Below are 144179 nucleotides of genomic sequence, written 5' to 3' on the forward strand. Positions count from 1 at the left end.
GGGATCTTCCCAACCCAGGGATCGAACCCAGGTCTCCAACGTCCCCTGCCTTGGCAGGTGGGTTCTTTACCACCAGAGCCACCTGGGGGCCCTCCTTGTACCTGCCCGCAGTCCCCCACTATTGTGGGAGGGGACCCCCGGGCCCCCTTCCTGAGTTTACTCCGCGTCAGCGTCCTCAGCAACACTCATGGTGACCGGCAGGCTCTTCACACACGTCATGTCATCTCCACACACCCCTAAGGAAGTTCTTATTTCCTGTTTACAGATGAGGAGTCTGAGACCCAGAGAAGGCAAGGGGGCAGCCAAGGGCCCACCAAGGGGAGGTGAGTGGGCAGAATGAGGGGCCCAGATCTCCACGCCTCCCAGAGTAGGTGGCCCCCTGGCCCGGCAGAGTCCACCACTGACTTGGCCTCCGACCACCAGGTCTTCACTCACCTGCATGGTGGCCATGCACTCCTGGGGCCGACTTCCCATGGCTCAGCCTTTCCACACGCAGGGGCTGGTGGCGGACATCAGAGTGAGCCCTCTGCGACCAGGTGGAGGAGAATATTAAGCCTGAGACCAGGCATAGACCCTGTAGGTCCCCAGCAGTTTACGCGCTTAACGTTCAAGCTGGACATGGACCCTATGAGATGGCTTCTACCATCAAGCCCATTTTACAGGTCAGGTAACTGAGAGAGAGGGGAGGCCACGCTACCTCCTGGTAACACAGCAGCAAGTGCGGAGTGAGGGTTGCACCCTGGCAGCCTGGCCCGGAAACCACTGTGCTCCAACCCTCCCAGCACCCAGGAAGCAAAGGACAACAATAGCGGACAGGAGATCTGTCATTGAGGATTTCACTGTACAGGACAAACTCTCTGTGCCCGAGGGAAGCTGAGCAGGGAGGTGATCAACGTTTCAGAGAAGAAAGCCTGAGTCCCGGTGACCAAGAGGCTGGGAAGGGTGGGTCCGGGTTGAGGCACTGGTCTCCCCATATGGGTGCCTGATCCATTTGAGATACCGGGGGCCCCACCCTAGCCCACCTCCCTATCCCCACACCAACCCTGCCCCTCCCATTGCACAGATGGGAAGACTGAGGCCTGAGCTCTGTCCAGCAGGACCCTCTGGGGGTATCAAGCCGAAGGGAGGAGTTACTGGGGGGCCAGATGGAGGGGACAGGGGCCTTCCTTGCCTGGCCTGGGACCTTTAGCTCTCCAAGCTTCCAGTCTCTGCCCATCCACGGCAGGCCTACCCTTCCCCCACTCCGAACCGCCACGGGCAACACGAGGGGCCAAGGCTGTCCTTCACTGGAGGCCTTCTGAAGCACCCTTCAGCCTCCAGAACCCGCCCAGGGAGGGGCCACTTCACCGACGGAGGAGCTAGAGTACAGAGAGCATCAGTGAAGTGCCCGAGGTCGCACAGCAGAGCGGAAGTGGGTCTCTCTTGAGAAGGGGAAGGAGCTGAGGACAGGAGGAAGGAGGGTGCAGAGGAGATAGGGGAGGGGGCGGTCTCAGGGGTCCTCCTCCTTACACTTCCCTGCCCTGGCCGCAGCCTTCCAGGTTGGCTTTCCCTCCCCTTTCTTGGAAAAAAAAACAGTGGGCAGCTGGCCCTGAGTAGCTGCCCTCCCCTGGGGCAGGGATGAAGCGTCTTCCTGGTGAGGCTCCGTGGGGTGTGGCCTCTTGGGAGGGGCCGGGAAGGGCTGTTTGTTCCTGAGCAGCCCAGGTTCGGGATAGCTTTATGGTACCATCTGGACAATGTGGCTTGGGCGGGCCTCGCTGGCCACAGGCCAGGGCGGGGAGGGGGCACCAGGGCACACTGAGGAGCTGCCCCCCAGCTGTTGCCTGGCCCCACGAGGAGGGTGGGGGCCTCAGGTGGCATGAGCTGGGCACTGTCTGCAGATCTTCTGAATCAGGAACTAGCCCCATTTCACGGACGGGGGACACTGAGGCCCAGCGGATCACTGAGCTGCCCCAAATCACACCTGGCCGGGTGTAAGTGACACGGAGCCCATGTCTCGCCCATCCACCCGCCTCTCAGCACCGCCACAGGAGTGCTGGGTGCCAAGGGCAGGCCTGGAACCAGAGGACGTGGCCCAGATGCCCTGAAGCCTTGGGCCAGGCTCTCCACCTCCACAGCGTTCCCTTTGCTGTGCCGTCAAATGGAGACACCTTCTGGGCCAATTGGTGGGAGAAATGGGTGACAGTACTTGTGCATGAGGACAGCAGTCCCCGGGATGAACGCGGGTTTCCAGCGGCTGACCCCACAGGGTAGAGCCCGACCTCGGCATCTAAGACCCTTGCCAGCAGAGTGTAGCTCAGGCCCTTCCACCTCCATCCTTGCCCCTTTCCCTCTGCGGAGTTTGGGCAAGTCCATCTCCTCTCTGAGCCTCAGTGTTTCTCCTGCATCAGATGGAGGTGGAGGGGGTAGATAACATTCTCGTAGGGGGTCCATGAAGGCTCCAAGGAGCCCCTGTGGGAGAAACGACATCATAAACATAGTGTCTTTATTTGAGGGGGCTCCAAAATCACTGTAGATGGTGACTGCAGCCATGAAATTAAGACGCTTACTCCTGGGAAGGAAAGTTATGACCAACCTAGATAGCATATTCAAAAGCAGAGACATTACTTTGCCAACAAAGGTCCATCGAGTCAAGGCTATGGTTTTTCCAGTGGTCATGTATGGATGTGAGAGTTGGACTGTAAAGAAAGCTGAGCGCCGAAGAACTGATGCTTTTGAACTGTGGTGTTGGAGAAGACTCTTGAGAGTCCCTTGGACTGCAAGGAGATCCAACCAGTCCATCCTAAAGGAGATCGGTCCTGGGTGTTCATTGGAAGGACTGATGATGAGGCTGAAACTCCAATACTCTGGTCACGTGATGTGAAGAGCTGACTCATTGGAAAAGACCCTGATGCTGGGAAAGACTGAGGGCAGGAGGAGAAGGGGACAACAGAAGATGAGATGGTTGGATGGCATCACCAACTCGATGGACATGAGTTTGGGTAGACTCCAGGAGTTGGTGATGGATAGGGAGGCCGGGCGTGTTGCAGTTCATGGGGTCACAAAGAGTTGGACACAACTGAGCGACTAAACTGAACTGAAACATATGTCCTGTGACTCAATAACGGCATCGCCCCTAAGCAGGGTCTGCCCTTAGCTCCTTAGTGAGAAGTTTATTCCGTCTTCCTAAGGGCCTCAGAGATGTAATGTGAGAGACAAGGTCGGGGGCAGCAGGGTTTTCAGGAAGGGACTTGGGGAGCCAGCTGGGTCTCCTTCCTCCCCCAGCACCCTGAGGTCGCTCTTTCTAGGGAGAAGAGCGCTCCGGGCCCAGCATCTCTGCCTGCAGTGCTGAAAGTCGCTTCTCTTACATGGCTGGTTTGGGGGTAGGCTGGCTCCATGCAAGCCTGCTGGGCTGCCAGGAGGTCTGCCTGGTATGTGAAGGTCTGGGGCCTCCTGGAGTCCATTCAGCCACACATCTAAGACCCGGTCTGCTAGGGAGGGCCACTCAGGGGAACCCACGGGGACCATGGCCTTGGACTTTCGGCATTCGCTAGGTGTCTGGATCCAGCAGCGTTTCTGTGTGTGTTTTTAATTTTACTTATTTAATTTTTGGGCTGCCCTGGGTTCTCGTTGCTGTGTACAGGCTTTCTCTAGTTGTGGCGTGAGGGCTTCTCATTGTGGTGGCCTCTCTTGTTGCAGAGCGCAGGCTCAGAGCTCATGGGCTTCATTCAGCAGCTGCTCCCAGGCATGCAGAAACTTCCTAGACCAGGGATGGAACCCACGTCCCCTGCACTGGCAGGAGGAATCTCAATCACTGGGCACCAGGGAAGCTCTCCACTAGCTTTTCTAAACAGCTCCGGTACCGCTCAGGACACCTCCCCTCCACACACACTCCCTTGTGAGATTTTTTGGTCTCATCTCCAGGCTTGGGCCAGGCCCCCTGGGCTGAGAGTCCCAGCACCTGACACCTGCCCTGGGGCTTTTCATCTGGAGCCGTGTTCATCCCCTGCTCCTCAAGGGTCTACAGCCTTTGGAATCGGGGCCACTTTGCTGAGGGCTTCCTTCAACACACTCACTAAGTGCGTGCCTGACGCTCCCGACCACCTGCTTAATCTCTCTCTATCCCCTTTCTCTGGTTTATCTTCTCAGTACTTAGGGCAGTCTGAACTGATCTTCTTTTTTTAAGTAATTAATTGATGTATTTTGAGTGCGCTGGGTCTTAGTTGCGGCATGCAGACTCAGCTGTGTGGCATGCGGGATCTAGTTCCCCAACCAGGGGTTGAACCCAGGCCCCCTGCGTTGGAAGCATGGAATCTTACCCACTGGACCACCAGGGAAGTCCCTGAACCGACCTTTGTTAGGTTTTGGTCTGTATGATGACCGTCTCTCTCCCTCAGAATGTCAGCTCCTTGGAGGCTGGGACTGGCCTGGCTTATCCACTGTTCTGACCCCTGTCGAGCAGGGGGTGGGGAGGCCTCGCCTCTTCCTCCTGATGGATGCCAGGGCTGGTATTCTGTGTTCTGAGAATTAACTCCACCCTCCCCCTTTCACTTGAGCGACCCCCAGGAGCGTTCTGTTGTGGCAACCCCAGTAAGTTCAGAAAATGTACTGTGTGCTCCTTACCAGAGAACAGACGACTGCGGGGTGAGGATGCAAGACTTCGCAGGAAGAGGCAAGGGCAGTTTGTATGTGTGCGTGTGTGCGTGTATTTGGCTGTGCTGGGTCTCAGTTACGGCACTCGGGAGCTTCGATCACTGTTGCAGCATGCAGGATCTTCACTTGCAGAATGCTGTTAGTTGGCATGTGGGATGTAGTTCTCTGATCAGAGATTGAACCCAGGCCCCCTGCCTTGGGAGTGTGGAGTCTTAGCCACTGGACCACCAGGGAAGTCCCAGCACAAGGTTTTTCAAGGTAGAGATGGACAAGTTCAGGGCTTATACAGAGAAGAAACTGTTAACTGTCTCCCCAGCATCCATTCTCTTCTTTCTTACTAACGGAATCCCAATTACCTTGGATGAAATCACACCAGCATTACTTGGAGACAGAAGGAAGTTAACCAAATTCTGGCCAGTGGGATATAAATTAAGTTCTTGGGTAGGAATTCCAGGACAGTTCCTTTAAAAGGGGGCTGAGTCCATCTTTCTTCCTTTCTGCCTGGAACTGGAATGTGATAGCTGGAGCTGTGGTGGCTACACTCTGCCAGTAAGATGGCCTTGAGGCTAGAAGCCAGCCCTGTCGTTAGCCTCAGACTTTCCTCTTATGGAGAGGGAATAAATCCCTATCTTGTTCAAGCCACTGCCATTCAGGTCTGTTACTCAGAGCTAGTCGCAACTCCTAAATGACTCAATAGGGCCTGTCAGTGTCTCCTTCAGTGCCATTTCCTGCTTTGTCTAGATGGTCTTGGGTAAGCAGTTCCCTTAAGGACTTTGAGAAGCTAAAGGTGTTGAAGGAAGGGAGAACAGGGCCAAGACATGAAGCCAACCTTGGGAGGTGGTCAGGGGGTCCCCAGGAGAGAGATCCTCCAGAGACAAGCCAGGCCCGGGAGTGTCCAGGGAGGGTGGAGTCTGGAGGGACCCTAGACACATCCACTGTTGCCTTCAACAATAAATATGCAAATAACCCTATGGCGTATGTTTGGGACATGACACCCAGGGCACACAAATCCCCAGTAGCTCCACCCCATTCAGCCAAACACACAAAGCCAGTGTTTGGAAATGCTGTAATATCTGGAACTGTGCCAGCGGCCCCCTGACTGCCACCCCTGGCCCATGCATCTACAGTGGTCTGGTCCCGGACCGGAGTCTGTGGCCAGCCCTGGAGTCCGGTGGCCAGGCCCTGGGGCCAGAACTTGGGTGGGCAGAGATGCCCCTCTGCTGGTTAGGGCAGGTCCGTGAGGACGGAGTGTGCAGGCGGACAGGGCAGCTCAGACAACCTAAGCCTCGCCTCTTGTGGGTGAAGAGACGGAGCCCAGAGAGGAAGAGTTGGCCCTGATGGGCGAGGGGTTCAGATGCCAGTCTTCACTTCACAGGACCCACAACTGGCATCTAAAAGGGAGCCATTATTTTCCTTTGTTTTGGCCATTCTCCTTGCCTGGAATGCTCTTCCAGATAGCCGCAAAGCTGCTTCGTATCCTTCCTTAAACCTCACCTTCTCCATGGGGACTGCCTATTTAAAGCTGCACTTCAGGATCTCCCTGGTGGTCCAGTGGTTTAGGACTGCCCTTCCACTGCAGGGGGACACAGGTTCAATCCCTGGTCAGTGAACTTAAGATGCCGTGTGCTGCATGGTATAGCCAAAAAAAAAAGTTGCATTCCCCTCTCTTACCCCATCCTGTCCCGCTTCTCCCTTTCTCCTACCCCAAACGCCATATATTTCACTGTCAGGTCCGTGATGCAGGCATATTCTGTGTTGGTTTCACTGATGCATCCTCAGTACCTAGGACAGGGCTGGGCACCGGGTAGGTAAGTACTCACTACATACCTATTCACAGAATGAATGAATGAATGAATGAATATCAAGCTTTGCCACGAGAGCTCCTTTGATGGAAGGCACGAAGAAAGTGCTCAGGTGGTTTCTTTTGGGGGCAGAAGTGTCTTCAAATGCATCTCCCGCCCCATGGATACACGGTGCCCCAGGGCAGGAGCAGCAGCTCTGAGCTCAGAGTTCACCAATCCCTTGATCCTTCCTGAGCCAAGCTGTGCCCTTTTAAGGGCAGATTGAAAGCAAAGCTTAAACCGTCTCTGCTGCTTTCCTCGTGGAAAAAACAAAATAGGTTCGTCCACCCCTCTTACGACCACGGCCCTCTATCAGGGAGGTGTGCACTGTGTAAGAACAGCCATCTATATTTTGTGGTGGTCTGAAGTCAGAGCATCCAGTCTGGCCACTGCTTAGTATGCGGCCAGGAGCCTGAGCCTCAGTCTTCTCATCTCTTAAATGGGAATAATAATGACACTTACTGCACCAGGACGTTGGCTTCTCTTGTGTGGGCTGATTGACAAGGCACACCTGTGAACCTCCTGGGGGAGTGGACACGTTCTAGATCTTGAGTGAGATGATGGTTACGATTCATGCACTTAAGAAAGAGTTCATTGGACTTCCCCTGGTGGTACAGAATCGTCTTGCAATGCAGGGGACATGGGTTTACGATCCCTGGTCTGGGAAGATCCTATGTGCTTTGGGGAAACTAAGCCCGTGCATCACAACTGCTGAGCCCTTGGAGCCCAAGAACTGCAGCTACTGTGCCTGTGTGCCAGAACTGCTGCAGCCCGAGTGCCTGAAGACCTGTGCTCCGCAGCAAGAGAGGCCACCACAAGGAGGCCCGTGCACAGCAACGGAAATCCGGTGCAGCCAAACAAAGTGAAAAAAAAAAGAGTTCATCAAGCCAAACCCATCGAGTTTCATGTTCTTCTTACTGTGTGTACAGTATACATCAATGACAAGGGAAAAACAGTGCTGCGGAAGTTTGTTGTGAGGACGGAACAGAACTTCAAGCATGCCTGACTTGGAGCGAAAACATAAAACCATCAACTATTATTAAGGATGAGTGTGGGAAACAGGTGTGAACTTTGGTGTGGGCACATGCTGGTGTGAGAGGGCGTGACCCCGAGGGTGTGTCTGTGTGTGAACTAAGGTCGTGTCCCTGCACCTGTGTCAGTACACGGAGGGCACAGATGTCGTGTGAAGACGCCTTCCTGCGTGAGTGGTGCGCAGGACTGCACGTGTATGCTGGATCGCATGCTGCAAGTGCAGGCATGGGTGTGCAGCTGCGCAGAAGGCTCTGCTCCTCTGAACCCGTGTTCCACACAGGACAGAGCTTGAATGCTGAGCTGAGGGCACGGGGACTCAGCTGAGCTCCTCACCCGGCGGTGGCTGGCTGGCACAGGGGCTGCTCCCCCATGCCCACCCCATCCAGAGGGAGGTGGGAGACGGAAGGCCTGACTAAGAGCTCCTGGCGCCCACTCCCTTCCCACAGCTGGAACTTCTCAAAGATGCAAATTCCACTTTGGTCCATGCAAACGAATCCCCAGAGCCAAGGCTGCTTCCCCTGGGGCCCAACCACCATCACCATGGCTGGCCTCACTGGACCCCCCAAGCCTGGATGCCTGGCTTGGGGATCAGAGCCAGCTGGAGTCACTTCCTGCTTCCTAACCTCAGATTCTCTCTCTTCCCTGGGGGAGCTTGGCTCCCCTGCTGGCTCAGGTGTCCTGGAGGTAGCCAGGGCGGGGTGGCCAGGGGCCCCTGGGGAGAGAAGGCCCCTTCTCACTGGGCCCTTTCCGGTCTCACCTTTGGGGATACACTGAATGGTCACTGTTCCCAACCCAAGGCACTGGAGGGAGGGCTGGCTCCCTGAGACCCTCCTGCGCGGGCTCCTCTCACAGGACACTCAGCCTACCCCACTCCCCATCGGGCCCACTTTGCCCGTCTATGTTCTGTCTCCCACTCAGGGATGTGTCTTCATCAGCCCTGGAGGACCCACATCTGGGAGCCTGGCAGAGGCTCAACACACACACACACACACAGCCAGCCATCTTGACCTATCTTGGTAACCACTGCCCCAGCCCCAAGCCCATACCCTCGTTGTTCCTGGTTAAAGCATGCTCAACTGCCAGGAAGCCAGGATGTGAGAAGAGAGAGCGCTAAGTGAAGACAGAAGCGTGCAAGAGCTGGAGATGCCCAGGGGGTCTGGGTGAGTTTGATAGCAGGAGATGCCACGAGGGTGGGGTGCCAATGCCATCTTGGTGCCCACCTGTGGCCTGGCCTGCGCCCCTGGCCCCGATACAGGTCCTTGCAGGCACCTGGAAGCAAACGTGTGAGCCTCAGTGCTCCGCCCTTGGAAGTGGTAAACCGCAGCGGCCAAACCAGTTCCCACAGGCTTCTGGGCTGTGGTTCTCAACCTCGAGCGCACCTGTGACTCGCTGACCCCTCTCCAGGAGCCCCTCCGTCTGGGGTCTGCGCTGGACTAAGCAGCTGCCTCCAGAAGTCAGGCCAGTCCCACACGAGGCAGTGTCTCCTACACATGCGGTCGTTTCCTCACTCAACACGTGTGCTGAGAGCCCCTGAGGACCACCTCCTCCCCCTCCAGTTTGTTCTTACAGGGAGCTGGACCCGCTTCCGGAACAGTCCTTTCCTGCTTCCCAACTCCCACCCCGATCAAGGAATACCCTCAAGGCAAGGACTTGCTGTGGTCCTGGAAGAGACCCCTGAGCAGGCTGTGGATTTCTTGGACTCCACCTCCCAAATGCCCAGGGCCCCAGTCCCCTTCTCCTTGGGAGCGGGACCTCCATCTGGAGGGTCTCAAAAATAACAGTGGCCCCCACATACTGGACACTCACCTGCGCCAGGTATGCAATGCTAAACTTTTACGAAGGGTTTTGATTCTCACGATCCCTCTGGAAAAAAAGAACTGTCCTCGTTCACAGGTTAGGACACGGAGGTTCTCAGGGCTGACATACACTTGAGCAATCACAGAGCAGAGCGGCAGCAGGGCCTGGGTTCAAAGCCAGGCTTGGCGGGGAGAGCTGAGGTGATACTTGCCCTGGAGGTGTGCGGATTTGGAAAAGCTCCAGACAAGGCCTGCGCCACGTGGTGCCCTCTGCTGGCCACGGGCCCACCCGCACCAGCTCCCAAGTGGCCGCACTCCCAGCACCCCGGAGGGCTACTCCCGCCCTGCACACTCCCCCTTCCCGCCTATCTCTCAGCTCAGGGCTTGGGAGATATCCTGGCCGCCCCCCCCCCCCAACACACACAGCTCAGCTGGAGTCCCCTCGGAGTCCCCTCTCTCCACTGCCACATGCGTGTACGTGGGGGGGTGTGTGTGTGTGGGGGGGGCCTTGGCTGCTCAGAGGCCTCAAGCAATCACAGTCCAGCCTCTCAGGGATCTTCAGTGTCTTGGCTGTTGGCCAGGGCTGGTGGGCCTGGGGTAGGTGAGCGTGGCACCCCAGGGCCTTGCTCCTTGGGCCCCAGGCACACAGCCCTGCTCCTCTCAGACTTCCTTTCCCGCAGCTCAGCTGGAGGAATTCTAGAGTTGGCTCTGGTGCTCTGGGGATTTGGGCCACAGGAACTAAGCAACAAGCTCCTGGGGCTCCAGTCTCCCCCAGGCCCCAGCCACCTGGCTCCACCTCGTCGCCATCCGCAGGGACACAGGGGGCAGGGACAGGATGGGGATCGGACGGGAGCGCCAGTTAGGGGCAGGGGGTGGGGGCCATCTCCTTTAAACTGTATCTGTCTGGCTATGCCAGGCCTTAACTGCAGCATGCGGGATATAGTCCCCTGGTCAGGGACTGAACCCTGGCCTCCTGCACTGGGAGCGCACGAGTCTTAGCCACTGGAGTAGGAAGTCTCCTTGGTCAGAGATCATTGCAGAGGGAGCTGGGGCAACCGGCAGACTGAGGTGGTGCGTGACACATGGGGTCAGGCCCGCAGCCACTCCTGTGATGACCTCATCTGGTCCTGAGGCTTTAAATGATCTCTGATGGCTCTCCCAGACTGTGTTTCCTGCCCCAACCCCCCTGCTGAACTGCAGGCTGTGCATCCATCCGCCATCTCTGCACCCTCAGCATCCTCAGAGGAGCCCCCCAGACACCCCTGGGCGAAGTCGAGGTTGCTTACACCATGCTCCCAGCCTTCACACCTGTTTCTCGGGGAGTTGGAACACTCCAGGGTTACCTGTTCACAAACATGAGCACCAGGCTGGCTGCTGCATATGGAAGGTTGTAAGGGTTAAATGAGGTCATCTGTATAAACAGTTTAATAGGAGTTGTTCAGCCAACAGCACCATAATTATGGTGGACACTCAGACATTTATTGTGATAGAAAAACATAACGCTAGAAATGATATTTAAGTCAGAAATCACAGCCTTGGATAAACCCTGGGAAATGTCAGGGAACCATGGCCCAGCTTGAACATTACCACTCTAAACGATTTCAGCTCCCTCAAATTCTCATGGGTCTGGACAACACAGCCCTGGCTAGATGTGGCTTGTCTCATAACCCAGATGGCTGCAGGGGTGGGTGAACCCCTTCAGACCACCACCTGCTTATCCTCACGTGAAGTGTGGTCGGAGGACTGGCGGAGCCCGTTCACTAGGGTGCTTGTTAGAAAGGTGGGGTCTTGTCCTCTTTCACAGGATCTACTGAATCAGAATTTGCGTTTCTAACACAGTCAGGTTTGAGAAGCACTGTTCCAGATCACAGAACCTCAGAATATTTTTAAAAACCTGTGAGTTCCACCCAAGTCCTGCTTTCTAAACCAATACATCTCCATTTCACAGAGGAGGTATCTGAGGCCCATCCATCAGTCACGCTAGCTTGTCAGAATCCATTCTCTGAACGCTCTTGACTCCCAAACTCATATACCCTTCTCCCTTCTCAAGCAGCCTTGCCCGCTCCCTGCTCTGGTGGTGGTGGTGGTGGTGTAGTCGCTAAGTCGTGTCTGACTCTTGCAACCCCATGGACTGCAACCTGCCAGGCTCCTCTGTCCATGGGATTCTCTGTGCAGGAATACTGGAGTGGGTTGCCATTTCCTTCTCCAGCTCCCATTACTGAATTATTGAAATAAAGGTCGGCCGTGAGTGCCCTTGGAGCCTGTTCTCTTGGTTGCCAGACAGGGCTGGACACCATGCAGTGTCTGGGAAAGTGGCCGGGTCAGAGCAAGCAGGTTAAGGAGGGGCCTTCCCAAGAACGGGGTGGGAGGCACCCAGCGCCAGCTGAGCTGGGACGGGGAGGTGGCCGAGAGGACCTGTTTGCTCTGCCTGGAGGGCTGGGCCCACCCCGCTGCGAGCCCCCACTGCACCCCCGGACAAAAGCCCGGCTGAGCGCCCTCCCTGTCACCCAGCCCCCGTGGGAATGGCTCCGGCCAGGAGCTACCATCAAACCTGCTTCTTTCTCCCAGGGCCTGGTGACTTCTTGACAGGTTACAGCCCCAAAGACAAACAGATTCTGCCAAGCAAATAACTGTCCAATGGCAGAGGTGTTCAGGAAGGCCTGGGAGTGGGTCTGAGCTGCCAGAAGACCCAGGTGACAGGGTGGGGGCCCTTCTTCTCCAGAAAACAAACAGCTGTGGACACCTGGAAGGAAGCAGGATGCGGGAGCGCTGGCACGACACGGGCGGAGGCAAGGTGCTCACCCCAGGGGTCTCTGGGCCAGTCCCCCTCGCGCTGGGCTCTGTGTCACGCTGTACAGAGACCTTGTGGCTGAGACCGGCTCTTCTGCGGCGCCTCTGTCTCGTGTAATCTGTGGTCATAGGTTCCCTCACCAAACTGCCCATAGGGCAATGGCCGGGGAATCCCCCTCCCCATACCTACACCCTAGACTCTGGCTCAGCGCCTGGGCCACCATTTAGAACATTCAGCTCTGCTAGACAGGGTGAAGGCCCGAACCAGGGCGTGCAGTTAAGTGGAAATGCCAGGATCTGGGAGCTGATGCGCTGGGTCCCAGCCTGGGTGACAAGTAACTCTCTTCCCTCTCTGATCTCACTTTCCCTTCAGCACACACACAGAGTGATGTGGCTGAGGACGAAGCTGAGTTCTGAGCTCCCAAGAGTCATCAAAGCATGGATCTAGTGAGCCCACCATTTGCTAATGCATCTGTCAATTAAGTTTCTTTCATGCCACAGACCTTGAAACCTGCCTCACCATCTCCTGGCCAAGGTCATAGGTCTGTCTCACAAAAGTACATAGGGGTAGGATCCAGATTCACTTGTCAACTGCCTGGAGTGTGGGCCCTAATTGGTTCTCAGACTCCCAGATCAGTTTGCAAAAATGCATCTAATCTGAAGTCAAGCAGAACCACCAAGCAAACACATCAGGGAAAATGTTCCTTCTGAGTCCCAGTCCCAACTCACCCTTGTCTGCTTCTCCAGTGGGAGAGGCTGGTGGTGCTCGGTGTTGTCACCCACGTGCCGGGCCTGACACGCAGCACGTGTCCACACAGTGCCCCCTGCCGGCCCACACTAACCGGTACATCTGTGCTGGGGATGGAGCAGGGCCTAACAGGCCTGGCAGGGGCCCTGGAAACCGGAAGGCCACTGGTCACATTACCGGGTCCCAGAGTAGGCTACACAGGGACTTCAGGGCACAATAAAGTCACTGACACACATGGAAATAGGGTTTTTTCTTTTTTTTTTTTTTTTTGGTGTGTGTTAATTTAATCATACAAATATTCATTTATACAGTAAGGAAAAACCTCCTCATCTTCATCTCCTCCCAGGCACCATGAGGCCCTGCCATGAACACCCACCCAGCTTGCTTGCTACACGCCAGTGTCCAGGAGGAGGCAGCAGCTAAGCTGCTCCAGCATTCACCCAAGGAAACATGGGGGCAGGGAACCGGCTTGCACTTCTGGGGCCTGGTAACCCCACCACCCTCTCCTGCTGGGGCTCACACTCGATTTGGGGAGGTGTTTATTCTTAGGCCCTCTCCCCTCCTTGGCCATCTTGGGGCCACACCAGCTGTCCTGGTGAGGTTCTTTTCTGGCTGCAAGTGCCTTCGATGGACTAAAGTTTACGGCCAGTCCTTGATGGGGGAGAGAAGGCTTGTTTCTTGTAGAAAAATGCCCCAAATTCAACTGTCCCCGTGGCAAAAGGAAAAAAAGCATGCACACGTGCACACACACCCACACACACCTCACTCCATGCACACAGAGAGGTTCCTTGCAAGCCTGAGCCCCTCTGCCTCCTCTGTGGACCCAGGTCCTGAAGGATGGCACCTGCCTCCCCTCCTGCCTGCTAGACACAGGTGGTCCTGCCCAGAGGCAGCCTGCCAGTTGGTAAAGAGTCCAAGAGGAACAGAGCCAGTAGCCTCTGCTGTCCCACCAGGATGGAAGAGGGACTCCAGGACTTGCTCGGAACTCAAATCAGAGAGAGGAGACAGATGATGGTACAAGGGCCTCCAAGTCCTGGGGCAACCTCGGACTCCTCCCGCCCCTACTCCCCGGCTTGTGCACGCTCTGGTCTCGGCAAGGAGCCCACCTCTCTGAAGACGCGTACAGAAATGGTTTTGTTCTTGGGAGGGAAGCCAACATGCTTAGGACAATTGCCTTGCCAGGTGAGATTGCCTAGAAGCAAGAGGAAGAGGAGCAGGAGCCCCCCTGGCAGGGCCAGACCCACTGACAGTGACCTGTGAAGCCAGTGCCGAGTAACCAACTGCAGGCAGCTCCCCCTGGGGCGAGGGGAAGGGGCGGCTGGTGTGGGGCAGATCAGGAGGCCGGGAACCAGGGGATGTGAAGCCTCCTGCCATCCCGTGTGGGCAGCTGAAGATGCGATGCCAGCAAGCGAGGAGGGGCTGAGTGGGGGTGTGCTCCGGGGGGGCAGTGTCTGGGAGGCTGGCACCAACAGTGGCGGCAGTCTGGACCTGACAGGGCCCTCAAACAAAACGCCATCGTGAGCCCCTGGCTCAGACCTATGGTGGCCTGGGCACCCGGCAGGGACTCCCCTCTACTCTGCTGGCAATGGGGTGCTCTCTGTCTGCACAGAGAGTAGGTACCCCAGTGTGAGCCCTCTCAGTGCCTGGCTCCACCCTCCCTTGGGGTTCCTCCAGTGGACCAGAGTTTACTCCCCCTTTATTCTGGGCGGGGGGAGGTGGGGAGGCATTGGGGGAATTTCATACAAGCTTTTCTCTCACAGTCAAGCTTTTAAAAAAACAGTCTCAGAAGAGGATGAGGAGACACAAACACCACGCATGTCCAGAACTCAGACACCCAGACAAACAGACAGGCAGGCAGCCCCTCGCCCACACCCAGCTACACGAGACCCCTTGCCGCGCATCGACCTGGCCTGCCTGTCGGTTTACACCCCCGGGGAGGGGGGTGGTGTGGCAATAGGCAGGCGATCCAGCAGCCGCACCCTAGATCCGTATCCTGGCTATCAAACCAACCAAGACTCAGGGAAGGAGGGGCTGAGAAGAGAAGAGGGCCTTTGCATATTCTTGTATCTTTGGCAGACAGCTGTTCTGGCCTGGTTCCAGCTCCCCATGGAGGCGTCCACATCCCAGCCTGCTCAGAACCCACAGGGTGCCCGTGGGCCACCCATTCCCGTGAGCAGCCGGCCTATCCGCCCCGGGATCCACGGGGCCGCCCCAAGCCCGCCTCCTCCCAGTCACTAAGCATCCTGCTTGGGGCGGGGGTCCTTTCATTCCCAGCAAAACGTGGTCTCCAAGATCACACGGTCAGTAAGGATGGCCCTTTCCCATGGCTACGTTTTCATACCCAAACAGCACAGCCTCTGCTAACAGGCTGCGAAGACACCACACCAGATGACGGCAGGGAGACTCGGGGGAGGGAGCTGTGTGACAACAGAGAAGCACGGGCACCTCCACACCCGCCTGCTGCACACTCGCTGGTGAGCAGCACCAACTGCTGCATGCGTGCACAGGGCGCACACGCACACATGCACGCAGCACAGAGGCACTGCTCCCAGAGTGAATGGAGGAGCCGCTGTGTGCCAAGCATCCGAGAGAGCCGTGCGGTGAGCGTGCCGGCGCCGGGAAGGGAAGTGATCTGAGCTGTTACACGCGTGTGCAGGCGGACACCTCTCGGCCTCAGAGGCTTCGTCACCTGCGCTCTGTCCTCCAGGCTTCCACTGCTGGCCGCACAGGGAAGTCTGGTCTTCAGAGAGGTTCTGGTGGTTAACAAGCCACAGGGTTGACGCATACAAATGTCAAAGGTGTAAATCAACAGAAGATTAAAGAGAAAAGAGGAGGAAAAGCGTGGTAATTCACTGGCTGGTGCCATTAAAAAAAGACGGGGTCAGAGACTCGAGGAGTCAGGAGGCAGGTGTCGTTCTGCAGCACAGACCCGCACGGTCCCCAAGCAGGCTGCACCAGCTTTTAACCTGAATCGCTTCCAGAGCAAGCAGCTATTCTATAAACAGCATGTTATCCCTTATCTAAAAAAAAAAAAACAAAACAAAAAAAGGTAAAAAAAAGAAAAAAAGTGGAGAAAGAGGGGGGAAAATTAACATGTGCTCGAAACTACAACCTGTCTGTAGGCAAAATAATTTTTGTTTAAAAAGATGGCTTTTTTTTCCCCCATTTAAACATTTTTTTCTTTTCCTTCCCGAGCAACCTAGTGACTTGTTAGACTGACACCTAACAAACAAAGCCCAAAGTGGCTGCATGGATCTCTTCTTGGTAGCCTCAACACCACTCCTGCGACTCGGCATTCACACATGCACACTGAGTTTACTCAAAGCTAGTCTTTTCTGCGTCTTCCTCTTCTTCCAGGACGGGGGTCGGAGCCAGGGGTCTGTGCGACGTGGTCTGCAATCCAGAGGAGCCCCGTGCCCTTCCCCACCCAGAGTCAAGCCTTCTGTCTTTTGTTAGTTTTTCTTCTTGCTGACCCCGTTTAAGACTGGCCGAAGGGGTAAGGCCCGTGGAGCCCCTGGAAGAGAGTGAACACAGTCAGTGGTGGCACACAGAGCAGGGACAACGAGACCACCAACCCAAGTGGAAGAACCCACGGTTCCCAGTGAGCCAGAGGGAAGCCCCGAGGCACAGACACGGCTCGAGGGCTGACGCTGCCATGCAAATCCACAGGAGGCCACGGACCGGCAGAGCGCGAGGTGCTGAGTATCATCCCTCAAACACGTCATCCAAGACAGCTCAGGCTAGTGGGCAGACTCCTCACCTCTCAGCTTCCACATCAACTGGTACCAACTTCCCTCCACCCAGGTCACAAAGTCTTCCTTCCATCCTGACAATGCCTTACATCTCTGCTAAAGATACTCGGACACCGCTTTCTGCACCTTAACCTCAGATGCAGGCCGCTGTGGGCCGATGACACACACAGGTATCAATGCACACACTGGCACAGAGGCAGCAGCCATCCAGCGGGCACCCAGGACAGGCGAGGCAGCAGGGCCGTGGTGCACTGTCATCACCTCTCACCCAAGGCCAGGCTGAGTGCTGCTATGCCCACCTGACTGCAGAAACGAGGAGATTTGCTCAAGGTCACGTAGGTAGTAAAGGGCAGAGCCAAGAGTCAAGCCCAAGTCTGATCTTTGTTCTCTTCACATTGCCTCTCCCTGGCCATGTGATGATAAGGTTTGTTCCTAATTCCCAAAGGCATTTATTTTCTCTCCTGCTTGGCTGGTGGACAAAGCACCACTCTCCCTTTTCCTTCATGTTAAGAACAAGACGCGAAGAGGTGCCAACCCCAAGAGCAGCTGCATGAATTCGCTGGAGGACGTCCTGTGCCTCCCCGTTCCACTGCTCCCTGAAGCTTGCGCTTGAAGAGACCAGGTCAATGCCACGACCTGGGCGGGCAAAGGTAACTGGGAACTAGCCTCACGAAAGGCCCGACACCCCAAGCTGACTCAGAGGCAGCAGGGCCCAGGGACCATTAGCTTGTTAAAGACACGGATGGTCAGAATCTGATTTTCTTTAAAAAGGATACTGTCCTTTGGGAAAAAAATGTAAAGAAGTGCATGGCTGCGGGGTTGCCAATGATGAGAACAGAATCCCTTTCTGTTTGCTGCCATCTCTCTAGCACACCTGTCCCTGAGCAGCACCTATCGCCACCCAGTAAGTACTCCTGAATTAACAGCTGAAAGAAGACAGGTATTTCTCAGACTACCACCTGCAGCATCAGACCCTTTTAAGTCACAAGAATGTTGGCCTTTCCAAACCAAGTTTTTCCTGTTGTTTTTGGTCACACAGTGCGGCATGTGGGATCTTAGTTCCCCGACCAGGGATCGAACCTGTGCTCCCTGCATGGAAAGGTGGAGCCTTAACCACCTGACTACTGGGGAAGTCCCCTATACCAAGTTTTTAAACAGCCACCCAGGCTTGGGGGCACACGCATCCGGGTCATGCATCCATCTGGTCATAGCCTCCTAGGTCCCAGAGAGGGTGGGCTCCCCGGGGGCGGTTAGCTCGAGATACACAGCTCGCACTCGCTCCCAAGGCGGTGGGCCGCAGGTTCCACAGAAGTGGGAGATCTGGGTTTTGCTCCTGGCTTTGCACTTAGCTCTCCAAGTGGCCCTGAGTAAAGTCCCTTCCCCTCAAATCTCAGACTGCTCCTTTAAACTTATAGATTTAAGGAGCTGACTCAAAGTACCTAACTCAGGAGGCTGAAAAACAATATTGTAAGAAAAAAAAAACAAAAACAAAACTCTTTGATCATGCTTATTTAGACCAGAGGTCAAAGCTGCCAAGAATAGGGAAGATGAGATTCAAGTTTTCAGTTTCTTCCCCCCCGAGTGGAAAACACTGAAATTGCCTTTTGTCGTTTTATTTCCTCTCCCATAAAAAGCCTCGAGAGATCCGATACAGGTCTCGGGCTGCTTGGTGGTATTGCCGGAGAAGTGAAAATGGGGGACAGACAGGCCAGCAATGATACAGCACCAGCTGCGTGCCGGGGGCTGCTGGAGCAGGTGAAAGTGCTCTCCTGAATTCTCACACAGACAAACCGGGGTGAGCATGCTCTCCAAGCTCACAGAAGTGAGGCAGCAACCTGACTGGGAGCACAGAGCTGGTGAGCGGAGTGGTGGTCGTTCAAATGCCAGGTCTGCCAGCCCTCGATTCACTGTGCCGTCAGCAGGCGAGTGGAGGCCGTCACACCACCTCGGTGGTCACAGACCCAGCCACTCGGTCAAGTGTGGGCAGGACGAGCAGAGGGCTCTCAGACCCCATGGTGTGGGGCCTGGCTGGAGGGTCACACGCCCCAGAGGTGGAAATTAAAGCAGCTGAAACACGCTGCTCTCGGTACTTTCTGACAACATTCACTCGCGAACAACAATTCAAGGAGAGCGACAAAGGCTTAGATCCCTGTAAGATTTAGAACCGACACAATGCTCAAAGGGCTTCGTGCAGGAAAACACACACAGAGAAAAGAAACCCTGAAAAACAAACATGCTTTTGTCTTCTATGAATTTTTTTTCTCCTTTAAGCTAAATTAGACTACTTTCTAGACGGAAGCGTCACACACTTCATGTGGGCCTTTATAAAGCAAGCACTACGTTTGTGACTTGTCTGGAATGTTTGGAGAAGGGAGTTGATGACTTTGCCAAGGAGTGGTCGTGCATTCCTAATAACAGATAAAGTGAATGGATCCCAAGCAATTGGCAGAGAGAGGAGTATACATACAGGCATTTTCAGATTTCCACCTGAAGACTCTGGTCCTTAGAATATGCAGTGTGGTTTTTAACTAGCTTAGATTAAGAATTTTCGTTGACCACCTATTTACTGACTGAGGTGCTGTGTGCCTTTTGGAGAGAAAAATGCCACCTAATTCCCTTTCATCCAGATAACGGCATATTGGAGTTGTTGACATTTAATTGGTACAGAAACGTGGCTTGAAGACAAAGCTCTATCTTCCTTTCCCCCAGATTAACTACCATCACTTCAAGGAAGAGAGACGGAGCTGAATCTATTTCAAAACGACTTGATCATCTAGACTCCCCACATGCAGGATTACAGGCATCACACGGAACACAGCAGCGCGACACGAGTCACACGGGAAGCCTGGTGGAGGTTCCAGGAGCAGCTCGTCCAGGGCGTCTGATGGCAGGAGGCCAAGCATGAGGCGCCCTTCCTAAGAGTGGGATGGAGGTATACTCGAAACCAGAGGCCCATCCACATTTCAGGTTCCACTGGAGTTCCAAGACCCCGTGTAACAGGTTCTGGTGGCTAATGTCTCCAACGCCCGTCTAAAAGTAGGGTTTGGCAATACAGGTAAGTGTTTACTCTCTCCTGAGACCTAGCGGCTCTTCAACTGTTACCCCTGGGAAAAGCAAATGCCAAATATTTTCATTAGCCTGGCATCCCTGACATCTCTTCTACAGCCGCTGTGCCACGAATAAGGAAAACAGATAAAGGGATGGATGCATCAGATGGTGCCACAGAGCCCAGAGTTAAACTCCAACAAGCAGAGAAGGAGGTCATCACAGCATGGTCACAAAGCTCACTGCGTCTGATGCAGAAGGTCACCCTCCTCTCCATGAGGACTCCTCTCTCACCACACCACTAGCAGCAAGGCTGGATTTAGGCATGCTAATAGAGGGTGTGAACGACAAAACCCGGAGAACTCCTCTATCTGACTCTCCAGGTCTAAAAAAACCCAGGACCAACTTGTGCAGAAATGGCTTTTCAAGAGCTGCATTTCTTGGGAGAGGCCCCACATCTGCTAAGGGACCAGAAAGCATTCCCGATGGAGTGGCAGCCTTTAGGTCCACAGGGGTTGAGGTGCTGCCTGTTTGCCTCAGTCTTCCCTAAGCTTTTTGATGACACTGTCATGGCTGTGAGCCCTGGGACCTCAATTCTACTGGCAACGGGGCAGGTGAGTCCCCTTAAACCACTCGAGGCCCACACTAGCCAGCTAAGATGGAGGGGCCTCTCTGCTCATGGGCGTCTGGGAAGAGACTCTGGCCTCAGGCCAGCTGGAGGATTCCAGTAGCTGGGCCAGGGCCCTGACTGTGCTTCTGAAAGGTAATAACCATTGTGAGCCATAATTTGGCTAACCTCCTAAAAATATTTTTAAAAGAGAACAGTTGTAGACATAAACAGACAAGCTCAGTTTCATTCATCACAATCTTCTGAAAGGACAATTTAAGATCTAGTACTTGTGGGCCTGGGGCTAAAAGCAAAACTAAAAATAAAACTATCTCTATGATTTGTTTTTCACAATGGTTGATAAAGCTGGTGATTTGGTTTTCACTGATTTTATGTGAATGGGCACCTACAATATCTTTAAATTCTTCCTAAAATTACACAGAAATCAAAATAACTCTTCCAAAAAGGAGTAAAAAAAAAAACCCAGGAAACTAGTTTTGTTCCAGCTGGAATACTTACTGATGTTTACCAGCAGGAAGATTGTGCTATTAGAAGAGAAAGTCACCCTTTCAAGATGGCAGAACCTGTTTCTGCCACTTATTGGTGCCTGGCATAGAGTTAAGACCCAGGTATCAGTAAAATGAATGAATGAACTATGGAATACTCTGCGTTGCTGAGCCATCTGTTTAACCTTCCAGGGGAGGAAAAAAGATTAAAATTCCTAATGAAACAAGGATGTCTTACAAGGGCTTTTGGGGTTACTCTTCCTATATGAAAGCTGGTTTAGAAAAAGCATCACAACACAGAAACTTTCACATACCTGTCTTTATTTTATTTGTGATTTAAATAAATAAAAAGGTTCATGCTGGTTAATAAAAAGGCAAGAGTGTTTGCTGCACGGCTGTGAAATAGCATGCTCTTGCAGTATGTACTGATGGCAGCATCAGATAACACCACCGGGCCCTTCTCTCTCTCTTCCTGGGCCAGTCCCAGCCAACGCTTTGCCCACCTAGCACTTCTTTTGTATTGCTTATGTGCCCTGAATGCAAACACAGAAGAATACACGGCTTGGTACTAAGTTCTGTTCTGGTCCTGCCCTGCAGATCCGCTGTGGTGAGGCACTGTCATGGGGCTGGCCTGGCTGGTGAGGCCCAGAGACTGACCAAGCCCTGGCGGAACCTATTTGTCTCTCGTTAATTAGAAGTCGAGTCTGTGCTGCAGCAGTGGGCAGCGCAGTGAGGACTCCTCTCCCGGGAGCACACAAAGCAAGGCCCTTCCCTCCAGAGGTGCTGACCACTCAAGGCGGCTCACTGGTGGGGCAGCAGGGCCAGACCAGCACGACGGGCACTTCTGTGGACACTTTAACCTTGGTGTTCAAGCCACTTTCATGCGACAGTCCTCAAAATTTCAAAGATGTATTTGATGCAATGGCTGAAGACCAGTGTGAGAATCAGCCAAAGAAAAGAAAACAAATGTACTTTTATGCATGAAAACTGTTCATGGGACAGGCTCAGTTCACAGCCTCTGTGTCCAAGTTGTACTTAAAAGCTTAACTCAGTTTTAAGTATGGTGAATTGGTGTTTTAAAAGCCTTGTAAAGCAATTTTTATACTTACCTCGATAAGACAGTTTTTCTGTTGCTCTTAACTAACTTCTACAATCCTGCTGGGGACCTTCTCCATCCCCCCTCTATCCACCCACCCATTCCTTCCATCATGCATCCCTCATTATTCCTCTGTCATTCATCCTCCCATCCTCCGAAGCTCCCGAGGACCAAGCTTTCAGAGCCTTCACCTACCTCCTGACAGATCAAGAAAATCACCATAAAGAATAAAACTCAAACATCACTGCGAATGAAACTGTATTACTGAAAATCCTACAAGGGGATGAAGGATATGGGCTAAGTTCGACTTCCCCTTTCATTAAAGACTTGAGAAAAGGCTATTTACTATTTGAAATTCTAACCCCCAAGACCTCATGTAATGTCAAGTGTGCTAGAATCCAGGTGGCATGCTGGCAGACAGAGAGCTCTCTCATGGCCATCTCCTAGGGCACAGGGGATTCCTAGAAAGAAGAGAGAAGCGGTAAGCGTCTCACTGGGGAGGACGCCTAAAAGGAGGGAAAGCTCACCCAAGTGCCCCGCCACGTGGCCACGGGTACCGTCCCGTGGGAGCCTGGAGGCCCGAGGTGAGGCTGCGGGCCCCACCTCCTCTCGCAGTCTCCATTCAAGCCCCAGTACTCCCCCGCCTCTCTCACAGTGGATTCACAGCATCACCTCCCCTACCCTGGACAACCACTGGCTGACTGAAGGAGAATAAACTCTCTCTCCTTCAGCCATACTTGGCTTCATCTTGCCACTTCCCTGCTCAAAAGCACTGCAGGTGCTCTTGTTTCCTTTCACATTAAACGTGAACTCTCCTTTGCTTGGCTTTCCAAGGTTGTCCTCCAAAATTCACCCCACCCTCTTTAAGCACACCTCACTCAGCACAGTCAGGCTGGCTGGTGTCCCAGGAACACTCACTGCCTGTGAATGCCTCTGGGCCTTCCTGCATGTGGTTCCTTTTTCCTCCAAATCAGTTTGAATCTATCACTTTACTTTCTTTCTTTTTTTTGGGCGGGGGGAGGTCATGCTGCACGGCACGTGGGACCTCAGTTCACTGACCAGGGACGGAACTCAGGCCCCTGCAATGCAAGCAGAGTCCCGACCACTGGGCCACCATGAAGTTTCAGTATGAATCTACCACTCATCAAGATATCAGTCTCCTGGCTACTCCCAAACCTCACTGCCTTCTCCTTCCTTCAAATTCAAGAGCACTCAAAACTCAATATACTCCATCTTTACTGGTCTCATTCTTTCCGATGAGCTAGTCACATCTATGCAATCAGACAGTAAATTCTTATGAAGGATTAACACAGGCCGAGCAACCAAGGACATGTCCCTTATTAACTAAATACCAAAGCTCCCTGTTAGTTCTGACTTGCCTTTAGGTGGTGAAATTGCAGCAAAAAGCCCAAGACCTTGGACATTCAAGCTTCTGCAGGTGAATGCCCACAGTTCTGACAAGGGTCTCCCTGAGCAGAGCTCTAAGGAAGCCCACACGGTCCCCCCGATGTGCAGCCACCACGGGTCTCACATAATGCACCTGGTCCTGCTGGAGTCAGAGCAGACTTGGCCGAGCGCGCCTGCGCGGCGCACATCCTCACATCTCTGAATTAAACTTATCTGTTTAAACCTGTAAACTGAGAAAGTCCCACTCTGAGAATTTTCATCAGAAATTAAAATGCTAAGTTCGGAGTATAGGGAAAAGAATACATCCTTACAACTGAAGTGAAGATATGGGAACACTAGCTCTGTTTCAGTTACAAGACTGCCCAGTGTCAGCTCAGCCTAAAACAATGCTCAGAGCCCCAAAGCACAGAAGATGGAGCTGAACGTTCAGCTTTGAAGCTGTTGAGGTACAAAAGGGAGAGCTCCTGGAAGTAACTTTTTATTCTCAAATAGTAATGCTACAAACAACAAAAGACATTTTCTAAAGCTCATGGTATTTGCTTATTTTTAAAATGCACGTATGACTCATGCCAATGCAAACACCAGCAAGCCCGGGAGGACTTTATGGGTTCTTCTGGGCTCTCAGAAGGGAATCATCTTAATATCATTAAACCAGAGTTTGCTAGCAAACCTCTTCTGTACAAAATGTGCTAATCTGCCAGCAAACTGGGTCAGTTTCCTCAGTTGCCAGGCACTGCTTTCTCCTTGGCCACGAATTCTTTTGTGCTCCTGAAGATGAACAAGAAGGTCTCTACCACAAGACATAAGTGTAGAGACTACGTTCAGAGAACAGCAAACAAACTTCCCTTCCTGCCAGCAGGCCTCAGCATAATGTAGTCTAGAACGAAAGACTCAAACTGGGTTCCCTGAGTTCCAGCCCACTGCCCACCCTCAATCTGAGCAAGTCATTTGAGCAAGTGAATGTGAGCAAGTCAGTGACAACTTCCTTACTGGTTGGTACACCTGGGGCCAGGGAGATGCCATTGGCTTTCAGTGGGTAAAGGCCAGGGATGTTACTGAACATCTTAGAGGGCATAAGAGCTGTACCCCACTGCAACAAAAGAAGACTCATCTGACCTAAAATGCCAATAGTCTTATTCAGCTGGCTGAGAGAACCCTGCTCAACACAGACTCATCATTTTGTGGACGGCAGCCAGGCTCACAGTGTTAGATATCATCCATATGGAATGACTCCCAAATATGTTATCTCCACCAAACCCTTTCTCCTAAACCATGTTACCAATTTGGATACACGGCAACGTCCCTGATGCCTCCATCTGGATGTCTATAGAAATCTCCAATGGATTCCAAGTGGAGCTCCTGATCTCTGCCCGCCTCTCCCACAGCCTCTCCCCTCCCCGTGGGGAGCAATTCCACCCTCCCAGTTGCTCAGGCCGAAACCTGTCACCGTTTATTCCCCCTTACACCACGCTTCCAACTCTAGCAAATCCTGTTCGTTCTAGCTAATAAAGCAGACGCAGACACAGATCACTGCTCCAACCTATCTGGCTACCACTCTGACACAAAGTGCCCATTCTCTTTACCCACATGATTGCACTAACTTCCCCACTGGCCCCCTGCTTCTATCCTTGTCCTGTACTCTCCACATGAGTGTCAGAGCATATCTTTCACTACATGAAGTCAGATCACATCACCCCTCTGCTCAAAATCCTTTAATGGTTGCAACCTCTGCTCCTCAGGGCAAAAGCCCAAGCTTCACAAAGATCCACAAATCCTTCTACGATCTGGTTTCCATCCTCCAACTTCCTCTCCTTCTACCTTCTCTTACCAACTTTGGTCTTGAACAAACCATGTAAACTTCCACTTCAGGGCTCATACTAACTGTAAAATACTCATTGTCCAGATAGCCTTTGCAAAAACAAAATCTGGCTTTAAAGGGAGTAAGACAGCCCTAAGCAAGTTCGAGCTTTAAAATATTATGTTCAAAGGGAGATTTTAGATTCATTACAGGAAAACGAAGAAAACTCCAGACTGTATCTTCTGGCCACAGTCATGGAATACAGACAAGGTGCTGCTCTTACAAAAGTGAGTTAAAGGAAATTTCAGTGTCACCAAACATCTATATCCAAGTGACCACGAGGTTCCAGGGAATCATTTCCCTTAATGGAGGCTGGAGAGAGTGAGGCTGATTTCTGTAGCCACCAGAGATAGCAGCTTGTGGAGAGAGAGGGGTTTAGCAGTAGAGAAGTCACATAATATCTGGTCAATAATTGGCTTGATTCTCATTTGAAATGTAGCAGTGTACCACAGAAAGCATGCTATTCCGAGCCCCCAGCTGTAAGCTCAGCCAATAAAACTATGTACTTGAATACTATTTGTAACTAGGAAGTAAGGCAATAGATGGTCAAGAAAGCAGACTCAGGAGTCGAAAAGAACTGGTTTTGTTCATATCCTGGTTTTACCACTTTCGAGCTGCATGAGCTTGGGCAGGCCATGGAACCTGTGTGCCTTCAGTCTCAGCAGCTGTAAACAGGGATAATGACAGAGCCTATATCATGGCCCTGTTGTGTGGACTAAAACGGATGTCAGACTGCTGCCTCTGCCTCTGGGTGCTGGGAGGCAGGGAGGTGACTGGTGTTTTTATAATAAACTTTGTAGAACTACTTAGCTCCTTACACTATGTACACTGATAATTTTAACAAAAATTAAATTTAAAAAGTCCTCCGCACAGTGCCTGGCACAGAGTAAGTGCTCAATGAGTTTATATAACTGACTACCACGCTCCCACTGGCCCCCACAGGGGAGGGGCGGGTGCGTGCTTCTGCTAGCTGCCCCTCGACAGAGGAGAGCACAGCTGGACAGGGCATCAAGTGACACAAGCTTTCCTCCCGGCTTCTTCGCGCCGTCTGTAAACCTCCCAGGGAAAGGGGCTGCCCCCAAGCATGAGGCAGCAGGAAGGCCGTGCTGTCCTCCACCGCCGGTGCCCAGCTAAGGACACCAACTGCCAGCCTATGGGTCAAATTCAGTGCCCTCGGAACCGAGCAAATGTTGGGCCCAATTCCATTAAATAATTTCTTATTATTATGTTACACTGACTGGACTGGCTACTTCAAAGCAGATAATAAGATCCATAAGCCATTACACCCTCAGGCCCATAAGGCAGACTGGCCTTTTCTAAACTTCTCCCTGTAACCTCCTGTTGCTGTTCAGTGGCTAAGTTGTGTCTGACTCTTTATGACCCCATGGACTGCAGCACACCAGGCCTCCCTGTCCTTCACTATCTCCTGGAGTTTTCTCAGATTGATGTCCACTGAGTCAGTGATGCTATCTAACCATCTCATCCTCTGCCTATGTTTCTAAACCCTCACCTGAGCAGAGAGAAACGAGCTCTTCCTTGCTGTAGGTTAGAAGAAAGGTGGTTTCTGATATAATAGTAGGCTAACTTTTTCAGCTCCAGATCCAAGATATCCTAAAGAGTGACTGTCAGAGAGAGAGAAAGAGGAGCAGGTGGAAACTGTGGGCAGGCAGGGCAGATGGCACTCGGCACTGGCTGACGCTTGAAGAGCACGAGGAGCCTCCCCCAAAGATAATAACACGCTTCTCCTTCCGAACCAGCACTTGGCGGAAGTAATAACAGTGGTTCAGGCTGTAATCAGTTTAAAGGAGGAGTTATGACAAACAGCAGCTCCAAACATTAAAAAAAAAAGAACAAACACAAAATAAGAGGTATAGTCCAAGTAACAAAATGAATAAATGAACTTGAGATTCTTTTCAGCTCCTTCAATGTAAATCATTACTCAATTGCTAGAGAAAGAAAGCAAGCATTTGGGCTGTCCTGAAAAGCAGGCCCTTGGTTTTGGCCAGTCATACTCATACTTCCAGCTACCCTGAATAAGACCATTTGGTTTGTATCTTGCTCCTCTCTGTAAGGCCTTCTTAAAAAACACTGAGAAATTTTAAAAATTACTGTCAAGTAAGAAAAAGAAGTATCTAATTTCAACAGGACTTATTTTCTCCTTCCACACCTCTGTAGACTGTTTTCTGCTACTATCTAACACTGTCCAAACAGAAGCTACCCCGCCCTCCAGAGATGAGTCACCGTTAGAGCGCATGGCAAGACGAGCCTTGAGTCAACAGTGTGACTGTTTGTCCTCACAGGCTCTTGAGTGAATCAAATAAAAGGGTTCATTAAAACAACACCTAACCTTCACCAAAACTTGGTCTGACTGTTCACCTGGGACAGGTCGGCCACAACTGAGCTGATAATGAGGCCAGCCAATTTTTAACAAAGGCTGTCAGACTGATGAATCCCTGGAGCAGGTCAGCACACACTTACTCACCTTTCTGACTCCCTCTGACAGTTCTCACACAAGGAGGGCCCACGCCCTCTGGATGTTGAGGGATGAAGCTAGGACAGACATTCCCACCCAGAGCTCCCTGACTCCCTGCCCACAGCACAGAGCGCTGGGTCCAGAAAGCTTGGCATTACTCAAGGGAGGCAGGGGAAGGGCTCCCGGGGCGTCCAGCTCCTGGCACTGAGAGACGTGCCATTATGTTATCTACCCAGCCCTCACAGAAGGTGCATGGAGCAACCTTTTCATCTCATCCTACCAACCTTAGCAAGTTAAACTATAACTATGGAAGCAGAAGGAAACTGGACGGGTCTCCTCCAACTGTGGTCATGGGCTTCCCAGAGCATCATGCCCTCTCCAGCCTTCAGGGCAGGCAGGGAGTTCCTTTAGAGTAAATCAAATCTATTGCCAACTCAGTGATCCCTGATGCCAGGGCGCCAGGTCCTCCGCCTACCTATCCAATGAAGATGGCACCTGGGGTGAACTCAACACCCCTGCTCTAACTCTAGATTCCTAGGGGGCTATCTCAGTCTTTCCACTCATTCATAAATAAAAGGGGGCTATTTATTATTAACACCACATGGTTGGTGCACCCTGAGAGTTTAAAAAGGTTTTATTTTTATCAACTAAAAACAGAAATCACTACTGTAAAGACTCAACAAATAGAGGAACTCTTCCACCCCCCACCAAAAAAAAAATGCCACAGGCAATGCCCAGTTTACATTAGAGCCTCTTTCTTCAACTTTTATGTCTTTCACACCTTGATAATACTGGTCATCAACTCAGTTCATGCTTTTGATCACAGGAAAAAACAAAACAAAGGAAGATCTAAGCAAAGCCAAGCTCATCTACTATCACCTTCAGTGATGTGGCACCTGGATTGGAATCCCAGCTCTGTCCCTCACTAGCTGTGTGATACTGGGGCAAGCCAGCCCCTCAGAGCTTTTGTTTTCTTATCAAAATATGAGATGATACAGGTAAAGTACTTGGCAGCATACCTGGCACAAAGGAATGGTTAAAAAATAACTCTAGTCTCTCCTTGATCTCATCACTTGGTCAAATACAGCCCTTCAGAACCTTAAGCAGTCTTGCCTTATAAATAAACAAATCTATATTCTTAAGCCAAACACAAATGCTTAGAATTATGAATGATTCCTGCTTAAAGATATCCATTTAACTATTGTCCCAATTTTTTTCAGAGCCATTGTAATTATTCTATCCAAATTTTTTATCTAAAGGAACACATCGCAACTAGCTGAACATCACCCCCACTCCCCACTCCTGACCACACCCCGCTTACTCAGTATTCTGCCTTCAGCACTGCAACTGCTCTGCTATCATCACCCTTCCTGTCTTTCCAAATCTGTGCTTTTACAGCAGCTCCATCTCTGCTTTATCTCTGCCTTAACTAACCCCCAGCCATGCACACAAATCATACATTTTGACTGTGCGGTGCCCTACCGACCAAATTCACACTTCACCTGGACCGAATGGCATGAGTGTTTCATCTCCCCCACTGTACTGAGAACTGCTAGCTGGTAGTGACAACTTCTATCCTTCAAGTCTCCGTATTCAATAATGTACACTGACTTGTACATTAGTGCAGATGTGTTGATAAATCCTTCCTGGTGACTGTCTATCCTCCACCACATTTCTAAGGCGTCCTCAGAGGCAGAGCTGACTCCATTTTAGCCAGATATGCTACCGGAGGACTTGCTAGTACTCACACAAGTGCTTTCTGAATAAGATTCTGATTCACTTAAGAAGAAAAGGAGGCTGTGATTTCTCTTTGGGGTCCAAATGCAACATTCTCAATGCATTATAGGCAACAGTCTTGGATATAATCTGCAATGAGAAACTTTTATCCGTGGTTCTTGCAAATGCTATTTCTAAATGATCCTACAGAGTTTGTAAAATAAGCCCCCACCTCCACCCAGGCCAGGGCAACGACAGACTTAAAGGACAACAGTCCCTAAAGCCATAAAGGGGCAAAAAATAATTAACAGGTTCGCAATCCAGGAAAAAAGTGCAGTCTCTGGCCAGGAACAGCAGCCCTTTCAGGCGGCAGTGACAGCCGAGCCACGGAGCTCGACTGGGTGGAGGGGCCTCCACTACAGAAAGCACTGGAGTAACAGCTTCTGCTTCCTGCAACTCTCGTCTTCACATCACACTCAACTGCTTCAAAGTGCTCCTTCTAACAGGGCATGCTTACCCTAGGGCCTGTGCCACCTGGAATAGCCATACCCTGAAGGGTTAAATTTAAGGAAGAGCTATCTGGAACAATAGGAACTTAAGAAGAAAAATTTTGTTAGTGTTAAGACGTGAAGACTTTCCTCAAATGTAAGCCATTGCCTCGCCTATTTACTTCTTATATCCTATACGACTAACATGATTCCACACAATCCTTTATAATGACCATCAAACTAATAAATCAGTCTTGTTACGCTTCTGCTGAATGAAGTCCCTCGTTCGCCCATGTGGACAAAGAGTTCACGTCACCAAGTTTCTCTTCTTCATTTGCCTCTGGATCTAGACCACATATGAAGCACTGATCCGAAAAACGCCATTCTTAAAACAGAGCAAGCTGTCCCTCAAATAACGGTCAGTTTTGTTTTTAAAATATTGAGGGTGAATGCCAGCATGAAGCAAGCAAAGACTTAACAGTTATACGATTCTATAAGTGGGAGGCTAAGCCTAATGCATCACATTATTAATCAAAGAAGGAACAGCAGTGCTCACAGGCCCTGCCACAAGAATCACCTACAACAGTTAGCTCTCAGCAGCAGGGCTTTATTCAACCAACCAAAAACAACCAGCAACCGTCATCACCCTTAGCAGAATATGGAAGGTGCTGTGTAATCAGCAAGCATAGAGAAGCAGATCAAGAGATCAAACACCTAGAAGACAGTCTTAGAACAATCAGAATATTTAAAATTATGATCAGCTCAACAAACAATTCTCTCACTTATTCTGCACACATGAAAAGTCAAAATATCACTTGGGCCACTCTGGGTTGTGGGTGAGGAGGCAGATGGGCCACAAGGGACTGGATAGATAATCGAGACTTGGAAACTAGGTAAATAAAGTGGAAGCCCAACAGCATGCAGAATAAACAATTGAGTCTGTCTTTTTCTTCAGGAAAAATACTCTGCCCAAAACCAAAAACAAGCACAGTAGGAACAAACTCCAGAGGCGTGCTACTGCTCTGTGTCTAGTGCACACCTACACTCGAAGAATGCCTGGTGATATTTTGACTTTCTCTTTTTTTTTTTAAATACTAAAGGTAAAGAACTCTGTTCTTTCAACACCCAAACCAGAGCAGAGAGACAGCAGTATTTATAAGATGTGGATGGAGGAGTTAACACCCACAGGACCTGGAGATGGGGGGGGAGGGGGGAGGGGAGAAGGGGTAGGTTTTTGTGCTACTGCATTGGCAGGAGAGCTAAGCAGCCTTAAAGAACATTCTAGGCTTCTAGGTTTGCCAGAAGGGGTATCACAAATCCCAACGCCCACCGCCTATCCCTTCTCCTCTTCTCCGAGGGCACCTACCTTACTGTAAGTCACTACTGATAAGTTGTTTGCGTGACTGCTGGGGGATAGATTTACAGAGTTCTGTGAGAGTCTATTCTCATCTTGCTCGGTTTGGTCAGGAGCAGGAGCCCATGTGTTTTTGCTGATCGAGTCGAACTCGGAACCCCCAGGGTCTTTTAAGTTGTTTTCATCTGATTGTCGGTTCTTTTGGGGAGAGGCAAACGGGTTGAAGTTTCCTTCTACCTTGCGATGTGGCTGTGTGTTGAACTCCGTTTCAAAAGATGACAGCTGCTGCGTGACTCCTAAAAGTCCACCCACTTCCACACTGAGAATGACCCAGATGACATCTGAAACAAAAAGGCAACTCATGTCAATGCCCGGCATACCCTCAAGACTCAAAGCAGCCATCACAGAGAATCCCAAATACTACCCACACCACACAGAGAAATGTCCCTCTACATGCTACTTTGGAAGCTAACTGACAGAGCAATCTACTGCACTGGCACTGCATGCAGTTCTACATTTTTAGTAAAGTCAAGTTCAAACTCTGGTACAAGATCAGTAGAGGTCTGCGGCTGAGACCCATGAAACTATTTGTAAAAAGGTCCCTAGTTGATTTTGATGCATAACCATATTTGGAAATCATTACTCCAAAGAACAATGATCGATATATACAAACCCAAAGGCAATATTTTCAGAATTACAAGCTCATGGGTTTTGCTTTATTTTGTAGATTTAACTCAGAAAACTCAGGGCAGGCATAACTCTTGAGTTTATTTTTTTAAAAAAAAGTGCCTATAATGACTAGAACTGCAACTTATTAACCACCTCCCTCTCTTTGGGCAATTTAGAGTGAGCACGTATTGTCCAAACTAGAACAACTGAGAGTAAATGAGGTAACTATTAATACGTACACCAGGAGGAAACCAGCACTAACCCTAACATAGGAGAACAGATACCACCCTGGCTATTTTCACCATCTATGAGTTGGTTCATAAAGAAGGCAGAATGCTGAAAAATTGATGCTTCCAAACTGTGGTTCTGGAGAAGACTCTGGAGAGTCCCTTGGACAGCAAGGAGATCAAATCAGTCAATGATAAAGGAAATCAACCTTGAATATTCACTGAAAGGACTGATGCTAAGCTGAAGCTCCATACTTTGGCCACCTGATGTGAATAGCCAACTCACTGGAAAAGATGACCCTGATGCTGGGAAAGATTGAAGGCAGAAGGAGAAGGGGATGACAGAGGATGAGACTGTAGGACAGCATCGCTGATTCAATGGGCATGAATTTGGGCAAACTCCAGGAGATGGTGATGGACAGGGAAGCCTGGGGTGCTGCAGTCCATGGGGGTGCACAGAGTCAGACACGACTGAGCGACTCAACAACATGTTCAAAAGATATCAAACTCAGTATGCCTCAGCCTTTCTAAAATAATTCAAGTTAACACCAACTTCGTCTTTCTGTCAGATATGGAAACTGTACCATCTACACTGAAGCTGTAAGAGGTTTGTTTTGAAAGATGCATTATAGGACTTCTGGTCATAATTCAGTTCTTTATTTTCCTTTCCTTGTCAGCAAGTACTTGTACTCAAGTAACCCTTATGGCACTTAATAATGGCCCCAAAGCGCAAGAGTACTGATGCTGGCCAATTCAGATATGCCAAAGAGAAGTCATAACGTGCTTCAGCTGAAAAGGTGAAAACTTTTCAACTGAATAAGGAAAGAGAATCAAAACCGTATACTGCAGTTGCTAAGACTTACAGTAACAAACCTTCTAACCACGAAACTGTGAAGGAAAAAGGAAACTCAGGCTAGTTTTGCTGTTACACTTTAAACTGCAAAAGTGAGATCCACAGCAAATGATAAGTGCTTTGTTAAGATGGACAAGGTGTTGAATTTGGACAATAAGCTATTTTGAGAGAGAGACTACATTCACATAATCTATTACAGTATATTGTCTTAACTGTTCAAATATATTATTGTTGACAATCTCTTAATGTGAATCATTTGTAAATTAGGCTTTATCATAGTTAGGTATGTATAGGGAAAAACAGTATATACAGGGTTCAGTGCTGTCTGTGGTTTCAGCATCCATACTAGGGGTCTCAGAACATATCCCCCACAGATAAGTGGAGGACTAGTGTATAAATATATAAGCCTAGAACAAAAAGATGGAGAAGCTCTATACACTTAGCATAACAAGACCAGGAGCTGACTGTAGCTCAGATCATGAACTCCTTATTGACAAATTCAGACTTAAATTGAAGAAAATAGCAAAAACCACTAGACCATTCAAGTATGACCTAAATCAAATCCCGAACCATTATGCAGTGGAAGTGAGAAATAGATTGAAGGGATGAGATCTGATAGACAGAGTGCCTGATGAACTATGGACAGAGGTTTGTGACATTGTACAGGAGACAGGGATCAAGACCATCCCCATGGAAAAGAAATACAAAAAAGCAAAATGGCTGTCTGGGGAGGCCTTACAAATAGCTGTGAAAAGAAGAGAAGCGAAAAGCAAAGGAGAAAAGGAAACATATAAGCATCTGAATGCAGAGTTCCAAAGAATAACAAGGAGAGATAAGAAAGCTTTCCTCAGTGATCAATGCAAAGAAATAGAGGAAAACACCAGAATGGGAAAGACTAGAGATCTCTTCAAGAAAATTAGAGATACCAAGGGAACATTTCATGCAAAGATGGGCTCGATAAAGGACAGAAATGGTCTGGACCTAACAGAAGCAGGTGGCAAGAATACACAGAGGAACTGTACAAAAAAGATCTTCATGACCAAGATAATCATGATGGTGTGATCACTCACCTAGAGCCAGACATCCTGGAATGTGAAGTCAAGTGGGCCTTAGGAAGCATCACTATGAACAAAGCTAGTGGAGGTGATGGAATTACAGTTGAGCTATTTCAAATCCTGAAAGATGACGCTGTGAAAGTGCTGCACTCAATGTCAGCAAATTTGGAAAACTCAGCAGTGGCCACAGGACTGGAAAAGGTCAGTTTTCATTCCAATCCCAAAGAAAGGCATTGCCAAAGAATGCTCAAACTACTGCACAATTGCACTCATCTCACACGCTAGTAAAGTCATGCTCAAAATTCTCCAAGCCAGACTTCAGCAATATGTGAACCGTGAACTTCCAGATGTTCAAGCTGGTTTTAGAAAAGGCAGAGGAACCAGAGATCAAATTCCCAACATCCGCTGGATCATGGAAAAAGCAAGAGAGTTCCAGAAAAACATCTATTTCTGTTTTATTGACTATGCCAAAGCCTTTGACTGTGTGGATCACAATAAACTGTGGAAAATTCTGAAAGAGATGGGAATACCAGACCACCTGAGCTGCCTCTTGAGAAACCTGTATGCAGGTCAGGAAGCAACAGTTAGAACTGGACATGGAACAACAGACTGGTTTCAAATAAGAAAAGGAGTACGTCAAGGCTGTATGTTGTCATCCTGCTTATTTAACTTCTATGCAGAGTACATCATGAGAAACGCTGGGCTGGAAGAACCACAAGCTGGAATCAAGACTGCCGGGAGAAATATCAATAACCTCAGATATGCAGATGACACCACCCTTATGGCAGAAAGTGAAGAGGAACTCAAAAGCCTCTTGATGAAAGTGAAAGAAGAGAGTGAAAAAGTTGGCTTAAAGCTCAACATTCACAAAACGAAGATCATGGTATTTGGTCCCATCACTTCATGGGAAATAGATGGGGAATCAGTGTCAGACTTTATTTTTCGGGGCTCCAAAATTACTGTAGATGGTGACTGCAGCCATGAAATTAAAAGATGCTTACTCCTTGGAAGGAAAGTTATGACCAACCTAGATAGCATATTCAAAAGCAGAGACATTACTTTGCCAACAAAGGTCCATCTAGTCAAGGCTATGGTTTTTCCTGTGGTCATGTATGGATGTGAGAGTTGGACTGTGAAGAAAGCTGAGCGCTGAAGAATTGATGCTTTTGAACTGTGGTGTTGGAGAAGACTCTTGAGAGTCCCCTGGACTGCAAGGAGATCCAAGCAGTCCATTCTAAAGGAGATCAGTCCTGGGTGTTCATTGGAAGGACTGATGCTAAAGCTGAAACTCCAATACTTTGGCCACCTCATGCGAAGAGTTGACTCATTGGAAAAGACTCTGATGCTGGGAGGGATTGGGGACAGGAGGAGAAGGGGACGACCGAGGATGAGATGGCTGGATGTCATCACCAACTCGATGGACGTGAGTTTGATTGAATTCCAGTAGTTGGTGATGGACAGGGGGCCTGGCGTGCTGCAATTCAGGGGGTTGCAGAGTCAGACACGACTGAGCGACTGAGCTGAACTGAGAACAAATACACTAAAAACAGGAAATTGAAGAAAACTCTCTTGGGTTATGTTTGTTCTCAGTTTTCAATTCAATATCTGAGAAAGGCGATCTTAATTGTCAGCTAGCCATAAATACTCGATTTAAGGTTAGTGATTTGGAAGCTGTATTCAAACTTGGTTGTATCCAAATAAACTGAGCCAGAGCAGTGGTAAGTGGAGATGCAGTGACATCTACTGTTCACTTCTATAATGAGCAACTCTTTTTACCTGTCATGAAGAGGAAGCTAAAGCTGCTAGTAACACTAGTATGGATCAAGGAATGGATATCCGTTTCAGACACACTGTTAAAGCAAATGTAAATCTTTACATAAACTAGTATCAAAAAAGTTGAACTTGCTGATTTAACACTGTAAACAAAGACAGGCAGACTACCACTTCATTTAGAAATGTGGAACAGGAGCCAGGAATGGTGGTGGGTCAGAGGACTATCATTCAAGACTTTCATACAAGGTTCAATTTCATAAATTGATACGATGTGGCTTTTAAAGAACAATTTAATGGCAGGCAGCCTGAGGGAGACTCACTCTGTGCTCTCTTATTTTACACTTTCTAACCAAAGGCAACATTCCTTCACCCTATTATTAATTTTTTCCAAGGAAAATATCTTGTCTTATAGTACATTAATTCCTACTTTTGTCTTCCAGTCATCTGTTTACCAAAATCCTCTTGCAAATACATGGTATGGATAGCATACTTGGCTATAGGTCATACGTTTCATTCTCTTAGCTCAGGAAACTCTTGTGAGAAGGAACAGTCTTCTGAAGGCAGTACAAGACTAATGCTTTGAGAACTAAAGCTTTAATACAACTCACTGAGCCTTAATCATACTTAAGCCATCATACTCTCTTCACCTTGGCTATTTTTCTGTACTGTTCGCAGATTCTACATAATAGCTGTAAAAGGAATGTCACTTAAGGAGTCCCTGATTCATAAACACCAAATAATAAACAGCCCAGTTCTGATTCTCCGAAGTCACTACCATGATGGAGCACTCTGAAGACTACATTATGGAGTCTTCTTCATGTAACTTCTACTTCTTCACTATGAAGACTATGTCTTCTACATGGTACCATCTGAGCCCTCCTCATTCTACCTATAGACCTCACATTTCACCCCACACATAGCGTGCGTGTGTGTGTTTTAATTAAACAAATTAAAAGGACGATAAAGAATGGCCCAATAAGCTTATTTCAAAGAGGCTGACAATTTCCAATTCTTGCCAGAGCACCTTAACTACTGAGATTAAACCTGGCAGCCAGGTATTTCACTGTCTCTCATTCAAATACTAAGCAGGCCCAACCTTGCCTAGCTTCTGAGATCAGAAGAGAACCCGTGCATTCAGGATGGCATGGCCGTATACTAAGTATTTCACTGTCTCTGATGATAAAACCACAGCTGTAAGGAACTTTAGGAGTTATCTAATGGAACTGTTTCACTTCCTAGATGAAGGATTTGCGGTCTGGAGGTAGACGTGATGGCCCAAGGTCAGACTTCAAGTTAGAAGCTGACCACGATGATGATCAAGAACTTCTAGCTCTTAGTATAGCTTTTTAAACCCACACTTCTTTCTTCCCCAGAGGAATTTGGGAACCAAATGTCTAGGGAATGGAAGCTTTAGTTAGGTCAGTCCTCTTTCCCAGGTCCATAATATCTTTACTGATAGGCATATGATCTTTGGCACCAGTAACAAGAATGGGTCAACACAGGATGTCCTAGAAAAGTAGCCAAGAAAATAAAACCAAGTATCATGGCTACACTGTCAAGACTTACTGAGCAAATGGAGAAACCGAGTTTAGATGTCTTGCCTTAAGGCAAATTTTAAAAAAGCACCTGAGCCAGAACTTTGGGGTGAGAAGGTGATACAAATCTTATTTCCTTCAACTCGTCTCTTTTACATATAATAAAACTTTAATAGTAAACGTAAGCTTTTAATAAGTCTATACTTCCTTTTGTAGAAATGTGTAATAAATTACTGAAGAGAGAACATAACTTTTTAACTCTTTAGACTATCAGAAGTGTGGAGTAAAATGGAAACATTAAACTTGTAGATAAAATCCATCATTTTAATCAATCATGCTGACATACAAACACATCCCAGATTAAAGAATATGAAAAACACTTAGATCACATCATAATAAAAGTAAACAAGCACCTACGATTTGTCCACTAAAATAGAAATAGTTAAAAATGAGTACAATATTAGAACGGGTAAACTTGTTTCTTGTGGGAATACAGGTTACAATATATTAATAGTACAGGAACGGGTATACTGGGTTGAATATAAGTAAGTGGATCGTGGGTGCAAGCTTTTTCATTATGGAAGAAGGATGTTACAGTTAAGCAAGCAAAGAAGGCTTTCTAAAACCCTGTGGTACTAGATTGAAGTCAGACACATCAGTACAAACTCACTGTTATCCTAATATATATACACATAAAGAAACAGAAGCAATTAGATATGTCTGTATACAGGGGTAGGTGTACATATACTCCAGCTCTGATCACTAGTGTGACCTGGAAGTAATGACCCCTCAGCAGCAATGACCACACCTGGTGCTCAATGGTTTCTAAACACTATTCTCTAATCAAAAAAAACAAGGGCTTCTTGAAGAAATGGCTGATTCTAGGGTTGGGGCATGGAAAATTTAAGAAAAGCCTGGAACATCTTGTTGCACCAGAAAGTAAGGAAGTGCTCAAAACACAAAAAGATGGAGCAGGTTACAGGGCCACAGGAGCCATCTGAACGAGCTCCCTCTGGAGCTGGAACAACTTGGGCAACAAGATAATGGAGCACTGCACTGTAACTCCAACTATAAAACAAATACACACGAGTTCACAGTTCTATAAATAAACGAGGGAGGAGACAAACTGTCTTACAAAGAATTCCAAGTAATATGCATACATTATATTTTATATATACAATATATAAAGATGCTCTCCCTTCCAAGAGGTACAGCTTAATTCTATACACCCTCCCCAACCCCCTCTATCTTAGTGATAGAGTAGGGAAAGAGAAAAGGACTAACTTTATGGTGGAGAAACCGGCAAACAAACTACTTAACCAAGTGACCAAAGTTAGTTTCATCAGCAATATTATGCAAATATCAAGCACCCCCCACCTCGCTGTAGGGCACTTCAGGGCACTTCACTTTCGTATCTTTCCTAAACCTGTAACATCAGTCCAGTCACGTGGGAAACATCAGATAAGCTCAGACTGGAGGACATTCTAAAGGACAGTTTATATAAAGCATACTTGCCAGTATTCCTCGAAACTATCAGGGAATATGAACAACATGGAAAGACAGAAATTGTCACAGACAAGAGGGGACTGGGACACATGACCAGTAAGCCTAACATGGGACTCTAGTTTCTGGAACAGAAGGATTTCTGACACAGAAAGGTAGGAGAAAACGATGAAACACAAAGTCTGGAGCTGAGGTCATAGTAAGGGACCAACACTGATGCCTTCATACTAGCAAGAGTGTCATGGTTATGCAAGATGCTAACAATGGGGCAAACTGGGTACATGGGCACTCTGCTCATCTCTGAAACTTCACTATAAAGCTAAAAATTGTTACAAGTTTACTAAAATAAATTAGTATAGCATTTTAAAAGTGTATTTTCAGACATTAAAAGGTAAAGTTGTAACAAAGCCAACACTAACAGTTCTCTCTGTAGCGAAGTGACTACAAAGGAGAGTACTTTGATCTACAGGGGCCAGAACAAAGCTGTAGGAGGGCAGGCAGGAGGAGCCATCACTCGCTCAGTTCTTCAGAGGCCTCAAGAAGACCACCTCATCCACTAGACACGAGTCACTCCTACCTACAGGGAAATCTCACCCTTATGGGTCAGCCCCTTCTCAGCAGTGCAGTGAGGGCATTACAGTCTTCAAATGGGAACAGCAAGGACACACAAATGAACCAGTTTGATGTGGATACTGGGCTGAAACTGCCTAATTCCAGAGCCTGCCTGTGTCCTACACAAGATGCAAATGGAAGCCATGGAAAGCAAGTGATAAACGGCTGCATTAATAGGTTCTACTTGGTCTGGGTTCCCAAGGGGAAAGGGCTGGAGGCTTCAGAAAGTACCACTTTCAAAGATCCATTATATAAGGACACCTCAAAGTAATTCCAACTGTGGCTAGGACTGAAATCTCATAGTCTTCTGAGCTCTAGAACAACTGCCTTGGCCTCGTCCCCAAGAGCTGTGAGACAGCACCAGGAGACACAGGCTGGTTTTAGCCACTCTTAGATTTGGATTTGGAGGCTGCAAATTCAGATCCTTCCTAAAGCTCAACTCATCTTCAAAGCACTGTAGGAACCCCATATTTCTCCCTGAGGATTAAGAAACAACTTGGGTCTATAGAGGTAAACAGGCTCTAGTCAGCTGCTGGGCTACAAGCCATGGGGGCTCATATTTCATTTCCAGAGTAGGAAGGCTGGGTGTGCGCTGCCTGGCTTCAGTGAGAAAGGTTTGGAAGGAGAGTCAGCACACTGGTAGTCTGGCGGCCTGAAAAATGCCTCAAGTAGATAGTGCAAAGGTTGGCATCACAGCAAGTCTCGACATCTCTGTCTGTCTCTGCCCAGCCTCAACCTCCAGTCTGTATTTCCATACTCTTTATTCCACACACGCTTTGCTCCCGTGACACCTGCCCAGGCACTTAGATGCTTTCACTATTAACACCACACCTACGTTAGCATCTACAGGGGAGGAAGGGAGAGCCGGGCTCCAGTTCAGCCGCTTCTCAGGCAACTCCGATTGCTGGGGCCTAGGTGCCACCTACAGCGGAGTGACTGCTACAGGGCTGCCTCTACTCAACTCCGCCTCCCTCCCCATCCTCACTCCCCTCCATCTTGCCACACTGTGTAGTAAAATCGTATCCCTTAGTTTCATATTTTCTCAGGAGTTTCTTTTTAAAATTTACTTTTAATGGGAAGATAACTGCTTTACAATACTGCGTTGGTCTCTGCCATACATCAAGAACCAGCCACAGGTATACATGTGTCCTCGCCCTCCTGAACGTCCCTCCCACCTCCCACCCATCCCACCTCGCCAGGTAGTCACAGCCCCAGTCTGAGTTCCCTGAATCACCGCGCATGTCCACTGGCTATCTATTTTCCATATGGTAGTGTGTCTGCTTCCATGCTGCTCTCCTCCCACCTCCCTTTGTCCCTCAGTCTGATCTCTGCGTCTGCGCCTCCACTGTTGCCCTGCAAACAGGTTTGCTAACAGTCCCCAAGCAGCAGGAGGAATGAACTGTGAGTGGCAGACTTTTCCTTTTCTTTTCTCTTCTAATCCTGCGTTGTCAAGGCACCTGGTTCCACCTGAACTTAACTTGATCTCAAATCTTGAGCTAATGGAAATATCTTCCTTAAGGGAGGAGAAAGGGACGACAGAGGATGAGACAGTTGGATGGCATCACCGACTCAACGGTGTTTGAGTAAGCTCCGGGAGTTGCTGATGGGCAGGGAGGCCTGGCGTGCTGCAGTCCATGGGGTCGCAAACAGTCAGACACGACTGAGTGACTGAACTGAAGCTATGTTAATGAACTATGTATTTGCTTGAAAATCTGCCTTTCTTCAAGATTCATGTCAATTGTTTTATGACTGGGGATGACTCACCTGGTGCCAATGCTACCTCAAAATCCAAGTTGTGGGTGAGGGGTCTGGTGCAACTCAGTTCTGAGGTGTCTCCTTCCTCTAATTAGCAGCTTGCTAACAGGTAAATAACTCCTTGCTAAAAACTAGCAAGGGGGCACTCTTTCTGTCCCCGTCTGATAGCTATGTCAGAAGCTTTCACTCTCTCTTTGATACTTTAATAAAACTTTGCTACACACAAAGCTCTGAGTGATCAAGCCTCGTCACTGACTGCAGGTCAAATTCCTCTCCTCCGGAGGCCAAGAATCCCGGCATCCTTCACAGCTCGTAGCAGTAACCTTTCAGTACCATCTTTCCAGATTCCACATATATGCATTAATATACAACATTTGTTTTTCTCTTTCTGACTTACTTCACTCTTTGTAATAGGCTCTAGCTTCATCCACTTCATTAGCACTGACTCAAATGCGTTCCTTTTTATGGTTGAGTAATATTCCATTGTATATACATACCACAGCTTCTTTATCCATTCATCTGTTGATGGACATCTAAGTTGCTTCCATGTCCTTACTACTTTAAATAGTGCTGCAATGAACACTGGGGTACATGTGTCTATCTCGATTATGGCTTTCTCAGGGTATATGCCCAGAAGTGGGATTGTTGGATTGCATGGTAGTTTTATTCCTAGTTTTTTAAGGAATCTCCATACTGTTCTCCATAGTGGCTGTATCAATTTACATTCCCATCAACAGTGCAAGAGGGTTCCCTTTTCTCCACATCCTCTCCAGCATTTATTATTTGTAGATTTTTTGATGATGGCCATTCTGACTGGTGTGAGGTAAGGAATTTCCTTTTAAAATGAAAATGCCTCCATAAGGAACATATTAAGCTACATTAACCTCATCATCAGATTAGCCAATAGGCCTAAGAGCACAAGGGGGACAAGAAAGAGAAGGCCAGGACACAGCACTGGAAGCCTGCATGAGACGAGACAGTGAGGGGTGTTCCATGCCTGGAACAGGGAGAGAGGCTCAGAAAGAAAAGCAGACATGGCAACAACAAAGAGACGACTCGTTTTCAGTTTTCTCAAATCACGCCCTAAGTAATAATCACGAGCTTCTGCCACAACATGGCAGGTGAGAGGAGAGAGCAGGTTTAGTCGTCATTTAACCTCTTATTTATTTACTTTCGGTCTTAGGAAATAAGGATTCCTACTTCCCAAACCCGGTAAAATCAGTGCCACGAAATGAAGAGTAAAAACATAAACAGGTCTGAGACAAAAGATGAACACGGGCTCAGAATGGGGGGGAAATTGCCATTAATTGGGCTGAGAGGACCAACACAGAGAAGGTAGACACAAAGGTAACAGGAGACACTATTTCTCGCAAGGTCATTCAGCCGCTGTAAAATGTTATACTGACTCTCTTTCAGTGGCTATTGCTTTCTTATCAATGCCGCCCCCAGATTAGCTTTGTTACAGCCATCTATTATCACTGAGGCTATCCAACTGCCAAACTGCCCTTTCCCACAATGTCACCCAAACCCTAATAATCCTCCCCTCTAGCCCTACCTCAGAAACAGCAGCCAATCAAAAATTGATCCCACTTCCCCAGAGCCTTTTCTGACTCCTTCAGCAGGAACTCAAGCTTACAGAAGCTGCTGACCCTGGCCGGTCTCATACATGGCACCCCACAGTTCCCCTGGAGTGCCTTCTCTCATCACACATCAATCAATATGCTTTTGCCAGACTACAGGCTCATTTCAGGTCATCTCTGAACCCAGATGCCCTCCTCTCCTCCCACTCCCAGCCTCAACTCCTAGAAGCACAGAGATTCCACCCCTTCCTCCCAGTCTTCTCTTCTTGTACAACTAGCCTCCCCTGAAGTAGGCCTACCACCCGCTGATAACAAAAGCAAAGAGGAGTGAACTCATAAGGTCAGAAAAAAAGAAAGAGAAGGAGGAAGCCAAAGAATAAAGGAAAACCAGGAGTATATAATACTCAAGAAGCCTAGTGACAAAAGTATATCAAGGAGAAGAGAATTATTAATTGGACCCAGTACAGCTAACAAATCAAGTAAACTGAGAACTGAGAACAAAGCACTGGATATAGCATCATGTAGGTCACTGGTGATTTTGAAAAGAGCAGCAGTTTTAGTGGAGTAGGAGGGACAGAAGCCTGAATGGAAAGAATTCATAAGACTAGGCAAACAGGAGGGAATATCCATTTCTGATACTATCAGGAATGTGAAAGAGAGAAGAGAAATGGGGAAGAAGCTAGAGAAAAATTAATAGCACATTATTAATATATGCAACAGCAAGAAATTTTTAAATCAATCCAATCTATATGTACTTTTTCAAGGCATGTAAAACAATAATGTGTGCCAACATTATGTCTCCAAAGGATTTTTATTTTATATTGGAAGAAGTTTCAAATAACTCAGATGTCCATCAGTGGAGACTAAGCTAGAAAAATGAAGACATATCTAGCAAAGAGAATACACCACAGCCAGAAAAAGGAATGAAGATTTCTACACTAATCTCTAGAATTTAATTAAGTGGAAAAAAAGGAAGATACAGATCAGTATCTATAGTTATAACACTCCTTTGTAAGATAAGGGACACATTTACATACATCTGCTGGTGTCTGCAAAACACAACTCTAAATGGACACTCCATAAATGAATAAATAGAAATGAGCACCTAGAGGAGGAGCAGCGGACTGGCTGAAACGGACAGCACGGGAGGGAGACGTCCGGAAACGTCCCAGGATGGTGACTGGCACAGGGTAGGAGTGCTCAATAAATATAAAAAAATATTTTTAATTATTTATGAAGTACTTAGCACTGTAAGTGACATTAAAAAAATGTTTACTGTGTTACTTTGTTGGAAGATAGAGTCAATGATAAGAATAATGTCTGATGATTGGTGACATCTAACTGTAGTAGAGGACTCTAACAGTAACAGTAAAACAGATTTCTTGTATAAAATCTAAAAGTTTATGATACCTATAAAAAGGATATATAATCTTTAATGCTCATCATTCATTAGTTTCACCAAAGTAAATAGAGCAATAAACCGTTACTCTTAAAGAACTGCAATTAAAGGTAAAGAATTAAGCATTTAATCTAGCCTTATTTGTAAAACTGAATTTCAGGAAAATAAATCATTGTTGATAAAGAAAAGTTTCCTCCCCCCAGAACTACCCCAGCTAATAAATGTGGGGGGGAACTGCCATTCTCTAATCCCTATTTGAAATGATTCAGGCAATAATCAATTAACAAAAACATCAGGCAAAAGGTTGGTTGATGGGGAGAACTTTTGCAGGAATCAGGTGTTATCACTTGAACCCTTTCACTGATCTTGGCATCACTAAGAGTCAAACAATTTTGAAAAAGAAGAATGGCATAGCACACTTCTTCTTGATTTCAAATCTTATTACAACAAAACAATAGTAATTCAAATAGTGAGGTATTTACAAACAGACATATGGATCATGGAAGAGAATGAAGAGCTCAAAAATAAACCCTCACATTTAAGGTCAAATGATTTTTGACAAGAATACTAAGCATTCAATGGCAAAGGGAAATATTTTCAACAAATGGTGGTGGGAAAACTGGATATCCACATGCACAATGATTAATATGGACCTTTACCTTACACCATATATAAAAATTAAATGGATCAAAGATCTAGACATAAACCTCTTAGAAGAAAAGAGTCAAGACACTGGATCTGGAAATAATTTCTTGGATTTGACTCCAAAAGCACCGAAGAAGAAAGATAAATTGGACTACATCAAAATTAAAATGGTTATCCTTCAGGTCATTTATCTGTTCTTTGGGAATACCAGACCACCTGGCCTGCCTCTTGAGAAATCTGTATGCAGGTCAGGAAGCAACAGTTAGAACCGGACATGGAACAACAAACTGGTTTCAAATAGGAAAAGGAGTACGTCAAGGCTGTATGTTGTCATCCTGCTTATTTAACTTCTATGCAGAGTACATCATGAGAAACGCTGGACTGGAGAAACACAAGCTGGAATCAAGATTGCTGGGACAAATATCAATAACCTCAGATATGCAGATGACACCACCCTTATGGCAGAAAGTGAAGAGGAACTCAAAAGCCTCTTGATGAAAGTGAAAGAGGAGAGTGAAAAAGTTGGCCTAAAGCTCAACATTCAGAAAACGAAGATCATGGCATCTGGTCCCATCACTTCATGGGAAACAGATGGGGAAACAGTGGAAACGGTGTCAGACTTTATTTTTGGGGGCTCCAGAATCACTGCAGATGGTGACTGCAGCCATGAAATTAAAAGATGCTTACTCCCTGGAAGAAAAGTTATGAGCAACCTAGATCATATTCAAAAGCAGAGACATTACTTTGCCGACTAAGGTCCATCTAGTCAAGGCTATGGTTTTTCCTGTGGTCATGTATGGATGTGAGAGTTGGACTGTGAAGAAGGCTGAGCGCCGAAGAATTGATGCTTTTGAACTGTGGTGTTGGAGAAGACTCTTGAGAGTCCCTTGGACTGCAAGGAGATCCAACCAGTCCATCCTGAAGGAGATCAGCCCTGGGATTTCTTTGGAAGGAATGATGCTAAAGCTGAAACTCCAGTACTTTGGCCACCTCATGAGAAGAGTTGACTCATTGGAAAAAACTCTGATGCTGGGAGGGATTGGGGGCAGGAGGAGAAGGGGGAGACTGAGGATGAGATGGCTGGATGGCATCACGGACTCGATGGACGTGAGCCTGAGTGAACTTCGGGAGATGGTGATGGACAGGGAGGCCTGGTGTGCTGCGATTCATGGGGTCACAAAGAGTCGGACACGACTGAGCGACTGAACCGAACTGAACTGAACTGCCTCAGTTATTCTGCTATGGACCCTTCTAGCATATTATTCATCTCTGTCTGTTCTTTAGTTCTTCTAGGTCTTTGGTAAGCATTTCTTACATCTTATCAATCTTTGCCTCCATTCTTTATCCAAGATCCAGAATCATTTTCACTATCATTCTGAATTCTTTTTCTAGAAGGTTGCCTATCTCCACTTCACTCAGTTGTTTTTCTGGGGTTTTATCTTGTCCTTTCATCTGAGACATAACTTTCTGCTTTAACATGCTGAATGACTTTCTGTAATGTGGTTTTTGTTTTAGTCACTGTGGGACTGTGGTTCTTCTTGCTTCTTCTGTCTGCCCTCTGATGGAGGAGGCTAAGAGGCTTGTGTAAGCTTCCTCATGGGAGGGACTGCTACTGCTGCTAAGTCGCTTCAGTCATGTCCGACTCTGTGCGACCGCATAGACGGCAGCCCACCAGGCTCCCCCATCCCTGGGATTCTCTAGGCAAGAACACTGGAGTGGGTTGCCATTTCCTTCCCCAATGCATGAAAGTGAAAAGTGAAAGTGAAGTCGCTCAGTTGTGTCCGACTCTTAGTGACCCCATGGACTGCAGCCCACCAGGCTCCTCCGTCCATGTGATTTTTCAGGCAAAAGTGCTGGACTGGGGTGCCATTGCCTTCTGGTGGTGAGAAAAACTGGGCCTTCCTCTAGTGGGCAGGGCCTTGCTCAGTAAAGCTTTAATCCAACCATCTGCTGATGAGTGGGGTTGTGCTCCCTCCCTGGTATTTTTTGGCCTGAGGTGACCCAACCCTCTGGTTGATGGCGACCTCCAAGGGGTACCTTCCAGGCTGGTGCCCCATTCCTGTGGTGGCCCCTGCCAATCCACGCCTCCCCCACAGGAAACCATCCAACACTAGCAGGTAGTTTTGGTTCAGTCTCCTGTGGGGTCACTCCTTTCTTCTGAGTCTTGGTGCACAAAAGGTTTTGTTTGTGCCCTGCAAGACTGGAGTCTGTTTTCCTGGAAATCACTGCTACAGAACCGAATAAGAAAAAAGAATGAAAAGAAATGAAGACAGCCAAGAGACCTCTGGGTCTACATTAAACACACCAACATTCACACTGTAGGGGTCCCAGAAAGAGATTAGAAAGAAAAAGGACCTGAGAAAATATTTGAAGAGATAATAGCTGAAAACTTCCCTAACATGGGAAAAGAAATAGTCAACCAAGTACAGAAAGCACAGGGAATCTCAGGCAGGATAAGCCAAAGACAGAACACACTGAGACACACCATAATCAAAGTAACAAAAATTAAAGACAGAGCTGTGCTTAGTCGCTCAGTCGTGTCCAACTCTTTGCTACCCCATGGACTGTAGCCTGTGAGGTTCCTCTGTCCATGGGGATTCTCCAGGCAAGAATATTGGAGTGGGTTGCCATGCCCTCCCTCCAGGGAATCTTCCCAACCCAGGGATCAAATCCAGGTCTCCCACATTGCAGGCAGATTCTTTACATTTGAGCCAGCAGGGAAACCCTAAAAAATATTAAAAGCAACAAGGGAAAACGACAAATAACATTCAAGGGAACTCCCTTCAGGCTATCAGCCCATTTCTCAATAGAAACTCTACAAGCCAGAAGGGAATGACATGATATATTAAAAGTGATGAAAGGAAAAAACCTACAACCAAGAATACTCTATGGAGCAAGAGTCTCCTTCAGATTTGACTTGGAGAAATCAAAAGCTTTCTAGACAAGCAAAAGTTAAGAGAATTTAGCACCACCAAAACAGCTTTACAACAAATGCTAAAGGAACTTCTCTAGGCAGGAAATGAGGAAAAGACCTACCTACAGAAAATAAACCCAAAACAATTAAGAAAATGATAACAGGATCATACATATTGATAATTACCTTAAATATAAGTGGATTCAATGCACCAACCAAAAGACACAGACAGGCTGAGCAGGTATATGCACTTCCACTTACCACATCACTCTGCTTGACCCCCCAAATTGTATGTAATTATTTTATATTGTTAGGTTAATCATGTTATCACTGTGACTTGCAATTGTAATTATCTTTTATTTTTTTGTCTGGCTATTGACTGTGAAAACGGATAAATACCTTTCACTATTGCGATTATGTAACTATTACTCACAATACCATTGTATCATGATTGGTCAGCAGAAAAATAATAGAATTCTATATTATCAAAACTACACTTAATAGAAAACTCTGGAATTACTTTTTAAAATCCAGACGCATATCAGAATTATTTTGGAATTTCTTGAAAAATACAAATGTCCAGGTATTGCTTTATATTTATTAAATCTATTATATTTAAGTTATTAATGACATCATTCGAGATGCCCCTATTCTTATTTTTTCTGCACTTGATAAAATATTCTCAGAGAAATGTTAACATGTCTCACTATGATTATATATATATATATTTTTTTTCCCTTATATTTCTTCTTGTTTTTGCTTTATATATCTTGGTTTCCGTTAGATGTCTAATGTTTTATGATCTCTATCTTCTTTGTGAATTGTACCTTTTATCAGTAAAAACATTCATCTTTGTGTCATTAAAAATTAACAAACAACAATCCAGGGAAAAACAATTAAAATGTTTGTGGATCAAATGACACAACAGAGTGCAAAGGCAAACCATGGAATGGAGAAAATACTTACAAATCAATATCTGATAATGGGCCAAAAAGTTGGTTTGGGTTTTTCTGTTAACATCTTACAGAACTACTTTCTACACTGGTCAATTCAATATATATATAAAGAGCTCCTAAAAAATAAAACTCATAACCTGAGTTTTAAAATGGGCAAAGGGCCTTGTGCCTGACTGCATCTGAGAAAGAAAGATGGGTCACCAGCAGCCACACTGGAGCCATCCAGGAAAATCAGGCCAGCGTTCTTGCTCTTGCTGCCTCTGCTCAAACCCGCATTGTCTGATCCAAAAACACAGCCTTAATATGCTGTTTCCAACAGTACCTGAAGGATATAGGCTTCATTAAGTTGGACTAAGTAAACTTCTTTGAATGGGTCACCCAGGACATCTACCTTATCACAGAGACAATGTACATTAAAAAAAAAAAAAACCCTTTTCAATTATGTTTTAATGTGAATGGAATAGTCAACTGACTACAGAAATCTTTTAAAAACTTACTAACTAATCTCAATGGATTCATCTTCAAAATATGTGACTTATTTTCCCTCAGTTATATAAAAGTATTCATGCTGGGGGGTAAAATGTGCAAAAGGACTTTTGAACAGACAAACAGAAGGACCTAAAAGCACAGGTAAAGATGCTCAGTATCATTTATCATTAGAGAACTACAAATTAAAACTATAATGCAGTACTATCTCATACTCATTAGGATGGCTACTGTCAAAAACAAAACTTACTATTTTCTCTTTAGAAAAAAATAGTAAGTCTGGACAAGGATGTGGAAAAACTGGAACTCTTGTACCCTGGGGAGAGAAGAATGGTATAGTCACTATGGAAAACAGTATGGCATTTCCTCAAAAAATTAGAAATTTTTGCTACATGGTCCAGCAACCCTCACTTCTAGGTATATACCCAAAAGAACTAAAGGCAGAGTTTCAAAGAGGGATTTGTACACCTGTTTCATAGCAGCATTATTCATAATACCAAAAGGGAGAAGCAGTCCAAGTGTACATCAATGGATAAATGATTTGCAAGTGTGGAATATACATACAGTGGAATATTATTCAGCCTTATAAAACTGGGAAATTCTGAACCACGTTAAAACTTGGATGAACCTTTAAGATGAACTGAAATAAACAGCCAGTCACAAAAGGACAAAAACTGTGATACCACTTATCTGAGGTACCTAGAGAGACGGGAAGTACAATGGTGGTTGTCAGGGGCCGGAGGGAGAAGGAAAAGAGGAGTTAATATTTAACAGGTACAGAGTTTCACTTTTGCAAGAGTTCTGGAGATAGATGGTGCTGACGGTTGTAAAACAATGTGAACGCACTTAACACCACTGACCTGTATACTTAAAAATGGTTAAGATGGTAAATTGTTATGTGTATTTATTTCACCACAATTGAAACAAACAAAACCCTGAGGTCTAGTAACTTTGAATTAGTAGCTCAGGGTCAATCAGTAATATATTACATGGCAGCATCAAAACCAGAGGGCAGATGTTTTAACTCCTGGACTAGTGCTTATCCATAACAACTTGCAGCTCTTCCTCCCTACCTCCCCCTTCCTGCCCTCTCCAGTCAGCTTTGAGTGTTCCACCAACCAATAAAGAGATAGTACTCATGGACACAACTATTCCTGGCAAAAAAGATCAAAATATTAACATTCTAATAATTTAAACTTTTATAGCCCACTCATATTACTGAATGGATGATAGTGCAACTGCAGAAAACCAATACAGCCTGAAAATACATTAAAGCAACTTAAATTACTAATTTAAATCTCAAAGTATAATCAAAACTACAAAGGGAATCAAAACTATAGCATATTAAGAGCCAAACATATGCAACTGGCATGAAACACACAGAATTAAACTGGCATTTAAACTATCATTTTGCATTAACTTTTTGTTGTTCCTAAGTACCTCTTCTTCATTTCCACTCCAACCCCTTAACAGGCCAAAATATTTTCCTGGCTTGAATGTGGGCACAGAGCTTTGAGAGAACAAATGATTATCATCCCTAGACAGAAGTAGCAGCAACCACAAACTTGGGGTCTTAGGACTTACTCAAGGCCACCGAGACTTTCTAACCCTGCAGAGGGAGCCACCCTCATTACCGTCTCGCAGCTGAGGTACAGCACACTGGGCCTTTCAGTCTGGACCACAATAGTCTGCTACGACCATCACCTTCAATCTGTCTCCCACTCTGCACACACAGAACCTTCAATTCAAGTCAAACTGCATTAGTCAAGCTCAACCATAGTTTATACTTATTTATTACAACTTGGAAATGTGATACGCTATCACCAATCTGCATCTTTCTAGTTAAATTACTGCATCTCTGTGGAAGCCCCTTCAGACACCATTTGACCTAGAATGTTATTATTTCCTAATGTTTATTATTACTATTACTGAAAAGAAGCACTTTAAACAGATTGTATTATTTTTAAAAGTAGATGCAAGTTCACCACAAAACTGAGAAGATAATATACTCTCTGCTCCACATCCACACCATCTCTTTTACCATCAATATCCCATGAAGTGATATATGTTACAACTGATGAACCTACACAGATGCATTATTACCGTCGGAAGTCCACAACTAGGGTCACTCTCAGTGCTGCACATCCTGTGGGTTTTGATAAATGTATGATGGCATGTCTCTACCACTATACTGTCCCATAGAAAAGTTTCACTGCCCTGTGCCCTGCCTATTCACCCCTCCCTCACCTAGCCACTGGCAACCACTGTGTCCACAGTTGTGCCTTTTCTGGTATGCTAATATAGTTGGAATTGTACCTTTTCAGACCAGTTTTTTCATTTAGTAATATGCACTTAAGGTTCTTCTGTATCTTTTCATGAACTGAAGGCTCATTTCTTTTAATTTATCCATTCACCTACTGAAGTGCATTTTGACTGCTTCCAAGTTTTGGCAATTATGAATAAAACTGCTGTAAATATGGTAAGAATATTTTAGTTTTGTAAATATTCTAAATCAAGCAGAGACAGCCCCTCCTCTCTTCCTAGTTTGCTGAGAGTTCAATCACAACTAGGTACTGAATTTTAGCAAATGATTTTGCTGTATCTATTGATATGAACATGCTGATTTTTCTTCTTATCCTGTTGATATAATTATATTAATTGATTTTTTGAATGCTGAACCAGCCTTGAATATCTGGGATAAATTTCATTTGGATGTAGTGCTATTATTCTTTTTAAGCATTGTTGGCTTTGATATGCTAATATCTTTTGATAATTTTTACATCTATATTCATGAGACAATGGTCTATGATTTTCTTTCCTTGTACCGTCTGGTTTGGCATTAGGATAATGCTGGCCTCCTGAATGAATCACAAAGTATTCTTTCTGCTTCATTCTTCTGGAAGAGATCCCAGAGTAGTTGTGTGAGTTCTTCTTTAAATGTCTGGTAGAATTCACTAGTAAACTCATCTAAGCCTGGTGCTATTTTCTAAGGTTAGTAATTGTTGGTTCAATTTCTCTATAGAAACGGCCAATACAGATGGTTTATTTCCTGGGTGACTCTGGTAGATTGTACGCTTCAAGAAATTGATCTAGTACATCTAAACTGACCGATCAAATTTGTGGGCATTACATATGTCTGTTACCAACACGAGTTGCTCATTAATATTCCTTTATCATTCTTTAAATGTCTGTGGGATCTGAGTTGATGCTCTCTTTCAATTACTGACGTTAGTAACTTGCATTCTCTTCCTTTTTTTTCTTAGCCTGGCCAGAGGTTCCTGACTTAACCTTTTCAAAAAAACTGTTTTGGGTTTTGTTGATTTTCTCTATTGATTTTCTGCTCTGATTTACATTTTACTTCTGATTTAATTTGCTCTTATTGTTTTAGTTTCCTAAAGTGAGAGCTTCGATTATAGATTTTAGGTTTTTCTTTTTCTAACATAGGTATTCAGTGTTGTAAATTTCGCTTTAAGTACTGCTTAAAGTACAGCAAACTGCTTTTCACAATTTTGATAGGTGTTATTTTCATTTCCATTTAGTTCAAAGTATTCAGATTTCTCTTGAAATTTCTTCTTTGATCCATGTGTCAGTTAGAAGTGTGGGGATTTTCCCACTAGCTCTCTGTTGCTCCTTTCTAGTTTAATTCCATTGCAGCCTGAGAGGATACATTGTATAATTTCTGTTCTTTTAAACTTGTTAAGGTGTTTTATGGCCCAGAATGTGGTTTACCTTGGCAACAGTTTCATGTGAGCCTAATAATAATGTATATTCAGCTACTGTTCAGCAGTTGCATATGTCAATGATATCCAGCAGACTGTTGATGGTGTTGAGTTGAACTATGTCCTTAATGATTTTCTGCCTGCTGAGTCTGTCCATTTCTGGTAGTTCAGTTAAGTTCAGTTCAGTCACTCAGTTGCATCCAACTCTTTGCAATCCCATGAATCCGTAGCACACCAGGCCTCCCTGTCCATCACCAACTCCTGGAGTTTGCCCAAACTCATGCCCATCGTGTCCGTGATGCCATCCAGCCATCTCATCCTCTGTCATCCCCTTCTCCTCCTGCCCCCAATCCCTCCCACCATCAGGGTCTTTTCCAAGGAGTCAACTCTTCGCATGAGGTGGCTGAAGTATTGGAGTTTCAGCTTTAGCATCAATCCTTCCAATGAACACCCAGGACTGATCTTTAGAATGGACTGCTTGGATCTCCTTGCAGTCCAGGGGACTCTCAAGAGTCTTCTCCAACACCACAGTTCAAAAGCATCAGTTCTTCGGTGCTCAGCTTTCTTCACAGTCCAACTCTCACATCCATACATTGACTACTGGAAAAACCATAGCCTTGACTAGACGGACCTTTGTTGGCAAAGTAATGTCTCTCCTTTTGAATATGCTATGTAGTTTGGTCATAACTTTCCTTCCAAGCAGTAAGTGTCTTTTAATTTCATGGTTGCAATCACCATCTGCAGTGATTTTGGAACCCCCCAAAATTAAAGTCTGACACTGTTTCCTCATCTATTTCCCTTGAAGTGATGGGACCAGATGCCATGATCTTCATTTTCCGAACATTGAGCTTTAAGCCAACTTTTTCGTTCTCCTCTTTCACTTTCATCAAGAGGCTTTTTAGTTCCTCTTCACTTTCTGATGGTGTCATCTGCATATCTGAGGTCACTGACATTTCTCCCAGAGCAAAGCAAAGGAGAAAAGAAAAGATATAAGCATCTGAATGTAGAGTTCCAAAGAATAGCAAGGAGAGATAAGAAAGCCTTCCTCAGAGATCAATGCAAAGAAATAGAGGAAAACAATAGAATGGGAAAGACTAGAGATCTCTTCAAGAAAATTAGGGATACCAAGGGAACATTTCATGCAAAGATGGGCTCGATAAAGGACAGAAATGATATGGACCTAACAGAAGCATATGCAGAGTACATCATGAGAAACGCTGGGCTGGAAGAAACACAAGCTGGAATCAAGATTGCCGGGAGAAATATCAATAACCTCAGATATGCAGATGATACCACCCTTATGGCAGAAAGTGAAGAGGAACTCAAAAGCCTCTTAATGAAAGTGAAAGAGGAGAGTGAAAAAGCTGGCTTAAAGCTCAACATTCAGAAAACAAACTACCAAGGCCCTGCACCACAACTACTGAGGCCTGAGTGTCCTAGAGCTGGCAAGCCACAACTACTGAGCCTGAGTGTCCTGGAGCCAGCAAGCCACAACTACTGAGCCTGTGTGCTGCACCTACCGAAGCCCACGCACCTAGAGCCTGTGCTTCCCAACGAGAGAAGCCAGCACAACGCAAAGCCCACACACTGCAACCAGAGAGTAGCCCTCATCTCCACAACTCGAGAAAGCCTGCCTGTAGCAATAAAGACCCAGTGCAGCCAAAAATATTAAGTAAGTTATATTAAAAACAAATACTGAATACTCCCCTTTATCATATATATTCTCTCTCTTTATCTCTGATCGCTTTTGTTCCGCTACTCCTGCTTTCTCTGAACTAGCGTCAGTATAGCATCTTTCTCCATCCCTTTATTCTTAACGTATAAACGCATTCATATTTGCATCAAGTTTCTTGAAAGCAACACAGAGTTAGGTCTTGTTTTGTGATCCATTCTGACAATCTCTTTCTTTTCATTTGTGTACGTAGAGTATTGAGGTTTGAAAGTGGTGACTGATATAGCTGGATTAATATCTATGGTATTTGTTACTGTTTACTATTTTTGCTCTTGTTCTTTGTTCCGATTTTTGTCTTCTACCCTAGCTCTGTCTTTTAGGTTTTAATTTTCTACCCTATCTCTGTCTTCTAGGTTTTCATTGAGCATTTTACCCAATTACAGTTTCTCTCCTTTCCTAGTATAAAAGTTAGCTTTCTTTTTCAAATGAGATTGTCAGTTTGCAATGTATATTAACAACTAATACAAGTGAAGTCATAAATGATACTACATCATTTCATGAGTAGTTCAAGTATCATATATTAGGAAAATACTCCTAATTTCTCCCTCCAATCCTTTGTATCATTGCTGTCATTCATTTAACTTATTCATTTGCATACATATAGGTATACACACACAGATCCACACCACAAGCGCCTATAACCGAACACAACCATACATAGGTGATTACACTGCTACTATTATTTTGAACAAATTGTTACGTTAGATCAATTAAGAATAATAAAACCAAAACTTTTAATTCTACCTTCACATACTCATTCTCCAGTGCATTTTCTTTGTATAGACCTGAGTTTTTAACCTATAGCTTTCCCTCTCTCAGAAAAACTTTCTTTCACATTCTGTGCAAGGGAGGATTTTTTTTTTGTTGTTCAGTCACTAAGCCATGTCCAACTTTCTGCGACCCTATGAACTTGCAGCACACCATGCTTCCCTTGTCCTTCACTATCTCCCAGAGTTTGCTCAGATTCATATCCACTGAGTTGGTAATGCTATCTAAACATCTCATTCTCTGCTGCCCTCTTCTCCTTTCGCCTTCAATCTTTCCCAGCATCAGGGTCTTTCCAATGAGTCAGTTCTTCACATCAGGTGGCCAAAGTATTGGAGCTTCCGCTTCAGCATCAGTCCTTCCAATGAATATTCAGGACTGATTTTCTTTAGGATTGATTGGTCTGATCTCCTTGCTGTCCAAAGGACTCTCAAGGGTCTTCTCCAGCACCACAATCTGAAGGCATCAATTCTTCAGTGCTCAGCTTTTTGTATGCTCCAACTCTCACATCTGTATCTAACTACTGGAAAACTATAGCTTTGACTATACGGACCTTTGTCAGCAAAGTGATGTCTCTGCTTTTTAATACGCTGTCTAGGTTTGTAGGGAGGACTACTGGCATCAAATTCCCTTAATTTTGGTTTGTCTGAGAAATTATTTCTCCTTAACTTTTGAAGGATAAGTTTCCAGAGCACAGAATCCTACATTGGGAGAGTTTTTTTCACCCTTTCAGTATTTCAAATATTTCATTTCACTGTCTTCTTCCTTGCCTGATTTCTGAGAAGAAGTCAGTCATTATATACTTCATCTTTGCTTCTCTATCTGGTTCACTTAGGTTCCTAGATCTGTGGTTTGGTGTCTGATGTTAATTCAGGAAAACTCTCAGTCACTATTGCTTTAAATATTTCTTCTGTTCCTTTTTTCTCCTTCCAATATTCCAATTATGCATCTGTTACATCTTCTGTAGTTGTCCCACAGTTCCTGGGTATTCTTTTCCATTTTTACCCCCAGCTGTTTTTCCTCTTTGCTTTTTAGTTTTGTAAGTTTCTACTGATATAGCCTCAAGCTCAGAAATTCTTTCCTCACCGGGTCCATCCCAGTAAAGTGCCATCAAAGGCACTCTTCGTTTCTGTGCCCGCTCCTGGTCTCTGGCTTTTGCTTTGCTTTCTCCTCGCTCACACCATCCACTTGCTCTCCCACGCTGTCTACTTTCTTCATTCCAGATCAAACCAGTCAACCCTAAAGGAAATCAGTCCTGAATACTCACTGGAAGGCATTTAATATGTTAAATGACATACGTTAAAGTGTTTAACATATTAATCTCAGATTTACTAGTCTGATAATTGTAACACTCCTGCCATGTTTGACTCTGATGCTTGTTCAGTCTCTTTGAACTGGGTCTGCTCTCTTTTTTCTTTTCTGTTGAAAGGTGTACATGATATATTGTGTAAAAGGAACTGCTGAAAAGTACATTCTGCAGTCCTATGATAGGCCTCAGTCTTTTGGTGAGCCTGTGCCTCTGAACTGTGAACTTCATCAGCGTTTCTCAGCTTTCTTCCCCATTTATGGTACAGGAAGGCTAAGCGGACTGGAGCTGGGTGTGTCCCTTTCCCCACGTCAGTCAGGCTCTGATAAACCCACAGTAGGTAAGACTGGTAAAATAATTTCTCCTGAGGGCAGGCCTTAAGAAAAACACAATATTCTGGGTAATTTCAAAACAGTTACTTTCCCCTTTCACCTGCCAGAAGATTTAGGGGATTTTTCCTCCAGTATTCACTGGGAAAACCCAGTAGAGATTCTTGACATAAAACTCACAAAAGTGAGAAGACACTCCTAGAATCTTTATCTCTCAGGCTTGTCCACAGTGAGCCTCCAGCATTTTGTCAACTATGGACCCCAGTACTGGTTCCCACAGAGGATTCTGCAGCTGGTTTCTGCTCTGGTAAAATTTAATTTCCTGCATAATTTTCAGTGCACATTAAGCTATATAATCTTCTGCCTTGAGTACTCCACCTAAGTGTTTAACTTTCTTATTTTATGACCTGGAATTTTTGACTCACCCTGAAGATGCCACTAGGGCAAGAGATCACTGAGATACCTGAGATGGAAAAAACTTAAGGAATCAGCATTTACTAAGAGAGTTCACGCAAGAGGTGACAAGGATTACTGCATAAGGTATCACAATATAGTCCCACTGAAGAAAGCAGCAGCAGGAGAGCAGCAGTATCTAACACCTATACATTGCTTACCATGCCAGGTGCTGTTCTAAAAGCTTTTACTTGCATTAACTCACCAAACTCCCTCAAAATCCTATGAGGTAAGTTCTCTTTTTCCTATTTTATAGGTGAAGAAACTGAGTCATTGAAAGATAAAATAATTTCCTAAGATCACAGTGCTATTGCACTATTCATGCTATAACTATACTATCCATCTTCAATTAAAAAAAAAAGAATATTTAAGAATTTAAGAATATTTAAGAATTTAACTATAAATGAACCAAGTAAGTTATGGTTATTCTTTCTTAGTAAGCAACCCAAATTCTGTTTTCAAGATGGCTGTTTAATATAGTTTATTGTTTGATCACTATTTATGTACCTTGCTCCAGCACAACAAAAAGAATTATCAACCCACAGGGGGGAAAACAAGTACATTAGTGGACACCAGGAGTTTTATGAATGTCTAACAGGTGCGGAGTGTCCTTTCGGGGCGCTAAAAGTGTGCTGGAACTGAATAGACGATGGTTGCCCGATTCTGTGAGTGCGTTAAACACCAATGAACTGCTCACTTTAACGGGTTAACTTGCTGTGAAATTTTATCTCAACTGGAAAAGAATGATCTATTAAAATATTTTGGTTAATAATAAGGGGAAAGGTTCTAAAATATTAGTGAGCAGTAAAAAAGTAGGTTACATGATTATATGTAGCACAATGCCAAACCTGAAAAGCAAAAATTTTTGTTTTTAATATTTGGATACATAAACAGTGTCTATATCTGTACTTCAGAATAAATGTTCTTTTTAGTTTATATTTTCTGTATCTTCTAGGTCATATATTTCTTTTATTATAAGAACAAATACATTGTAAGTTTAGTAATGTAACTGATTTAGAAGTTGTCAAATAATAAAATGGTTGAAGTGAATTCAAATATATTAACAATTATAGTAAACGTGAATTCTCTTAACACATTAATTAGAAGACAAAGATTGTCAGAATGGGGGAAAATAGCCTAACTATATGCTATCTATAAGAAACTCCAAATATAATGATATAGGTAGGTTAAAAGGGTCAAACAGGAAGTCAAGGGAAATTAGAAAATAAACTGAATGAAAATAGAGTATCTCAAAATTATGGTATGCAGCTATAAGCAGTACTCAGAGAGAAATTTATAGTTGTTATAGACTAAATATTTGTATCTTCCCTTCCCCCCAAATTCTTACTTTGAAAAAGTCATATAATACCAAATATAAGGGTATTTTGAAGTTGGATCTTAGAGAGGTGATTAGGTCATGAGGGTAGAGCCCACATGAATGGGATTAGCATCCTTAGTTTGAAAGATCCCAGAGAGGATAAGGGCTTCCCTGGTGGCTCAGACAGTAAAAGATTCTGCCTGCAATGTGGGGGATCAGGGTTCAGTCTCTGGGTCGGGAAGATCCCCTGGAGAAGGAAATGGTCACCCACTCCAGTATTCCTGCCTGGAGAATTCCATGGATAGAAAAGCCTGGCGAGCTACAGTCCATGGGGTTGCAGAGTCGGACACGACTGAGCGACCAACATATACAAAGAGGATACAGTGAGAAGAAGGCCGTATCATGAAGTAGGAAACTAGCCCTTGCCAGACACTAAATCTGTCAGCACCTCTATCTTAGGCTTCCCAGCCTCTAGAAATATAAGAAATAAGTTTTGGTTGTTTAGAATCCACCCAGTCTTGAGCTTTTATCTTAAGACATTACAAAAAGAGTAAAGATAAAGACAAGTCAGGCAGAAGAAGGGAAATATTAAAGAGCAGAAACCCATGCAACTGAAAACAAAAGAATAGAGAAAAATCAATGAAACCAAAAGCTATTTTCTTAAAATTATCAAATTCTTTAAAATTAACAAGATTATCAAAGAAAAAGAGAGAAGACACAAAATATACAGAATGAGAGAGGATTATCACTACATGCACAGAAAGCATTAAAATGATTTAATAAAGAATAGTATAAACAATTCTACACAACATAAATCCAACCATTCAGTGAAAAGGACCAATTCCTTGGAATTACCCAAAGTCATCCAAGATGAAAGATAACCTGAACAGATTTGTAATTACAAAATAAACTAAGTTAGTAATTTTAAACCTTCAAAAAAGATCCCTCCAGGCCCAGGAGGTTCCACTAGCAAAATTTTAAGAATAAGATGACCACCAATTCTGTACAATTTGCTACAGGGGAAAAAAAAAAAACTAGTACAAATATCAGTTTATACAGCTGCAGGCCACTAGCCACACGTAGCTACTGAGTAGCTGAAATGCAGCTAGAGCCACATGTTGAAATTATAATATTTTGGCTATACTGAGTTGAGTAAATAAAATGTATTAAGTGTTCCTTAAAGTCTTAGTAAGACTTAGGTCAGATAAGGTCTGCTTTCCTAATCACTTCTGATTTCTAACTACAAGACAACTGTTAGACTTAAGGACAAAACTGAAGTGGCTACTAAGCCAAAGCCTGATGCACTCTGAAATTCAATTACTTTCAAGATGATCTCAAAACAAAGCATAAGCAAAATCCTTAGAAACTGTAAGAGGAAACTGGAAGGGCACTGACCACTACAAAGTAAAACCCAGAGGCTCAAAGCACTCCTTTGAATGAAACAACAGAAGCAACAGTTACAACTGGACATAGAACAACAGACTTGTTCAAAACTGGGAAAGGAGTACGTCAAGGCTGTATATTGTCACCCTGTTTATTCAACTTACATACAGAGTACATTGTGTGAAATGCTGGGCTGGATGAAGCACAAGCTGTAATCAAGGTTGCCAGGAGAAATATCAATAACCTCAGATACGCAGTGAGGGAGACCTGGGTTTGATTTCTGAGTCGGGAAGATTCCCTGGAGAAGGGAAAGACTACCCACTCCAGTATTCTGGCCTGGAGAATTCCATGGTCTGTATAGTCCATGGAGTCACAAAGAGTCAGACACGACTGAGCAACTTTCACTTTCAGATATGCAGATGACACCACCCTTATAGCAGAAAGCCAAGAGGAATTAAAAGTCTCTTGATAAAGGTGAAAGAAGAGAATGAAAAAGCTGACTTAAAACTCAACATTCAAAAAATGAAGATCATGGCATCCAGTCCCATCACTTCATGGGAAATAGATGGGGAAACAATAGAAACAGTGATAGACGTTATTTTCTTGGGCTCCAAAATCACTGTGGACGGTGACTGCAGTCCTAAGATTAAAAGATGCTTGCTCCTTGGAAGAAAGGCAATGACAAACCTAGACAGTATATTAAAAACCAGAGAGATCACCTTGGCTGCAAAGGTCCATATAGTCAAAGCTATGGTTTTCCCAGTAGTTGTGAATGGATGTGAGAGCTGGACTATAAAGAAAGCTGAGCGCTGAAGAATTGATGCTTTTGAACTGTGGCGTTGGAGAAGACTCTTGAGAGTCCCTTGGACAGCAAGGAGATCAAATCAGTCAATCCTAAAGGAAATCAACTTTGAATACTCATTGAAAGGACTGATGCTGTAGCTCCAATACTTTGGCCACCTGATGTGAAGAGCCAACTCACTGGAAAAGACCCCAGTGCTAGGAAAGATTGAGCATAGGAGGTGAAGGGGACGACAGAAGATGAGACAGTTGGATGGTACCACCGACTCAATGGATGTGAGTCTGAGCAAACTCTGGGAGATAGTGAAGGACAAAGAAGCCTGGGGTGCTGCAGTCCACGGGGCCTCAGAGAGCGGGACACAACTGAGCTACTGAACGACAGCAAAGCACTCCTGCCTTGAAGCCCAATGTCCAATGGGGACATTCTCTTTGTTAAGAAAGGAAACTATCAGCTGTTTAAAGTGAAAGGGAAGAAAAACTAAGTCTCTTTTAAAGGGAGATTTTTTTTTCAAGGTAAAGATTATAGAATGAACTAATTTCTAAGTGATATGTATCTCTGTCATTCCAAGTAAAACCTCATTAGAGCACTGTGTGGCTAGTCAAACCATCATGAAAAGAACAGAATGGAATTTGCTTTTCAGTAAGAAGATACCCTCTTCAAATATTCCTACCTTTAACTACAAGACTAATAGGGGGTTAAAAATAAAAAACTGTATCATGAACCATAATTAAGGAATATAAACTGCATCACAGAAATTAAGATATCAGATAAAGTTTAAAAACCCTATCCTTCAATTATTTGATCCTAATCACTAGTCTGCTTAAAAAAAAAAAAACCCACATATTTTTCAGTAGTTATGTAGATCCCCCACTTTCAGTTTTGTTTTCTGCAGGCTGAGTTACCCGAAGCCAACCTCAATCTGAAAATACTAAGTGGAAAAGTCCAGAAATACACAATCTGTAAGTTTTAAACTGCACACCATTTCTAAGTGGCATGAGGAAACCTCACGCCTTCCTGCCCCATCCCACCCAGAACCCCCAGCCATCAACACTGCTTGCTCTTGACATCCAACCACTCACACCAACATGGTTTGATGATCCAGGATCACCCAAAGCAAATGGTCCCCTTGTAGGCATTTTATCATCTCACATCATCACAAGAAGGGCGAGTACAAACAGTAAGATACTGCAGGGGGGAGGGGGGAAAGGAGGAAGACCATATTCACATAACTCTTATTACAGCATATTGCTATAATTGATCTATTATTATTATTAATTTATTATCGTACCTAACTTATAAACTTTATCACAGATATGTATGTATAGGAAAAATATATATATACGGAGTCAGCACTATCCATGGTTTCAGGCATCCACTGGGAGGTCTTGAAATATATCCCCCAAAGGCGGTAGAGGGAATGAGTGCTATTGTAACGATAAATTAGGTACTCACTATGATTTGGACAAGAAGCAACTATGTTTGCTTCCTTATTTTTAAGAGATATGCTCTGGTCTGATTCAGAAACAAGTGTACACAATGACACTTATTTAAAATTCCTATCACACAACAATTCAGTAAAAATTACTCATCTGAAACAATTTCTGCATATATATAAACATTTTTTTGTGGAGAAATGTACATATCTCCTCCACTGTAAGTCTTACTTGTTGCCTCATTTTTAATGTTTCCAAAGCTAATATCACCAAATATGTTCATTTAATATAATGGCTCTTCCCTTCTTCTTCCAAGAAAAGTAGTCATTAAACCAATGATACATATTAAAATTATGTAAGAATCAAAGAAGTGCAGGAAGTTTTAAGGGTATATGTTTTACTATGATAGGGATATACTCTCTAAACACTTTTTAAAACTAGAGTCAGTCTCAGCTATAGCCCTTACCAATGCATACACACAAAAAAGCTAAGAATTATATTTTTTAAAAAAAGCAAATTATGCCGAAGTTTTTACTTCTTAAATGGTCAGTGGTTTGAGGATTATTTTCTTTTTAACACTAAGTATAAGAATAAATATAACTAAATATATTTGTTTTTTTTAATGAACTGTCAATCCCCAAACTTTGAACCCCTGGAACCTAACATTTCAGATCAAAGATGTTTCTATTATGAAGGGCTCTGGCTCTTGTAAGGAGAAGAGATGCTGCCTTCAAATTATATTTTTGCTCTTCTACCAAATCCTTATAGTTAAAACATTTGACACTTCATACCTAGACATGCAAATATCTTATTTACTACATTCTAAAGATATATCCCTGTTTCATTTCATCTCTTGATTTTCCATACTTCATAGAGGTTCAGGACCCACATGTCTACATTTTAGAGATTAATCTTCACAATGCCTTTGACTCCTGGACACAACCACCAAACAATAACGACCACTTGGTGTCAGTACAACCAAGTGGCTCATACAAATCAGGAAGCTTCTCTGAAGCTGAAATAGGCCATCACCTTTCATTTTTAAAATTTTTAATTGAAAGATAACTGCTTGACAATGTCATGTTGGTTTCTGCCATACAACAATGAAAATCAACAGTAAGTGTGTGTGTGTGTATACACACACACACACACACACACACACACACACACACACACACACACACTCCCTCCTTTCCACTCCCCAGCCTATCACCTCTGAAACTTAATATAGACCTTAGAAGGTAAAGATAGTTAAGGATTTCGGATCTCATTTACAAATTGAAATGTCCCTTCTGAAGACATTTCCCATACAAATCACAATCAGTTTAGGTTACCATTTCTTTTATCAGAAAAGAAATATGTTTCATGACTACTCATATTTCTGATACTGAAGGGATCTAGAAATTAGAATTGAAACAGAGCGTCTTATTGAGGATAGTCTAGAAGTAAATGCAACAGGCTTTCTGAGTGCAACATAAAAGAGAGACATTCTAAAGGTGGGGTCAATAAGTAAAAGGGCAAGAGAACCGGTACTAAGTGCCAAGTAGGACAGCATCCGAGTACTAACAGAAGACACCGGTGTAGCATCTAGAGGAAGTCTATGAAACTAGAACTTCTTTTATACCATGGTCAGTTAGAACCCTGGAGAGGAATGAGGAGCAGCAATCCTGCACTACCTGGTTAAGGTGGACATTCTGTAAACTGGAGAAGCTGGGAGGTTCTAAAGTTCTAAGAAACAAATGGTGTGCTTACACAGGGGCACCCATCAAGCTTCCTAACCTGTGGGTCTATATTATGTATTATGATTTGGGAGCTTAATAAGAGAAGTTCCATTTTTAACCTCTGAGAAAACTAAATGAATAATGTTTAAGTATTTTGTCTACATGTGAATTGTCCCTAAAGACCTGTGTGAAGCCTTTAATAGGAAGAATTATTTCAAGTGGGAGAAGCCTTCATTAGCACTTGATCACGAGAGTATCACATGACCACAGAGCCTACTTTACAACTAAAACCATTCTGTTTTAGAAGAAACCAACAAGGGCAGGGGTACAGCTCTCTTGTGGAACTCTGAAAGAGGGTGCTCTATTAGGAAGAGGGGAGGCATGTTTGTATGGAGGCTAAAATGGGGATGAGTCCAAAGTGTCCCACTGACAAGCAGGAGCTCCTTGGGAAACATTTCCTACCTAAGAGTCACCCTGCTGATCTCAGTCTAACCCTCATTTTACTCATTCTGGAAATGGAGAGAACTTGGGGACCATTTACCCCAGTCTCCCTAAACTCTGCCAAGTTCCAACACCCGGGAGCCAAAGTTTCCCTGTGAACCCTGTATGTTCAATGGCAAGAATATCATAAAACTACTTCAGATGATTTACAACTATAATTTATGGCTAATTCATAACTTTTACCAAAACAAATCATTACTTATCTCTGGTCTTCAGTTTCCCCAGCCATAAAGTACAGCTAATACTTCCCTAAGATAATTTATATGAAAAAGCCCAATACAATGCCAGATGTAAAATAGGCATTAGATAACAGGTTGCTTTTATCTAAGAAGCAAAATTCTGTAGGAAGAAGATAAAATATTTGGGCCTGAAAATAAATCTGCCAAGAATCAAATACTTAGTGGTACTCAATCAAGGGAGTTAGAAATGTGTGCAGTGAGAGAGGAAGGGTAGCTGTCAAGATGCACATGGGGAGCTATGCCTCACATAATGAAGAACTGTCCAGACGACAAGCCAACAGCACAATCCCATGAGAGACTGAAACAGTACAACCATTCTAAAGTGAAAGGAGACCCACCCTTGTCAACTGTTAAATATAAGCAAAAGGTCCCTTTAGGAAGAGAAATGAGTTCAAACAACAAAGTATTACTACAAAAATAAGAAGAATGGATTCTTTCTAGAAAAGACCATCTAAAGACTACAGAAAAGACCACCCAACCAAAAACAAACACAAGCAAACAAATAAGCTTTGTTCTTAAAACAGAAAGATGAGGCAAAGAGAAGTTACCTAACTTGTACAAGTCTGTGCCCAGGAAATGTAGTCCTACATTCAAAACTCCTAGCACTCCACTAAACTCAGTGCTCTAGCAAGTTAAGAGCGAGTGGAAAACCTGAAAGAGCCAATCACACCAAGGTTAACACGGCACCTTGGTTTTTTCCCACGAGTCCATAGTTGCGGCTTTATGCATATCATGTATATTTCACTTTCTGCCAGTCATTTAACAGTTCTGCTACCATTATGTGTTTTATGCTGCTGCTGCTAAGTCGCTCCAGTCATGTCCGACTCTGTGCGACCCCACAGATGGCAGCCCACCAGGCTCCCCCGTCCCTGGGATTCTCCAGGCAAGAACACTGGAGTGGGTTGCCATTGCCTTCTCCAATGCATGAAAGTGAAAAGTGAAAGTGAAGTCGCTCAGTCGTGTCTGACTCTTCGCGACCCCATGGACTGCAGCCTACCAGGCTCCTCCGTCCATGGGATTTTCCAGGCAAGAGTACTGGAGTGGGGTGCCACTGCCTTCTCTGATGTGTTTTATAATCAACAGTAAAAGGAGTTCATTGGAACATGGTAGCTTGTAAATGGAACTAAATTCTTTATTAGACTAGATGACCAGTTTACAAACTATACTCCCTACAGCAATAGAGATTATCTCAGAAAGCAGGTGACATAGGCCAAGGAGGCTCCCAATTCAAAAAAGTCAGTTTCATTTCTATCTTTTCTTTTTTGGAGGAGGCATTCACATACATTTATCAAAGAAAAGATTCCACTAATTAAGAAAAATGCTTGAAAACCATGGATTCAGATGAACTATTAAGATCCCATGAAGGTATAAGATTTCAAAGTCCTGAAAAACAACTCATAGACTATGTGACCAAGAAAGGCTTTCCATTTTTTACTGCCTTCAGAGCTAATATATTTACATTCTACCTACTTACAGAATTTGGGAGGGATGTTATAAGCATAAATTTTAATGTTCCATAGAGTGATAATTATTTTTAATTTAACATTAACACACACACACAATAAGACTAGAGCTCTCAAACAAGGCAGAACACTAGGAAGCAGTATCTCTGCATCAAAGAAATTTTTTTTTAAAGTCATGTATGTTGTCTTCCTCCTCCCTTAAAAACATTGACATGCATTTAAAAATTTATTGAGTAGCCACTCTCCAACGGGCTCAGCTTTTTCAAGATATACAAAGATACATAAGACATGTATCATCTTAAGTTTTTAAAGTGATATTAAACATTCACCAAATTAACTCGGCAGAAAGAGGTACAGTGCCAAAGAGAAGCAAAGAAGGGAGAGGGAAGCTTATAGGGAAATGGAGCTCAACATGGGGAAACAACTTCCGCCTGTGCAAGCAGGAAGACTCTCAGGAGCGGCGGCCTGAAAACAGAGTCCAAAAAGGAAGAGACACTCTCTCTGCGTGCTGACTGTAACATGACTGTTACATGATGCTGACTCTTTAGTCAACAGTTTACTATTTTGTAGGAGAAAAGGATAAATAAACAAACACTTAAAACACGATGTGTTAATTATAACAACAAGCGTGTGCATAATATACGAATTTCCTTGGGGTGGTGGGGAGAGAAGGAAGAGGGGAAGAGGGAAGGAGAAAAGGTGACCTCACCAGGGCCCTGAGGATGAGCAGGGGTTTGTTGTAAGGAAAAAGGCGTGTCAGGCAACAGGAACAACACAAGCAAGGGCATGGGGAAGAGAAACCATGTGGTGTCTCTGGGGACTGGATGCATGAGTAAAGAGGTGACAGGATGAAAGCGAAATGAGGCCAGACCAGATGGTGAGGAGCTTTATGCCCGATGCCAAGGAACTTGGCTCTATTACAGAAGGCACAAAGGTTTTCAGAAAGGAATGATTTCACAAAAGATGACAATATGAGACACACTTTCTAACGTTTTTTTCAGGCAGAAAAATATTTCAAGTTTCCACTGGCTGCAAAAATATATACAAGAAAATTAATTCCAGGACTTCTTGAAGTAACTCCAAAGGTCCCACTGGCTATGAGTCCAGATAAGAGCCCCCTGAGGATAGGAGCGATTTGTATTTATTTTTCTCTGGATCTCTAGGAAATGGGATATGGAGAAACAAATAGGAATTGGTGTGTGATTAAGGATGATAAGACAGAACAAAACATGACTCAAGCTTCTGGCCTGATCATCTCAGTTGGGCTCCCATAAGAAGAATAAGTTTTGCCTAGGAGATGTTAAAATTCAAAACTCTACAAAATATCCAGGGGTTCTGTCCATAAGCACTTCAATAAAGGTCTGAAGCTCCAGAGAGTCTGCACCACAGACATGGCTTTGAGCACTGCCGTATACGCTGCGCTAGTGACAGCTGAAGCCATCTGGGTGGATGAGGTCCCTGAGAATGAACAGCGCGCAGCCCACAATCTAATACAGACATACCTTGGAGATAAAGCTGCTTTGGTTCCAGATCACTGCAATACAATGAATATCGCCACAAAGTGAGTCACATGAATTTTTTTGTTTCCCAGTGCATATAAATGTTATGGACAAAAATGAAGTCTGCTGCACTGACTGACTTCCTTTCATGAGCAATCTTCTCTGCAGCATGAAAAGCTGTTTTTTCCGCATTTTGCCCACAGTAGGACTTCTTTCCAAGTTGGGACTCAGCCCTCTCAAAGCCTGCCACTGCTTCACCCACCAAGTCTCTGCAGTCTTCTAACTCTTTCAGCAACCTCCACAGCACCTTCACCAGGAGCAGATTCTACCTCGGAAGCTGCTTTCTTTCTTCATCCTTAAGAAGTAACTCCTTATCAGTTCAAGTTTTATGCTGAACTTATTCAGTCATATCTTTAAGCTCCCCTTCTGGTACTCTTGCTACACCCACTACGCCTACAGTTACTTCCTCCAGTGAATTCTTAAACCCCTCCAAAGTTACCCATGAGTGTTGCAATCAACTTCTTCCAAAATCTTGATCACATTGATACTTTGACCACCCATGAATCACAAATGTTCTTAGTGTTCTTAATCTTTTCCAGAAGGATTTACTCTACCCAGGTGCATCAGAGAATTCACTATCTATGGCAACTACAGACGCACAAAATGTATTTATTAAAGAATATAACTTGGAAGTAGAAATGACTCCTTGATCTATGGATAGTGTGTTAGTAGACGTGAAAATCTCATACATTTCCCTTGGAGCTCTTGGGTGACCAGGATCACTGTCAATGAGTAGCAACATTTTGAAAGGAATCTTTTTCTCTGAGCAGTACAAGTCTTAAGAGTAGGCTTGAAATATTCAGTGAACCATGTTGTAAACAGATGTACAATCATCCAGGCTTTGCTGTTTCATTTACAGAGCAGAAGCAGAATAGATTTAGCATAATTTTTAAGGACCTTAGGGTTTCAGAATGTTAAGTGAACACTGGCTTCAACATAAGGCCACCAGATGCATTAGCCCCTAAGCAAGAAAGCATGTCCTCTGAAGCCAGGCACTGCCGTCTCCTCCTTAGCTATGAAAGTCTTAGATGGCATCTTCTAACATTAGTATTTTGTCTGCACTGAAAATCTGCTGTTTAGGGCAGCCACCTTGGTGAATAATCTTAGCTACATCTTCTGGAAAACTTGCTGCAGCTTCTACATCAGCTCTTGCTCCCTCACCTTGCCTTTTTATGTTTACAGAGATCACTTCCTTCCTTAAACTTCAAGAACTAACCTCTTCTACTAGATTTAGCCTTTTCTTCTGCAACTCCCTCACCTCCCTTAGTCTTTACAGAGTTGAAGAGAGTTAGGGCCTTGCTCTGGATCAGGTTTTAGCTTAAGGGAATGTTGTGGCTGATTTCTTCTTCTATCCAGACCACTCAAACTTTCTCCACATCAGCAAGAAGGCTATGTTACTTTCTCGTGATTCATGTGTTCTTCATTGGAATAGCACTTTTCCTTTCCTTGAAGGACTTTTTCTTTGCTTTCAAAACTTAGCTGTTTGGTGAAATCAACCTAGCTTTCATTTGGTCTCATCTTTTGATATGCCTTCCTCACTAAGCTTAATCATTTCTAGCTTTTGATTTAAAGTGGGAAATATGTGACTCTTCCTTTCACTTAAAACATTTACAGGCCATTGAAGGGTTATCAACCAATCTAATTTCCACATTGTTTTATCTCAGGGAATATGGACGCCCAAGGAGAAGGGAGAGAGATGGGAGAATGGCTGGTTGGTGGTCAAAACACATGCATTTACCAATTAAGTTCACAGTCTTATGTGGGTACAGCTCACGGCACCCTAAAAGTTACAATAGAAACAACACAGATCACTCATTACAGATCACCATAACAAATATAATAAAAATGAAAAAGTCTGAAATATTGGTAGAATTACCAAAATGTGACACAGAGATGCAAAGTGAACAAATGCTGTTGAAAAAATGGCTCCAGCAGCAGATATGCTCAACAAAAGGCTGTTACAAATCTTCAATTTATAAAAAATAAAATTATCTGTAAAGCACAATCAAGTGAACAGCAATAAATCAAGGTATGCCTGTAGTCCCAGGGCAAAGATGAGGCTAGACAGAGAAAGAACACTCAGAGGAAAAACAAGAAAGGAATCATGTGTGACTAAGAAGGTAGACATTTCAGAAACCATTCAGAGTTTGGAGCCAAATGGTCAGTGTGAAGACTGGGAAGTAGCTACTGAATTTGGAAACTCGGTAGTTGTTAATAAACATCATCGAAGTGGGTATAGGATGGACCGGGTTGAAGAATAAAGGGATATGGAAATAAGAGACAATGAATGGAAATCACTCTGTCCACAAAGTGTGGCAATAAAGAGAAGGAGTGAGAGGTTTTAGTGTCTTGACAGGTCATCAGAGACACAGGCACATTTTGTGCATTATATCTTTTTTTTAATACAACTTGTTTCTAGAAACTGTGAGAACAAAAACTGCCTTCAGTATTCTTAGAGCACCTACTAGATTATATTATACAAACAGCAGTGCTACTAAGTCATTGTTTAGACTGCAAGATATATCTCACACACTTCACTAAATGTTAACTAAATTCCAGCGTAAAGAGAACACTAGACTGAATCAATTAATCATTAAATTCAAATCATTTACAGCATGGGGCTGGAAAAGAGACCACACCCTGCTACGTAATCTGACAAGCTGTGAGCAGTGCTGGGGAAGCTGAGATGTTACCTTAACCGCTTCGCCCCTGGGCTGCACAGGGACATACTCACCTCCATAGTAGAGTCCTGTAGCAGTGCACATCCGCCACTGTCCCTGATACATTCCTGCTCTGCTGGGGCTGCACATCTGGACGCTGACATCTGCAATCTCTTGGGGCTCTAGCGATCTCACCATCACCATGTTCACATGTCCAAACTGGTCTCCCCCGACATATTTAAGACAAACCCCTGGAGGCCAGGCCTCTGCCCCTGAGTTCAAGCAAAAGAAAAAAATGTTAGGCAATCAGTGGTCCTATGCTGGGTGCAGTTCATTACAAAACTGTAGAAGACGCCTCTTTGTCTCTCACACATACATAAACCTACCCATATTCTTGAGCTATGCACTGATTAGGGAAAATCAGAGTCAACAAGCTCTGACCAATGGTCTATCCCTAAAAGAAAGCACACACGACAAAGGCAAGGCAGTTTCTCAAGAAGTAGTGTTTTGGGCGCCCAGGGAAGGCTACACATCACACTAACCTGTAGGACCTAAGAGTGAAGTCTGAAAGGAGCCACGGAAATGAAGCTCAGCCCCACACCTCTGGAGGACTACTTTCTCCACTAAGAAACATGCCCATTTGCACTTGAACTTTTAAACTGACAGTCAAAGTAAAAATATGCCTGACTGTCCCCAGTTTTTCCATTGAGGAAAGAGGATGAAACTCATTAAGAGTAATTTCTGTATTACTTTCATTTTAAAACTACTTTTTCCCTGCTTTTTCTTCTGGAGTCCCTAACAATGAAAAGATTGAGGGTCAAAAGACTGCAAATAAAGAGAGGAGTCAAGTGAAAGCATCATTTTCAGGTGTAAACAGTAGTGGGGAAAGTATGAACCGTAGGCCCTGATAACAGTACACTGACCCATGGTCACAGGGGTGATGACACTAGCCAGAGGTGCCTGTAGAAAGAACAGGAATGGCAAGACAGAGAAATAGCTTTGGCAGGAATGCCTCGCCCGCCTTTGGAAGTGGCAAAGGTCTTATTTGGTTCCCATTCCTGTGCACCTATATTCATGTAACTAACTCACATGAGAAATCAATACATTGACTTCTGACCGGTCACAGGTAGCCACATACTGTGACTAGATGTGATATTTCCTGTGAAGTCTCACCGACACACTCCTTTTTACTATACGCAGAAACCTCTCTGTATCTTTTTTACATTCATTATAAACATAAATCACTATGAAAAGCTGGGCACGGCAGGACTCTCAGCATGTTGAAAACTCATCTAACAGTACTCTAGAATTCCTCATTCCCTTGTTCTTGAAGTGCCAGGCCAGTTTAGAAACTTGATGGCTTACCACTGAAAAAAGCGAGAACCGGACAAGAAAAGCAACCAACACTCTACTGCTGAGATCTCAGCCTCATAATGAATGGCACCTGCTGTGGCTCATGGTATTTAGGGGTAGCAGATGGAGCAGTGGTTGCTATGTTTTTTATGATTAAAAAAAAAAAAATCTAACAGCAAAGTGGCCTCTTAAATTAACACTTTAAAGGGCAACTGCTGCTGTTGAGAAGGCTGTGGATGATACACTGGTAATACATGCAAATTCTTTTTTTCATTTCTGGGGCCTATGGCCTAGCAAAAGCATATTTGTCTTAGGTCAAGAATAGTAGGAGCTGACATGAAGTACCTTGGAAAATGTCAGTCTCTTTTTTAAAGATCAAGATCCAAAAGAAAAATTAAATTACTACTATAGGGGTGAATCCATAATTATTCTTTAAAAGACATATGCACACATGCACACACATACGGACACACATATCAAACAAAACATGTCTGTTTATATGAAAACCCAAGGATGTTTTTAGAAATTTAAAGAAAATGAAAACCAAGACCTCCTGGGTATGGAAAATACTTGGCTGCCCTGATTAGACAAGCACAAGCAGCTGAGACAGTTGGATCTCTCATCTATCCAAAACAGGGAGTACTGCTCTATTCCCAGGAGATTTGATAAGCTGTGAAACTATTAAAAATTATGTGGCTACGGTCCTATCTTTTTCTATGTCAGACCCTACTGATGTGGTACTTGGAAAGCTTCTTGAAGAAAAAACTGCAAGAGTTATGCACCATCAGCTCTAAAGTGTTACTAGGCTATAAAATGAAGAACCAATCATCTGCCTTCTGAGAGATGCCAACAGTTCACAATGACATATAGTTCTTACAACCCCAACTGCAAAGGCAGGTAACTCTGAAAAGGTCACTGATACTGGTTCTTGATACAGAAGGAAGGGAAATACTGATGGCTGCTTGACCTACCAAGCTAAGCGTACCAGAAAAATCTGGACTTGAGAAGTATAACGTAATAGGGCTTCAAATTAGGTCTCTTACAAACTGGCTTACTGTGGGGTAGATAGATGCTTCTAGAAGAAAAGAAAGACGAGTCTATGTTTTACGACTTTCCAAGTTAAGTATCACAAGTACACAAAGGTTGTGATTCTCCAGTTATTATGGAATATAATTTTATTAAAAAATAAAAAGTCAAAACAAGACAAAAAAACCCTATCATATGGCAACTTTGAGATGATAGTGAGTATGGCAAAAACAAAAGTGCACCAGTTCCAGAAAGTCTGAGATTTAGTTTGGGGACAGAAGAACAGCCAAAGAGCAAGACAAAAGACAAACCTCAGTGAAGACCCCCTTCTGTTTTTAAACCCCTCATAGTTTAGAGAATGTATTTCAAATTAAGCTACAGGCAAATAGAGACCTTCATTGATCTGGGTACCATTTTCTTTCCTGTACCTGATAAAGTGACTGGAACATAAGAAATGTAACTATACTAAGGAGTTGAAGAAAAAAGGAGGGAATAGTTGTTCTTTCTCAAGTTTCCCTTCCTCCCCCATCAACTCTTGCTCTATATTCACTTCTACGTAGTTTAGAAAATATGGATGACTTTGAGGTCACTCTCTCATATGACAATCACAACTACTTCATTAAAGTCATAGGAACATAAGAGTTACCATAATATGCTTAGTTTAACACTCATCACAGCTGGATAGCAGAGCATGGCTATAATAACTGAGAAGCTTTAAGTATTGGTAAAGAGAATACTCTACTTTTGTCTTAAGAGGGACAGTTTCAAATTTTCATTTTAAACTTAAACTATAAAGTATCCTTGGCAAGTTTCCCCAAACTTCTAAAACTTACACAGTACCAAAAGTGTGGATTCTGGGATTCTGCATCTATGCCATTACATGTCTCACTTCTCTCTTTCTGTGATATGAATCTAAGGACTTTCTTATCAGGCATTTAATTTTAAACAATGTATTGACATTTATCTTCCTTGGGGAAGGTGCTGGGACAGCTATATGCAGTTCCTATCAATCTCATCTTTTGTAAACTTGAATGTCCGCTGCGCCTGAAACATGACAGCAGAGAGGCACCATGAAAATTATTTATGACACTCTTTCAGGGAGAACTTCTCTCTTAGGGAAGGTTATGAATGAGAGCCAGAGGATCAAGAGCGCAGGCCTACTCTACTACTTCCTCTTTTTTTTTTTTTTGGCCTCACTATGCAGGATGTGAGAGCTTAGTTTCCTGACAAGGGACTGAACCCATGCCTCCTGCACTGTCTTAACCACCAGGGCAGTTCCAGTCTACACTACTCCTGTGTTACCACTCCATCTGCAGAAAGAACTCAAGCCAGATCAGGGTGACGCCAAAGAACCAGCTCACGTGCCTGCCTTTCTTGCATCTCTAATAACGTATCTGTCACGTAACTATGGCAGGCCAGTTTCTTCTTAATCGAATGGAAAGCATTTAGTCTACAAATAAAACTTTTACAATTGGTATAACAACTTCCAGAAGAAGAAGAAAAAACCTATTTGTTCAAAGTACCTTTCTAGCAACTGTTGCCCAATTTTTCAAGAGGTGTACAGGAACAAAAATGTCTTTACAGGAAGAAAGGCTGCAGACCCAGAGACTGTTTTAAATTGCACTTATTATGCAAAAAGGAGGAGGAAAAAGAGCCAGCCCCACCAAAACAAATTTTTCTTCAAGTCAAGGTGAAAGGCTCTTTGGGGTTCTGATTTGACATTCTAGCCATTTTATATCAATCCCTTCCAATCTCCCATTAACCCAAGGAACTGTCTAGTGAGTGAGAAGATATTTCAAAGAAGCTTTCTGAAATATAAAATGGTATTCTGCAATAAAATGGTATTTAAAACATTTAACAGTACTCTAACAATTTTCAGTATTAAAGAACACTATAAGGAACCCATGGAAAGCCAGACCATTTCCAGTGTTTTCACTATTAAGTAAACAAGGTCTTGGATTAATTATTTTAAATAAAAAAAACTTTTAATAAGTTATACTTTCTAAACAAACATCACTCATTTAAAAAATTCATGGTTAGGTTTCAAAAGCATTTTTGATCAGCAACACAGATTTTAGTGAATCAGAGAAGAAACATGATGAATAAAAGCTGATGTGAAGAACTTGTTTCAATGTTCTTAAAAGCAGGCAACATTAAGAAGGTGAGACAGAAATTAGGAACATAAAATAATCAAACTTGTAACAAGAATTTCAAGAAAAATAGAAAACATGGCTATTTTCCTGTATTACCATGTGCCTCTCAAACTTACAATGCCCCACACTGTTACAACCAAAGGGGAAAAGAAGCTAATGAAAATTTTATAAAGTCACTGATGTCCAGTCACCTACAACAATGGGTCAGTCCAGATTACGTGTTTTTGCTCCTAGACACACCAAACGTTCATCCAAGCTAAAGTTATTTCCAAATAAGCCAGACAAACTAACAGTAAGTTTGGTATATTAATTATGATATAAAAGGCTAGCTTAGCCAGTCTCTCCCCATCACAAAGAACTGAAGTATAAAGAACTGAGAAGTAAACAGCGTCCAACAAAAGGTTTGAGTCCCCAGAGTTTTCTATGATTTCACATCAGATTACCATGCTAGACAGGGATCCCCCACACCAACAAATTTTAGCTAAGTACACCTTTTGTACTTTCAGAAAACTTTCCATCTCTCAGAATTTCTTTTGTAAACACTCAATAATAAGGAAGTTAAAGCATCCTCACCTAGTCAGCATAAATTGTTACTGGATGGAATAAGACATGCTAATAAACTCATTCAAATTTTAAGTCATTTGAAAAGAATGTAACAAGTTATCAGACATTATTTTCAAAGAACCATAATTAATTTATGCTGAATTTTCCTTAAGTCAGCAGTAAGTCAAAACAATAATTCTTTAAAAAAGCAACTTCTCAATCTTTCCATCTTTTCTATTCTGAGCAAATTGGTATACTTCTTACCCTATTTTTCAAAGTGATGATAACAGCTCAGATCGATAGCTCAATGAAAATTTCAGACAGAATTAATCCTTGTGGTTGCAAAGAAATGAGCTTTCAAAAAAGCAGAAGCTCACAACTCTAGCTACCTTGTTCTTTTCAAGGATGTACCTCCTCTAGCATGCTGGAAATAACTGGAAGATTAATTAGAGCAGAAATAAAACGATGGAGTAGAGCTATACTTGTGGAGACAATACCACCACCACACACATGCCTAGTTCCTGGTATCAAAAGAATATTGAATTGTGTTTAAATGTCAAGACTGAAATTCTTCCTAATCTAGGGAATATTTTATTGGTGTTTGGGTCATCATACCAGTACAAGAAAATGCTACATCATGTATAAGGAAAAAAAGAGATACACAATCACGTCATTTAAGCTAAAACATTTCCTTGTTTCTTTTAACTGCTAAGAGAAAGAAAACTGGGCAGGGAAGATGGCTCTTTATACATTTACCAGAATTTTGGATCCGCCAGGTTTTTATAAACTGAGTATCAGGAGGTATCGACTCCCCTTCTCCTATGGTGACATCTTCAACAAAGGACATGGAGGGCACACTGATGTTTGGGCTCTCAAAGTCATAATATGCGCCAATTGCTGCTTGTAGGTTCCTACAAATAAAAAGAAAAGGCAAACGACTTCAGTCCTCTCCAGAGCATATTGATCTGATTGTCAAGCAAAAGAACACTAGGCTTGTTTTCTTAGGCTATGTTATAGAACCTGTATAAAGAAGGTATATAGATGGCTCCTAGTATGTTAATCTTCAGAGTCATTGATTCTGGCTTAGGAACAACAGGAAAAAACAAAGGACCAACAAACTTGTGCAACACTTTCTTCGCAAGGTACCCACATAGAAAGTAAGCATTATTAGCACCATCAGCAACAATGTAAGAAAATCTTCCTTTTTCCCATAAGGACAGCAAGTATGGGTAAGAAAGTCAATTGAAAGATAGCTCCTCTGTAGCTGTGACTAAACTTCAAAGAAACTCCATTAAAGAAAATTCTCATTTTTAAAAAAGGCAATACTTGGTTCAAGAAGTTTAATACAGTGGGGATTTCCTTGCTGGTCCAGTGGTTAAGAATCTGCCTGCCAATGCAAGGGACACGGGCTACATCCAGGAAGAGCCCGCATGCCGCAGGGCGCTTGTGTTGCTTTGATCCCACACTCTAGGGCCTGTGCTCTGCGACAACACTGGCCACTGCAATGAGAGGCCCACACAGCACAACTCGAGAGCAGCCCCCATTCTCTGCAACTGGAGAAAAGCTGGAACAGCAACGGAGACCTGGCACAACCAAAAATAATAAAGGAACGCTTTAAAAAGCTGCATACGATGGAAACTACCTAGCTTATCTCTTTTCCATACACATACACACACACAGGTATTATTTGTGGCTTTAATAGATATATCTAAACTTCCTTCAATAAAAAGTTATACACTTAGTGAATGCTCTCACCATGAATGTATGGAGTGTCTATTTCCCCATTCATTCATTAACAATACTTCTCTAACATTTTGTATTTTTGTCAATCTGATGCGTGAAAAATAAGATCTTGGTGAGGTCTGAAAATGGTTTTCTCTTTTCATGAGAGGTTAAATATCTTTTGGGGCTTCCCAGGTGGCACAGTGATAAAGAATCTGTCTGCCAACGCAGGAGATGCAAGAGACGCAGGTTCAATTCCTAGGTCAGGAAGATCCCCTGGGGCAGGAAATGGCAACTTGCTCTAGTATTCCTGCCTGGGAAATTTCATGGACAGAGAAGCCTGGCTACAGTCCATGGACTCGCACAGAGTCAGACAACTGAGTGACTGAGCACACAAGTGTCTTTTACACTGTCACAAGCCATGTGTAGCCTCTTTTTAGAAGCACAATTTTGTAAATGGTGGTGTTCTTTTTAATTACGTATAAACTTCCTTATGTCAGAAGGAACGACCAAGCATACAAACCAGAGTCCCTAACTGAACAGAATCATGCAACTGACAGCTTGGCTCATCAGTGCCAGAAACCAAAGGCCACTAAGGGATTTAAGTAAGCTGTGTTCATTAGAGAAACTGTTGGTAATCACATTAACTGCTTCTCTTATGGTCTTCCTCAAACTAGTGACATCATCCCCAGTCCCCAAGGAAAAACAACACAAAGAGCATTTTTCCAAATATAACCCAACCATCAGCCGATGGATCCAGTGGGTTGTTTTTAATTATGCATAAACATAGCATGAAATAAGGTCTGACAGTACACAACTGTTCAACACACATGCTATTAACAGCAAATACTTTTCTGCTGAGGGCCTGCCTACTCTTCCAGGTGTTTGCAGCTGCCAGAAAGGAAGGCTATATTTAGAACAGCTACCTCAGGTCAAGCCCCATGCAATGGTGGCCTGTAGTATTAGTGAGTAATGACCGGAATTACACTACCACCAAATGCTGGCCTGTCACATGTGTGCTAGATAAAATTTACATAGAGCAGAGTTGGGTGAGGGTCTAAACTGTGCCTGTTTATTTGACCATTCAATAGGAAGGCTCGGGCTTCAGTCTTTCCAGCAACTTCCTTATCTAGTTGGTACTTATCTCAAGTGAAGAATATGTGACTGGTCAAACTTAGGGAGGCCCAGATCCTACCACTCACCAACAGACTCAGGAGTGTGTCTGGAATAAGCCTTACATTTAGAGATCAGACATAAAACAAAGGAAAGAAAAAGAGGCTGAATTTGTATTTTTTCTGAAAACTTTTAAAATAAAACTGTCCACCTTTTCATAAAGATAATTTTTTTTTTTTTTTTTGCCAAAGGTCTCAGGCAAACAGCCTGAATTGTTTTCTGTTCACTTAGCTGTAAAATATGCTTGGGAGGGAAGAAACTATTTGTGCACTCAGGACAACTGCCAATTCTCATATTCAGCCTGTGTCATATTTCACCACTTGGCTGTGCCTGCTATCAGACAGGACTTTGAGACCAGCATAGCAGAAACACGAACAAGTGGAAAAATCCAGTTACTCTACTTAGGCAGATCCACCCCCCTCCTCAAACCTCTTTTCACACATTCCTACTTAACCCACAGCCAAGCCAACAAAACTGCTTACTTATACCTATATTATCAAGAGAACTCAGCCAGAGAGAGATTAAGCAACATTTTTAAACCCCAAAGTGAAACTGAAAGTAGAGAACTAGTCTCCTGGCAGGAAGGAGTGAAGGATGACAAAGCATAATCATCTCCCAAGTACAAGGCGGAAAAAGAGGACATTAGCCTGGCAGTTCCCTAACCCACAGGGCAGGTACACAGCCCCCTCAGCGCTTAGACCATTTAGATCACTGCCTCCCTGGGCCAAGAAACAGGAGGAATAGACTTACACAGCGCCAATTCAGTGTGAGAATAAGCAAACATAATAGCATACACTCCTGTTTAAAACAACATACTCAACTACTATTAGGCAACAACACACTCCACATGAAACAGAGATGGCTGAGGACATGGGAAAGAAACCTGGACACCACTCAGTATTCAGCCCAGCCTGAAAGTGTAAACCTCCAGGTTCCTTCAGTGTCTTTGCTCAGGAAAAGTTTTTACTCTGATCTCAAAGTTAAAAGTGCCTAAAGAATGAAGGGGAGCAGTGTAACAAGTGGAAAAAAGGCACAGGCGAAGAAGATGGATGATGGTGATGATTATATAACACTGTAAATATACTTTATGCCAAAGAACTATGCACTTTTAAATGGTTAAAATGGTAAATTTTTATCTTACTTTATTTTTATTGATATGACCAACTTAGACAGCATATTAAAAAGCAGAAACATTACTTGGCCTACAAAGGTCCATCTAGTCAAAGTTATGGTTTTTCCAGGAGTTATGTATGGATGTGAGAGTTGGACCATAAAGAAAGCTGACCGCTGAAGAATTGATGTTTTTGAACTGTGGTGTTGGAGAAGACTCTTAAGAGTCCCTTGGACAGCAAGGAGATCAAACCAGTCATTCCTAAAGGAAATCCATCCTAAATATTCATTGGAAGGACTGATGCGAAGCTCCAATACTTTGGCCACCTGATGTGAAGAACTGATTCATCAGAAAAGACCCTGATACTGGGAAAGATTAAAGGCAGGAGAAGGGGAGGACAGAGGACGAGATAGTTGAATGGCATCACCGACTCTACGGATATGAGTTTCAGTAAACTCCGGGAGCTGGTGGCAAGAAGCCTGGCGTGCTGCAGTCCATGGGGCTGCAAAGAGTCAGACGCGACTAAGCAACTGAACTGAACTGATAGTTGATTTACAATGTTGTGTTGGTTTCTGATGTATGGCAAAGTGATCCAAATATATTCTTTATCATATTCTTTTCCATTATGGTTTATCACAGGATACTGAATATAGTTCCCTGTGCTATACAGTGGGACCTTGTTGTTCATCTGGTAGTCTGTGTCTGCTAATCCCAAACTCCTAAATTTATATTCTCTGCACCCACTTCTCTCCTTTGGTAACAGTAAGTTTGTTTTCTATGTCTGTGAGCCTGTTTTGTAAATACATTCATTTGGATCATGTTCTAGGTGGAACCTAAAATGGCCACATATAGGCAGTATCACTTGTTCTTTGCCTCTCTGACTTTGATCAGTGTGGTCATCTCTAGGTGCGTCCATGTTGCTGAAGGCGGCATTCTTTCATTCTTTTTATGGGTAAGCAGTGTTCCATTACATATATTCACCACATCTTTATTATCCACTCATCTGCCGACGGACAATTAGGTTGCTTCCATATTTTGGCTACTGTGAACAGTGCTGCGATGAACATGGGGGTGCACGTATCTTATTAGTTTTCTCCCAATACAGGCACAGAAGTGGAATTGTTGGATCATATGGCAACTCTATTTTTAGTTTTTTAAGGAATCTCCACACTGTTTTCCATAGTGCTTACACTAATTTACATTCCCAGCAGCAATGTAGGAGGGTTCGCTTTTTTCCACACCCTCTCCAGCACTTGTTATTTGTAGATTTTTTAATGATGGCCTTTCTGACTGGCGTGAGGTGATTCCCCAGTGTAGTTTTGACTTGCGTTTCTCTAATAATTAGCAATACTGAGCACCCTTTCATGTGCTTACTGGCTATCCGTTTGTCTTCTGTGAAGAAATGTCTATTTAGATAGTCTGCTCGTTTGTCCACTGGGTTGGGTTTTTTTTATTATTGAGTTGTATGCACTTTGTGTGTATTTTGGAAATTAAGCCTTTATCAGTACATTGTTTGCAAATATTTTCTCCCAGTCCATCAGCGGTCTTTTCAATTTATTTATGGCTTCCTTCCTGTGGAAAAGTTTTTAAGTTTTTTATTAGGTCCCATTTCATTATAAAAAGGTAAAATTTTAAATGGCTTTATTTAGAGGAAGCTCCTAACCCGGCTGTGGGGCTTTGAACAAGTGGCTAATCATCTGTGTCAGTTTACTCATGTACAAAACTGAGTTTTTTATGGTAAGTTTGGCTTATATTTTATATTACAAAGTTTGTGTTACAAGGTGGGCTGTGAAGACTGCATGAGGTAGTGTGTGTAAATGCCATATGCCTTAGGTTGCCAGACATTTAATTAACGGACATTTATCCATGTGCAAGGCACTCAGCCTTGGACAGAAAAGACACCCATTACAGGCAAGGGTCCTCTCCATTATAAAGCCTAGCAGCCTGCAGCAAACCAGGGACACTCAAACAAGGGTAACTGCAACTACCTCTCACACTGATGCTTATCAGCCCAAGGCAGCTTTTTCATCTGGGGGTGAAAAAATGGGCTTGGTGCACAACAGTTTCAACCACACTGATAATCAAGTTAACCTGATTTGGAGTAGACGGACCTGTAGTGCTGATATGTGTTTTCTGATGAAACACAATTCTGTAACTCAGAAGTGACATTGTCAAACCTTCATTTTATAGGCGAGACCACAGACACACCGACACATAAGTAACTTGCACACGTCTATATATCTTTTAACTTACCCAGAATTTCCCAATTATCTACTAATGCTCTGAACATCTTATTTTCTTAAGAACGTACTAAGTACCATCGTGAATTCTATAAATCAGCTAGTTATAACATCTCATTAAGCCAAATTTTTGAAAGTGGTCAAATGTCTAATTGTGTATATATTCAAAAACACAGATTTATTTTTGTACTATTTATACAAACATAAGTCAGATTAACAGTCTTATGAAGAAAAATCATCAATATACTGAATACATATCAGGAATATCATCCCAAAAATACAAGGGTAAAAGAAAACAGTTAAGAAAACTAGGAAATCAGAATTTAAGAAGGAATGCCGGAAGTCTAAGTATTAGCTCAGATTCTCAGCAAAATAAAATTAGATATCTTTCCTCTTCCTCTCTGAACAAGAAACTGAAAAGGATTCAAATTACTTATAAGAAAAAAAACAAAACTATCCGAATAATCTGGACATAAATTGGGAAATCAGAATAATGAATCGATCCAGTTAAACATGAACAGTAGCATCTTCAGGCTTCAAGCAATACTTACTCTGAACTTCAAGAAGTCTCTCTCATCTATGGAGTGCCAATGACCCTGCTCCCAAGGCACAGGCATAGCAGCCATCAGGAAGACTTCACTATCCCGAATGACTGAGATAACCTGACTAGAAAAAGGGTCAGCAGAAGAGGTGGCAGTTCTTGCCAGGGCTTTCCAACATCAACTCAACAGGCCTCTTGCATGGAAGACCAAAATGAGGGGCAAAAAATGGGACTCTGTTAAGGCCTTCGAGGAAACTGAGAATTTTATTAAAACAAAGATGAAAAAAAAAAAAAGATGAATGCAGGTAGGGAACAGAAGCTGAACCAAAGAAGGCTCAAATATTTTCAAACCTAAAAATTAACTAACAGATGATACTATTTAATATGTGAAGACAGGAAGAAAGAACTAGGCAAAGATTTCATTAGGAGCAGCAAAGGTCACACCACTGTTTACCCACTTCTTAGAGCCCTCGCCAAGTCTAAGATCGTTTCTTCATTCTTCTTTTCCTGGCTATTTATTGGCCCATTAATTCTCAAACTTTTTAGAACTGGTCCTTCTAACATCAGCAGTTATACTGCTTCCAAAGAGAAAGTAAAATACTAACATTCTGCATGAAAACCCAAGGCAGTGGAGCTGTTTCAGACTATAAGTATGCAGTTTCGGGCTACATACTTTAAAGGATAAGATATAATTCAATGATATTTACTTTATTCACAAGGATTTGCAACTACCTCTACTTTCAAACTTTTAAATCATTTGAGATGAACACCACATATCCATTAAGTAATCATTTCTCATTATTCCTTCATTTCCATCCCCTGACAACTAATCTGTTTTCTGTCTCTATGAATTTGTCTATTTTGGATAACTTATATAAATAAAAGGAATGACACAATATGTGTAACCTTCTATGTCTGGCTTCTTCCACTTAGCATAATATTTTTGAGATTTATCCCAAATGGTAGCATGTTGATCAGTATTTATTCCTTTTTATGGCCTAACAATGTTCCATTATATGTAGATACTACATTTTGACTATCCATTCATTTGTTGATGGGCATTTGGATTGTTTCTACCTTTTGATTATTACTACTGCTATAAACATTCATACACAAATGTCTGGGTGGGCCTGTGTGTTCACTTCTTCAGATATATACCTAAGAGTAGAACTTCTGGGTCACATGTAATTCTGTTTCACTTTTTGAGAAACCACCATACTGTTTTTCACATCAGCTGAACCGTTTTGCATTTTTATCAACAATGTATAATAAGTGTTTCTATTTTTCTACATCCTCACCAATACTTCTTTTTTCTATTATTAGAGCCATCCTAGGGTGATTCCCTGGTGACTCAGACGGTAAACAATCTGCCTACAATGTAGGAAACCCGGGTTCAATCCCTGGGTCAGGAAGATTTCCCTGGAGACGGGAATGGCTACTCACTCCAGAATTCATGACTGGAAAATTCCATGGACAGAGGAGCCTGGTGGGCTACAGTCCATGGGGTCACAGTCGGACATGACTAAGCGACTACCACTAGTGGGTATGAAGTGGTATTTGACTGTGGTTCTGATTTTCATTTTCTTAATGAGCAATAAACAACTTTTCATGTACTTGTTAGCTATCTGTATATCCTCTTTGGAAATAACATCTATTCAAATCCTTTGTTCATTTTTGTGACTGGGTTGCTTGTCTTTCTATTGTGCAGTTGTCAAGAGTTCTTTACATATTCTGGATACTAGAACCTAGATATAAGATTTACAAATATTTTCTCCCATTATGCTGACAGTCTTCACTTTCTTGATAATGTCTTCTGATGCAACACCAAGTTTTTTTTGTTATTGCAATCTAATGTATCTAGTTTTTCTTTTATTGCATGTGACTCTGATGTCAAATCTAAGAATCAGTAGCCAAATTCAAGGTCATGAAGACTTATCCCTATGTTTCTTCTAATAGTTTTATTGTTTTATTTAGGTCACTGATTCATTTTTTATCTAATTTTTGTATAAAGAGTGAGGCAGAGGGTCCAACTTCGTTCTTTTGTCTGTGATTATCCAATTGTACCAGCCCCATGTGTTAAAGAAGATAAAATATTTTTAATAGAACAGAAAGCTGGACAGCCTCTTGGGTATGAGTGGGATTCCGCCCTCTGTGTGACCCTAGCTAGCCACTGGGGACACTTCGGTTGCAAGGGCAATAAACGGAAAAGCTCAGCCCTCGGCAGCCGAGAGGGGACAAGCTGCGGCGTGCCGCACCTCGCCGTGGCACGCTGCAACTCGCCGTGGCGCATGAGCATGTGCTCATGCTCTGAGCACACTGAAAGACACACCCCACTCCCAAACACAGTGTCCAGGGCTGAGAGAACCAACATTTATGTTCAGAATCAAACTAAATTATCAGCATAAAAACCTTTCCCTAACTGCCAATCAATAACTATAGATAGTATTTACTTCTCCTGTATTACTTTTCCCTAAATTTCCACTCATTCATGACTCTAGGTACTAGAACTGTAGATAAATAAGACAAAGTCTTTGCTACCAAGGAACACAAGAAAGAGTTAAGAAAGAGTTGGGGGACATCCCTGGAGGTCCAGTGGTTAACAATCCGTTTTCCAAAGCAGGGGACACAGGTTCAGTTTCTGGCTGGGGAACTAAGATCCCAAGCACCACAACAGCCAACGTGCCACAACTGAGTGCATGCACTCTAGAGACTGTGCATCACAACCAGAGAAGTCTGCAAGCTGCACGCAGAGAAGCCTGAGCGTGCCACAACTAGAGAAAACCCCACAACAAAGAGCCTGCATGCCACAAGGAAGACAGCGCGAAGTTTAAAGCGAAAAAAAGGTTAATATTAAAAAGGAAAAGATGTGGAAACATAATCACAATTCAATGAAGTAAACTGCAGAGAGGAAACCTAACCAAGGACTGCAAAAGTACAGAAAATACCCTTCTCCAACTTAGGACTTCAGGGGAAGCATCGTCAGCTAGGTAACATCAAAACAGTACCCCCATTGAACTGTTTAACCACCCAAAGAAAGAGGGTGAAGGGGCATTTCAGATACAGGGAGAGACTCTCCAAATGCACACAGAACACCACAAACTCACAGACAGCCAGAAAAAGAGGTCTGACAACATTCAAGTCGTTGGTTCTGGTTGTTTCTGAAACCTAAAAGAATTGCTAAGTTAGGTTCTAAGATACTTTTGTATCATTATTAATTCTCATTTTTATTCAGACTAGTTTAAGACAGAGTTCCATTTTCTCCAATAAAGTCCTAACTGAGACAAGACTAAAGTATTACAAAAGTTAGAAATCCACACTATATAACAAAGTCAAGGTGAGTAGGAAGAAATGGGCTCCCTCTGTCTCGGCTTAGCAAGACACCAGTCCTCGTATGTCCCAAAGTGACTGGTTACACTCCCCACGTACTCCACAGCTAGATGAAGTCTTAGGAGCCTGGACAATGAAAGGAAACTGCACACACAACACTGGGAAAACCTGAGTAAAGTTCTTCAAGACAATCCAGTCTGGCCTTCCAAAGGAAGGTGTGACATACAAGATAAGAATATGACTTTCTGCCTAAAGGCAGAGATCTGAGACTACTAATGGCCAGGTAATCTAGAGATTTATGCTGAATTCCAGGGCAAGAATTCTCTGTATCAATAAAACTGTGAGACCCTGATGAATACAATATAGACAGCCCCTTTCGAAACTTCTCCCAGGGTCCCCCAACCTGCCATCTCCTCCCTTCATTATGAAACACATCTGAAAGAAACATAGCTGGGGAGGGGGGAATTTTAAAAGGAGTGACATTCCACAGATTTGAGAAAGCTCAAAATCCAGAAATTATGCATCCATGCCCTGAACAGAAACCTTTAACCAGAAGTGGTAAGGCGAGCTAAGGGACCTAACCCAATCCTAGCAACTCTCTTTAGCAATCTCAGGAGACTCAAATCTGATTATATTATTACTGGAGTTGGTCATTTATCAAAGGGAATGTTAGAATATGAAATGGATAAGCAATGAACCTAAGTTTTTAAAAGAGCTCTATTATGAGGTGCCTATAATTACTATATTCCTCATCAAGCCCTAAGCCCCCAAAGTAGCATCTCACTGGAAGAGGAAAGCTAAGCAGCACGGCCCTCACAAAGGATCTATCTCCCACCCTGCCCCTGTATCTCCTGTGCTCCTCTCAAGGATGCAAGAAAAATGTCAGACACGTGGAATCTCTCTGGGAGAAGGTAGGCCAAGGCTTTTAGTTCTCTGCCAGTGAAATGAGTCAACAGACGACCACAAGACTTACTGACTGTATTTCACTGCTCCTGCCCTACAGAGGATAGTGCACACTTGGGCTTCTTCCTGCTTGCACCCCCAGATTGAGAACACTGCCTGGCATATAGAAGGTGCTCAATAAATACTTGTTTGAAAAGAATACACTAGTGACCAAATATAGTACTGTTGACCTTTGAACAACACGAGGTAAATTGAGTATGTTCACTATAATTAGATTTTTTTCAATAGTGAATACTACATGATCCGAGACTGGTAGAATCCACAGCTTGGGGAAAGCGGATATGGAGTCACATTATATAAGTTATACACAGACTTTCCACTGCAGGACAGTGTGCACCCCTAACCCCCGCATTATTAAAAAGTCAACTGTATTTTTCCTTTCCTTTTACCACATTTTCCTCACAATTTTCCTCACAACTGTATACTGGAAGTATCGGCATATCTCCGTTTGTTGTGCTTTACAGATATAATTGCTTTTTCTGTGACTTAATTTACACCTTTATGGCTGCGCTGGGTCTTCGTCGCTGCTCTCTCCAGCTGCAGTGTGCGCGCTCCTCCTGCGGGACCCGGGCTCTACAAAGTTTCAGGAGTTGTGGCTTGCAGGCTCTAGAGCACAGGCTCAGCAGTGTGGCGCACGGACTTGGTTACCCTAAAGCCTGTGGAATCTTCCTGGACCAGGGACCAAACCCATGTCCCCTGCACTGGCAGGCGTACTCTTAACCACTGGGCCACCAGGGAAGTCCCTAGAGTTGCCTTTTTACAAACTTCAAGTTTGGGGCAGCTAGTCTCACCGTCTGAGATGGCCTACCCTCTTTCTGTGGAGTCTGTGTCTCTCTAAATAAATCCACTTCTTACCTATCACTTTGCCTCTCACTGAATTCTTCCTGCCACCAAACATCAAGAACCTGAGCTTCATTAAGTCCTAAAGCAGAACTAAAACCTCTGACGAATGGATGATGTCAGTGATGTCAGTATTCTTCATACCAGAGAAGACCACCTGAGGCCAGCAACAGAGAAGCTCTTGAAAAAGACTATCTGAGGCCGGCTTAAAGGAACCACAGAAACCCATCAGATTATCTAAGGCCAGACTGGCGTGCAGGCCCTGTGCACACCTGATCTTTGATCTTATCAGCACCCCCACCCCTGAACAGTGGCTATAAAATTGCTCATCAAATTCTCCACCACTGGGACACACAGTTTTCAAGGCAGGACCCTACTGTGTACCCCTTTGCCTGGCAAAGCAATAAAGCTATTCTTTTCTATTTCATACCCCCTCAAAAAAAGTCTGTGGCAAGCAAGTCTATCAATACATTTTTCCAACAGCATTTGCTCACTTTGTGTCTCTGTATCCCATTTTGATAAGTCTTAAAATATTTTGAACTCTTCCATTGCTATATTTATTATGGTGATTTGAGATCAGTGATCTATGATATTTCTATTGTAACATGAACTGTGCCCACATAAGACTGTAAAGTTAATTGGTAAGTGTGTGTGTTTTGACCACGCCACCAACCAGTCATTCCCCCATCTCTCTCCCTTCTCCTTGGGTCTCCTTATTCTGAGATACAATGTTGAAATTAGATTGTGGCCTCTAAGTGTTCAAGTGAAAGGAAGAGTCACACATCTCTCACTTTAAAAGCTAGAAATGATTGAGCTTAGTGAGGAAAGCATGTCAAAACACAAGACAGCCAGAAGCTAGGCTTCTTGCACCAAACAGCCATGCTGTGAAAGCAAAGGGGAAGTTCTTCAACAAAATGAAAAAGAGCAATCCGTGAATGCACAAATCATAAGAAAGTGACACAGCCTTGTTGCTGATGTGGAGAAAGTTAGAGTGGTGTAGACAGAAGATGAAATCAGCCACAACATTCCCTAAAGCCAAATCATAACCCCAGAGCAAGACCCTAACTCTCTTCAGCTCTATGAAGACTGACAGAGGACAGGAGGCTGCAGAAAAGTGCTTAAGCTAGCAGAGGTTGGCTTTGAAGTTTAAGGAAAGATGTGATCTCCATTTAATATAGAAGTGCAAGGTCCTAGAGGGAGCAAGTGCTAATGCAGCAAGTTATCCAGAAGACCTAGATAAGAAAATTCATGAAAGTGGCTAGATTTTCAATGTAGATGAAACAGCCTTATAATGGAAGCAGATGCCATCTAGGACTTTAGTGGATAGAGAGAAGTCAATACCTGGCTTCAAAGCTTCAAAATGAGAAGCTGACTCTCTCAGGGGCCAATGCAACTGGTTGCTTTAAGTGGAGGTTGATGTTTATGTACCACTCCAAATACCCTAGGGCCCTTAAGAACTTTGCTAAACCTACTCTGCCTGCGTTCTGTAAGGCAACAACAAAGCCTGGATGGCTGAACATCTGTTTACAACATGGTTTACTGTTGAGATCTGCTCAGAAAAGATTCCTTTCAAAACATTACTGCACATTGACAATGCTCCTGGTCACCCAAGAGCTCTGATGGAGATGTGCAATGAGATTAACGTCGTTCTCATGCCTTCTAACACACAACATCCCTCTGCAGCTATAGATCAAGGAGTCCAATTCCAAGTCTTATTTTCTAAGAAATACATTCTATGAGGCTACAGCTGCTACAGATAGTGATTCCTCTGGTGAATATGGTCAAAGGCAATTGAAAACATTTTGGAAAGGATTTACCATTCTAGATGCCATTAAGAACATTTGTGATTCATGGCAGGAAGACAAATTTACAGGAGTTTGGAAGAAGCTGATTGCAGCCCTCACAGATGACTTTGGAGGGGTTCAAGACTTCAGTGAAGGAAGGGACTATTGATGTGGTGGATGTAGCAAGAGAACGAGAAACGGAGCCTTAAGATATGACTCAACTGCTGCAATTTCGGGATAAAACTTGGACCAATGAGGCTCTTACGGATGAGCAAAGTGACTCCTGAAATGGAATCTACTCCAAGTGAAGATGCTGCAGAGATTGCTGAAATGACAACAAAGGACTCAGATTATCACATAAACTTACTTGATAAAGCAATGGCAGGGTTTGAGAGGACCGACTCCCAATTTTGAAAGAAGTTCTACTGTGGGCACAATTTGTCAAGCAGCACTGCATGCTACAGACAAATCATTCGTGAAAGGAAGAGACAATCAATTTGGCAAACTTCATTGTTCTCTTACTTTAAGCTGCCCTGGCCTGAAAGCGGAGAAGGCAATGGCACCCCACTCCAGTACTCTTGCCTGGAAAATCCCATGGACGGAGGAGCCTGGTGGGCTGCAGTCCATGGGGTCGCTAAGAGTCGAAACAACTGAGCGACTTCACTTTCCCTTTTCACTTTCATGCACTGGAGAAGGAAATGGCAACCCACTCCTGTGTTCCTGCCTGGAGAATCCCAGGGACGGGGGAGCCTGGTGGGCTGCCATCTATGGGGTCGCACAGAGTCGGACACAACTGAAGTGACTTAGCAGCAGCAGCAGCAGCAGCCTGAAAGCAGTCACAAAAAGAAATGTGCACATCCATGTTCATAGCAGCATTATTTACAATAGCCAAAAGATGGAAGCACATGTTTATCAACATGTGGTACATACATACGGTGGAATATTACTCAACCTTAAAAAGGAAAAACTGTCCCATGCTGAAACATGGATAAACATTGAGGATATTATGCTTAAAGATAAGCTGTCACCAACAGAGACAAATACAATATTAATGGTAGTCACAAGTATCTAGAGTAGTCATTAACAGAAACGGGAAGTAGAATGCTGACTGACAGGGGCAAAGGGAAGGGGGAAATGAGGAGTTACTGTTTAATGGGTACAGAGTTTCCATTTTGCAAGATAAAAAAGCTCTGGAGATTAACTGTATAACATGCTTAACACTACTGAACTATACACTTAAAAACCATTAAGATAATAAATTCTATGTTACAAGTATTTTACCACAATTTTTAAAACTGTTAATTAGGATGAAACCAATGTGTTTCATTAAGAAATTCGGACTTATTCCTATAAGGAAAGGAGAGCATAGAAAGGTTATAAAAACAACTCTTTTGAAGTACAACTTAGGCAGCATAAAATACTCATTTCAGCTGCACAATTCAATGATTTTTAGTAAAGTTACTGAACTATAAAACAATCGTCATGTCACCCCAATAAAGTCTGAATGCCTGCAATGTATACATATGGTAATGGCACAGGGGAATTAAGAATGCTAATCAGGTGACCTGGACATAGGAACATTATCCTGGATTATCCAGGTGAACTCAATGTAATCACTTCCTTAAGCACAGAAGAGGGAACTGACAGAGAGAAGCAGAGAGAAAGCAGCATGAGGAGCCGCCTGACATGCTGGCTTTGAAAATGGAGAAATGAGGCCATAGGCCACGGGGCGGTATGTGGCCCCTGGAAGTGGTAAAAGGCAAAGACATGAATTTGAATTCTCCAGCAAGAACACAGCCCTGTTACACCTTAATTTTAGCCCAGTGAGACTCATTTTGCATTTCTGAACTCCATAACTGTGAAATTATAAATTGGTGTTTTAAAACCACTAAATTTGTGGTAATTCATTAACAAAAAACAGTGAAAAATTAATACAATGGTTATTTGCTGTATTAGTTTTGCTATTTTACTGTTAACATGTGTTTGAAAATGCATATCACACAAGGAAACTATGAATGTAAAAAAAATGAAGAAATGTTGCAAATAAAAAGCTGCTATTTTCTGCTGAGTCATTTCCTTCATCATAGCTGTGCTCCCAAGAACTCAATTACCCATTAAAGATGCACATTTAGAAGTAACTCCTCTCTTTCTGGCTTCTGTCCCCCACCCTCTGCTATGTAACTGTCATGGATACTTCCTAAAAAGGTAAACAATCGCTAGGTTCAGTGCTAACTGAAATTCTGAAGATACTAGAGCCGAGGACATGCCCAAAGGAGACATGAAGTATATGACACCCAAAAAAGCCCCAGAATGACAAACAGAAAACATGATTCAGACAAAACTATTTTGATAAACAAAACATTTGTGGCTTATTGTTGTTCATGAAACTTTGGCACATAATTTAAAGCAGCAGTTACAGAATGACCAGGTAAATCTGTAATTAAGTATGGTTTTCAGAAGTGTTTACCTCAGAAGGAACTTAGAATAGGCCAGTAATGGTTAAAATGTGTCTTACCCTACAACCTAGTCAGAAATGTGTCTAAAAGATACAACTTTTATTATTATTAAAAAGTGCCAGAAAGCCAAAGTTTAAACCAACATTCCACTCTCAAATCTAGCTGTTGTTTCTGCATATAGAGAAAAAGAAATTAAGGGCCTTCAAAAAGAAATCACACATCTTTGTGTGTGTGTACGCACGCTTAGCTGCTCAGTTGTACCCGACTCTTGGCAACCCCATGGGCTGTAACTCCCGAGGCTCCTCTGTCCATGGCATTCTCCAAGTAAGAATACAGGAGTGGATTGCCATTACCTTCTCCAGTCCTGACCCAGGGATTGAACCCAGGTCTCCTGAATTGCAGGCAGATTCTTTACTGTATGAGCTACAGGGAAGTCTTTTACCTATACCTTTGACAAAAAGGCTCCACACCTATCTTAGATGTCCTGCCTAGAGATTTCCTGATGGTGTGTCACAAGAACTACACTGACCAAACCATCTTTGGAGAATGCAACAGTAAGCCTCAGCCTTTTCATCTCCAAAAACGACCGTACCTTACCAATCTTAATAAAACTTGACCAAGTCCTGTGTAATATGATGAACAATGCCAATGCAACGCTATCACTACCAAAGAACATCTCATGGCTCTAATGCCTGCTCTGCTCATTCTGCAGCCAACACATCTCCAAATACTCTGTGGCTATATTTGGCTGTTCTCTGGTACATGTGGGATAGGTACCTCAAAAAGCTACATACTTAGAGCTGGAAGGCTAAATTAAATTAGACACAACTTGGGAAAAGGTAGATTTTGTCACAGCTCACAAACCTGACAGGACCAGGCCCCTTTTTCTTTTATGAACTAATAAAACAACAGTATAAAATGTCACAAATTGGTGCCATCTTTAGTAGTAACGACCCACTGAGAACAAACAAGGAAGACAACATGGAAAGAATATTTCCTGTAAAAGTCCTTACAACAGTCTCAAATATTCTTAATGTTCTCATGTCTGGGCATCCATTTGCACATGAGAACAGTCAGGTTTGGGCAGCTCATCCAACTATGGCATTTCTTCTACGTTACAGAAGAAAAGGATTTTTAAAAACAGCTACTTTGCATGATACTACATAATTACCACCAGTTAAATTACTACCCCACAAAAAAAAAAAAAAAAAAATCACAAAACTATCCAAAAAAACATGGAGTGGGGAGGAGGGAACTAATTTGGTTCACAAAGAAAAACTAACAAAAACTCAGGAAAAAACTTTCTGTAACTTGTTCTGATTTTTCCCTAAAAAGAGTGGTCTCTCAAAGACAGAAAAGCAAACATCCCCAATCAATGCAAACACAATGAAAAAGTATATGTATTTCAAGCTTCACAAAGGTCACGGAGATGTCTCTCTCCACTACTGCTTCTTTGGATACTCTATAGCTGAGGTCAAGGTAAATATGTTCAGCTCCGCACTATTAAGATAAGTAAGCAAAATCTGCTTCATTCACCATAAAATCCTTCATAACTCTGGTTAAGTCCCATTTAAAAATTAGCAGTATCCATATTCCTGGGGAGAAAGAATCAATACTGTGAAAATGACTATACTACCAAATGCAATCTACAGATTCAGTGTGATCCCTATCAAATTTCCAATGGCATTTTTTCACAGAAGTAAAACAAAAAATTTCACAGTTCATATGGAAACACTAAAGACCCCGAATAGCCAAAGCAGTCTTGAGAAAGAAGAATGGAACTGGAAGAATCAACCTTCCTGGCTTTAGATTATACTACAAAGCTTCAGTCATCAAGACAGCATGGTACTGACATAAAAACAGAGATATAGACCAATGGAACAAGATAGAAAGCCCCAAAATAAACCCATGCACCTATGGGTACCTTATTTTTGACAAAGGAGGCAAAAATATACACTAGGACAAAGACAGTCTCTTCAATAAACAGTGCTGGGAAAACTGGAGGGCTACATATAAAAGAATGAAATTACAACACTTCCTAACACCATATACAAAGATAAACTCAAAATGGATTAAAGACCTAAATGTTTAAGACCAGAAACTATAAAACTCTTGGGGAAAAACATAGGCAGAACACCCAATGACATAAATCAAAGCAAGACCCTCTATGATCCACCTCCTAGAGTAATGGAAATAAAAACAAAGGTAAACAAGTGGGACCTGATTAAACTTAAAACCTTTTGCACAGCAAAAGAAACTCTAAGCAAAGTGAAAAGACAACCCTCAGCATGGGAGAAATTAACAGCAAATGAAACAACTGACGAAGGATTAATTTCCAAAACACATAAGCAGCTCATACAACTCAATGCCAGAAAAACAACCCAATCAAAACGTGGGAAAAAGACCTAAACAGACATTTCTCCAAAGAAGACATATAGATAGCCAACAAACACATGAAAAAATGATCAACATCACTCATTATTAGAGAAACGCAAATCAAAACTACAGTGAGATATCACCTCACACCGGCCAGAATGCCCACCCATCAAAAAGTCTACAAACAATAAATGCTGGAGAGGGTGTGGAGAAAAAAGGAACACTCTTGCACTGTTGGTGGGAATCCAAATTGATACAGCCACTATGGAAGACAATATGGAGATTCCTTTAAAAACTAGGAATAAAACCACCATATGACCCAGCAATCCCACTCCTAGGCATATACTCTGAGGAAAGCGAAATTGAAAAAGACACATGTATCCCTCATTGTTCTTTGCAGCACTATTTACAATAGCTAGAACATGGAAGCAACCTACATGTCCATCGACAGATGAATGCATAAAGAAGCTGTGGTCCATATACACAATGGAATATTACTTAGCCATAGAAAGGAATGCATTTGAGTCAGTTCTAATGAACTGAACCTATTATGGATAGGTTCAGTGGATGAATCTAGAACCTATTATACAGAGTGAAGTCAGAAAGAGAAAGATAAATATCGTATTCTAATACACATTTAATGGAACCTAGAAAAATGGTACTGAAGAATTTATTTACAGGGCAACAATGGAGAAACAGACATAGAAAACAGACTTAGGGACATGGGGAGAGGAGAGGAGAAGGTGAGAAGTATGGAAAGAGTAACATGGAAACTTATACTACCATATGTAAAATAGATAGCCAACAGGAATTTGCTGTATGGCTCAGGAAACTCAAACCAGGGCTCTGTATCAACCTAGAGAGATGGGATGGGGAGGGAGGTTCCAAAGGGAGGGGATATATGTATACCTATGGCTGATTCATGCTGAGGTTTCACAGAAAAAAAATTTTGTAAAGCAATTATCCTTCAATAAAAATAAATTAATTTTTTTTAAAAAGCAATCTTTTCCTTCAAACCTCTGAAACAAGGTTTAGACTGCATTTCCCAATAAATTTCTGAAAGGCCCCATTTACCATGTTAAAAAAAAAAAAACTTAGCTGTATCTTCAGAAAAGACTGCCAGCCAATACACACAGAAGGAACAACCGAAAATTCAGAAAACTTATCTTATTGCAATCACCTGGCAGTAAACAACCCAAGCAAGGATCATCAATGGATACTAAAGATTGCTGGGAAAAGGGATATTCTCACAGTCTCTCACAGATTACTTACTAGTTACAAAGGACAGTAACAGATATACACTGTCGTAACTAAATACTCAAATTTAGCACAATAATGGAAAAAACAGCAGATGTAACAGAAAACACAGAATCATCTGTTATTATTTCTAACAACAGAATGTTTATTAACCTTAATTTGGCCATGAGGAAACAGATTAATCAACAATATGGGACATTCGAGAGGACAACTGGCCCGGACTCTTAAAAAATGTCAATGTTGGACTTCCTTGGTGGTGCAGTAGATAAGGAGCTGCCTGTCAATGAAGAGGACGCGGGTTCGATCCCTGCTCCGGGAAGAGTCCACTTGCTGGGGAGTAACTAAGCCCCTGCATCATAACTGCTGAGCCGCACTCTAGAGTCTGCGCTCTGCAACAGAAGTGGCTAACACTAGGAGAAGCCTGAGCACCACAACAAAGAGCAGCCCCTGCTCAGCGCAACGAGAGAAAGCCCGGACAGGCAACAAGGACCCAGCGCAGCACACCCCGAAAAACACCACCAAAAACCCAATGTCATAAGACATGCAAATGGCAAAGGTGAGGGACTGTTCCAGATTAAAGACACAACGACCTAACATAACATGAGACGCTTGAGAAGATTCTGGGTTGTTTTAAAGGGCATTTGGGGAACAAATAGGACAATCTAGATATGAACTGTATTTGAATAACACTAGTATTCCAGGCTAAATTCTTTGGGAATGACAATGACATTGCAGATATGTAGCACGATGCCCTTGTTCTTAGAAAATACCTGCTACAGGACTAACGGGTGAAATGTTGCGATGACTTCAATTTATCACAAATGGTTCAAGAGGGCAAAGTAGAATAAAATCCAGAGACAGAACTCCCATACATTGCTGGTGGGAATGTAAAATGATAGTTACTTTGGGAAAAGATACTTGGGAGTTTCTTAAAAAGTTAAACTTAACTTTACAATAAAAAATGGCACTTAATTCCTAGGTATCTACCCAGAAGAAATTAAAACACACATAAAAAGATCTTGCAAATGAATGTTCATAGCAGTTTTATTCATAATAGCCAAGAAGCAAGAAAAGATCCAAAGGTCCATCAACTGGTAAATGGATAATCAAAATGTGGTATATATCAATACAATGGAAAATTACAACACAATAAAATGGAAAATAAATAAAAATACTGATACATGCTAACACATGGATAAACACCATACAACACTAAGTGAAAGAAGCCACATACAAAAGAGCACTTACTGCATGATTCCGTTCATATGAAAAGTAAAGAAAAAGCAACAATTCAGAGACAGAAAAAAAGTAGTGTTTGCCTGAGGCTGGGAGTAGGAATGGGGATGAATTATAAACATGCAGATGAAACTTTACTGAAGTGATGAAAATATCACAAATCTAGATTGCAGTGATGGCTGCTCAGTCCTATAAACTTACTAAAAACCATTCAATTATCTATTTCAAGTGGATTAACTTATGATATGTAAGTTATATTCAATAGAGATACTGTAAAAATGAAGCAGACACGGTAAAATGGCAATTACACAGGTATTCATTGTGCTAGTTTTTCTGTAGTTCTGAAAGTCTTCAAAATAAAAAGCTGGGGGATAGATCAGAATGAACTCTGCAAGGCACACACTTAACCAAAATTAGTTTTTAACTGCAGATCTCCCAAAGGAAGTAAAAGGACAGAGCACCACCCTGAAAAGATTAGGATTAAATACAAGAAGAAGGCAGTAGAGGGATTCCCAGTGGTTAAGAATCCACCTGCCAGGGCAGGAGTTCAATCCCCGGTCCGGGAAAATCCCACATCCCACGGGGCAGCTAAGCCTGGGGGCCACAACTACTAAGCCCACATACCCTGCGGCCCATGATCCACAAGAGAAGGCCTCGCGCACAACCAGGGAAAGCCCTCATGCAACAACGAAGCCCCAGAGCAGCCAAAAATAAAAATAAATACGGAAACCACTGTTTATAAATAATTTCAAAATAGTGGTTAGCTAAAAGAAAAAAACAGTGGACCAAGGTCCAATTTTTATCTGAGAATGTGATTAAAAACTTTTCTCTACTTTTAGGTATTATTTTTTCTAATTACACAATACATTTTCATTACAGAAAATCTGTGAATTAATGTGAAAAAGAAAGTATAAAAAAGAAACAACTATACAATCTCACAGTCAGTGATAACCATTTGTAGTTTGTTCTTTATCCTTCAGGTAAAAGCAGACCCATTTTAGTGAATGAAAGCTATCTAAATATACCTGATCAATTATTCAACTGGTATACCGAAAGTTTATATCATATCCAATCACATGAATCGTAAGAATAAAAAAACAAAATAAAAACTTTTGAGATGCAAATCCAATACTTCCTTTCAGCTTCCAATTAAAAATTTCATACTTTAGCCTCAGCTCTCTCCCAAAAGCCTCCTAAAATTTAAGTACTGTGCTACAGATTGAATGAATGCTTGTGCCCTTGCCCCCGCCCCAATTCACTGTGAAATCCTAACTCCCAAAGTGATGGTAATAGGAGGTGGAGCCTTTGCGAGGTGATTAAGTCAGGAGGGAAAAGCCCTCTGAGAGGATGGAATCAGCGTCCTTATAAAAGACATCCTAGAGAGCTCCCTTGCCCCTTCCATCACATGAGGTTACAGTGAAAAGTCACCTGTAAGCCAGGCCCCTCACCAGACATCCAATCTTTTGGCACCCTGATCTTGGACTTCCCAGCTCACAGTCTATATTTTTGTTATAGCAGCCTGAATGAAGAAAAATGGGAGGGAAAAGTCAGAAAAATCACAAGGACAAAATAAACAAGTGAGGAGGCAACATATGGGTCGCTAGAAAGCAGGCAGACAAGTGGTAAATGACTTAGCTGACCTGAAAAAGATGACTCGTCCTGGGTCAGCAGTGAGAACAAGTAGAAAAGGAATCCAACTTAAGATGAGGATTCCCCAAAAGGCTGAGAAATTAAGAGCACCAAGTACCCTACAAGTGAAGGTGAAGACATGGATAAAAACAGAAGTTATGCATTTATTTGCCCAAACTATGCATTAGACCTCAGATCCCCAATTCAGTCTAAACAACGTGGAGCTGGTGACTACCCCACCCTGGAGGAAACGGGTGGAGCTGTTAAGCCCTCAGTTAACAAACCCTACAGTCTGGCCCACAACTTCCAATTTACCTTTGTGTCCTACTCTTAAATAAAAGTAGATAGCTAAGAAACAAGTACTTAAGGTAAAAAGTAATATAAAAAACCAAAACAAGTAAACATAAAAGGCAACTTGAAGAAAACAACTCTCAGGAGATCTCAGAAAGCAGAGCAAAAATTTTGTCAAAACTTCATGAAAAGAAAAAAAAAGAAAAAGACCGAAGACCAAACCAAAAAACCCAGTATCTGAAAAATAGGCATTCTAAAGAAAGAGAAAAGAGGAAATAAAGAGGAGGAAATCAAAGAATTAATTCAAGAAAATTTCTAAGATGTAAGAAAAACAAATGGACAAACAGAACAAAATAGAGAAATACAGAGAGAACAAACAGGTGGTTGTAGGAGAAGCAGCTAAGCGGAGGAAAGAAATAGGTGAGGGAGATTAAGAGGAACTTCCAGGTGCAAAAAAAATGAGTCACAGTTATGGAAATGTACAGCGTGAGGAATATAAAGAGTAACCATCTTTGTACAGTGACATACCACAACTGCACTTACCAGACTTCTTGTGGTGATCATTTTAAAATATACTGAAACAGCAAATCACTATGTTGTGTGACAGGAACTAACATAGTGTTGCTGTAGGTCAATCATACTTTCAAAACATAACTCCTTAAAAAGATCAGATTTTTGGTTACCAGAGGCAGAGGGAGGAATTGCAGGAAGGCAGTCAAAAGCTACAAACTCCCAGATATATGATAAATAAGTACCAGGGATGTAATGTACAACATGATAAATATAATCAACACTGCCACATGTTATACACGAGAGCAAATTCTAAGAGCTATCTCACATGAAAAAAATTTTTTTTAATTTCAATTTTGTATCTCTATGAGATGATGGATGTTTACTAAACTTACTGTGATAATCATTTTATGATGTATGTAGTGAAGTCATTCTGCTCTAAACCTTAAATTTATGCAGTGCTGTATGTCAGCCAAGGGCTTTCCAGGTGGCTCAGTGGTAAAAGAATCCGCCTGCCAACGCAGGAGACACAGGAGACGTGAGTTCAATCCACTGGGTCAGGAAAAGCCCCTGGAGAAGGAAATGGGAACCCACTCCAGTATTCTTCCCTGAGAAATCCCACGGATGGAGGAGCCTGGTAGGCTACAGTACGTGGGATCGCAAAAGAGTCAGATACAACTTAGCGACTAAACAACATGTTAACCAAATCTCAATAAAACTGGAAGAAGAAAAAATGAGAGAGAGAATAGTTTCCACACTAAAAGGGCTCCCCAAAACTAAGCCTGATGTAAGAGAACACAGGCTGAAATGCATCACTGTCAAGTTTCAGGATACTGGGGACACAGCTAAGTTACTAAAAGCTTCCAAAGAGGGAAAACGCAGAATTCGAAGAACAAAGCACCAGGACAGCATCACATTTCAACATTTTCACTGAAAAACACAAGATAAAGGAACAATGCTTTCAAAAGTCTGAGAAAAATATTTCTAATCCTCAAGTTGCTACCTAAACAATCCTGGGGTATTAACTAAACATCAGAGCAAAATAGTTTTCAGAATATGAAAGTCAAATTTTATCTCCTCTACATTCTCTATTGGAAAAGGAAATGGCAACCCACTCCAGTGTTCTTGCCTAGAGAATCCTATGGACAGAGGAGCCTGGTGGGCTGCCGTCTATGGGGTCGCACAGAGTCGGACACGACTGAAGCGACTTAGCAGCAGCAGCAGCACTCTCTATAGAAAGTTTACAAATGGGGTCCAGGAAACTGAGGTTCTGACAAAGTGGGGGAAAATACGCAGCAGAGCAAGAGTTCTGCAGTCCAGTAGGCCAAACACTCTGCAAGAGACTTCTTCACAAAGATAAAACTGACAGCGGACACCTAAAGTGTCTCAACCTACTGAGAAGAGGTTTGTAATTGGTAGAGTTTGAGCGACTGAACTGAAAGAGTTTGAGGATAACTCAGTTTTTAAAAATCTGATTCCTATACAGAAAAAATAGAATTTTCTGTATATCCTGTATATAGATGTTGTATAGATGAACTGAGCTGTACATCTGGACTTAATAAATAAAGCATTTTAAATCTAAGATGGAGCAAACCAAAAAAGTAAGACAATTATCCCCCTTACAGCAGCAAAAGATTGTGCAGAAGAGGAAAAGGAATCCCAGCACACTAATGGCTCAAGTGTCAATGAGAATTTTAAATAGTTAAAAAAAAAACAAAACAACCAACACTGAAAACTGACTTAGATAATTAAAATGGGAGCATCAGAGAGGATTAATGTAACTAAAACTAACCATGTGCTGGGTACAGCTCTCAATCTTTACACATATTAATTTACCCAATCCTCAGATATAAACTGATATTATCCTTTAAATATAAGGAACCAATGCACAGAGACAATAAAATAACCTGCCAAAGGTCACACAGATAGTAAACAGTAGAAGCTTTGAACTTTGCTCTTCACAACACTGGCTCTCACAAAGTAACATTCTCATCTCCCTATAAAAGTCAACAGATAATGGTCAAAACAAAAAAAAATCAATAAATAGAGTGGTAAAAACCCAAAATTTGGTTTAAAGAATTTAAAAAGACTGCCTTTGGGGAATGAGACATACACACCAATGCAACAGAAGAAGCTCAAAACCAAGCCCAAATATACATATAAGCACAGCACTTCAAACCATTCAGGCAGGATGTGAATTTCACAATGAATGGGAAAACTGACTAATCATCTGAAAAACATGTTAGATATCAACCCTAGCACACTGTCCAATAAATTTCAGCTGTATAGAAGATTTATAAGTAAATTATGCAATCATAAAGAAAATAGATGTGAATAATTATATAAGAATTAAGTAGGGGGAGGATTTCTAAAAAGAAATCTTAGGAAAAGACTGCTAGATTCAACATCATAAAAATTCACCAAAAAAACCTGCTACATGGTTTTAAAAAATTATAATCAATGTTAAAAGACAAACTGGAGGAAAGGCAAGCATTTAATAAGCTATTTTCCTGAATATGCAAATGGCTCACACAAATCAATAAAAAACAAACAAACAGTAACAACCCAATAGAGGTGGAGAGAATACACACACAAGAGTCACAGAACAATATAAACGGCTTCAGTAAAGTTGGGGGGGGGGGGATACAAATGGCCAATAAGGATAAAGAAAGATGTCCCACCTCACTCAGAATTACAGCAATACAAGTTAACAAGAATATATATTTATCCTATCAGACCAGCAACTAAATGCTATTCTTCCATTGCTAAGAGGGTGGCAAAACAAGCACTCCTTGTATGTAGTAAAAATAAATATTGATACAATACGCTTCAAGTGAATTTGATACTGCCTATCAAAATTGAAATTGCCCATACACCTAGCCCCAGCAATCCCACTTCAAGGACTGCATCCGCAAGTTTGTATCAAGATACCTAATACCAAAGTAACTTTATATGACCAAGTACCTGTCCATCAGTAAGAAAGCAGCTAAACAAAATGTGGTCAGCCACAACTGAATACCATGCATCCATTAAAAAAAATAAAAAGATGGTACACATTGTGAAGTTAACTTAAGAACAGCCATGTCCAGTGTGATTCCCTCTGTGTGTGTGTATTTTAAAGCATGACAGGGATAAGACGTCTATATATGAGATGGTACACCAATATATCCTGCTCTCCCAGTTAAAAAGTCTTGACAACCGAGGTGAATGATGGACCTAAAACGGCTTGGCCTAAAGTCCACACTAATAACATGTCAACGTTTCTTTTAAAGCATTGAGCAGGGGCAAGTTTCTATATACCGGTAAAGGAATGTTGCGAAGCCTTTAAAAATAAAAGTGTAAGGAAGGGTTTCTGTGGTAGTTCAGTGGCTAACACTTAATCTTCCAAAGCAGGGGTGTGGGTTCAATCCCCGGCTGGAGAGCTAAGATTCCACATGCCTCAGGGCCAAAAACCCCAAACAGAAGCAATATCGAGACAAATTCAATAAAGATGTTGAAAATGATCCCATTAGAAAAACTATTTTAAAAAAAAGTAGAATCTTATTAAGAATGGAGAAATGGTCACAAGACTTTCTGTTGTTGTTGCTGTTGTTTGACTGGTTTTTTGTTTATTTATTTGGCTGTGCTGTGTCTTAGTTGCAGTATGCAGGCTCAGTAGTTGGGCAAATGGGCTTAGTTGCCCTGTGGCATGGGGGATCTTAGTTCCCCAACCACAGATTGAACCTCCATCCCCTGTATTGCAAGGTGGATTCTTAGCCACTGGACCACGAGGGAAGTCCCATAATAAGAGATTTTTAAAGTGAAAACAGATTGCAAATAGTGTGTATATGGGTTGAAGGGTATCCCCCTGAATTCATGTCCTCCCAGACTCTCAGAACCATAATCTTTGTAGATGTGGTCATAATAGATTTTCTTGTTTAGTTGCCAAGTTGTGTCTGACTCTTTTGTGACCCCATGGACTGTAGCCCACCAGGCTCCTCTGTCCAAGGGATTTCCCAGGTAAGAATACCAGAGTGGGTTACCATGTACTTCTCCAGGGGATCTTCCGGATCCAGGGATCAAACCTGAGTCTTTTACATTGGCAGGCGAATTATTTGCAGCCAAGCCACCTGGGAAACCCCATAATTAGGCTGGGCCCTAAATCCAACTGGCACACACACACACACGCACGCACATGGACAAAGGTCATGAGACTACTGAGACAGAAACGGGACTGAGGCAGCTACCAGCCAAGGAATACCAAGAAATGCCAGGAGCTATCAGAAGCTAAGAAGAGGTAAGGAAGAATTCTTCCCTAAGAACCTTTCAAGGGGGCATGACCCTGGTGATGCCCTGAATTCAGACTTCCAGCCTCCAGAGTAAGAGAATAAATTTGTTTTAAGCAACTTAGTTTGTGGTACTTTGTTATGGCAGTCCCAGAAACCTATACAGTGTGGAAAACACAACAATCAGGAGCACAGAGTCTGGTCCCAGGCTGCTTATATTTTAATCCCACCATTTATTACCCACATAACTTTAGGTAACCTCTTTAAGCTTACTCAGTCTCTAATTATTTTCTGTAAAATGAGGGTAACAGTATTTACCTCTTAGAATGTTTACGAACATTAAATTATATATTACGCTTAATCACTTAAAACAATACCCAGAATATGGCAAATACTCCACTTCTATAATGCAAACACAGGTACAAACACAGTAGCATTAGAAGGATATAGATCAAAAGGTTAAAACTGTTTATTTCTGAGTCCTGTAAGTATGGCTTATTTTTTTCTTTTTGGTACTTTCTAGCTTATATGTAACAAGATTTATGCCATAATAAAATTATTATTATTAAATTTTAAAATAAAAAGGCAGCAGTTCCCGGTTACAGTTGTATGCAAACTCTATCCATCAGCTAATGATTTCCACTACTCAAAGCCAGCTATCAAAGTATTTTTTTTTAAATTAAAAAGCAAAATTTACTTTAGAAGATAAAACACTGAAAAGCACTTAGAAGCACATGACTGTATCATTCAATCAATCATTAGTAAGCTGTTGCTGCACAATACGCTATGAATCACTGACCTCAAGCACAGTAAGTCAAGTTCCAACTCCTGGAAACACACTGCAGACTCAAGGCTCAAACATTTTAAGAAAACAGAACTGTTCATTTTTAAAGTGAGTCTTTTCAAACCCAGTACACAGTAAATTCAATGGGGCTGAGTTTCACATTTGGAATAAACTGCTACTCCTCTCATACGTTAACAAATCATTAAAAAAAAAAAATCATTAGAAAATCACTTACAAAATCAATTATCCTTCCACCAAGCAAAAAATGTATTAGCGTCATTTGCACAAGGTGGCTTAATAATGAGTTAAGTCTCAGACTTCCCTGGTGGTCCAGTGGTTGAGAATCCACCAGCCAAGGCACTTTGATCCTGCTCTGGGAAGATTCCACGTGCTGCAGAACAACAAAGCCCATGCGCCCCAGCTGCTGAGTCTGTGCCCTAGCGCCTGCGAGTCCAAACTCCCGAGGCCCTGGCGCCCTAGAGCCCATGCTCCGCAACAAGAGAAGCCACCTCGAGAAGCCCACACACCCGGACTAGAGAAAGCCTGGGCTCAGCCAAAGGTAAAACAAAGAATAAAATTTTTAAAAAAGAGCTAAACCTCTTTGGTGAGTTTTGGGTCCCTAAAAAGTTCAAATTATGAAGTGTGTTCTCTAACAATACCTCATGAGTAAATTCAGTCAAGCACACTACTAGATGCTCTTAATACATCAAAACAAAGGTTTAATATGGAATCACTAGATGAGAATCTGTTAATACAGCGAAGGAACTTTACTGTATTTGAAGAGACCAAATCCACCACTGCATGGGGTTTTTTTGTTGTTGCTACTTTTTGTTGGTTTTTACTATGTTTTTTCTTATTGAAGTATAGTTGATTTACAATGTATTAATTTCACCATTGCACTGTCAACTTAAAAAGTGTATCTATTTCATCAGCGTATCCAAGTACCTTGATAGCTAATTCAGTACCCACCGAAGCTAAAGAGGTGCAAGAGATATGGTACTCACTACTCTGGATAGGAAGAAGTATTATTCAAACAGCAACACCACTATCCAAAATTTCTATACACATTTAATTTTTTATATGCATATACAAATATACGAACTTCCCTGGTGGATTAGTGGTAAAGAATCCACCTGCCAATGCAGGAGACACAGTTCGATCCCTGGGTGAAGAAGATCCCCTGGAGAAGGAAATGGCGACCCATTCCAGTATTCTTGCCTGGGAAATCTCATGGAGGAGACTAGTGGGCTACAGTCCATGCGGTTGCAAAAGAGTCGAACACAACTTAGTGACTAAACAACAACACATAGACACACTTGCATAAAAATTACCTGTGTACATGTACAAAAGTCTGTAGACAAAATTTTCTAAAGGGTACAGAAGAAATAGCAGTGGCTACACCTAGAAAGGAGAGGGGATTTTGCGTTTCACTATTTATCCAGAGGTTGCAAATAAGCGGCCCAAAGACCGTATCCCACCTACAGAGGTCCTTTATTTGGCCCTCACAGTGTTTTAAAAATACTTAAAATGGTTGCCAACAGCTGAAAATGAGGAAATTTCCCATAAAAATCTGAATTTCTGGCTTCTCTTGAAAAACTGAAAAAAATCAAACATGAGGCCCCATCCAATGGCAAAGTTTGGCTTAAGTTACACACCTCCTCTTTACAAAAGGCAAGTGCTTTCTAGCTCACATATACGTCAGTTGTTCATGTCCATAAGCACTTTAGTTTGCAATTCCTGTTTAGACCCTTCTATACTACTTACTTGGAGGAGGAAATGGCAGCCCACTCCAGTGTTCTTGCCTGGAGAATCCATGGACAGAGGAGCCTGGCGGGCTGCAGTCCGCGGGGTCACAAGAGTCGGACACGACTTAGCAACTCCACCACCACCACCAGCACACTGCTTGCTATGCTCTTTAAGTTCTTCCTCAATATGGAAGCCCTCCACTATGAAGGGCCTCCCTGATGGCTCAGTGGTGAAGAACCTGCCTGTGAATGCAGGAGCCAGGGGTTCGATCCCTGGTCCAGGAAGATCCTACATGCATGTCACGCTCTAGAGCCCTCAAGCTCCAACGAGAGAAGCCACTACAATGAGAGGCTCGGTGCACACTCCAATGAAGAGCACAGCTAAACATGAAAACTTTGAAAATATGCATATAATGGCACAGATCCAAGAGAACTTTACAAAGTTTACAAAATACTTTTTCCATTCATATCTACATAACTACAAATGTTACCTAATTTTGAATAACACATTCTCTCATAAACTGACTACAAAGGATATTTAGTACAAGGAGACAGGCCTGGAAAGGCAGATATATAATATGGTGGAAGCAACCTATAGAGGGTTCAAATTTCTTCCAGAAACGATATTTTTGTGGCTACTTAAATTTTAATTTGCTTTCATGTCATGTACACCCAAATTAAACCTACAAACAAAAAAGCCTGAAAGGAAGCTTAGTTTATAGAACTTGTTCCTTCTAACAGCACCAGATTTCAAGACTTCCAAACAAACAAAATATTTACTCTCATCTACTTCAGGCAAGTATTTATTAGTACTTTAACAAGTATTTATTGAGCACCTACACACACACAGCATTGCATCGGATGCTTAGGGAGAAACAAAGGCTGCTAGGCGACATGTTCCTCTCCAGGGTGTGCATTATACATGATATCTGTGTGTTGCAAAGAATTGTATATAATGTTAGTAAAAAGGCAAGAGTGGAGTTCAGAGAAGACAGCACTACCAAGAATTAATGTCCCAATTAAAAAAAAAAAAGGATTTCATGAGGTATAAAGAGGAAATAATAGCATTCTAGGTAGAAGAAAAAAGTCAAAAGTTGGAAAAGCCAAAGCATGTGTGGCAAATAAGCAGGCGGCCAGCTTGAAAGGGGCAGAGAGGAGCAGAATATCCATCACAAAAGACATGCCAGCTGGATCACTCTAAGGAGAGTTCTGAAGTCAAGGTAAAAGCTCTCTACCTGGCTGGCAACCAAGCCCAAAGGTTTCTGAGAAAGGAAGGGCCCTGATCAAAGCTGTGATTCAGAAAGACTGACCTAGTACTGGGATATCCACGAAACAGACTGGAGGAGGAGAGCCTGGTGTAAAACACCAGTTTGGAGACTATTCCAATGTTACCCTGTTAAAGTGGTAATATAATCTATCAACTAAAGTGATGCCAAGGAGAATGGAAAAGACAGTTGGGAGGTGCACTGCAGAGTGGAAATGAACTGGATTTGGCAAATGATCTGGGGTGTTCAGGAAGGAGAGGGCACGGGAAATGACTCAGTTTGCAGCTTCTGTCTGGAAGACCACTGGAGCTGTTAACAGAACGGAGAAAAGTCAGAAAAAGTTGAAAGACTGGGGGTAGTCTAGAGGGGACTGACCTTTTCAACATACATTTAGTTTTGGGTGCCAACAGAACATGCATAAGTTTTTTACCCAAACAGAAAACCATGCACACATTTCTTGACCAAGTTTCAGTGGCGGGCAAAGATAGTAAAGTACATACTAAATAAAATTAAAGGATATATTTAGTGCAGAGTCACTGAGAAGCCAGTTACAGAGCATATGATATGACAAAATTAAACTACAGAATACAGATGGATTCCTACCTCAACAAAATGCAAAAATGAACTAAAAATGGATCAGTGACCTAAATATAACAACTGAAGCCATAAGATTCTTAGAAAACAGAGGTAAATCTTCACGACTTTGGATAGGCAATGAATTATTAGCTGTAACACCAAAAGCGCAAGCAGCAACAAAAAATTAAACTTGGCCTCATTAAAGTTAAAAACATTTATGCACTAAAGGACATTAACGAGAAAATTTTAAAGACAATCCGAAAACCTGGAGAAAATATTTGCAAATCATATCTGATAAGGGTCTAATATATCCAGAATATATAAAGAACTCTTATAACCAAACAATAAAAAGACAGTCCAGTTAGAAAACCAGCAAAGGACTTGAACAGATATTTCACCAATAAAAATATACAAATGGCCAACAAACATATAAAAAGACATTCAATATGATGAGTAATCAGAGAAATGCAAATCACTCTCACAGAGAGGTACCACTTCAGACTCACTTTAATATAAAAATGGCATACAAGTGTTAGCAAGTTTGTAGAAAAATTGCTACAGACTCTCAACCTTGCTAGAGGAATGTATCAGATTGCTGCAAAAGTAACTGCGGTTTGGCTCTGTTGAATTCTGATGTTTGATATTGGAATACATTCTTAAGTAAAGGTGGTTATGTTTAATGCACATTTCTTGCTTCACTTTTCTTGCTAATGACTTGCTGTTTATTTTACATTTATTTTAGACTACAGAAATGTTAGATAAAAAGCAAAGTCAAGCGATTTTCTTATTCAAGTTCAATATGGGTCATAAAACAGTGGAGACAACTCTCAACATCAACAATGCATGTGGCCCAGGAACTGCTAGCAAACATACAGTGCAGTGGTGGTTCAAGAAGTTGTGCAAAGGAAACGAGAGGCTTGAAGAGGAGGGGCATAGTGGCCAGCCATCAGAAGCTGGCAATGACCAACTGACAGATCAAAGCTGATTCTCTTACAACTACAGGAGAAATTGCTGTCGAACATTCTATGGTCGTTTGGCATTTGAAGCAAATTGAAAAGGTGAAAAAGCTGGGTAAGTGGGTGCCCCTTGAGCTGCCCCAAATAAAAAATTCAGTGTTTTGAAGTGTCTTCTTTTATTCTGTGCACCAATGAACCATTTCTCAGATTGTGACATGTGATGAAAAGTGAATTCTAGGGCTTCCCTGGTGGCTCAGTGGTAAAGAATCCACCTGCAAAAGCAGGAGACGCAGGTTCGATCCCTGGTCCAGAAAGATCCCATACATGTCAGGGAGCAACTAAGCCTGTGCACCACGACCATTGAGCCCGTGCTCTAGAGCCCGGGAGCCGCAACTACTGAAGCCCGTGCACCCTAGAGTCCATGCTCCCCAACAAAAGAAGCCACCGCAATGAGAAGCCTTGCACCGCAAGGAGAGAGTAGCCCCTGCTTGCCCCAAAGAGAGAAAAGCCAACACAGCAATGCGGACCCAGCACAGGCAACAAAGTACATAAATAAAAGTTTTTAAAGTGGATTGTATACAACTGGTGACGATCGGCTCATGCCTGGGGAGAGAAGCAGCTCCAAAGCCAAACCTGCACCAAAAAAAGGTCGTGGTCCCTGTTTGGTGGTCTGCTGCCAGTCTGATTCACTACAGCTTTCTGAATCCTGGCGAAACCACTACATTTGAGAAGTAGAGACGTTTGCTCAGCAAATGGATGAGATGTACTGAAAACTGCAACACCTACAGCCAGTCTTAGGTCAACAGAAAGGCCCCAATTCTTCTCCATGACAACGCCTCACCACAGGTCACACAACCAACGCTCCAAAAGTTGAATGAATTGGGCTACGAAGTTCTGCCTCATCCGTCATCTGACCTCTCACCAACCGACTACAACTTCAAGCATCTCAAAAACTTGTTACAGGGCAAATGCTTCCACAACCAGGAGGAGGCAGAAAACGCTTTCCAAGAGTTCACTGAATCCTGAAGCTCAGATCGTTACAAACTTGGAAACAAACTTATTTCTCATTGGCAACAATGTGTCGATTGTAGTGGTCCCTATTTTGATTAACAAAGATGTGTTTGAGTCTAGACAGTCTGAAACTGCAATTACTTTTTCACCAATCTAATAAATGACTCAGCCACTGTGGAAAACAGTTTGGTGGCTCCTCAAAAAGTTAAACATAGAATTACCATATCACCACTATGTATATATCCAAAGAACTGAAAATAAGTACTCAAACAAATACATTAAAACTCATATTCATAGCAGTTCTATTCACAATAGCCAAAAGGGGGAAATGGCTCAAAATGTCCACCAACAGATGAATGGACAAACTGCGTTTATACACATACAATGGAATATTACACAGCCATTAGTGGTCACTAAGTTGTGTCTGACTCTTGCAACCCCATGGACTGTAGCCTGCCAGGCTCCTTGGTCCATGGAATTCTCTAGACAAGAACACTGGAGTGGGTTGCCATTTCCTTCTCCAAGGGATCTTGCCAACCCAGGAATCAAACCTAGGTCTCCTATATTCAGGCAGATTCTTTACCGACTGAGCTACAAGGAAAGTCATGTAGCCATTAGAAGGAATGAAGTACTGATGGATATTAGACACAACACAGATGAAGTCTGAAAGAAGTCACACACAAAAAGGAAAAATATTTTTATTCCATTTATATGAAATATCCAGAACAGGTACATCCATAGAGAAAGAATTCAGACTGCCAGAGGCTGGGTGGAGAAAGGAATAGGAAACAACTTCTTAGTGGGTGTGGGGTTTCCTTCTGGAGTGATGAAAATGTTTCAGCTAGATAAAGGTATGGTTGCACGTCATGAATACACTAACTGCCACTTAAATTGTTCACTTTACCATGGTTCAATTTTAAGTTAATTTCACCACAATTTTTAAAAAATCAATATTCCAAAGCAAAAATAAAAACAAGCTCCAGCTCTTGTTCACTTCTGATCCCATTAACCACATTCTTGCCAAGCCAATCATTCAGACAGCTCTGTCCACTTGCTCCTTCCTGGTTTCACTCAGGAAACCTAACATGACACAACTTTTCCATCAATTCAAATCCCCCAACCATGTCAAACCCTCTAAGAAACCTGCCCATAGTAAGCAGTCAATATTTGTGAATCGCTGGTTCTGTCGGATTCAGTCCATCCCTACCAGTTCTGAAGCTTTCCTCTGTTAATTCAGAATCAATATATAAATGTTTCTTCCTTATTATCCCCAAGCTTTTTTTCTCTCTTAGTTTCAGGCATGTTCTTTCCCTACTAGAGAGCAAATGATGATAGAGGCTGTCTCCTGCTTTGTATTACACCATCTACCAGGGTCCATCCAAAATATATTTGTTTAAATACTGTCTGGTTGAGGGAATTCTTTGGTAGTCCAGTGGTCAGGACTTGGCGCCCAGATTCAGTCCCTGGTCAGGGCACTAAGATCCCACAAGTCATGTGGCCAATAAATAAATAAATAAATACTGTCAGGTTGAGTTTTTGCTGTTATGTGCTAAACAAATTGGGGTGGGGAGCTGGAAGACAAGAGGTGGTAAAGAAACACCTCCACCCACCCTAGCTATAATGGAGACTAGTTCTGACTTGATATATAATCAGAAATGCAAGTCTCACAGCAACTGAACAGTACAGGACAACAGGTAGCTTTTACTATCCTTTTAAAACTAAAAGGAATCTGGATGTACTATTTCTAAACTATTTTATACTACACCCAGAGTCTCAACCTTTTAGTGGGGAAGAAAGCCCAAAGCAAGAACTCCCAATCTTCTTAAAAATACAACAGTGTGGACAACACTCTATTACGTTATGCAACTCTTCTGACTGTTTCTAAAGCTGCTGCTTGGAAGACATTTTTAAAGGAAACCATCATTAACAAGTTTTAATCTGTCATAAAGGGACTTCTAGATTCATACGTATACACCAAAGAGTTCATCAGAAACTCATTTAGCATACACGTGACTGAGAAATGGATCTCAATCACGCAGGGGAAGCACGGTGAGACCAGAGAAGTACACCTGATTTTCACCTCTAGGTTCTGATTCCACTTCATTGCACAGCGGTTATACCTTCCTGTTACCCAGAACAGTACCTCTGACAAAGTTGAAAGTCTACAGGACATTATTTAACAAAAGTTTTTCCCTGAGTTATTTTTCTAAAAAAACATCTGTCCCATCCATAATGGGTGCATGCAGTCTTCCAAAAAATAAACACTGCTTCCTGAAGCTACCTGGAGGTAACCTAGGATGCTGTAACACCCAAACTGCAAAGCACTAGCCTAATGAATGCTGTTATTTAGTTGCTAAGTCATGTCCTGCTCTTGTGAGACCCTACAGACTGTAGTCTGCCAGGCTTCTCTAGGTCCATGGGATTTTCCAGGCAACGATACTGGAGCAGGTTGCCATTTCCTTCTCCAGGGGATCCCTCTGACCCAGGGATGAAACCTGCGTCTCCTGCACTGGCAGGTGGAGTCTACCACTGGCCACCAGGGAAGGCTAGCCTAATGAATAGGAGGGACAGAACAACCAACACTGTCTATATGCTCGTCAAAGATAATTAACTTATCTCTATAATGAGAAATAGGGCTTTCTCAGCTGGTAAAGAATGCACCTGCCAATGCAGGAGACACGAGAGAAGTAGGTTTGATCCCTGCGTCGGGAAGATACCCTGGAGTAGAAATGGCAACCTCCTCCAGGATTCTTGCCTGGAGAATCCTATGGATGGAGGACCCCGGTGGGCTACAGTCCATGGGGTCACAAAGAGTCGAAAACAACTGAAGTGACTTTAGCATGCATGCATAGTAAGAAATAACTTCCATGTTAATGTCCTCTTAAAAAACCTAGAAGGGTTATTTGCCTCTTGTCACAAATGCTAAAGAATAATTCACCTTGAAAACATAACAGAGACAAATGACTTAGAGGGAACACAACTGAATTTAAAATCTTATGCTGCACTAAACTGTACCTTTAAAACTGATTAAAAACGGTAAGTTTTATGTTATGTATATCACACCACAATTAAACTCTGCTCTCAATCCTGTTGGTTTTTGTTGAGGAAAAAAAAAAATCTATCAGATTACATTAAAGGACAAGAAACCATTAAATTGAATGTTTTTAAATTATGTATGGTTGAAAACTTCTAGTGATTTGTATTAATAGAGGCTTTCTGACCTTTTAAGGAAGGTGTTTATTAGATATTCATCTCCAAGAAGGACACAAACAAATAAAAAAGCTTAAATTACAGTAAGAAAGATTTAGTTTTGACATAATTCTAACTAGCAAGGTAATTAAACACTACAATAAGGTACCATGCAAATCTCTGCCCTTGAAGATTCAAGAATAAGCTACTTGGAAAAGCTAAATGCAATCTTGCAGGAAAAACTGGAATGAACCAGAGAATCTTAAGCCAGCTTCCAGTTTCAGAATTCCAAGTTCTATACTCACAGCCTAATAGTGTCTTCAGAAGACATTCCACCTATAGAAAGTTATTCTAATATACAAATCATCCCAGTTTGGCTTCAGATATTGGGTTCCTTCACAATACCATTTATGTACTTTAGATACTCAGGAACTGAAAATTGACTACTTTTGTTAAGAGGCAGTTCCACCAATCTCTGGCAACATAGCTGCCAGCTCAGGTATAAACAGTACAAAACTGAAATAATACTGGGTTCTAAATTAAATAGAAATACCTACATAGTACACATCCAACCAAAGACTTTAAAAAAAAAAATCTGTTTACACGGTAGGTAATTTATAAGACCAAAACACTCAATTTTGTCAGTTTTCAACAGTTTCTTAAAAAGTTGCTGGTTAACAACAGAAAATAAATTCTTACTTTTGAAAACAAATACATGGTCTTTCCAAATAGGGTTTCATTTTAGATTACTCATTTTAAGCCTTCAGTTTAAAACTATTATTTTTATTTTACATTTTTTTAAACCATCACTAGACAACTGAATGGCGGTTATTTATTACAACCCAAAATAGGCAGGAAGTCACAGGTTAATCATCTCAAACTCAACAGGTTAACCACAGCAATTTGAGAGAGGTTTTGGCAACCTGTATCAGGACTATCTCAAAAGTTTTCAAAGTCAGACATTAAATGACACTTAAAAACAATACATTTCTAGACCTTGGATATTTATATTTAACACACAAATATTTTGACCAAGTATGCATTCATGTATGTATTTTATTTTAGCTAGACTTTATCAATTATAATTAGTATTTGTTTAAAATAAAAATCTAACAAGACAAATTTAGCCAGGTCAACACTGGAATCAAAACACAATACTGGATTATGAAGCTAACTGCTTTCATTGGAAAAAGAATAACAAGCCTTACTTCCTTTCATTCACAAATTTTTCACTTTATAATCAAAGAAAATAAATAACATATGACTTTCACAGTCAAAAAAATAGGTAATGTACTTACAGCTGAGTTATCACTTAATAGTCTGAATTCTTAAGCAGCTACTGACTTCTAACTGCTTTAGAACCAGAATACATTTTTAATGGCTCACTCCTTCGCTCAGAAATGTATCACACCTTGTTTTACACAGAGATAACATCTTCTCAGAACACATGCTACTCAGTCACTAAGCTTAATAATTTTTAGATAAAATTCAAATAAAAATTTTATAATGCAACCATAATTTTTTTTTCCTCATCCACACTGAGCCTCACCTTTCACAACACTTAAAAACAATCTTAGACATTAAACACATATACCTCAAGCATATAAAATTCATTACATTGTTCTTGTAGCCATAATAATTGGACTAATAAATACTGACTCTAAAAAACTAAAAACTTATTAGGGTGGGATTTAAATGGCACAACTCACAAGAGGGTAGGGAGAAATAATGATTTCTACCAAACTGGCAGCAACAATATGCCAAGTTTCCTATGCTGAACTAGTGTAAACAGGAAGAAAAGGACCTGGGGGTGGGAAGCAGGCAGGCAAGGGCACAACCCTCCTCAAGACATAGCTTTACTTCCAAATTTCACCAGGGTAATACCTCTGTTCAGTGTTTTCAATAGCCCCTGCCACACTCTATGAAACACACAGGCTGGTGCTCAGAAAACGACTGGAAGCTGTAGTCCCTGTTGGGCATAAAAGTCCAACAGGGGATAGAAATACTTCTAAACATCTAGGCAGTCAACCCCACTGTTACTATATCAACTTTAAGGATGAAACAACAGGAACCACCAATGAACCACAAAAATATTCACACATCACCTTTGGAGCCACCACAGCTACAAAACTCTCATTTATGATGAGCACCACTCAGGATAGGGTTGGATGAGAAAGGGGATAAAGACAAAGCTTACAGACTCCTTTTCTGGCATTGCTTGAGGCATCAAGTAGACACGGAATAAAGGGGAGCCTGGCTCTGTAAGTCATGCCAAAAGAAACAAGATTCCACATGCCAGGGGACTGAGTGCCCAACACAGAGAGCAAAGGGCAATCATCTCATGGCTTTCTGACCAAAGAAAGATGAGCTGCTTCACCTGAAATCCTTTCAAAGGAAGTCTAATGGTCTCCACTTCATCACTCACCTTGAGTGAACTCGACAAGCCCTCCTCAGAGAACAAGGGGAAACTTGGCTACCAGAAATAGCAAGTGCTCCACCCAAAACCAAGAAACACCCCTGTAGTCGAAGTTATCACGGCCCTCTACCCCAAATCAGTCTTCTACAAGAAGACTCCAAGCCAAAAAGTCAAGTTCTCCATTTTCCCAAACGGCTAACAACCCAGCATTTTTTTTTCCCCGTAAGTGCCTGAGATAAGCCCCTCTCGCTTCCCGCACTCTGGAGCCCAGAGCTCCAATCCCGTCAGAAAAGTTCCCTCCCGCAGGACAACCTCCTCTCCTTCACTTTTATTCACGTTTTCCCCAGACCCTGCCCCCCGGGTCTAGCACGCCCGGTCCTCCATTAGTAGATCCCACCCCTTCCCGGGCACAGCTCTTCGGAAAGTCCTCTTTCTTATCCTACTCACTTGTCCTTCCCTGTAAAGTTTTCCCCTTTTTCCTGTCTGTCCTCGAATGGAGACACACACTTTAATAAGAGAGACGCACACAAATGATCTGTTCTCAGTTCTTAACTCCCAAGTCTCACCCGCGCGCCAGGTTCTGCCTGCCCACGGCACCCAATTCTCTCCCAGAGTTTCCCCTCAACCCCCGTCATCTTCAGCCTCTAACTCCATACCCCAAGCTTTTTTTCCACTCCGCAAATTCGGATTTTCCGCTTTACTTTTAGCCAACACCACGGCCCCCTTGTTCCCAGGTGGACCCCGTTCCTCGATGCTCAAGCCCTTTTCCTCCTCTTCCCACGTTCCTCGGCCGCTAACAACACTCCTCCGAACCTCAGCACCAGCCCCCCGACCTCCCTTCCGCCTCTCCTGCCCTCCGTGGCCCCCCAACTCTCCTCCTATGTCCCCCTCTAGCCCTGCTTGGGCCCCTAATTCCTCCCAGGCCCCGAGGGCTCCCCACACGCCCTCCCCGCCCCTGGAGAGGGGTGTCCCTCAGAGCCCGCCCGGCCCGCCCTGCCGCCGAGCTCGGGTGTCCCTTCCCTTCCCCTCGGGGCCCCGAGGCCGCTGCCAGAGGCTGGCGCGGCGGCGGAGCCGGCTCACCAGTTGGTCATGTCCAGGAAGAAGGCGCAGCCGGCCGGGTTGAGCTGGAAGCCGAGCAACCGCTGAAACTCGGAGATGAGCACGTCCTTGTCCGTGGTGCCCAGGCAGCTGAACTTCTGCATCAGCTCGGGGTCCAGGTCCACGTCCATACCCTCCATGGCTGGGGCCGGACACTCGCTTCCCCGCCTCCTCACAACCAAGCAGCCGCCGCGCCGCCGGGCCCGGGGACCGGGAGGGGGCCCGCTGCTAGCTGGCGCCGCGAGCCCGCTCCGCTGAGGTAGGCCCCGGGCCTCTCACCGCCTCATCGGGGTAAACTCTCTCAGCCGCTCACTCGCTCTCGCGCTCCCCCCCCTCCCACCCCCCCCGGCGCCGCCGCCTCCACCGCCGCCGCCTCTAGCTGCGCCGCCGCCTCCGCCTCCTCCCGCGCCGCGCCCACTGCGCAAGCGTCGCCTGCCTAGGCCCCGCCCCTTCCTCTCGGAGGCCCGCCCTCAGTGGCGTCACAACCCCGTGACGTCCCCCGCGTGACCTCACCACGGTGGGGCGAGGGGGCGGGCGGAAGGAAGGAGGAAGGGGAAGGCCAGGAGGCGCGAGGAGGTGACTCCCGGCCTGACCTTTTCCTCGCCCCGCCCCTACACTGAGGAGGAGGAGTTAAAACCTCGGGCTTGAGCAGTGGGGAAAGCTGGGGGCTCTTGGTCTACGACTGTGCGAGCATTTTGGAGATGAGGAAACTGAAGTCGGGAAAGAAACTAGAGACCAGGACGAGATCCAAGTACCAGATTGCACGCAGGACCCATTCTTCTTCGCAGCCAGGGCTTTGCCCCTCGCGCTGGCAGGGCTTGTTTGCATGTTTCTAGAGCTGCTTTTGCAGAGGGATAATGCCCTGAATAGTTGGTTGCCGGCCACACACTTGGTGGCACCGGTGATGTTTTGTTATGCAACGGTAGTCTCCAGTCTCCGGAAAGTAAAGGAGGCCTCAATGCAAACGGCAGTCACGGGTCCATGCCAACACCGCATATAATCTTCCACCCACTCCGTCTACACCAAGCCTCTCAAAATAAAGTTTAAGTCATGAGAATGTGACCTGCCTTGTTTCGTTTTTAGAAGGCAAAGTGTTACTGTGCATATAGTACATATAGTACCTGATCAAGGCCCCATTTCAAAACTAAAGAATAAGAAAGGAAGCATAGGGACTACCTGGTCTACCTCCCTTCATTCCTTCTTTCACCACGTTTGCCCGACACTCTCCTACATCCCCAAGGGGGAAGGACGAAAAAGAAATGATCTGTCTTTAAGTGGCTCTCTGTCTTAAGGAAAGTAAGATCCAGAAAGTTTGTATGCCTTGTCCGAAAATACAGAGCCGCAAAACTAGAAACTATCTTTCATTCCTATGTTTTCCATAACAATTTCAACAAGTAGACAGCTAGAATAAGAGACCAGCAGCATCTGGGGTGCCATGAGATTTTGGAAAGGCAAAAAGATTCTACTTCCTTCTGTCCTACTACCAAATGAGACTAACAGGTTTTAAAAACTTCTGAGGTCCCACGCCTTTGGGAAAAATTCTCATTCTGCCAGTTATCGCTAATCATGGTGCTTGTCCAGATTGGTTTGTTGTAAGGATTAAAGAGTTAACAATATATAAACTCAGTACCCTGCCTGCTCCCTAAGAAGCACTCAAGAAATGGTAACTAATATTGTGATCATAAACTTGAGATGACTGTGGGGTTAGATAGGAGTCTAGTCAAGGCTATGGTTTTTCCTGTGGTCATGTATGGATGTGAGAGTTGGACTATGAAGAAGGCTGAGCGCCGAAGAATTGATGCTTTTGAACTGTGGTGTTGGAGAAGACTCTTGAGAGTCCCTTGGACTGCAAGGAGATCCAACGAGTCCATTCTGAAGGAGATCAACCCTGGGATTCCTTTGGAAGGAATGATGCTGAAGCTGAAACTCCAGTACTTTGGCCACCTCATGTGAAGAGTTGACTCATTGGAAAAGACTCTGATGCTGGGAGAGATTGGGGGCAGGAGAAAAAGGGGACGACCGAGGATGAGATGGCTGGATGGCATCACTGACTTGATGGACATGAGTCTGAGTGAACTCCGGGAGATGGTAATGGACAGGGAGGCCTGGAGTGCTGCGATTCATGGGGTCGCAAAGAGTCGGACACGACTGAGCGACTGAGCTGAACTGAACTGAATGCAAGTAGACAGGGACGACTTCTTGTCCTGGTCCCTCTTCTGCCTCACTTCTCTTGTCCTCTGTTACAATATGAAGTATGTGTCCTCTCTCTTTTCTTAATAAGGGGCCACCCTTTCTCCAATGATTTTTTTTTTTTTCTCCAACTGTCTGAATCTTATGGATGATGGAACAAGAACACAAAGATAAAAATCCCAACTTTGGAGCTGAAAGGACGTGAGACTGTCTACAAACAAAGTAACTGAAACTGAGAGAAGAGAATTGATTAATCTGAAATGACACAGCTAGTAATTACAAAAATTCTCAGTCTAGCACTCTATCCACTATATCCTGCTACAGTTCCCTTTTGAGTTCAAGGTGGCCTTAAATTACAAAAGAATTCTAAATGTATTCACTTTTCTAGGAACTGTTTTAACTTGCACATTCATGGATTCAAGTTGTGTTGACCAAGGATTTAAAGAAGAAAATGTCATTGAAACCTGATGATTCTATTAGAATGCTGACCCAAAGGAAATTAAAAGTTATTTGCCAACTTCAGTCAGTACTAGGGGCTCAGCTCACACCTAAACAGCCCACATAATACAAAAAAGATCCTGGCAAATAAGAGACCCAAATGGCTCAGAAGTTCAGTTCATGATGGGAGCTATCTCAAAGCTGTATAACTACTCCTTAAGTCAATTCTGAAACTTTATGGGGACATTTCTGGTTCTCACGAGATTGGAGGTTGTACCCTAAACATGAATTCCCTGAAGACCAGGGATGCTAATCATCTACAATTCCTGGGACAGTGATGCCCAATAAATATTGTCCTATCCCTAACCACTGTGTACACTGATCAAGGTGGCTGGCATATTAGACATGAAGAACCAGCCCACCCCATCCCCCCATGGAAAGATTCTTTTGTAGGGTGGGATATGAGATGAAGGAAATGAGGTGTTACCCATTCAGGAGATTCTCAGACATGTGAATCTCCACTTGAGTCTGAGTGGTCATATAAAAACATCTATGGTGCTGCCCCGATGGCTGTGCCCCTTTGTTTCGTTCTGTTAGAAAGACAGCCTGATGAAGGGCTGGTTCAGAAGCAAAAGGATAAATTGCTGAGCTGCTCTAAGAAAGGAAAACTGAGAAGCAATATTCCAAAGGGGCTCCTAGGTACCATCTCAGGACCGTGTCAGGGGCTATGCTTGAATATGTCACTGCCTGGAATATGCCCAAAACCTGCCACTTTCTAAATTTCTTGAGCTGGTGATCATATGTAAAAAATTTAGACTAATCCCAGATCCCCAGACCAGGTCAGTTTCAGAGTTTGGTTTTTTTTTTTTTTTTCTTCCCGATATTTATTTTTGGCTGTGTTGGGTCTTTGTTGCTATCTGTGCACTTTCTCTAGCTGTGGCAAGTGGGAGCTACTCTTCGTTGTGGAGCGCAGACTTTTCATTGTGATCGTTTCTCTTGTTGCAGAGCATAGGTCCTAGGCATGCAGGCTCAGTAATTGTGGCACATGGGCTTAGTTGCCCTTCATCTTGTGGGACTAGGGATCTAACCTATTGTCCCCTGCATTGGCAGGCAGACTCTTAACCACAGGACCACCAGGGAAGTCCTAGTTTCAGGGTTTCTTGGCTTCCCTGATGGTTCAGAGGTTAAAGCATCTGCCTGCAATGTGGGAGACCTGGGTTCGATCCCTGGGTCAGGAAGATCCCCTGGAGAAGGAAATGGCAACCCATTCCGGTATTCTTGCCTGGAGAATCCCATGGATGGAGGAGCCTTGTGGGCTGCAGTCCACGGGGTCGCAGAGTCCGACACGACTGAGCGACTTCACTTTGTCTAATACTTGAAAATAAATTGTCCAAAGAGACATGTGCTGTGCTGTGCTTAGTCACTCGGTCATGTCTGACTCTTTGTGACACCGTGGACTGTAACCGGCCAGGCTCCACAGTCCATGGAGAATCCCCAGGCAAGAATACTGGAGTGAATTGCCATGCCCTCCTCCAGGGAATCTTCCCAACCCAAGGATCAAACCCAGGTTTCCCACACTGCAGGTGGATTCTTTACCAACTGAGCCACCAGGAAAGGAGACATAGACACTGACAAAGCAAAAGACTTTATTGGGGAGAGGCTATTGGGCGGACAACAGGAGGGTTAGAAAACTCAGGAGAACTGCTCTGTAGCAGTCTCAGGATTATAGTAATAGAGTTTGTTTCTGAGTTGTCTCTAGCCAAGCATTCTGACTCAGGATCCTACCTGGTGACTTGAGCATCTTTCAGCCAAGATGGATTCCAACAAGAATTCTTGGATGTTGGTAGAAATATAGACTGGTATATTTTTCTCCTTTTGACTTTTCCTGAATTCATTCAGTTGGTGGTAGCTTGTAAGTTCTACATTCCTTACCAAGACCTCCTATTGTATCAGTCAGTGATTCCCATAACAATTTCACCAGAGCATCTTACATTGGCTCCAGGTATCCAAGTTCATGAGATTCAGAATTGCCAGGGCCAGCAAGTGGCAAGATTATGCCACAACATAAGAATCCAAGCAGGGTCCTGGGGGGCTCCCAGGTAAGGAGCCCCCCAGGACCCTCCACACTGTCCTCCACTCCTAGAAGTCAAGACTTTAGCCTCCATGAACTTCCCTGAATTCCAAAGAGTGGATTCAAGGGAGGAGCTGGTCAAGGGAGGGGCAGCCAAAAAACCACCTGAGGCAAGATTAAAGTGATTAGAGAGGCTCATCAAGATTAGGAGGCCCCCCTGAGACAAGATTAGTGAAGTGAAGTGACTCAGTCCTGTCTGACTCTTTTGGACCCCATGGACTGTAGCCTGCCAGGCTCCTCCATCCATGGGATTTTCCAGGCAAGAATTCTGGAGTGGGTTGCCATTTCCTTCTGCAGGGTGCAAACCCTGCTCACACCCTAACCTTGTCAGAAAACTCTTCCACAGATTCTCCCAGGTTGGTATACATAGTTTTTCAAGGTCGAATCCTGGGGTGTCTCCTTTTGCCAGATCCAGTAATAGGGCTATTCTTTTCTACTTCACCCAAAACTATCTCCAAGATTCAGCCCTGGTGTACAGAGAGGCTGAGCTTTTGGTAACATAACCAATTCAGAGAATAAACAGAGTCCAAATTGATATTAGAATACATTATATGACAGCAGCAACTTGTAGTAGAAAGCTGTTGGGTGTGCATGCAAACTGTGATGACCTCCTTTCTCTACAAACCATTAGCAACATTCTAGCTGGCCCCCAGCAGCCGTTTCTTCCCCAGATAATCATGTCCCTTAGCCCTCACACCTCATTGATGGGACAAGAGGGAGACACTGGACCAGGATCAGCCAATCAGATTCTCTCTATCAGGAATCTGAAATTGGAACTCAGCGAGTTGGTGGAAAGGGCTCACCCCGTGGCTCAGAGGTAAATAAATAAATAAATAAATAAATAAATAAATCCACCTGCCAATGCAGAGAATGGAGGAGACTTGGGTTTGATTCCTAGGTCGGGAAGATTCCCCTGGAGGAGGAAATGGCAACCCACTCCAGTACTCTTGCCTGGGAAATCCCATGAACAGAGGAGCCTGGAGGACTACAGTTCATAGGGTCACAAAGAGTAGGACACCACAGAGCTGACACAGTTGAGCATGCACGACTGATGCATGAGTTGGTGGGAAAGGCTGCCAACTGCAAACTGGCACTTGCCATCCACCTCTGTAAGGGTTAGGTCAGCAGCTGCTGAGCTTCAACACCTGCTGAAAGGAGTTCAGCGGGGAGATCAGGAATGAGGCACTCTGTCCTCTGGGGAAAACTGGCGGAACTGATCTTCAGACTGTTAGACCTTCCCAAGAGAAGATTTTATGAGCCCAAGTCTTGCATTCCCTCATGTCTAGGAAAGCACTAAAATCATTACGGTGACATCTGCTCCTCGTGACTAGCAGCAAGCCTCTGCCAAAAATGTGTGCTTAACTTCATGCACCCCCCCTTCACTAAAATCATATGTAACACTCACCTTCCCTCTACCTCTTTGGAGCAGTTTCTCAGAGCTATCTGAAATGCTGTCTCCTGGGCCAAATAAAACTTAACTCACAACTCTCACATTGTGCTTTTTTTTTTTTTTTCACTTGACAAGACCTAAGCTGTGTGCTTGAAAGTGAATAATAGAAATACACAAAAAGAGACGACCTTTGTGGGGCACTCATGAAAAAGAGATGATGCCCATCTGTAATAAGTGGGCCATAAAGCAGAGAGAGGCAAAGATAAGAGGCCTGAAGGCATGGGAGAACGTGGTTTCTGTCATCCTGAGTTATTCTAGTTGTTCAGCTTTCCTTAGATTCGTGGAATTCTCCAAGCTCCATTCAAAACACATTACCTCAGGACTTCCCTGGAGGTTGAGTGGCCGAGACTTTGCCTTCCAGTGCAGGGCATGCCTGTTTGACCCCTGTTCAGGGAGCTAAGATTCCACATGCCTCAGGGCCAGGAAACCCAAAACATAAAACAGAAGCGATAGTGTGACAGATTCAATAAAGACTTTAAAAAATACATGCTCTCCTTTAAAAAACAAAAATACATTATCTCCTGGATGAAGTCAAAGAAAGGATCAAGTCATTTCAAAAAGAAGGAGGAGAAAAAGAAGAATAAAGTGAATATTTGATTTCTAGATAGAAATGGACATCCTACTCTTAAATATAATGGAAACACCACACGGGGGTGGGAGGAAGAAAAATGAGGACACAAACGGATAGTTCACAAAAGAAGGAATATTGAGTTAGCCAACAAACATTGAAAGATGTATACCACTCATAGATAAGGAAATGGATTAAAACAACAATAAGGCATCACATTTGCCTAATCAGAGTGGCAAAGCTTTGAAAAATATGTAATAGCTTTTGTTGGCAGGATTGTAGGGAAATGGGTACTTTCAAATATCACTGCTACTGGGAATGAAAATTGATATATTTTTTCCTAAAGGTGAGTAGATGTGAATTTAGATAAATTGGTATGAAGAACCTTTGCAATATTCATACACTGTGGCCCCCAAATCCTAGGTTTATAAATGAACGTTTCATAGAGGCATTATAATAATGAAAAGTTGAAAGGCTGAAAAGAGCCCCAATGTCCACCAGTAAGAAAAAAGAAACATGTGGGCAGGGATGGACAAAATCCTTACTTTGTTTTCTCACTACTGTATTTCAGCTAAGCCTGTGGGCCTAGCTGAGCGCCTGTTAACTGCTGAGCGCCAGGCCTAATCTCATGCTCGGCAAGAGAAGCTATGCAGTGAAAAGCCACAGCACTGCAGCTAGAGAGTAGCCTCCACTCACTGCTACTGGAGAAAACCTGTGCTTGCAACGAAGACCCAGTGCAGCCAAAAATAAATGTGACTAAGACAAATGACGGAGAAGGCGATGGCACCCCACTCCAGTACTCTTGCCTGGGAAATCCCACGGACGGAGGAGCCTGGTGGGCTGCAGTCCATGGGCCCGCTATTATTCACTTTTCACTTTCATGCGTTGGAGAAGGAAATGGCAGCCCACTCCGGTGTTCTCACCTGGAGAATCCCAGGGATGGGGGAGCCTGGTGGGCTGCCATCTATGGGGTTGCACAGAGTTGGACACGACTGAAATGACTTACCAGCAGCGGCAAGATAAATGAATAAAAGATAGTTTGCAGCAAAAATTTTTTAAAAAATAATCTCACCAACAGTGCACAGGTGTTCCAGTTTCTCTGCATCCTTGCTAACACTGGTTATTTTCTGTGTTTTGATAGTAGCCATCTTATGGGTGTGAGGTGATACCTGATTTCTGTTTTGATTTGCACTTCTGTGTGTCCTAGAGGGAGCATTCTTTCTGGGAAGTGAATAGGTGAGGTTGAAGAGCAGCGTACTGTGGTGCGCAGTAACTCTGCTTTCAACATCCATCCAGAGCATGATGGGAAAGGACCAGATGCCCCACATTTGGGGGTTTTCCAGCTCCTCTACCCTATTATGCTCCTACTCAAGAGCTACAAAGACAGAAGGAACCAACCTGTTATGCTATTTTTTTTTCTGGACAGAGCATCTGATGCCCTGGGTCTTTTTTTTTTTTTCCCCTAATGTAGTGAATGGGACAATGGAAAAGAAAACCTGTCTTTATTTCATGTCCCTTGGTCCCTTGACCTAGATACATCCAGAAATAGTCCATTCTTCTTCTTCTTTTCTTGGCCCCTTTAGTTTATCAGAGCTGAAGCCTCTTCTAAGAACACACCAATTTCTTACCTCTCCCACTTGTTAAAAAAAAACGCTCACAACTCCTCTTGTTCATTAGAATCATTCTTTTCGCTTTTCCTCCAACTGGGTCACAATATGTAAAGGATCTTGCTATCTGCACCTAGGCAGAGGCAAGACAGAAAAGGAGGGAAAGGGGAACAAATACATAATGAACCCCTACAAGGTGCCAAATGTTCATCACTTTAAATGCTTTATTTAGTTCTCAGGACAAAATGAGATCAGTACTATTGTTATTACCATTTTGCAGATAAGGAAATGGAGAGAGATGGTTTAAATAACTTGTTCAAGAACACACGGATATTGAGAAAGCCAGAATTTAAGCCCAGAGCTCAGCAGAAAACTGTGGCTTTTTAGTCATTCCAGATTTCTTTCATATCTATGGAGTTGACCTCTTCCTCATGTTCAGATTGATTGTGTTTCTATGGAGCTGTCATTGCTTTCTCTTATTTCTCTTACTTTGATAATTTGATTAATTAAGAAAGAAAGCTGAGCACCCAAGAATTGATGCTTTTGAACTGTGGCGTTGGAGAAGACTCTTGAGAGTCCCTTGGACTGCAGGGAGATCAAACCAGTCAGTCCTAAAGGAAATCAGTCCTGAATATTCATTGGAAGGACTGAGGCTCAAGCTGAAACTCCAATACTTTGGCCACCTGATGTGAAAAACCAACTCATGGGAAAAGACCCTGCTGCTGGGAAAAATTGAAGGTGGGAGGAGAAGCAGATAACAGAGGATGAGATGGTTGCATGGCATCACCGACGCAATGGACATGAGTTTGAGTAAGCTCCAGGAGTTGGTGCTGGACAGGGAAGCCTGGAGTGCTGCAGTCCATGGGGTCGCAAAGAGTCGGACACGACTGAGCGACTGAACTAAACTGATCAATATTAATACAATAGCTTACATTTATATAATAAAACCTTATAGTTTTTCAACACATTCCCTCCTCTCATTCTCAGAAATAGCATAGGCATTAGGTTATATTGTTAATATTTATGTATTTAGCTGCACCAGTTCCCAGTTACAGCAAGTGGACCCTAGTCTGCTGTCCAGGAATCAATCTCAGGTTCCGTGCATTGGGAGCTTAGAGCCTTGAACACAGGTTAAATCCCTGATCCAGGAAGATTCCACACACCACAGGGCAACTAAGCCTGTGTGCCACAAATACTGAGCCCACGTGCTGCAACTACTGAAGCCCATGTGCCTAGAGCGTGTGCTCCGAACCGAGGGAAACCACCACAGTGAGAACTCCACACGCTGCAACAAAGAGTAGTCCCTGCTCGCCACAACTAGAGAAAACCGGTACACACACCGCAGTGAAGACCGAGCGCAACCATAAATATACATATACACCAGTTTGCATCTGCCCATCCCAAACTCCCCTACCCCGCTGGCTATATAGTATTCTAATTTAGGAATTTATTTTACTTGACCAGTTTCCTGTTGATGGATTCTGAAACTACTTCAAATTTTTTTATTGTTATAGAAATTATTGGGAATTCCCTGGCGGTCCAGTGATTAGGACTCTGTGGTCTCATTGTGGAAGGCCCAGGGTTTTAACCCCTAGTCGGGGAACTAAAATCCCATAAGCCTCACAACGCAGTCCGAAAGAAAAAGGAAAAAAATAACTCTAATTTAAAGATTAGGGAACTGAAGTTCCAAGAAGCTAAAACATCCCTTTTTTTCAAAATCCAAGTCTAGAACGAAGCTGCTCAGGCCAAACCCCAGACTTCTGACTCTTAAAATAATATTCTTTCCAACTAGACCACAGGGACAAGAAGCTGGAATTACTAACATAGGATATGCACTTGACAACTAAAAGTGAGAATTTCTTTTTTTTTAAGTACCCCATTTCTTAAAAAGTTAAGCATGAGGACTTCCCTGGCTGTCTAGTGGTTAAGATTCCATGCTTCCACTGCAGGGGACATGGGTTTGATCCCTGGTCAGGGAACTAAGATCCCGCAAGCCATGAAGTGTGGCCAAAGGGGAAAAAAAGAGAAATTAAGCATAAAGTTGCCACAAAACCCAACCATCCCACTCCGATGTACTTACCCCAAAGAAATGAAAGTTTACGTCCATACAAATACTTGTACATGAATGTTCATAGCAGGTTTTTTTTTTTTTTTAAGATTTATTTATTTTATTTTATTGGCTGTGGTGGGTCTTAATTGCTGTAAGCAGACTTTCTCTAGTTGCAGTGAGTGAGGGCTACTCTTCATTGCGATGTCCAGGCTTCTCATTGCAGGGGCTTCTCGTGTTGTGGAGTCAGGCTCTAGGTGAGCAGGCTCCAGTAGCTGTGGCACGTGGACCCAGTAATTGTGGTCTGCAGGTTCTAGAGCCCTGGCTCAGCTGTGGTGCACAGGCTTCGTTGCTCCACAGCATGTGGGATCTTCCCAGACTTGGGATCAAACCGGTGCACCTTGCATTGCAAGGAGGATTCTTAACCTCTGGACCACCAGGGAAGCCCTCATAGTAGCTTTATTCGTAGTATTCAAACAATGGAAACAGCCTAGATGTTCATCCACAGGAAAAAGGATAAACTAAGTGTGATATAGCCATTCAATGGAATACTACTCAGCAACCAAAAGGAATGAACTATTGATATATACAACAACACGGATGAGTCTTGAAAATATTACATTGGGCAAAACCAGCCACATCCAGAGGAATATGTACTGCACGATGACACTCATATGAAGTTTGACAGGCGCACTAAGCTGTGCTGTTGGAAAGAGACCAGTGAGGCCCTGCTCTCCTCACACGTTTCTCACGGGCAGACCAGTCTGCGCGGGCCACATGTCTGAAGGCCTCGCCCCGCCACCACATGTGTGAAAGCTGAAAGGTTCCATAAGGAGATTTTGCGGCAAAGTTAGACTTTCAAGGAGAAAAATAAAGGCTGTTTCTTGAATGAGGCAGCAGGGAGCCATTCTTGGAATGGTAGATTCTGGAAAACCTAGTTTGGATTTAAAAAGGCTGAGAAGGACTCCAGGGCTCCCTGCCTCAGAGATACAATAGAATTTGACTGCCTCGCTCACCTTCAGTCTGTCTTCCTACTACAGAGCCTCTGAGACCACTTTAAAACCCATCTCAGCTTCTTCAGAAAAGTGACTCAGGTGCTCAGCTTATTAGGAACATCAGAGGTGGCTGCTTGCAAAACAGGACAGCATGAAACAAAACTGAAAGCCCTGCAGAGGAGCCTGAATACATCAAATACTTGTCTGTAACCATTTATGGCAGGCTATAATAAAGGCATCTCCAAAAATCCAAAATACTTTTTTCCTACAGAAATGTGCCTGTGTGTGACAGAGGGAGAGATAGAGGCTGAGTGAATGATATGGATGAGGCCAAGAGAAGAAAGAGCAAGTGAATATTCCATTTCTTACCAGACTTGACATCCCCAAAAGGTAGTAGGGCCCATAAGCAGCAAACTCTCAATCTACACCTATGTATATTCCTAAACCAGTGTTTCTCTAATTTCCTAGACTTCCTACATGAGAGGCACCTGAGGGAACGGAGTTCATGTTAAAAATGTCAATTGCTAGGTTCTGTTGTTCAGTTGCTAAGTTGTGTCTGACTCTTTGCAACCCTATGGACTGCAGCACACCAGGCTTCCCTGTCCTTCACAATCTCCCAGAGTTTGCTCATATTCATGCCCATTGAGTCAGTGATGCTATCTAACCATCTCATCCTCTCTTGCCCTCTTCTTCTTCTGCCTTCAATCTTTCCAGACCTCTGGAATTTAAGTCATTGTGTGGGATGGAGCCCAGGAATCACCAGGTGATTCTTATGTACTAAAGCTGGACGATTATTACTTTAAACAAACACAGTGAGTTGTTTGTTAATGGTTTGCTCAATAGTTTAACTTGATTATAGGTTAACAAATTAACCTCTACATTTTTACTGGTATATCTGAATTACATCTATCTCAAGAAAAACAATTGTAAATTAATGAAGAAGCAAACAAACAAAAACACTGGATGACTGAGAATGTAAATCCATACAACCTTTCTGAAATTGTCAGGCGTGTACGTAACAATCTTTCTAAATGCTTTGATTTCTATTTTCCAATTCTAGTCATGTATCTAAAGGAAATAATTTAAAAAGTAAGCCAAGAACTATGTATGTTTATTTTGCCATTGTTCATAACAATAGAAAATTGAAACCATTTAAATGTCTCACAACAGGAGATTGTTAAATAAGTTACCATAGTGCCACGTGATAAATGCAGATCGATACTTACTGACATACAAACATGTTTATGGTATATCATTGTTTGAGAAAGATTATGAAACATTTTATCATTTTTGCAAACAAAAAATTTGGAAGGATACAATTTTTAAAATGTTAAGAGAAATTTTCTTTGGTTGGTAATGGTTACAGGTCGCATAATTTTTTCTTCTTTATAATGTTTCTAAATTGTTTCAAAATAATACACATTATTTTTATAATCAGAAAAAAGCAATAAGTATGTATTTCTTTTGTTACTTATTTATAATATTGTATTAGTATAACAGTGATTCAATAATTTTATAGATTCTGCTACATTTAAAGTTATATAAAATAATGGTTATATTTCCATGTACTATACAATATATCTTTGTTGCTTATTTATTTTATACATAATGTTTTGTATCCCTTAGTCCCCTACCCCTAAGGCTGTATTCATTTTGAATAAAAGTGGGGAGGCCACTGAATTCCATGTCTGAGGAATGGAGTGAAGACCCAGATCTACTGTTTTCTCTAAAATAGGGATGGTTAGGGGAATTTCCTGGCAGTCCAGTGGTTAGGACTCCATGGTGAGGGCCTGGGTTTGATCCCTGGCCAAAGAACTAACATTCTTCAAAATCCTCAAGGTCAGAAAATAAATAAATAAAATAAAATGGAGATGGCAATACCTTCTCTGTCTACCTCAGAGGGTAGCTGTGAGATAAAATGTGGAGATGTTTTGTAAACTATACAATGTTTTATAAAGTAGTTTATTACTAAGTCTTGATTTTCACATAAGAGTCACAAATTCAGCTATGCAAAGATTGGTTATTAAAGCAGAAAGGTAGACTTTTTTTTAATGGCTTTTTACTTTTTATTATGGAAGTTATGAAACATATAACAAAAGAAGGCAGAATAATACAACGACCTACCATGTATACATCACCTGGCTTCAGTATTATCAACTTAAGGGGCAATTTGTTTTAGCTATACCTGCCCACTCACTCTTACTATTAACATAGTACTAGACATTGAACTGGCATTGGGCCTCTATAATTTTAATAGACATAAAAGAGTATTTCAGTTTCTTAATTCCTCATCTGAAAAGAAAGAACTGTACACTTTAAAAGACAGATTGAATTTTATGGTGTTTGAAATGCATTTCAATTTTTTAAAAAGACAGGAATTAACTTATACATGACACAGCATAAATGGCATTTAGAAATTGCATTATGGGTAAATTCTCATCCATGTTGTTGCCATGACTTCAAGCTCTAAAGTGGCTACAAACTCTCCTTAAAACAATACAAAGCACTCACTAGGGAAAAAAACTGGAGGGTTAACAGTGACAATGGTGTGTATAGTTATTGGAATTTGGGTGACATTTTCCCCCTCAATTTACATGGAAACCTTACATCATTCTTTACATTAAAAATTCACATGAAAATCTTCTATGATTCATAATATATACCACTTAATTTTAGAAAAAACAAAAAACAAAAACAGTGTCCAGACACATTATTCTCCAGATTGTTCACACCTAGAAGGCATTCTATCAGAAATTCAGCACCACAACCAAGAGTTGATTTCAGGCTATTCCTAAATAAATAAACCTTGGACTCTAGTACCTCCCTCATAGTCAGTTACAAGCCTAAATAAGGCAGGGTAAATGAGGCACTTGGCATGATGTCCAGCACATGGTGGGTCATCAGCAACATCTCACGAGGTAGTCTCTGTACTTACAGAAGACCTTTCGGATGTATTGTCATAGGTATGGTTTTCCCTCTGATGGATGAAGAAACTGACAAGCTTAATGAGTACTGCTGATGGCATGGAACCAGAGGACTGCTCCTCCTGTCCTGGGAAAGTGAAACTGGGACAACCATTTGGCACCACCAAGAGCTGTGTCTAGGAAAGTTGAAGAGGTGATTTCCCCTATGTTCCGGCAAGTCCATTTCTAGGTATGTGCCCTAGAAAATTCCTGCATGTGTGGTACAAAGACACAATAATACTCTTTGCAACAATGCTTGTGACAGCAGAAATCTGGAAACAATCTCAGGAAAATGGATTGATCAGTTGTGATACAGTCATGAAATCAAACACCTACAGCAATTAAGTTGACTGAACTAGCCATCTGTAGCAACACAGGTCCATGAAGCCGAATGGAAAAAGTAGTGGCAGAACAATTCATACAACATAATATCACTTTTATAAGGTTTACAAACATGTGAAACAATAGTATAAACTTTTTATGGATTCATATATATCAACTTGAAAAAGTAATAACTAGTAAATTTAGGATAATAGTTATCTCAAGAAAGGAAAAGAAAGAAATATAAATAGAGGAGGGATACCCAGGTGTCTGTGTGTGTAATTGTTTCTGTAATATTTTACTTCTTTAAAAATATCTAAAGCAAGTATGGTATAGTGTTAGGATTTTTGTGTAAGGACTTGGATATTCATTATATTTTTCTTTCTACTTGTATGTACATATGTATACAAACAGAAAACATTGGTATAATGCTTTACTATGTCACAGGCAGTGATACTGTTAGGTTCCTTAACTGTAGTAGCTAACTTAAGCATTTTAACAACCCTACCAGGTAATTATTGGGTTGACCAAAAAGAGAAACCCAAACGAACTTTTTTGGCCAATCTATAGTATGATTACCCCCATTTTATAGAGGAGAAAACTAAGGCACAGAGATTAGAAACTTGCCAGATGCTACATATTTGGTGACAATATGGTGATCCTGGGATTTGAAGGGAGTCTGGTTTCAGAGTCTCATCTCTTAGCAACCAAACCCTACTGCCTCTTGAAATACTTCATTTTTTTTTTAAATTTAATAAAAAGGAGGTAGGACCAAGCAGAGAGGTAAATCCACATCACACAGGTCAGTGAAAAAGCAGTTCAACACTCTTTCCTGACCTTCGTTTGCTACTGAGAGGAAATGCTTAGATTTCCCACCAGGTCACATGGCAAAAGCCAGAGGGTCCTGCCCAGTCCTAGAAACCATACACCATCACTACACAGTGGTAACAACAGAGTAAAGGCCACGTGATCTGGGAGCCAGAATGAAGAAGATAAACCAAACAGCAAATTCTTAGAGGATTCCTTTTTTTTTAACGTCATCGACATTTAAAACATTATTTATTTTATTCTGGGATGGGCTATGTGTGCTGCGTCTTTTGCTATGCCTTTGCACACGCTGTGCACACACTTTTCTCTAGTTGCAGCAAGCAGGCCTACTCTCTAGTTGCATCTGGGCTTCTCATTGCGGTGGCTTCTCTTGTTGAGGAACACAGGCTCTAGGGTGCATTGGGTTCAGAAGTTGTAGCTCAGTATTTGCCGTCACCCAGCCTTAGCTGCCCTGTGGCATGTGGCATCTTAGCTCACGGACCAGGGACTGAACCTGTGTTCCCTGCACTGGGAGGCAGATTCTTAACCAGTGGACCACCAGGGAAGTCCCTGAGAAGATTCTTCTGAGGCCTCCAGTCTCCAAGAAATTCTCCAGAAGTCAACCCAAAACAGAATACTTAATTCTATGAGTGAAGAGGGCTTTTCATTGGAGTCTAGCTAATAATCTCATGAATTCTGATTGTTGCTAAATTATTATTTGCATTTGAGCAGGCCCATTTGAATGGGGAATTCCCAAATGAGTCATCATCTCACATAATTGAAATAAAAAGTTACTCCCAACTCTTGTGTTACACAAGATCAACGTTAAGAGTAGATATAAATCAGGTGTATTGTTTGCCTCCAGACCTGTTGACAGCCTCCATCTCTCTGGGGTTGGTCAAAGGCCATGGTGCAGAGCTGGGTTTGGGAGTGATCACTGATGCCGCCTCCTGAGGTCCTCTGCAGCCCTGCCCCCATATTCTGCATTCAGGCAGAGCATGGCTCAAAGGGTTGGGGAAACTGACAAGCTGAATGAGTGGTAGCAAGCCTTGCTTAACTGAGAAAGAGAAAAGCTTTAGGAGAAAAGCCCGCTGAACATTTTGCAAATGGGTAATGTATTTTTGAATAATGGAGGATGTTTTCAGTCCTATTACGTTTCTGAATTCTACAATATCGTTTCCTTCTAGCAAGTTCTTGTGGGCAGCTCACTGTTCCCATGAAAGAGTGAACACCCCAAGGGATAAAACCATTTTTGCATTTCCAGAGCAATTTCTTCTTCACAAAGAGGTTCCATATCCAATATGTCATTCGCTCTCCTGCTATTTGAGTCATTGGAGATAGCAACAATGGCAATAACTGAATGAAAGATCCCAGTCACAAAAGATCACACAGTGTAGATTTCATTTATATGAAATATCCAGCATAGGCAAATCTGCGGCAAGGGGATTGTGCTGTGAAAATCCATAGGAATATAAAGTAGATTAGGGAGGCCCTGGTGGTCCAGTGGTTAGGACTCCACACAGCCACTGCAGGGCATACCGGTTTGATTCCTGATCAGGGAACTAAGATCCCATGGTTTGGCCAAAAAATATAAATAAATAAAATAAAAATAGAGTAGATTAGAGGTTGCCAGAGGTTGGGAGGAAGAGGTAATGGAGAGTGAGTGCTAATGTGTACAGGGTTCCTTTTGGGGTGATTAAAAAGTTCTAGTTGCACAGTCTTGTGAATACACGAAAAAGCCACTGAATTGTACACTTACAATGGTAAACTTTATGGAGTGTGATTTTTCTCTTGATTTTTCTAAATCACAAAAGTGCTTACCACAGCTAAGTCAGGCCAAGAGCTCTGCCTAATCATGTCAACAGGCTTACAAGATCCTCATTTTATAGATGAGGGCAGAGGCTTGGAGAGAGCATTAGTTCACAATAATGTGGCGAACACATAAACATCGACCAAAATACAGATTTCTGACCCTCACTTTCCAAATCAGACCTGTAACTGTCACTCAGAAATTCATGAAGATATCTCTGAATGTAACTCAATTGATGGTATTTCCTCTGTACCACTCTCTCAATGACAGATCTTTGCAGTGCTTTTTGCTTTTACCTCTTACGGTGGTTTTTTAAAATTTGTGGTTCATTCTCCCAAGTTTTTGAGAATTAAACATAGCATTGATTTCCCCCTGAAAGTCCTTAACTCTCTAAACCACCTTCCTTCTGATAAAAAGCAAAGTTTCATTTCTTAGCTTCTCTCCAGGGAAGTCCCTTAGGGTCACGCAACCACAGTTGATTTTAAGCAAAGCTGTGATGTCTCTCCCCTCTACACTTCTTCTGCTTCAAGGACATGGTTACCCTTCCACGGGACAGCTCCCCAAGGGTTTTTGTTTACTCTGACCTAAGAGGTCAGTTGGATGACAAGTGAGTCAGTCAAAACTGACTGACTCACTTTCCTTCCTTTTGAGAAGGAAAAGACACATAACAACAGTCTGTTATCCTCAGACATTCAGAATTCAAGGGTAGAGAGAGTTGAAGTGACTTTCCTATGGCCATGGAGCTCGGAGCAGACTGGAGCCTAAAATCCTAAAACTATAACAGATTTCTCAAAAGAGTCTCAATCAAAAGAAACTGATATTTATATAAGATATAAATTTAAGGCTTCCCTGACGGCTCAGTGATAAAGAATCTGTCTGCTTAACGCAGGACACAGGTTTCATCCCTGATCCGGGAAGATCCCGCAAGCCACCCAGCAGCTAAGCCCAGGCAGCACAAGTGCGGAAGTCCACTTGCCCTAGAGCCTGTGCTCTGCAAGAAGAGTCCACCAAGCGCCTCTGTCCATGGGATTCTTCAGGCAAGAATACTGGAGTGAGTTGCCATGCCCTCCTCTAGAAGATCTTCCCAATCCAGGGATCAAACCCACATCCCCCATGACTCTGAGTTACAGGAGGGTTCTTTACCACTGAGCCAGCTCCGGCAATGCAGGAGACACAGGTTTGATTTCTGGGTTGGGAAGATCCCCTAGAGAAGAAATGGTAGTCCAGTATTCTTGCCTGGGAAATCCCATGGACAGAGAAGCCCGGTGGGCTACAGTCCCTGGGGTCGCAAAAGAGTCGAACATGACTTAACAACTAAACAACAACAACATATATATATATGACACTTTATGCATATATACATACATATATATATAAAGTGTCATGGGACTTCTCTGGCGGTGCAGTGGTTCAGACTCTGCTTTCACTGCAGGGGCGGGGGTTCGATCTCTGGTCAGGGAACTCAGATTTGGTGAGTGGCCTGATGCAGCCGTGAATAAATGCCTTCAAACCGTGGTGCTGGAGAACACTCTTGAGACTCCCTTGGAGAGCATGGAGATCAAACCAATCAATCCTAAAGGAAATCAACCCTGAATATTCATTGGAAGGACTGATGCCATAGCCGAAGCGCTAATATTTTGGCCACCTAACGCGAAGAACCAACTCACTGGAAAAGATCCTGATGCTGGGAAAGATTGAAGGCAGGAGGAGAAGGGGACGGATGACAGAAGCTAAGATGGGTGGATGGCATCACTGACTCAATGGACATGAGCTTGACCAAATTCCGGGAGATGGCGAAGGACGGGGAAGCCTGGCGTGCTGCAGTCCATGGGGGGTTGCAAACAGTCAGACATGACTGAGCGACTGAACAATAATAACACGGCACAGCCAAAAAAAACCCCCGCCAAATTATCAGAGCAACAGGAAGAAAGCGATCCATCCAGTGTTTGGATGGTAAATATTAAGAACTGGAAAATCAGTCCCTAAAAGATGACCAGGGACTTCCCTGGTGGTCCAGCAGTTAAGACTCTATCCTTCCACTGCATGAGGGCACAGATTCCATCTCTTGTCAGAGAACTAAGATCCTGCACGTTGCAAGAGGCGTAGCCAAAAAAAAGAGGCCAGACCTACTCTCCAAGGACAATGAAGGAGAATTCTGAACTTTTCTCCTTAAAACATTCAATATTTTCCTTGTCCTTTCATATTTTATTTCTCATAATTGAACTAGGGGCTGACATAGCACTAACTGCCACTCCCCACCTTGGCAAACCTCAGATTCCAATTCCAATCTAGCCATGTCTGTGGTTTGTCTGTTAAGGGACTGGACTAAATATAATTTATACATGTACATTTACAAATAGAGACATATTACAGAGAGAAAAATAAATGATTTCAACCCTTTCGATAGGAATCAGCACATTTAACAAAATTGTTGAAGGATGGCCAGCCCTGGACCTCATCTGCTATTGGATCTCTGAACCGCTAAGTGGTCCTGCCTTCCTTCTAGGGAAACATACCACATCTCAATCCTGCACTGAGCTGAAGCATTTATGGACAATTGGGCTTCCCTGATGGCTCAAACGGTAAAGAATCTGCCTGCCATGCAGGAGACCCAGGTTTGATCCCTGGGTTGGGAAGATCCCCGGGAGAAGGGAATGGCTACCCACTCCAGTATTCTTGCCTGGAGAATCCCATGACAGAGGAGGCTGGCGGGCTATTGCCCGTGGAGTTGCAAAGAGTCAGACAAGACTGAGCGACTAATACTTTGTTTCCTCTTCAAAGTGCTACCTGGAAATACCTCCAAGGGTTATTTGCATTATAAAGGGGGACTTTAAGGTCATTCTGGACATAGCTATATCTGGGAAGAAGGGGAGTTTACAAAAACAATTTGTATTTGAAATGATTGTCAGGTTCCCTAAACTTTCTAAAGGAAATTCCAAGAAGCCTAGAAGTTTTTAGGTAAACTGAAACTTACAATATGAAGCAAACCAAACCCTTCACTACACTCTCACACCGCTATCTTACCTGAGCCTTAAGCTTCTCAACAACCTGTGAGGTGGGCTGGTCACTGGTCCTCTTCTCCAGACCAGGAGACCCCCAGGAAAGGGAAGCTGTTCCCACAGGATTCAGTAACTGGAAGCTGGAGAATTTAGAAGTTCGAGTCACCTGACTCATGGTCCCATGACGCCTTCTTCTTCCAGAAAAGCCTTTTAACTGACAGACTTTCAGGAGCCATCCTCCTAATCAACAGAGAGGATTAAGAGTCTTTACAGGTAGGTTTGCTTCTGGCAAATTCTTTCCCTTTTTTTTTCTTCTTCTTTTTTTTTCCCAAGCTGCACAACTCATGGGATCTTAGTTCTCCAGCCAGGGACTGAACCCCTGGCCCTCGGCGTGAAACACCCATTTCTAACTGCTGGACCACCACCAGGGAACTCCCTTCTTATCATTTCTGTTTTCACTTAAGTCTCACTTCTGCACTGTCACTTTATGACCCTTCTGAAAGTGTTGGTAGTAATGCAAACTTCTACCACAACTTTTGATTTCAAATTTTCTTCCCACATTTATTTTCCTATCTGGTCATGGGTGGTAGTGGCAGCACCAAGAGGTGACTTGGGGAGAATTTTAGCCTCCCCATCCATCAACCTCTCCAAATAAACACACAGTTTAGGCTACCCCAGTGGCTCAGCGGTAAAGAATCCACCCGCAATGCAGGAGCTGCAGGAGCTGTGGGTTCAATCCCTGGGTCAGGAAGATCCCTTGGAAGGGGGCAACCCACCTCAGTATTCTTGCCTGGAAAATCCCATGGACAGAGGAGCCTGGTGGGCCACAGTCCATAAACTGGTAAAGAGTTGGGTGCAATTGAAGTAACTTAGCACACACATGTAAGAAGAAAGAGTTCTAGGGAAATGCAACTTCACAGCAATTTCCTAATATCAGAGTCCTCGAGTTTCATCTCTCTGAAGAAGTATCATTTATGTGAAATATAGAGTAAGGGATGCCCCTAGAATTGTACAGGAATGGAGACTTGCCTAACCACCTTTGAAAGAGACTGCTACTTCTAAGAACTATTGCAGAAATGCTGGGGCCACTGAAGGATGATAAGTGGTAAGAAAATAGAACGTCCCAAGATCTGACAGTTATCAGCAGAAAGGAGCCAAGTCATAGGGATGACTAACATAATGGGGAAATGGACCCGGACTGTAGATTGAGACAGGTAAATTTCAGAGTTCAGGAGTTGGTCAGCAAACAGCACAATTATGCAGGGCCTAACATTGATCGTAGCAGCAGGCTGATTGGACTTTGGTCTGGCATGGAGAAGGGAGGAGCTCTGAATCCCCTAACCACGAGCTGAGCCACAGAGAAGTCCAGGGCTTTCTCATCACCACCAGAAATGCTGGGATGACTTCTCACAAGAAGGAACAAAAGTTGCAAGGTGGACTGAAGGCTTCAGTAAAAGTTGCCATCTCTTTCAAGTGGGTTCAAATTTTGATCTGGAGTCTTGAGTTTTTACTATTTTTCAAATCTACTAGTTTGTAAAAACCAAGAGAATTTAGACATCAATGGCACCCCACTCCAGTTCTCTTGCCTGGAAAATCCCATGGATGGAGGGGCTTGGTGGGCTGCAGTCCATGGGGTCGCTAGGAGTTGGACACGACTGAGCGACTTCACTTTCACTTTTCACTTTCGTGCATTGGAGAAGGAAGTGGCAACCCACTCCAGTGGTCTTGCCTAGAGAATCCCAGGGACGGGGGAGCCTGGTGGGCTGCTGTCTAGGGGTCGCACAGAGTCGGACACGGCTGAAGCGACTTAGCAGCAGCCACCCAAAAGAAGATTAATTTCCCTACACCATCATGAATTACATTGTTAACTAAACTTGCTAAATTTCCTAACTCTGGTCACAGACTGGAAGATGAAAGGTGGGACAAAGGATGATTTGGTTGCGTGTAGGAAATGGAGAAGTTCTATGCAAGCAGCAGGTCCCAAATTTGGGGGCCAGATGTCCACTTCCAGACTGTTTCTTTTGAGCAGAAAAGAAATGGTCATGTGTGATTCTGTGGAGGAGTCCATCCTACACCTGTTCATCGTCCCAGTCTTCTGTTTTCCATGTCACCAGGGGGCCCGGAGCGTCCCCTAGCTGGCCTTTTTGGACAGGCCTTAGCTGGACCACCTTAAAGTACCGTGGCCTTGAGTGTGGCAACAGTTGTGAGCTCTGGACAGCTGTTATATCTGACCTCTCCTGGACACCACTTCTCCCTCTAAATTCCTGAGTAGAGAATAGACTTCTTAGCCAGCTTTGTTGGAAGTGTACCAGCACCTGTTGTTATGAGAGGGCCATCTCTGGGGGGGCTCAGGGTGCCAGTACTGCCCCAGGCCTCTGCCTTGAGGTATATTTTGCAAAACGACACTTTGTAACCCATTGCTCTTCATGTTACATCCTGCCTACTGGGCCCGGCTCCAAGGCCTTGATCTATCTGAGAAACAAATCTACCTTACACTTAGGGCAGAGAGCAAAGGGCACATGGGCAGCACATGGAAAGGTCTGGCATGAATAATCCCCACCACTAACCAGGTGTGATAACTAGTGTGATAAGAGACTTGGGAAGTTAATTGCGATCAATAATAAGCATTTGTGGTTTACTATGAGCCGGGCACTGTGCTACACATGCCATGTACGTTGTGTGCTTCACTTACTACAGCAGCCCTAGGTGGTACAGCGGTCTCTTTTTGATGAATGAGGAAACCTAAGATTTTAAATAAACTGCTCAAGTTTACATGGTCAGTATGGCACAGCCAGAGCAGGGTGCAGTTTTGGCTCGAGGGTTTAGTTGCCCCATGGCGTGTAAGATCTTTGCTCCCTGATCAAGGATCAAACCTCTCTATCCCCTGCATTGGAAGGTGGATTCTTAACCACTGGTGGTGGTTTAGTCGCTAAGTCATGTCCGACTCTTGTGACCCCATGGACTGTAGCTTGCCAGGCTCCTCTATCCATGGGATTTTCCAGGCAAGAATACTGGAATGGGTTCCCACCCTCTCCTCCAGAGTATCTTCCTGACCCAGGGACCGAACCACACCAGGGAAGTCCCTTAAAGTAATAATAATAAACGAGAGAGTTCTGATGCTCACATTGTTCTCAGTTTAGCCAGTGGGAGGTCTTGAAGGTTGGCTTCTGTGTTCTTTTGATAAATTTGATAAGATCAGATAGATTTGATACATTTTTGGTAAATTTGATAGATTTGATACAATCTTTTGATAAATTCCCAATGTTCTTTGAACGCTTTCTCACTTTCTGGCACAAGAAGATATTTTAGGTTTATCTTATACGTTCTTTGCAGAAGTCTGTTAACCAAGAAATCCTGGTGCCCCTTATTGGAGAATGATATTTGGAACCAAAGGTCTGGTTGCTATGTGTGATTGTAACAGCTGGTATGTCATTCCTTCTCTAGGCTTTCTCAGTGGACAAAGTCAGGATATATATTTGAAACTGTGAGTCCATACTGATATCTCCAAATCTGATCAACCTTCACACGGAATGTTCTCCCTCTCCATTTTTGTAACTCTCTTTGCCCACCTGTGATATAAATGGCTCCCGCTACCTTCATATAGTATATATAGCATATTATATATATATAGTGCTGTGTTGTGCTTAGTCACTCAGTCATGTCTGACTCTTTGCGACCCCATGGACTATAACCTGTCAGGCTCCCCCATCATGTGTTTCTTTCAGGCAAGAATACTGGAGTGGGTAGCCATTCCCTTCTCCAGGGGTTCTTCCCAACCCAGGGATCGAATCCAGGTCTCCTGCATTGCAGGCAGATTCTTTACCATTTGAGCCACCAGGGACGCCCATAGATTATGTTACTGGAGCCTAATCTACCAAGTATAGGTCAATTTTTATTTATAGGGTTTTTTTTGTGTGTGAGGGACAATGAGACACACAAATCTGAAGTGCAAAATTTGATGAATTTTGACAAATACGTACATTTACGTAACTTTCACTCCTATCAAAATATAGAACATTCCCATCGCCTTAGCAATCCGACATCTCCAGACACAACCACATTTCTCATTTTAACCACCATGAATTAGTTTCGCCTGTTCTAGATCTTCCTATAATTGAAACAAACTGCACACACTCTGTTGGGTCTGGTTTCTTTTGTTCAACATAAAGTTTATATCCGTGAAGTTCATTTACATTGTTGTTACATTTCAGTAGTTAGTTCCTTTTTATTATTGACTAACTTTCCATTGCATGAATTTAACTACTCTACTGGGATGGATGTTTGAGGTTATTATGAATTAAAACGTCTTTGAATACTCTTGGTCAAGTCTTTGTGTGGACATAGGTTTCATTTCTCTTGAGTGATTGCTTTGGATTGGAATTCTTGGGTCATAGAGTAGATATATGTTTATAAGAAACCACTGAATCTTTTTCCAGAGTGGTTGTACCATTTCTCACTCCTGCCATCAAAGAGTTCTAATCACTCCATCCTAGCCAACATTTGGTATTCTCATTTTTTTAAATTTTAACCATTATAGTGGGGTTTTGATGGTATCTCATAGTTTTAAATTGCATTTCTCTGATGAGTAAATTTTTGAGCACTTTTAAATGAGATTATAAGCATTTTGTATATTTTCTTTTGTGAGTGTCCAAGTTTTTCACTCATTAAAAATTTTTTGGTCTTTTTCTTATTGATTTGTAAGAGTTTTTTTAATTTTTTAATTAAAGGATAATTGCTTTACAGAATTTTGTTTTCTGTCAAACTTCAACTTGAATCAGCCATAGGTATACACTTATTCCCTCCCTCTTGAACTTCCCTCCCATCTCCCTCCTCATCCCAGCCTTCTAGGTGGATACAGAGCCCCTGTTTGAGTTCCCTGAGACGTACAGCAAATTCCCATTGGCTACCTATTCTACAAATGATAATGTAAAGTTTTCATGTTACTCTCTCCATTCATGTAAGAGTTTTAAAATACATTCTTGATACTAGTCATTTGTGAAATAAGCATTTTATGACTATATCCTTCTAGTCTATGGATTTCCTATTCATTTTCTTAACTATGTCTCATCAAGAGCAGAAGTTTTAAACTCTGATGAAGTCTATCCATTTTGTGGCCACACCCCAAGGTGTGTGGGAGTTTAGTTCTCCAGTCGGGGATTGAACCCAGGCCCTTGGCCGTGAGAACAGAGTCTCCACTGGACCTCCAGGGAATGTCCTATCCAGTTTTTACATGGATATTTGTTTTCTTCTCTTTAATTAATTAACTAATTTGCTTTTAGTTGCACTGGATCGTCACTGCTGCGCGAGGGCTTTGTCTAGTTGTGGCAAGTAGGGGCTGCTCTTCACTGAGGTGCGCAGGCTTCTCATTGCAGGGGCTTCTCTTGTTGCAGAGCACAAGCTCTCGGTGAAAAGGGCTTCAGCCACTGAAGCCCTCAGGCTCAGTCGCTGGGTGTGCAGGCTGTAGAACATGGGCTCAGAAGTTGTGGCACAAGGGGGTTAGTTGCCCCATGGGATGTGGAATCTTCCTAGACCACATGTCACATCCACGTCCCCTGCATTGGTAGGCTGATTCTTACCCACTGCGCCACCAAGGAAGTCCCGGGCTATTTGATTTTTGTGTCTGAAGAAATCTCTGCCTATTTCCAGGTTGTGAATCTCAGGTACTTTAAATTAGTGCTGGAATCAAATGAATACATTTTTTTTCCTTCTTTAAACTCAACGAGGTCAGTTGCCAAACAGATTTCTTTGGTGAGTAAATGAAGGATTTTAAAGGACTTCCAAGGGGTAAGGAAGAAGAGGATTTCTTAAGACTAAAATCTCAGGACTAAAAGTTCTTTTCTCAATTTGAATGAGCTTCACGTGTAGGTTACAGAGTTTAAGTTAGAGGAGGGAGCCTAGGTTAGAGTCAACCAGACTGAATCACTTTGCGATCTGAGCAGATCCATCCCTTCTCACAATTGCGAGGATTTAGGGGAGTGAGTTCATTGGTGAGCCAGTTCTGGAGGCTGCATGTTATGAGTCACTTCTTCAAGTGAAGAGTCTGCTGAAGAAAGTAGTTCCGAGGGCGTGGTTCTGGAGGCGGTCCCACAGGCAGCCAGTACACGTGGTGCAGTTGTCCCACAACATTGGTTTCTTTTTAAAAATCATATTTAATTTTAAAAATTCATTAAGTTTCAAACTTCAAAATTTTGACAAAGTATAGTGAAATTATCTTTCCCACCTTTACCTTTCACAACAGATAACCACTCTTACTAGTTTCTTGCATCTCCTTTAAGAGATTTTTTAAATGCTTTTACAAGATAATATAAACACATAGGATCTCTCTCCTTTTTTATAGAAATGCTACCTACTATAAACACGGTTCAGTATCTTGCTTTTTTTCAAATAATATGTCTTGGAGAGTTTTCCGTATCACTTCTTTTCATATCACACACAGATACTTCTCGTTCTTTTCTATAGCTGCATAGTATTCCACTATGATGTCCAACGATTTATCTAACCAGGGCCTTGTTGATGGACATTTAACTTTTCAGATTTTTGCTCTTTCTTTCAAATACTGCTTCAGTGAAAAACCTTGTATATACATCTTTTTCACACCTGTAACTATAACTGTTGGATAAATTCCTATGCTGTATGTAAGAGTATATACTTATGGGATTATGGTTCAGTTCAGTCGCTCAGTCGTGTCCAACTCTGCGACCCCATGAATCGCAGTACGCCAGGCCTCCCTGTCCATCACCAACTCCCGGAGTTCACTCAGACTCACCTCCATCAAGTCGGTGATGCCATCCAGCCAACTCATCCTCTGTAGTCCCCTTCTCCTCCTGCCCCCAATTCCTCCCAGTATCAGAGTCTTTTCCAATGAGTCAACTCTTCGCATGAGGTGGCCAAAGTATGGTAGACACTGCCAAATTGCCCTCAGTAGCTATTGTTCCAATTTATATATATTGGTTGGGAAGATCCCCTTCAGGAGGGCATGGGAACCCAGTCCAGTATTCTTATCTGATCCCAAGGGACAGAGGAGCCTGGTGGGCTACAGTCTACAGGGTCGCAAACAGTCCGATACAACTGTGTGACTAAGCACAGCACAAGATATGATAGTTCCTATTTATCCATATTCATGCCTAAGCTAAGAGTTTTCCATCACTTGGGGTTTTACAAATCAATAAGTAATAAAAGGTATCAGAGTGACACTTGAGTTGAATTAATTTTAAAAAATTTTTATATAATTTTGTTGTTGGTGTTCAGTTGCCCAGTCATGTCTGACTCTGCAGCCCCATGGATTGCAGGACTCCAGCCTTCACTTCCTTCACCATCTCCCGAAGTTTGCCCAAGTTCACATCCATTGCTTTGGTGATGCCTTCTCATCTTCTGATGCCCTCTTCTCCTTCTGCCCTCGATCTTTCCCAACATCAGGGACTTTTCCAGTGAGTCAGCTATTCGCACCAGATTACCAAAATACTGGAGTTTCAACTTCAGCATCAGTCCCTCCAATGAGTATTCAGGGTTGATTTCCCTTAAAATTGACTGGTTT

General features: G+C 43.2%; 1 protein-coding gene and 1 pseudogene across 4 annotated transcripts; one reads left to right on the forward strand and one right to left on the reverse strand.

The window, feature by feature from the left end:
• Nucleotides 1–16139: 16139 nt before the first annotated feature.
• Nucleotides 16140–116617, reverse strand: ILRUN (inflammation and lipid regulator with UBA-like and NBR1-like domains). Of its 4 annotated transcripts, none has more exons than XM_068994115.1 (5): nt 116302–116617; nt 76315–76469; nt 70558–70755; nt 31376–31479; nt 16140–16350 (listed from the first exon to the last, which is right to left on the reverse strand). In XM_068994115.1, exons 1-5 carry the CDS (start codon nt 116457–116459, stop codon nt 16315–16317), a joined length of 651 nt encoding a protein of 216 aa, XP_068850216.1. In that variant the 5' UTR covers nt 116460–116617; the 3' UTR covers nt 16140–16314. The 4 variants fall into 4 exon arrangements, with proteins under 4 accessions (XP_068850216.1, XP_068850214.1, XP_068850217.1 ...); XM_068994113.1 differs by having other exon boundaries at nt 31151–31479; XM_068994116.1 differs by lacking the exon at nt 16140–16350 and adding an exon at nt 22152–22303.
• Nucleotides 48807–48969, forward strand: LOC138069746 (small ribosomal subunit protein uS14-like; annotated as a pseudogene).
• Nucleotides 116618–144179: the final 27562 nt, after the last annotated feature.

Source organism: Capricornis sumatraensis, chromosome 22 (genome assembly GCF_032405125.1).
Source record: "Capricornis sumatraensis isolate serow.1 chromosome 22, serow.2, whole genome shotgun sequence".
NCBI lineage: Eukaryota > Metazoa > Chordata > Mammalia > Artiodactyla > Bovidae > Capricornis > Capricornis sumatraensis.

What these genes read in the sequence shown, in the direction of transcription:
- ILRUN (XM_068994113.1), bottom strand. Translation starts at nt 116,459, where the DNA reads ATGGAGGGTATGGACGTGGACCTGGACCCCGAGCTGATGCAGAAGTTC. An exon ending in TTCCTGGACATGACCAACTG is followed by an intron (nt 76,470 to 116,301) that starts GTGAGCCGGCTC and finishes TTTTATTTGTAG; the next exon opens with GAACCTACAAGCAGCAATTG. An exon ending in TACAGGACTCTACTATGGAG is followed by an intron (nt 31,480 to 70,557) that starts GTGAGTATGTCC and finishes TTTTTGTTTCAG; the next exon opens with ATGTCATCTGGGTCATTCTC.